We start from the raw sequence: 144,179 nt of genomic DNA, 5'->3' as shown, positions 1-144,179 counted from the left end.
AATATTAACCACTTGGATCTATCAGAGAAAATCACCAGTGGATTGAAGTAATAGGGAGGATTGATAGTCTAACTAGAGAACACACATCCTTCTACCGGCCTCTATTGTTGACTTTGGGCAGTTAGATGGGACAGTGAATTGAACTCCAGGCCTGTGGTCAAGAAGGCTCATTTTTAAGAGTTCAAATCTAGCTTCATACAATTATTAGCTATGTAACCCTGGGCAAGTCACTGAACCTTGTTTGCCTCAGTTTTCTCATCTGTAAAATGAACTGAAAAAGGAAATGACAAAATATTCCACCGTCTTTGCCCAAAAAAAACCCAAAAACAAAGAGTTGTACGCAACTCAACAAAAACAACCACCAAGTCTTGACTGCAAAGCAGGACACACCTATTACATTTGACAATCTCAGTCCAGGGATTTTTTTCCTCCTTGAAATTCTTTTTTTCCCTATTGAATACTGGGTCATCTTGAAGATATTTTCTTTCACCTAAATCTGTTTTTCTGAGTTTTTCTAGGTTGTAATTGAAAAATCAAAGTTTTGTGTTGTGTTTCCCACTGTTACCTTTATCTGAATAAACCAGCTGTTGCTTTGCTATTCTTCCCATAGTAGTAAAATATCAGTTTGATGTGTGCTATGTAACAATGTTTTATGAAATGTGGGTCATTAACCACACTGCTTCATTGTATGATTAAGTACGGTCATTATATGTTGCTATGTACATTGTGCTTCCAATTCTGAATAAAATAATCCCATCACTGACCAGTTATTAGAACACTAGTAAGTAGTAATGCATTTAGATTTCTCATAGAAGAATTTTTGGAAGGAAAGACGCATTCTTGTATTAGGAGAACCTATTCACAGTAGAGAAGACAATATTTAAATTCCTTATGTGATGCAGTAGACAATTTGGAAAGATGTCAGATCCTTTTTTTTCCCTGAGGCAATTGGGGTTAAGTGACTTGCCCAGAGTCACACAGCTAGGAAGTATCTGAGGCCAGATTTGAACTCAGGTCCTCCTGTCTTCAGAGCCAGCATTCTATCCACTATACCATCTAACTGCCCCCCAGGTCCTTTTTAAAGTATAGAAGAAGAAGGCCTACCAATACCAGATCTCAGACTCTATTCAAACTACTAGTCATCAAAACTATTAAAAAATAGATTAGTCGGTGGGAGAGACTGGATACATACCTTACGGATCCAACAAATGCAATAGCTTAGTGTTCAATAAACCCAGAAGCCCAATCTACTAAAGACTCACTATTTAACAAAAACTGCTAGTAGAAAGAAATAGGATAAAAAAATTAGGTTCAGAACAATATCTCACAACATATATCAAGATAAATTCCAAATGGACATATGATTAAGATGTCACAAACAAATGAGAAAAATAAAGAATAATTTACCTTTTTCATCTATGGATAGGTCACAAGTTTATAACCAAAGAAGAATAAAGAGGCTCAGAAGAAATAAACAGAGAAACATGGTTATATACAATTAAAAATCTTTTGCAAAATGTAAGCCACTGAAGCTGAAATTAGTAGGGAACCTTGAAACTAAGCAAGAAATCTTTGTAGCAAAGATATGCTGCAAAGCCAGGATATGAGAAAAACTGATTTAAATGTATGAGAACAAGAGCCATTCTCTAATTGATAGTCAAAGGATATGGACAAATAGTTTTCAAAGGAAGAAATCCAAGATATCAACAACTAAATGAAAAACTACTCCAAAGCACTAATAATTATATAAATGAAAATGTAAAGTAATATGATATTTCTCATTCACCATATTGTCAAAATTGGGGGGGGGGGAAGGAAAATGGCAAATGTTGGAGAGTCTATAGGAAAACAGTTCTACCAACAGAGTTGTGAATTGGTACAGCAATTATGGAAAGCAGTCTAGAATCATACCCAAATAATCACTCAACTACATGCCCTTCCATCCAGTGAAATCACTACTAAGCTCATGCTTAGTCAGAGAAACCTGGAAAGATTTGCATAAACTAATGAAAAATGAAGTGAACAGAACCAGAAAAACAATTTATACAATACCAATATTGTAAAGACAAGTAACTTCAAAAGATTTTAAGAATTCTGATCAATACAATGACCAACCACATTTCTAGAGGATCAATGATGAAGGATGCTACCCTGACTATAAGCATCTTCTGACAGAGAGGTGAAACAGATTGAAATATACACTGTCAGCGTGGGAGGGAGTTTGGTTTATCTATGCATAGCATTCACAAGCTCTTTGGTTTGGGTTTGGCTTGTTTTTTCTCTAGTCAAATGGGGTGGCAGAGAAAGGGAGGATAGGAATAAAGTAAAGGAAGGAAAAGATCAGTGAAGTCTTTGAGGTATCTTTTTTCTCCTAATGTACAGAAGTAAATAGAAGAAAGTCCAGGAAGAACTAGACAAGTAGGAAAGCTTTGAAAGTTACATGTTGAATTTGTTAAATATTTTAAAGGAAATGCACACTATACATGAAAAAATCTGCAGTTTCAATTTCAATCTCTTTTTTTTCATTCTACCATGTATTCACTGAGTTCAGATTTTTTAAGAAGTGTACAATGAAGTGATCAAAGGAGACATATGTATCATTTTAACCATTGAAATTATAAAAATTGGAGGCAATCTAGAAGCTAGTCATCTAGAACGGGGCTTCTTAAATTTTTTCCACTAACCTGAAATTTTTATGTGACCCCAGCTATATAGATAGATAAAATAAGTGTACAAATCAAACATAACTTCATGACTCACTCACTCAGTTAGGAGACCCAATATGGGGTTGTGAACCACAGTTTAGGAAGCTGGGATAGAAGATGAAGAGGATTATGAGAAGACTTTACAAAGCCCTGGTGAATAATGTCCTTAGTTTTAAGGACAGAATGAAGTGACTGCAAGTAGGAAAAATAATAATAAGTCTATCAAACTATAAGCCTGTCAGAAAATTCATCAAACCTTTTTAAGTAATTGAGCATTTTCTTAGGGAATATTAATTCCCCTTTGGGATGGGGTCATTTAAGTACTTCATAGGGCATGCTACTGAAGTGCCATAGGATTGACAAGGGATTAATATAGAAGAAAAGAGGAAACCTACTAGAAAGCTCAGAAGAGCACCATTTTGAAATGTTCACAAAGATTAAAGAGGCAATTTGGCAGACTATTTCCCAGTTTTCCAATTTTGTCAATAGTAAATTTTCCCCAATATACAGGATTTGGGTGTTTATAAAATACTAGGTTTCTGTGCTTAGTGGATAGAGTGAAGTGCCTGAAATCAGGAAGACCTGACTTTAAATCCAGCCTTGAACACTTACTAGCTGTGTGACCCTGGGCAAGCTATATAATCTCTGTTTGCCTTAATCCACTGGAGAAGGAAATGGTAAACCACTCTAGTATCTTTGCCAAGAAAACCCCATGGATGAGGGGTTCTCAAACTACAGCTTCGGGCTACGTGCTGTCCGCTGAGGACATTATGCTGGGTTATGGCAAATGGGCTGAGGGTCGTAGATAGAGTGTGAGTTTTTGTTTTTACTATAGTCCGGCCCTCCAACAGTCTGAGGGACAGTGAACTGGCCCCCTATTTAAAAAGTTTGAGGACCACTGCCATGAATATTAGTATCCTATGGTCCACGGGATCTGGAAGAGCCAGGAACAACTGAAAGACTCAACAACAATAAGTTACTGTGTTCATTTACATGTGTGTACCTAATCTACTCCATTGATCAACCATTTTAGTTCTTATTTAATACCAAATCCTTTTAAGGATTATAACTTTGTAGTAGAGTTTGAGATCTGTACTGCAGGCATGGCATCAAATAAGTAAATTAACATAGATAGCATTGTCTTTTGTTTTTGTTTTGGTGAAGCAATTTGTGGTTAAGTAATTTGCCCAGATTCACAAAGCTAGTAAGTGTTAAGTGTCTGAGGCTGAATTTGAATTCAGGTCCTGTTGAATTCAGGGCCGATGTTCTATCCACTGTGCCATCTAACTGTTCCAATTGTCATTTTATTATACTGGCTAAGCCTATCCATGAGCAATCAATATTTCTCCAATTATTTAGATCTGTATTTGTATATAATTGTGCTCAAATAATTCATGTGTGTGTGTGTGTGTGTGTGTGTGTGTGTGTGTGTGTGTGTGTGTATATATATATATATATATATATATATATATATATATATATATATATATATATATATATAGAGAGAGAGAGAGAGAGAGAGAGAGAGAGAGAGAGAGAGAGAGAGAGAGAGAGAGAGAGAGAGGCAGATAAATTCTCAAGTATTTTTTATATCATCTGAAGTTATTTTAAAGGTATTTCTCTTTCTATATTTGGTAATATATAAAAATGTTGATGATTTAGATGGGTATCTTTGTTGAAGTTTTTCATTGTTTGAATAGTTTTTTAGTTTAATCTCTAAGGTTCTCATAGAAAAGAGCTGATGCTCTTCTTCTGATACTATCATCTGCAAAAAAAAAAAAGTGATAGTTTTATTTCTTCTCTGCCTGTGCTTACCTTCAATTTCTTGTCTTAATGCTAAAGCTAGCATTCCCATTGTCATTTTGAATAGTAATGGTGATAATAGTGGACCTTGCCTCACCCTTAATCTTACTAGAAAATCTTCTAGTTTATTTCCATTTTATGTAATACAGGTGTTTAGTTTTAGATAGATATTGCTTATCATCTTTAAAATTCCATTTATTCCTGTGGTTTCTAGTGTGTTTCTTTTTTTTTTTTTTTCAAACAGGAATGGATGCTATATTTTGTCAAAAGCTTTTTCTGCACCTACTAAAATAATCTTGTGATTTTTAAAATATTGGTATGGTTAATTATAGTTTTCCTATGAGGATGTTGAGAGGAATAAGACAGAAAATGATTAATTGTGGGAATTGAGTGAGCCACACTGACTCCATCTTGTGACTCAATTCTGGAACTAGCTTATTTTCTATTCAGTTATGGATCTATTACAATTTTTGCCTTGTGAGAAAACTTTATTCAATTTTGGTTATGGGGAAAATTTTTTCTGTATTGTTTAAACCTAGTGCATAGTTGGGAAACTAGGTCATCTCTCTCTGCTGCTTAGAGACTTTTAACCAAGCACTTAGATTATACTGACTAGAAACTCAGAGCTAAAGAATGATACAAGGAGTTTTCTCATGATTGTACATCTCAAGGAATCCATATTTTTTTCTGAAAACTGGCCCTACATTATCGATAAGTTGTTTCCATGTTCCTTTGATTGTTCACAGACACTTTGGATGAGTAATTATCTATTGTTGTATTGTTTCCTCTTAATTAATCGCCCTTATTTGATTGTTTATAATGTATAATAAACATTTATTTCCCTATATTTGGGTCCAGGTCTAAGTTGAGGAGGTCTGGTCCCACTTTGTAGAGCAATGGATTACTTAATAAATTGCTATGTTTGAGAAATAGAACCTCTGTTTCCTCAATCATTTCATCTTTTGCCTGGATACATTTACATGAACTGATGTTGAGTGAAACAAGCAGAACCAGGAATACATTGTACATAATAATAGCAAGAATGTGCGATGATTGATTATGAAAGGCTTGCTTCTTCTCAGTGGTTCAGTGATCCAAAGCAATCCCTATAGACTTTGGACAGAAAATGCCATTGGCATCCAGAAAAAGAACTAAGGAGACTGAATATAAATCAGCACATGCTATGTTCACTTCTTTTTCTGTGTTTTTTTTTAATTTCTTCTATAGTTTTCCCCTTTTCCTCTGATTTCACTCTCTCAACATGATTCATAAAGCAATGTGTGTTAAAAATAACAAAAATTTTTTAAAAAAAGAAAGGAAAAAAATTAATTTCATCTTTCACCTACCACACCTAATACTGAACCAGCCTTGCATTCATGGTATAAATCCAGTCTGGTCACAGTGCATGATCTTTGTGATCTATTGTAATTCTCTTGTTAATATTTTATTTAAAATTTGGTTTTAATATTCTTAGGGAAATTGATCTATAATTTTCTTTCTCTGTTTTGACTCTCCCTGGTTTAAGTATCAAGATCATATTTGTGTCACAGAAGGAATTTGGTAAGGCTCCTTCTTTACCTATTATTTTTTCAAACAGTTTATATAATATTGGAAAGAGGAAGTTTGGCAAAGCCAAGTCTGGGAAGCAAGCCTATTTATCATTTCCAGCCAGAGGAAGAAAATCCCTCTGAGTTTACTCCAGATATGGAAAGGCTGTGCTAAAAACTGACAGGCAAAGGATCAAATATTGTCATTTTTACTTTCATATACATCACTTTCTTTCCTCTGACATGGCTACCACACTAATTTAAGACTTCATTACCTCTTGCCTAAATAATTACAATATCCTTCTTAGTCACCCTGCCTTTAGTAATTCCTCTTTCTCCATTCCAACCTGTATTCCACTCACTCCCATGAACCAGAATTTCTCACTACTTCTCACAATAGCATTTTCTATAGGTAAGGGGAAAAAAAATTGCTGTCTTCTAAAGATTTACCCAGTTTCTACATCTCTCAAAGACTCACAGATCCTAGTGCTGAAGACTGCCTACAAAAAATTAACCTCCAAGGACTTGCTCTACCTTTCCCTAAGAACTCTAGGTTTCATTCATCCACTCATTCATTTATTCCTTCATTTGCTCCATTGACATTTATTGAGTTCCCACTACTATGTGTACTACTGTGCAGTTTTAATAAAGAACTTATGGTCCTGACTGGAGGCTTATAGTCTCAGCCTTTTCCATCCTTAAATTCCATGGTAATTCCATGTAAGCCAGAGTCCCAGACCAATGGATAAACTATCAAGGCTCCTATGAGAACTGGGGTGGAAGATGGGGAAACCAGCCTGATATTGGCCTTTAGGGAAATGAAGTCGGTTTGTTGCTGATGATTTACCTTTCATTGGACATGGAGGTCAGGGCTGAAAAGTAATGGGGAGGGGGAGCCCCCAGAGAATCACAGGATCACAGAAGCCTGCCTAGGCATCTGAGTCCTACCTAATGTGCCCTGCCTTCTCATTTCTGTCATCTTTTTACTCCTGAGCTAGGTGGCTTCGGGCTAGCAGTGCTGGATCTAGAGCCAGAAACACCCGAGTGTAATTGGCCTTAGCCACTTATTAGTCGTGTGATTCTGTTCCAAGTTATTAACTTCTGTTTGCCTCAGTTTCCTTCTCTGTGAAATGGGGGCAATGACAGCACCTATCTCCCCAGGTTGTTGGGAGAATCCAATGAGACTGCATAAAGTATTCTGTAAACCCTAAAGAGCTAGTGAAGGCTAGCTACTTTCCTCTCAGAAAAGGGTTAGTCCCGGTGAAAAGGAACAAAGCCAAAAATCCAGAATGCCGCAAGTTGTGGAGCCCGCGAGACTCCCGGGCTTCAGACAGGTAAGTGGGTCAGATCCCAGCTCTGCCGCTGGACAAGGCCCTTCCCTCTGGGCTTCAGTTTCTATGACAAGGACTGCCCCAGGTGGCCTGGGAAGTGCGGCCCATCCCCAATACCACGTCCTGACGCTCCGGCTGTCTCCCCGGCTTTCTCCGGACTCTGCCGCCGGGTCCAGCGGGCCTCCAGCCTCCGCTGTGGGGCCCCACCCGCCCCTCCCTCCTTATCCATAGCGAGGTCTTTGGCGCCACCCCCTGGTGGGTCTTACGGCTCCCTTCCTCCTCATCCTCCCCATCATCAGCCTCCCAGGCTCCTGATTTCGCTAACCCAGCTCATCTCCTTTAATGGATATATTACTGCCTAACGGAAGGGGAGAAAGCTACAGAGGGCCCACACTCACAGCAAAACCTTCCCTTCCCGAGAGAATGGGAGAGAAAGACCCGGGAATTCAGAGTTGAGCGTCCAGGCAGGATCTCTGCCCAAAGCACGTCCCCCGGGAACCCTGGCTTTGTCTCGAGCTGCGAAAACCCGATGGAGAGTATTGCATTCTTCTGGGGGGGAGGGGGAGACAGAGTGGAGCCAAGGAAATTGTTCTGGCTTAGGAGCTGGGGTCTAGTCTAGACACGGTGTGACATTGAATAAATCCCTTTCCTCAGTAACCTCAATGGAGATGCTAAGAATTTGCAAAACATTATGCTGCCGGTTTACTTTTCTTTGGATATGGAGGTCAGGGCTAAAAAGTAATTGGGGGGGGGAGAGAATCACAGGATCAAATAAAAAAGCAAAAAAAAATCCCCAGAATTTATCCAGTCTCATTTGTAATTAACTAGAAGTTAACAAATATGCATTCAGCCTTTGCTTGAATATATCCAGTGTAGAAATGGGAACATATGCCTTTCCCAGGCAGCCAGCCCGTTCTACTTTGGGCCATCTCTGATCATTTAGAAGATTTTCCATAGGTAAAGAAAAAAGCCTTTAGATTCTAGATTGGATAATTAGAGTCCAGTGCATTTATGCCCAGAGCTTAGACGACAGTATCAATAACAACAAAAACCCTTGCCAATTTCAAAACACCCTAAAAAAGGAAATGGTAACAGGCCGGGCAAGTTCCAGCGAAAGAATGTGGATGATTAAAAAGGGGGTGGGGATGAGGTGGTGTGAGGACAGGCTACATGGGAAGGAGGAGCTGGGAGGATGGCAACTCAGAAAGCAATAGGAAGGAAGTTATGCTGAACAAGATCTGTCTTCCCCACAAATTAAAAAAAAACCCAGAAAGGTTTCTTCAAGAGGATTTTTTTTAGGTCATCCATTTTCCTCTTCGTTTAGCCCCCCTATTTCTGATCTCCAACACTTTCCAGTGTTGACAACACTACCGTGGGGTTAGTATCTTCTGCCAAGATTACTGATAGTTTCTCCTTGCCATGAAAAGTTCTATAGGCTGACCCAAGCCTCCTCTCATAAAAACGATTACATGGGATCAAGGACATTTCCTCCTCTTTGGAGGAAAGGTATCAATGGCTGATATTGGTTCTGAATGTCCATTTCCAGAAAGCTAAGGGCAGTGGGGCATTATTTGGAGCAATAGAGAATAAGTGATTTGCACACGGCTGGTGTGCCCAAAATGGTGGATCTACATAGCTGGTAAGTAAGTGTGAGAAATGCTGAAGTTGGGTTTCCACAGTGTTGTAAGCTTTAAGATAGTGTGGGATAGGAGATATCATTGACTAAGAAGTTTTCAGAATGTGAGAGGTTAAGGAAGGTAAAGATTCCACAGAACAATTAGGTGATCAATAGAAACCTTGAGCAAACAAGGAATTGGGGAGCTTGGAAGGCACTAGTGGATTCAGTCAATCAGAAAAAGCTTTATGGTTTTGTGAGAAAAACACAAACTTAAGATAATAGCTAATCCAACCCAACCTAGTTGGTATCAATGACCTGGCTTGACCAAATCACTACTGCCCTGCTTAATAGCTAATTGAATATTAAACAACACATCCCACAGAAGGAATTTTCTGCCATTTTTTTAAACATGGGATGTATGATGAGGGAGGGGCAACATGTTTATAGAAAGATAACCCAGAAGAAACGGACCAATTCGTTCTCTGAAGGGAGGAGCTGCACCATATTAGTAAATATAACGGTTCTCCCACTTCTGAGCTCAGTGTTCCCTCTTCCCAAAGAGGAGTGAGCCCCCCACTTCTAGCCAGAAACATTAAAATGATTCCTTAAGATTCTTTTTTCTCCCTGAGGCATTTGGGGTTAAGTGACTTGCCCAGGATTACATAGCTAGGATGTGTTAAATGTTTGAGGTCACATTTGAACTCAGATCCTTCTGACTTTAGGACTGGTGCTCCATCCACTGCATCATCCAGCTGCTCCTAATGAGGACTTTTTAAGGAGGAGAGAGACATGAGCATGTTTGTAGGCAGCAGAAAAGTAGTCAGGAGATAGGGCAAGTTTGTAGACAAGAAAGAAAGTGTGGATGATAGTGAGAAGACAAGGGAGAATGGGATGTAGAAGGGTTGGCCAGAAAAAGTACCATCTGTGACTAGAGAGAGAATTATGGAGACTGAATGTGGATCAAAACATAGTATTTTCATCTTTATTTTTGCTGTTGTTTGTCTGTTTTCTTTTTTCTTTGTCATTTTTTCCCATTTGATCTGATTTTTCTTGCGCAACATAACAAATAGAGAAAAATATTTAGAAGAATTGTGCATGTTTAACCTTTATCAGATTGCTTGCTATCTTGGGAGGTGGGCAGGGAGAAAATTTTGGAATACGAGGTTTTGCAAAGGGGAATGTTGAAAACTATTTTTGAATGTATTTGAAAAAATAAAATACTATTTTAAAAATATGGGAGTTGAGGGGCAGCTAGGTGATAAAGTGAATAGAGCACCAGCCCTGAAGTCAGGAGAAACTGAGTTCAAATCTGGCCTCAGACACTTAACACTTCCTAGTTGTGTGACCCTGAGCAAGTCATTTAATCTCAATTACCTCAATCAAAAAAAGGAGGGGGGAGAGTTGGACTCTCATTATGGTCTCCTGTTCTGTGTTGCTGACCACAATTAGAGAAATGTTATTGTTACCAACATCCGTGCCTATCTACACACAATCAATGCACTGGCTATAGGATTTCTGGCTGAAGATAAGGAAATGTCCTTAATCTGATATAATAAATCTAGTCCTGGGAGACCCAATCTTTATCAGTTCCATATGTCTTACTCTACCCATGCCAATGAGACCTTACCAATGTTTTTTGGACACTCATAAAACTTCCAAAAGATTCTTGGTAATCTTAAATATCCTGAATCTTGAAAAAGCCTATAAACAAGAAGTCAGAGGAGAAATGGTCAAGATCAAAAGTCCTCCAGAAAGGAAGAATCAGGGTTCTGTCCTCAGGCTCCATTTTATTTTTCTTTTCTTATTTTTCTTTTATTTCTTTGTTTATTTTTAGGTTATACCTGTACATTAATTTTGTACATATTTCTATATGAATTATGTTGGGAGAGAAAAATCAGAACCAAAAGGAAAAACCATGAGAAAGGAAGAAAAAAAAAAGTGAACCATTTTCTTTTATTTTTAGTGGCATTTTCTTTTTCCAAATATATGCAAAGATAGTTTTCAACATTCACCTTCATTTTCTTTTTCTTTAGGAAATTAGGATTAAGTGATTTTTGCCCACAACCACAGTTGGTAAGTGATTGAGATTGAATTTGAACTCAAGTCCTCCTAATTAGAGGGCTGGTGCTCTATCCATTGTACCACCAACCTGCCCCCTCTGGCTTTATTTTCACCAATCAATAAATATTTATTAAATGTCAGGGACTGTGCCAGGTATACAGACAAAAAATGAAATGGCCCTTGCTTTCAAGGACCTTATAATTTATATGGGAGAACCACATGTGCACATATAATCGTATATAAAGCATATATAAGAATATATAAAATAAATGCAAGGAAATTTTTGGAGAGAGAAACTAACAGCTAAGTATATCAGGAAAAGCCTTATGTAGATGAAATTGTTAAGTTAGTCTTTGGAGAGAACTAATAAATAGGTAATGAGGAAGACCATTTTAGCTTGTGCAAAGGGAACAGGGGCAAGAAATGGAATATTGTATATGAGGAATGGCAAGAAAGCCTGTTTGACTAGATTGCAGACTTGATGAAGTAAAGGTTTAATAGATGATAAGCCTGGAAATGTTGATTGGAGCCAGAATGAGAAACCTTCAAAATATCAAACAGAGGTATTTGCATTTGATCTTAGAACCAATAGGGCCTCATTAGAACTTTTGTGAGGGAGTGACATGTTCAGACCTGAACTTAAGGAAAATCACTGTAGCAGTTGTGTGGAGATTGCATGGAAGAAGGGAGAGGCTTGAAGTTCAAGAAACCAATTAGATGTGAGGCAATAGTTTAGGCTAGAAGTAATTAGTGTCAGAACCAAGGTTGTGGCTATGTGAAAGGAAACATTGGAGGGATAGTATCACAATACTTGGCAACTGATTGGATATATGAATGAGAGAAAGAAAAGAGTCTAAGATGACTCCAAGGCTGTGAACTTGAGTGACAGAAAAGATGGCAGTGATCTCATCAAGTAGAGGGACCCATTATTATCTCCCTTCTTCAGGAATTTTTTCATTTGAAGGAGAAAGAGATGTCCCACCTATTTGTACAAAAATATTGACATTTATGTTTATATAGACACCACAAAAAATATTTGTGGTGGCTAAGAAGTGGAAATCAAAGGGATGCCTATCATCAATTGGGGAATGGCTACACAAGCTGTGGTATATGATTGTAATGGAATATTATTGTGCTTTAAAGAAATAACAAGCAGGATGATTTCAGAAAAATTTGGAAAGACTAACATGAATGGATGCATAGTGAAGTGAACAGAACTAGGAGAATGTCATATACAACAACAGCAATACTATTTGATGAAGAATTGTAAATGACTTGACTATTTTCAGCAATACAATGACCCAAGACAATCCCAAAGGACAAATGATGAAGCATATTATCCACTTCCAAAGAAATAACTGATATGGTTTGAACAGACTGAAGAATGCTTGCTTTCATGTACAAAATAACTAGAATGGAAATATTTTACATAATTGCACATGTATAACCTATTTCTGATTACTTACCATCTCAGGGAAGGGATAGAGGAGGGAGGAAAGGAGGAATAGAATTTAAAACTCAAAACTTAAAAAATTAAAATCATTTTAATATGTAATTGGAGAAAAATTAAATATATTTTTAAAAAGAAAGAAAAAGAAGAAGGAAGGAAGGAAAGAAAGAAAGAAATGAAGGAGGAAGGAAAGAAAGAAAGGAAGGAAGGAACAAAGAAAGAAAAAGAAAGAAAGAAAGAAAGAAAGAAAGAAAGAAAGAAAGAAAGAAAGAAAGAAAGAAAGAAAGAAAGAAAGAAAGAAAGAAAGAAAGAAAGAAAGAAAGAAAGAAAGAAAGAAAGAAAGAAAGAAAAGAAGGAAGGAAGGAAGGAAGGAAGGAAGGAAGGAAGGAAGGAAGGAAGGAAGGAAGGAAGGAAGGAAGGAAGGAAGGAAGGAAGGAAGGAAGGAAGGAAGGAAGGAAGGAAGGAAGGAAGGAAGAAAGGGAGGGAGGGAGGGAGGGAAGGAGGGAGGGAGGAAGGAAGGAAGAAAAAGAAAGAGAGAGAAAAGGAGGCAGGGAGGGAGAGAGAGAGAAACCTATGTCCTATAATAATATCTTGAAATCCAAAAATTCTTTCTCCCCTTCCTTGCTCTTTCTACATATTTTGTGAACCCTCTTCCAATGCCATCCTGCTTGGTTCATGGTCATTTGAGTCATAAGAAAAGAATATCTGCTTTTGATGTTGTCAAGTTAAATGCTGCCTTTTTTCTTTCTTACCTAGCCTTGATGACTGAATGGGTGTTGCCTCAGTCAAACCGAGACCTGTTAAAGACCTTTGCTCAGAAGGACGAAGGTCTTCCATTACACCCAGGGCCATCTCCAGTCATCCTGATCTGTATCTTGCCATGGGACCCAGATGGCTCTGGAGGGGAAAGTGAAGCAGGTAATCTTGCACAGTCCTGCCTCACTTAAATCCATTTTGCTTGCATGTCATGGCACTGCCTCCCTGATGTCATGATTATCTTAGAGAAGGAAGGACAAACAACAACAACAATAACAACAACCTGGCTCATATAAACTCACTTACCTTGAGGAAGTAGGGAGCTGAAAGATCAGATTTGAAGTCAAAGGACCTGAGTTTAAATTTTGAATCTCCTACAAAGGAGACAGTGAAGTCCTTTCCCCTCTCCATATGCTAATTTCTCCGTTTGTTAGAGGATTAGAGTAGCTGATTCTTAAAATTCCTTCCACCTCTAAATTCTATAATCCGGTGACATTTATATTTTAAAAGACATTGCCCTGACCAAGGGCAATGTTCAATCGTAGGGAAAGTAGTTTTAATGATGTATTTTTTGGACTTGTGATGATGAAAGTCAGAGAGAGGGTGCTGTGGGACTGTGTAGGAATTGAGTGTAGATCACAACATAATATTTTCACTTTTTTGTTGTTTGCTTGCTTTTTGTATTCTTTCTCATTTTTTTTATCTGATTTTTCTTCTGCAACATAATTGTGGAAATATATATATAGAAAAACTGGACATATTTAACATTACTTTCCATCTAAGGGAGAGGATGGGGGAAGGGAGAAAGAAAAAAATTGGAACACAAGGTTTTACAAAGATTAATGTTAAAAACTATGCATATATTTTGAAAATAAAAAAGCTTTAACTCCAAATAAAACTTTAAAAATGGTGGATTCGTTTTTTCTTTATGGGGAAGAAGGAAAGAGGGCTTTTTGGGCAGCGACCCCTTAAGTTCATACCACACAGGGGCAGATGATCAAGGCTGGCTTGGTCTGTAACAATCAATATAAGGCAACAAGCTCTAAGTATTAAGGACCATGTCTAAGTGAAGGGGCAGGTCAGTTCTCCAAGAGCCTCCAAATCTGAACATCTGAAGGAGCTACAGGGCAGCCTTTGCTGACACAGGTGTTGCTGACTGGGCATGAGATAAATTGGAGGCAGAGGGAACAATAGGGAGGTCAGACAATGCAACTTTCTCTCAGTCTCCTTGTATCATCCTCATCCTCTCACATGAAGAGATCCATTCTCCAGGTCTGAGTTAGACCTCCAGTAGCCACTGGCAGATAACTTCCATATCCCAACATCTAAGAGCTCATCTACAGATGCTGGGCTAGAAGGAAGAGGAAGAAAACCAGCAACTTCCTCAAACTTCAGGCCAAATAAATAGAAGAGTTTGGGATAGTAACAACCCCGTGGAAAAACCACAATCTTCCTTCTCTCTCAGTTCATGGCTGGGGGCCTCCTCTTTCAGGAAGCACTACTTTTTTTTTTTTTTTTAAATAGTTAACCACAAAACCCACTAAGTAAAGTCTCTGTGCCTGAGCCCAGCCCCAGGGCCAACATAGCCAGGACTGAAGTGTTTGCCTCTTTAACCTCTCCATCAGTTCTCCAGGCCCATCTTCCCCATTAGATTGAGGCCTTCAGGATTTAAAAGCGATCTACTCTCTCCCTACACTCACTTTCTCCAGGAAAGGGAATGGGTCCCTCAGGCAACTCCTGGGACCCAGCGCTAAGAGGACATTCTCTCTCAAGTCCCCCAGGTGGCGCCAACCTGCCATATTGTTAATCATTAAACAGGGAACCCAGAGGCAGAAGGGAGAGAAAAACAGGGCCAGCTGACTTGGAAGCCCCCAGTTTACCTTTCCTGGACGGGACTAGGTCAATTACTTCCCCAGCCCTTCAGATTTCCACTGGGTCTTAATATATTGTCATTGATTCTCCGGGAGGCTGAAATTCACATGAGGAAGACAAGCATGAATGGTTTCATACAGGATACATAATAAATACACTGTAACTTTGGAGGGGAAGGTACTAGGTGAGGAAAGGAAGACGGGGCTAGGAAGAAGCTCTTGTGAAAGGGAATATTCCAAGAGGCCATAGTGAGGAGGGGAATCAGACAGCAAAGAAATGGAGATAGACACCGGAGCTTACATGAGGTAGACCAATGTGGCTGGACCATCAAAATGTGGAATAATACTGTACTTGTACTAGCGAACTTGTATGACAAAAACTATGAAGTGGGAAAAGGGATAGATTTGGGAGCAGCATATGAATTCTAAGCTAGCTAATTTGGGACAGCTAGATAGCACAACAGATGGAGCACTAAACCTGGAATCAGAAGAGATCTGAGTTCAAACCCAGTCTCAGATACTTCCTAGCTGTATGAACTTTGGCAAGTCACTGTCTGATTCAATTTCCTCATCTGTAAAATGGAGATGAAGATAATAATAATATCTACTTTCTAGGACTGTGGTAAAGATCAAATTAAATATTTTTAAATGTTTTGCAAATCTTAAAGTACTATAAAAAGGCTAGCTTTTTTATGGTGGGGGTATTGAGGAAGGGTGTGTTCATAACTTTTATTATAATTATTATTGCCACTTTTTACCTATATATCCTTGAATAAGTCACTTTCCCTCTCTTGGCCTTAATTTCCTCTTCTGTAAGATGAGGAAGATTGAACTATAATATTTACTGTAGCATTCTCTGTGGTAGAAAGAATTGTAAACAAAGGAGATGCCCATTAAATGGGAGAATAAGAATGTGATAGAATATTACAATTCAGTAAGAAATGACAAATATGAGGAATATAGGAAGAGTGGAATGAATTTGTGAAAAGTGAAATTAACAAGCCCAAGAACAATATATGTAACTATTATAATAAAAATGAAAAAGAATTCTAAAAGGAACCAGAACTCTAAAACAATTAAGAGACTAATCATGGTTTTGCTTACTTCATTCTGCCATCTGTTCAGATAAGTTTTTCCATGTCTTTTGGAAATTATCTATTCCCTTATTTTTTATAGCAAATAGTATTCCATCACATTCATATACCACAACTTATTCGATTATTCCTCTATTGATGGACATTCCTTTAGTTTCTACTTTCTTGCCACCACAAATTGAGTTGCTTTAAATAGTTCTGTACATAAATATAGACTTGATAATGGTATAGTTTGGTCAAAGGGCATGTACTGTTTAGTACTTTTTGCATATTATTCCAAATTACTTTCTGCAATAGGTACGAACCCATTCACAAGTTCACCAACAGTTCATCAATGTGCCTATTTTTTCACAGCCTTTTCAACATTTGTCATTTTCTTTTTTGTTATCTTTTCCATTCTGATGGGTATAAGATGGAATATCAGAATTACATTGTTATATATATATTTTTAATTGTTAGGAATTTGGAACATTTTCCCCAAATGTTTATAGATAACCTAAGTTTCTTCCCTGGAGAAGTGCCTGTTCATATACTTAAACCATTTATCAACTGGAGAATGTCACTTTTTCTTATAAATTTAAATCAGTATTTTATATATATTAGATACAAAATATTTATAAGAGAAACTTGTTACAAATATTTCCCCCAGTTATTGTTTCCCTTTTAATCTTAGTTTTATTATATTTGTGCAAAAAAATTTTAATCTTATGTAATTAAAATTAATCCTTTTTATTTTCTGTGTTTTTGTCTATTCCTTGTTTGGTCATGAACTTTACACCTGTCCATAGATCTGATATGTAATGTTTTTCATTTTTCTCTAATTTGATTACCATGCAATCTTTTATATTTAGATTGTATTTGGAGCTTACTTTTGTATAAGGTGTGAGATATTAGTCTAACTCTAATTTCTTCCATAATGCTGTTCATTTTCCTAGCATTTTTGTCAAATAGCATGTCCTTACCCAATAGCTAAGGTTTTTGTTTGTTTTGTGTGTGTGTGTGTGTGGCAGCAAGACACTAGTATATTCTAATGCAAAACAAGAAAAACAATTTATACCATATATATGAACACCAACATTATAAAAATAAATAATTTAAAAACTTTTATAAACTAATGAGAATAGAATGAACAGAAAAAGAGAACAATTTATACAGTAATAATGACATTATAAAAACAAGGAACCTTGAAAGTCATAAAAATCATGATTGCTACAATGTATATTGATACACTGTATTAATTATTACTGTATTAATACAATGACCATGATTACAAAGAGAACCAATAATGACACCTGCTATTTTTCATTTATGTGTATATGAATACAACCGTTAAGGGAATTGGTTTTGCTTGGCTATGCATTAATATAAAAAAATTTGAGTTTTCTTTTCTTTATTTTTCCCATCGGGGTTGGTGATGGAAGAATAAGAAAATAAATGTGTTCATTTTTAAAAAGAGAGGTAGGAAAGATGTTACAGATATGAAATGTCACATGCTTTTATTATCTTCTTTTTTTAAATCATGAGGCAATTTTGGTTAAGTGATTTGTCTGGGGTCACACAGCACATTTGAACTCAGGTGCTTTGGACTTCAGTATGATGCTATATCTACTGCACCATCTAGCTATCCCTAAATGCACTTTAGATAAAATTAGTTTGATTTTGTTACTAGAGACCTCTTATTAAGTAGGAGTAATCTGAAAATGTCTGTAATATAAAAACAAAACACATGACTAAATTTTTTTTAAAACCCTCCAACAATTATTCTAGAGAACAACAGATAAAGAAATGTATCTCCCTTCTTTTGTCAGAGAGGTAAGAACCACAAAGAAAAAATTGTTGCCCACCAGGAACAGGTCAGACCTACCATAATTTAGAATTGGAAGGTCAAGGCCATCTAGTCCAACCTCATGATTTTATATTTGAAGAAAGTTCAAAGAGTAAATGGCAAAGTCAGGAATTGAACTTGGTTTCCTTTAATTTCAGAATCACCCTTTCAACCAGACTAGCTAGCTGCCTCCCAGTCACTTTTGCTTAACTCCTTTTGTTACAAAAGAGTGCTCAATTTTTGGGGGGTGGGGTATTATGTGAAGAAATGACTGATATAAAAATAAGACATCGATAATAAAAAATAAAAGACATTGACACTTTTTTTTTTCATTAAAGGAATTGGAATAGATGTTCTCAAGGGTCCCATTTAGATCTATGAGACTGGATAAAGTATTTAATTTCCTTCCCATTCCTGTGGCTGGTTTTTCACCATAATGTAAATGCACCTAAACCATAAAAGTAGAAAGATAGAGAAGATCTTAAGACTATGGAAGAAAAAAGAACTAATGTTCCCTTGAGGGATTCTTTATTCCATTAATACAGTCTCAATGCAACCCTCTTCATTCTGACTTCTCTAAATGGGGCTTCCGGTCCTCTAGCTCCAATAAACTCCCTCCGGGGAGTTAAGAAAAGGTTGCCCTGAAGACTTCCTGCCTCTTCTTCAAAGTTCTCCCAGGGACCTCTTTTCCTGGCTTTTTTTTTTTTTTTTTTTTGGGAGGGGGGCAGACTGGAGAAAGATACAAGGAAAAAGGAGTTGGGGGGATTATTGAACTTTTGTAAATCAGATCCATGGACTATGTAAGGACTCCGATTGCTTGGTCCCATTCCCCAGCAGCACTTCCTCCCGTCCATTGTAATACAAAAAAGAAATTGCAAAATAAAGCACAGCAGGTCACATCCTGTCCTTTCACCTGTAGATAGAGTGTGCTTCTACTTGCCTGAACCAGAGTAACTCATTCTAAACAAAGCCTAATAATCATTCCATCCTCTCTCATCCTATATCCCCAAACTCCAAGTCTACTTCTCAGATCTTTCTTCTTTGGCCTCAGGAGCTTAGCCTTTTCAGTGGTACCCTTCCGGACCAGGATCCCTAAGGAATAAGTCAGCTAGAGGTGCATGCACTGGATCATAAGTCCCTATGCAGCTCAGACTGAAAGGAAGCAGAAGAGAAGGATGGGCAGAGTAGAGCTGAGCTCAGTCCTCAGAAATGACAAGTAGGAGAGGCTTTTCGACTTTCATCAATACTATCTGGTTCCTCCGACCCTGTTCCATATGAAGTGCCTCACACAATGAACTCACTAAGACTAAGGCCTGAGTTTGCTCCTCCTGTGTCCCTAAACTGAGCAGCCTAAGGATAAGATCCCTATTCGGTCTTGCTCTGACATCCTTTCCCATTCACCCCACCCACAGATACAAACAGCCTAGACCAGCTCCCTCCGACTATTAGCTAAACTGGGAAGGGAGGTGAGAGCAAGATCAGAGGGAATGGGTATATATGGGAGAGAAGGGGTGGATAAAGGAGGATGACCCTATTAGCAACAGCCTTAGATAAGAATGGAAGACTAGAGGAAGGGTCTGGACTTATGATCTCCAAAAGAAGGGAGCTTTAGAGATGGGAAATACCTTTGGACATGCTCACTTTGGTTCCATTCTCCCCATTTTGAAAACTTTTTAAAAGGGAGATGTTCTTCTCACTCAAAGGGTTCTGACCGTAGCTAATAAGTCAGAGATATGGCCTAATTCTTCAGTGAGTAAATAATCTTTTATATTGGCCTGTAACTAGGCCGGGCTCCCAGAAATGAGCTCATTATCTCCATTTACTGTGACCATGGGAGTCACTTTCAGCAGTACCCAACTGGGCTTGTCCATCTACTCTGTAACAGCAAGGCCCTTTGGCACTATTTGGGCCCAGAGTAAGGCTAAAAGCATTGAGCATGGAATGCTTTGGGAAAGAAACCTAGGGGCATTAGGAAGGGCAGTGATTATGCTACTGGACCAAAAGATTAGAAAATGAACTTGTAAAATTATATATATAAGCTAATTACTGCTGTCTGGTGCTGATATTACATATCACTGAACACCCTCCAAATTTGCTCTTTCCAGGATTCAGTGACCTCTACTCCTCCTCCCCAAACCTTCCTGCCAATAATTTTCCACCTAGGCCTATCGTCTATAAAAGTCTTTATCCAGTTTATGGATCTAGTAACAATAACCTAGATGACTCAATCCACAGGATAATCTTAAAATGTTAGAGCTGGAAAGGATCTAAATGGTCAAAGACCATCCAATCTAGCCCCACCATTTTACAGAAGAATAAACTAAACAGAAAAGTAAGTTGTCTAAGATCAGTAAATAGCAGTCAGAACTCCAGGACTCTACCTACTAAACACACTACACTGTTTCTCCTGATTCCTAAGGTCAAACAATTCTTCCTCAAGTCTGAATTTCAGAAAGGCAGAAATCTTTCCTCTCCTCCTCCATAGCATTCTTCCTTGTTAATTATTCTCCAACTCCCATCAAATACATCCTATACTCAATGATGAGGGGTCTCTTGCCCTGAAGTGGTGATTTTATGGTGGATGAAGATGGTGATTTATGCAGTGGAAGTGCAAGTGGAACACCCCTCACCCAAGCCAACCCATTGTTGGGAGATCAGGCCCCCCTCAACAGCCACTTCTTTTCCAGGAAAGGACCCATAAGCATATAAGTAAGCATGAAGGTAGAGGACAGTCTCGAGATATCTCAACAATATCCTGAATCCCTGAGCAGCCAACATCTGAACCAGACCAAACAAGGCAGCAAATGAGAGTGCTAAAAGAAAGTTACTTATAGCAGCCTGTCATTAATCTGCCACCCAGCCCAACCCTGTACAGGAGGTAAATATAGCCAATTGCCAACCAAGAATAGCCCATGGAGGAACACAGTCCAGCAGGTCCAAGGTGCTTAGTGCATTTTTAACTCCACCGAGCAGGCTGTTAACAGCATTACTCCAGCAGAACTAATGATCTTGTGGATCATAAGTGGTTTTCCCAAGTTTCAAAGGTTTTTTTAAGCAGTCTTGGAAACAATACAGAATTGGATCTAGATATTCTCCAGTTTGGAAAAAGGCTCAAATAATGCCACCTTAGTATTCCTGGTGATATGAACTGACTCTATTCCCTTGTCAGGAAGAAGCCCAACCAGCTATTATCAGATATAATCAATTCCTAGACTATCCTGTTTGTATAGAGCGATTTGTAAGGAAGGAACTCTTTTTCAACCCAGATTATCCATCTCCTAATCTCTGGATATCTTTAAACAATCTTTTGAGATACTCATTAGTGTATCTTTAGACAAGTCCGGGACATGGTTTGCCAGGTATTCCCTCTGCCTTCACTTTGATTCTCTCTCCGAGATCCTTAGCACTCTCCCTTCTTGATCCCTCCTTCTGAATTCTCACCTTTACTTCCCTGGTTTCCCTGAGAAATCCCAAAACTGTACAACCCCTATAAAAGATCTGCTTATGATGAAGAGCTTTATTAAGTTCTTTTCAGGACTGAGCCCACTATGAGGTTCCTTCCTCTCCCTTTAGTGTCTAACTTGTATAAGCAACTTTCTTTGCTCTAGCTAACTCTGGTTAGTCTGTTAAACTCTTCTATGTATCTAACCTTCCTTCCAGTCAGTGGCACACCCAAGCCTCATGGCATATTCCTTTAATGGATTCTTCCAAATTCCTTTCCTTAATAAACCTATTACTCTCCCAACTTTATTTCATAAGTGCTAAGTTCACTTCTTATTTTTGTTATAACCTCTTCTCCTAAATAAACCCATCTTTCCCCAAGGAGAATGGCCACTATGCATTTGTCACATTTATTTCAAACTAAAAATTGCTTCCCCATCCTCATCATTGATACCTTAGCTCTCTATTCCTGATCCTAATACATACACTGCCTCTCACAGTGCCTGGTAGTAGTGGGGAAAAAAAGGTTTAAATTCCCTCTTTCCACAATTTCCACTAAAGGCCCCCAAATTATAGGATCAGTATCATATCTCCATCCTAACCCCTTCTTTAGGGATGAGGACTTCATTCCTGACTTTACTTCAAGTTTGGTTCATCTTAAAATGTTATCTGCAAACTCTGAAAGTCAGACCTCCTTCCCCAGTTCTTACAACTTCTAATTCACAGAATCTCCTCTATATCTCTGAGAAGTGGTCATCCAGCCTTGATTTACACTAATAAACTCATTACCTTCTAAAATGGCTCATTTGAGTTTTGAACCCTCTAAATGTTAGTTTTCTTTAAACCAGGCTGAAATCACCTTTCTGCACCTTGCATCTATAACTTCTAATTCTTCTCTTTCTCCCATGAGGCCAAGCAAGTCCAAGCCCTATTTCCCATTACAACCTCTCAAGTTCTTGAAAGTGCCTATCCTATTTCTCTTAAGTCTTCTCTTCCCTAAACTAACCAGCCCTGGTTCCTTCAACTGATCCTTGAGGATAAGGTTCTTCACCACCCTGGTAACTCATCCCTGGATGTAATTCAATATATTTCCTAAAATTTAGTCCATAGAACTGAATTCCTGGGAAATCCATTAGTAGTCTCTATCTTCTTCAAGCCCCCACCCATTCCCATCAGAAGAATGGCAGCCAAAGTAGGAGCAAGTGAGGTAACAGAGTAATGAATGTTGTCCCTTATCACCGCTGTATGTTATCTACTGAAAACCTAAAGTTGAAAACATTCCCAAAGTGACAAAAAAAATTACCCTGGAAGTCTGTGCCCTTGCTTAGTCCTAGACTAACACACTCCCTTCCTCCTTTCCCTACCAGCTGCATGGCCAGTTTCCACGATAAGTTAGAAATACTTTGTTAAGGGGCTGTCAACTACTCTTAATAGACTAGATGAAGAACCTTCGGAAAACAGGAAAACTCACCCTGCACCTATATCCAGGTTTACAGAGGTGGGGACAGAGTAGTTTTAGATACCATGTAAACACTCAAATACAGCTCTGCTGTATTGGGGAAGGATAAAGGTGACATGGCCTCCACCTTCATGGAAAGCCATTTAAAAAGTACAGACTTGCTTCCTGGGAGCCTTCTATGTGAGGGAACACTTCCTAAATATGTCTCTGGTGACACATCCAATAATCCAAAAATCCAATTACAGCCTCCAAACACTCCCCAAATTCCCCTTTAGGGCCACCTTTGCCTTTCCTTTTTGGGTTTTGTCACAATTCCACTAGTCCTTAACTACTTTTAGAGTACTTATCCTGGAACTCCACTTTGGCCCTATCAGTTGAGCTAGTAAAATACCAGAGAGGTAAATCCAGTTATATCAAAGCTTCTTGAAGGTAGATAAAATGTACATATTTCTACAGCTCCATTGCTGAATAAAGGGCCTTGGGCAGTTCATTTATTGTCTGTGGAATATAACTGAATAAAATAAACACCCACAAATTCCAAAGCAGATTTGCTTTTAGAGTACACAATGAAAAGTTATGGGAAAAAAATGCTACTTTTCAAAGTGGCACAAAACTCACTGGTTTGACATTTTACTTTAAACACTACCAGGATGACTGAAAAATTTATCATCTCTCAGCCTGAGATGCCTCATTTATAAAATAATTACTCTTATTCCCCATATCCTAGGGTAGTTGTAATGAAAACCCTTTGCAATTCCTTAGAGGTATCAAATATCTGGCAAGGCCAGAGATACTCCTGAGGGACACCTGAATCAAATATAAATGTAATTGTGTAATATTTAACAAAATAAATGGAAATACAATAAAACAGAGGTCAGGGTTTTCTAAGTCAGCAAGTACTTGTAGGGATCCTTATCTACAGTCCTTTCTATTTGTTTGGCATCACTTCTTTAAGAACTACAGGAATAAGCTACTACTTCACCTTTATTACCACCAAGGTCTTTCTTGTCAGTTTTATCAGTTCCATGAGGCAGATTGGGTTAGAGAATTCTTATTTTACACAAAGGGAAATTGAGGCTCAAAGATGTCTTTGCCCAGCCATGTAACTAGCAGAGAGGGCAGAAGCTCTGGTTAGTTTCAACTTTTATGGTTTCCTTCTCTTAGCTCCTATGCCAAACAATTCCACTAAATTACCTAGAACTGAGATCAGTGCTAAGTCTTCCCAGTAGTGAGTGTTCTTAGTAAAGTAGTATTAAATCACTACAGCACTATACCCTCCTGGTTGCTCTTGCTCTGAACACCAAACTTTCTTTACACAACAGGGCAGCAAGGAGGCCTGAACCCAGGCTTGTTTATACTCAATCTCCTTACTCTAGTCCATCTTCATTCCAGTGTCAACTTGACTTTCTTAATACCATTTGACCACCCTACTCATGACCTCCAGTGGTACCCTATCTCCTCCAGAAGCTAAACCCACATTTTTTCTACAACCTGGAATCTCCTGGCAATTTGCTCACACTCCAATGCACTCTGTAATCCAGTGACTGGCTTCCTTGCTTATCCTCCACTTCCTCAGTACTCCATATCCTCTTATGTGCCTACGACACCTTGGCTCCTTCAAATCTAGCTCAAGTATCTCTTCTCAAAGCTTTCCTAGTCTTAACTTTAGTCCCTTTCCTCTTAAACTCTCTCTAATTCAACCTGTACATATTTACATGCTTATGGTTATTTGTATTTGTTTTTCTTCTGGCTGGGGCCCTTTTTTTTCTTTGCAATTTCAGCACTTAATGCTTTGCACACAGTAAGTACTTAACTTCCAGTCTCTTTATGTGTTCACGTTCTCCCTAATTGCCTGGATTCCTTGAAGGTAGAGATCATGTCATTCATCAAAACTGGTAGAATCCTGTGTACAATATCCATTTTAACTTGTTCAATAAAAACAGAGGACAGGTGGCAGTTTTGACACCTCCAAAACTTCTGTTGAGATGAATATAGGAATTCTTACTAATTACAAGTGAATATTTCCAACACTCAGATAAATTTTAAACTAAGTTAAAAAAAAAAAAAAAAAAACTACTAAATGTGAAAACCTACAGCTTTCCTGATGGGATGATTTGAAACTAAATCCCAAACCAAATTTTCTGCCTGACTGACCATGGACAGTTCATTTTTCCTCTCCAAGAAAGAAGCTTCCTCATTTATAAAAGGAAGTGATTAGATTGGAGGTGTGGACTCACTTTCAACTCAATCCTATAAACTGATTAGCTATTTATTCATCATTTATTCAAGTCTCATCTACCTCTCCAGAGAAGTTGTTTCCTTTGGGCTAAAAAGGCCCTAAACCAGTAGGCTACAACCCCTAGTTGGTCCTTAGAATGGACAGAACACCTCAACCCTTCGTTAAAACAATAATGAAATATCACAATTTTTTTTTCCTTTGTTTGCTTTTCCTATATTTTCTTTTCCAAGGAGAGAAATCCCTAAGAGGGATTTCTGTCTTCAAGATTGAGAACTTAGGCTGCACGGAGCTTGATCCCAACCACAATAAGATTTCTGTATAACCAAATTAAGTGCAAGCTGCTCTGGTTCCACTTTGTGCCTGCCATGGGATGAATTCTAGAAGAAAGCAGCAACATTAAAATTAACCCCTCCCTTTCCCCAGCTCCTGAGGTGCTGTAAGATTGCATGGGTGTTGGCCCACCCCATCAAACTGATGTGACTGATTAGTCTTGGCGTTGCCTGCTTCTGCTGTTGAATGGAGAAAGAAGATCTGACAAGGCAAGGTGCCCAGATGGAACAGCTCAGGCCAGTAGGATTATAGTAAAGTACACTGTTTTTATTTAGTCTGATATGTTTCTATACAGAATGCAGAAAACACATCTTCTTAAAATCATATGTAAGGAAATAAACACACATCAGTTGTTGGTGAACACTTTTTAATAAGATCTGCTCTCCACATTACAGTGCCTGATGGCTGACAAGAGGCAGCCCTGGTGCAAACGGGAAGGTTGGCTGAAACGGCATTATTATTATTATTCTGTTCACTGCCCCTTTGCCTCCAGTTTCTATGGTGATAGGTAGAGCCAGGCCTGCCCCATCTGCGCATGGCTGGGATGGAATGGTGGGGTTGCTGGGGCAACGGGGCTATTTGGAAGGCCTTTCACTCAAACAACTTGCTCTGGGGTTTTTGAAATGTTATTTATTTTTGCAAGGGGCCACATAAAGTCTGCTGGAATCCACAATGAGTAACTGGACCAAATCTGGCCCCTACATGTGTGCACCTGACATATGCTGGGAACCTCCCCAGCCCATAGGGCTTACTCAAGATATGACCCAACACTGGACAGAATGTGCCTTGGTCTACTGGGTTCCCTTCATGAAATTCTTTTATCTCTCCAATGCTTCTAGAAGAAGGGCCAAATATCTAGACAGTCTCTTTTATCCTGTGAAGGGATCAAGGAAACAACCTCATAGCTCTCACTGAGTTAAGTTGGTGAGAAGCACACATTAACAGAGAATTAGGAACTGCCCAGATCAAACATAGATGTAACATCACTGGCTTCTAATCAGAAAAATCTGTTTTGTTTCAGAAAAGCACAGTAGAAAATGTCCCCTTGGCAAATGAAGTGGTGAAGGCCAATGACCCGCCCAGCCATTCTTCAGGGGCAGCCCACAAACATACTTTGCAAAACAGTCAATATGGCTTAAAAGTGTCTGTTGGGTGTGCAAAGTGAGCTGGAATCTGCGCACCCCCCCATCAAGGAAGGGAAACATTATTGCAAAGGATTTTCCTCCCTAAAATGTACCAAAAATAGCTTTCAAATGGCCAAGAAGGTCATGCTTAAACAATTTAGTCCAAAGGAGAGAGAAAGAAAAAAAAAAGGAACAGGCACCTCCAGAGTGCCTCAAGTCACAGGACAGAGACATGTTAAGTTCATCCTAAAAAGGCAAGAAACCCAGACATGGTTCTAGAATCAAAACAATGACAGGAAAAAAGTCAGAATGTGAAAAGCAATCAGTCCCATGGAATCAACCCTAAGAAGCTAAGCTCATACAAACTGCTGTAAGCATTACCATTTTTAATCTTTTTTTATAATAAAACAATTTGAGACTGTATCAAAAATTTAGTAAAAAAATTAGATTTGAGAGTCCACCGATTTTTTACTATGAACTATATTGCTGGCACTTTTCTTCCCAATCACCAGACAGCTTTCAGCATGTTGTAGTCCAGAAACCTGGGGATGGGAGGGCCAGAACAAAGGAATGAGATGCTGTCAGAACACAACTGCCAAGAATTTGAGAGTTAAGGAAATAGCATCACACTACATAAAAATATTGCATCTTCACCAAAACATCCCCCACTGAGTGTTTCAAAAACCACATTTTTCTTTAAAAAAAAAAAAAAAAAAAAAAAAATGAAAGAAAGAAAGAAAAAAAAAAATAAAACTAAAGGAAGAAAGAAATCAATGCAGTCTAAAACTCTACCTCATCACTTCCAGAAACTGCCCTCCTTGCTGGTGGCCCATCTTTACCACCAGGCCCTCCAGAAGCACCAGGGTCACCAGGAGCTGTGCACCTTTGCTGCTTCTCACAGCTACATTTCCAACCAACAACTAATGCCCTTTAAAGCTTGTCTTGAGCACATAAGGAGGATGTCTGGCCCCATAAAGTAACCTCTGACCATCCAGCACCAATACCAGAGGAGAGTGAGAGGGCCAGGTCAGCAGGTCTGTGAGCTCACTCACATGAAGTGCCCAGAGTTCTTCCTACAATCCACAAAGATGCCCCAAATCAGTCTCTGGCTTAACCGAGGAACAAAGTTTACATTGTGTGAAAAAATAGGATTCCTTTGATAAAAAATACTGTCCCTTGGTCTTCTCTAACTAGTTTTGAAACACCCTGGGAGCTTATTTTTAGCAAAGCAGGGCCCCCTCCCCCCTACCCCACAACCCCACCCAAAAACTATACATACAAGTTTAGGTAAACAGCAGATTAAATGTAAAAATGTAACATTAACTTCTGAAAGTCCTTTGCTTTTAATCTTTAGGCTACTTTTTCCATGTTACATCCTGCAGCTAGACACACGTGAATAGAAAAAACAAATAAAACAAACAACAACAACAAAAAAAAACCCAGTACAGTTAGTGTTAAAGGCAAACAGAGTACACCAGGGATGGAACGCCCAGCCCCATGTCATCTGTGAGTCCATCCATCCATTCATTCATCCTATGCTGTGTGCATAGGTGCTTTCAGAAGCTGGCCATCAGAAATATTCAGCGGAGAATTCTCTATGAACAAACAAAAGCTGTTAGGCCAAAAAAAAAAAAAAAAAAAAAAAAAGAAAAGAAAAGAAAAGAAAAGAAAAAGAAAGAAAGAAAGAAAAAAAGAAAAGAAAAGAAAAAAAAAAAGAAAAGAAAATTAAAAGTCCCCAAAGTTCACCAGGCCACTTTGGGATAGTGTAAAAGAACCAGAGAGGGAGGGTTTTTTCAGGCCCTGTATGTGGGTGTGTGTTTGGGGTCAAGTGTTGATTTCTTGTTGGCAATGAACTGTGGGCCATCAATCCCTATCACAACACTGGTATGGATCTCCAGGCCCCTTCCCTCAAAGCACAAGACTTGCTGTTAAGGGGGAACATAAGGAGGGGGTGACCTGTAAGGGGTCATGTTCTTCGGGCGTGAGCCTTTTCCCTCCATAGGGGCTGTGAAGGGTGGAGGGGGCTGATAGGGAGGTGCATTAGGGTCTTCATCCCTCAAGGGGGTATATTCCCCAATGGTATCCTGGTTCAATGGCGTGGTCTCTGGCATGTTCTGGTTTGGATACTCTGGAGGCGGAAGAGGAGCCTTTTCCTCTTGTAGGATGAGAGGCATGCTAGAGGAAGGGGGTGGCTTGGAGTCATCCAGTTCATCAGCAAAGATGATTGGCACGCCTTTTTTGATGAAAGTTGCTTGGTCTTCGATTGTGAGCTTTCCTTTCCTTTTCTTTCGATAACAAATCATAGCAATGATCCCAGCAATAAGTAGGATAGCAGCCACCACTACAGCAGGAATGACTGTGTGTAGATAGACATCATCCTCACTGCTCTTCTCAGGATCTTTCTCGGTCACGACTGTGGGGGGAGCTTCTGAAGGGATCCTTCTGTCTGCTATGACAGGAATAAACTGGATGTGTCTACAGCTGCCTGATCCCGTCACAGAAATACTCACAGCCTTGAATTCGGGCTCCAAAGTATTAGAGAAAACAGGACGAGGTTTTCCATCATCCTCTGAGATTCTCCTACTCAATCCTCGGATCTGTTCCTTTGGGCAGGGATCCAGAGGCAGAGTATTATTTGTCCACTCTACCACAATGGAGCCTTTGGTGATGTTCTGCAAGGTAATGGTACTACTATTGCGGTCCCCAAAGGCAAGAGCCAATTTTTTCACTAACATGATTTTTCTATGAATGTCATTGACTACTGAAGCAGGGTCACCGGTGAATTTTGCTTTAAATTTGGCTGGAGACCTATCACCCTGCGGACGCTTGTGTACGTGAATTTCAAAGGCATCCACTGCGGAGAGACCCCCTTTATCTGTGGCATGCATGAAGTATTCATGCTTGCCCAGGTGACTGCTATCAGGCAGACCATACATCAGCTGACTATTGCTATTAAATTGGACCCAGGATTTCTCCCCTACCATCTGTTGCTCCCTGAGCTTCAGAGTCAACTTCAGCTTATCTGTAGTCGTGTCTTCCTCATCATAGAAGGTGTCTAATGGGATTTTCACCTCAAAGTAAGTGCCTACCCATGCGTCCACCCTATCAATGTGGTTTTTGAGTGCAGGGGGCTTATTGGGTTCCCCACCCCGAGTTGTGCCACTTGTGGTGGTTCGGGTTCGAGTCGGTTGGGAAGCCGTTTCCAGTCTGGTGAGAGGTGCTTTGGTTGTGACCCTGGGCACTGGCCTCGAAGTTCGTGGCTTTTTGGTGGGCCTTCGGGTTGTTGCTGTTGAGGAGTCTGTGGTTGAAGGCGTGGCTGGTTTCAAAGTAGTTATTCTTGGTTTCTTAGTGGTGGTGGTAGGAGGAGTGATGACAGCAGTGGGTTCTATGTACCCGGGAACCGTTGTTGGCCGAATCTGGCCAGGGACCGTAGTACCTGTGTCTGATACTCTGGTAGGCTGAATTGGTCCTAGAGTAGGTGTTTGGACTATGGCACCTCGTGTTCTAATAGTAACTGCTGGTTTTCCAGGGATAGGATCTCGTACTGGAGGAGCTGCAGTTTCTGTAGGAGGGGCAATGGCTGGAGAAGTGGGTGTAGGAACAATCCTAGATGGTGGTTCTTGAAGAGCGGTTGTAGGGGGTCCAATGGCAGTAACTGGTGTGGGTGTTGCATTAATCTGTCGCCTTATCCGTTTTGGAAAATGAGGTTTCTTATTAGCAATGTGCCAGCCTACAACAGGATAGCCAAGCTGAGCAGACATTGTACCTTCTTTAGCTGGAGTTTCCACACTGCTAATATTAGGGACACTGTTTTGGTTTAAAGAACAACCTAGCTTCCATGACAGTAAGGCTCCATTTTCTACTACTTTTTTTGCATTTCCTGGGCCAGCCATGAAGGCAGACATGTCAAATAGTCTGTTATTTACAACCGGAACCAGTTTCATATTATGCAGTTCAACTTCAGAGAAACTTTTCATCCTGTTTAAGAGCTCAACCCTCTGCTTTGGTGTCATTTTTGTGAGATCAGCATCCAAAATAACAGTCAGGATAGTCACTGGCTCATCAGCACCACACACAAATGGAGCAGCTTCATTAACATCTTGGGATGCTACTCTTACTGACTGTGGTTCACTGTGATCTTCAGGATATACTTCAATGGAGAAAACATTCATAGCTTGGGGCACATAACTTCCATTAGCTGCCAGGTGCATGGCATTGACAGAAATATAATGTACACCTTTGTCTGTATCAAGGGGAAGACCTTCTAGCATATGGCTCTCTGGGTCCCAGTATAGCCATGAGGGCAAAACTTCTTTCCCAGCTTCTGACATCTAGAAAAAAAGACAAGTAAACCAAAAGTTAATTTTGCCATTCAACTACATTAGTAAAGATTAAAAACAATTGAAAAAATTTAAACCTAAGTTTAAACTCAAATATAGCAGGCCTTATAGCAAGATTCAGTTGGGAAGGGAAATTCATCTCCCATGTAATTGAGGATTTATGAAGCTTTATTGTGCCTATATTCATCAATCATGAGGCAGAGGGGCTTCCTGAATGGGTCTTCATTTTAAAATGTTCCGTTCTAAGCTAAATAATGGAAGCTTCCATCTGAGGTATGTCAGAAGCTAGAAAAGGCACAGCACCAGCAATCTGTCTTGTTTTTACTTATTTATTTATTAAGACTTTTTGTTTACAAAGTGTATGCATGAGTAATTTTTCCAATACTGACCCTTGTAAAACCTTTTGTTCCAATTTTCCCCCTCCTTCTCACCCCGCCCCCTTCCCTAGCTGGCAGGTAGTCCAATTCATGTTGAATATGTTGAAATACATGTTAGATCCAATATATGTACACATATTTATACAGTTATCTTGTTGCACAAGAAAAATCAGATCAAGAAGGAAGAAAAGGAAAAGCTGAGAGAGAAAACAAAATGCAAGCAAACAACAAGAGAGAGAGTGAATAAGAATGCTATTGTGGTCCACACTCATTTCCCATAGTTCTCTCTCTGGGTGTAGATGGCTCTTTTCATCACTGAACAAGTGGAACTGGTTTGAATCATCTCATTGTTGAAGAGAGCAACGTCCATAACAACCTGCCTTGTTTGTGTCACAAATTATGAGTAGAGAGTGAGTACTTTCATTTTCTAACTACTGTTAAATACATGATTTAAGCAGGAGGACATGACTAGGCATCTACACTACAGAGACTAAAAGTGTGGGCCCTGGGCCTTCTTTTCATAGGGCACTTGGAAACATAACAAAAAATCAGCTGTATATTTTTGTCAAGCTATTTCTTTCCTACTGGTGTACTGGTTTGCTTATGCAAATTCACTGAAAGTCTTTGTTTTTTTTTTAGGCATACACAATGTCCAGATATGCATCCATTTAATAATTCATGGATCTGTGGCTTTTATCAGCATAGATATTTTGCCTACACTGATCACAACCTGAAACTTAATAAGCTGTCATTGAAAGTTGCTATGGCTAAAAAGTTCATCATTCCGTAGGTAACTCCAGGTGGCTTAAACACATGGAATTTAAACAGAATTAACTGACAGATCAGCTGCTAAGACTCTAAGTCATTTTTCTCATCTGTACATACTTAAGAACATTCCTGCAAGTTACCTGATGCAGAATACAAAGCAAAAGTTCAGGTCTGTCCTGAACTTAATCAAGCAAAAGATTGTCTTCTACTAATGTCTTCTACTAACAGTCTGAAACAAGGGAGTCTCTCAGACGCTGTTTCTTCAAAGTCAACAAGTTCAACCTGTGCTGGAACCAGAAGCTTCTCTGACAAGCAGTTAACAAGTTCACACCAAAAGACTTTTGGTTAAGGTCACTTACATTGTATACTCACACATACCAATATTAACAATGCCATTCAAAGGTAGTTCACTCAACTCCATTTTTAGACAACTCTACACCTGCCATATGCCCTACGGTCACACTCTGCTCCTGGGTCTACTCTGACTCAGTAAGCATGACTCTGATTTCTTATAGTAGCAATTCAAAGACCTAAAGGCCAACTCGTATCTTCATCAGGTCACACTGTATCAGACCCTTCAAAAGATATTTCTAGGTTTAATTTTAAGGTCATTTACCATCATGGCCATTCTCTTCTCAACAGTCTCTGTGTTCTAAAATGTGGCTCCAAGTGAAGCCAGTACAACAATATGGCACAGACAGGGCAGAGGACAACAACACTTTCCTATCTTGGCCTACTTCTTTGTTTATTGCATCAGGATGTTGACTTTTGAGCTTGCAGTCCATTACATCAATCAACGAGCTATTTTTAAGTTCTATACCAAACTGTGCTAGGAGTTAGAGAAAAAGACAAAAATTAAACTGACTGTTGTTTTCGTTCAATTGTTTAGCAAAGATAATGTAGTCGTTTGTCATTTCCTTCTCCAGATTATTTTTCAGATAAGGAAACTGAGACAAACAGAGTTAAGTGACTTTTTCAGGGTCTTACAGCTTGTAAGTATCTGAAGCCAGATTGGAACTAAAGAACATGAGTCTGCTTGACTTCAAGTCTCACACTCTATTCACTGTGCCATCTAACTGCCTCTCTATATATAAATATTTGGGGGATGGAAGCACTAGCAGCTAGGGGGAACCAGGAAATACATAATGAAGGTACCATTTTGAGCTGAGTTCTAAAGGGAACTCCAAGCATCTGAGACTAAAATTTCCAAATCTTTTGAAAAGAACTGCTACTTAGCCATACCACATTGTCCCCATTTTGCCAATACTGTAATCAGAAAGTTAACTTTAAAGTCCATTTTAAGTGTGTTTTTACTCCTACTAACTTTTAATTTACATTTAACCCTAGTTATAGCTTCTTAATGTATTTTTAAGACATATGTCACCTAACAGATTACTTATCTCCCTTCTGGCTTTATGTCAACTTGCAAATGTGATTTAAGCCTTTTTCAAAATATCAGAAAACAGACCAGGACTAAATATATGTTCTTGGGATACTCTACTAGAAATCTACTTTGGTGCTTCCATTTACCTCAATGGTTATTATTTAGATCTGATTATTCAATCAACTCTTAATTCACTTAATTATATCCCATTTCTTTCCACTTATCTATATGGCCAGCATTTGAAATTTTGCCAGATGTTTTATTAGGCAAATTAGATTTTAGTCAACAACCACTCTTATTCAAAGGTCTTCATTACCTTTCCCCTCAATAGCAAAAGTATTCTAATTGGTCTCCTCAATTCCAGTTTCTTCCCTACTCCAATTCCTCCTCTATTTGGCTGCCAAAATGAATTTCCTTAAAGTTGAGTAAATGAGCATTTATTAAATGCCCATAACATGACAAGTACTGTGCTAAAGTGTTGGAGTGTAGGTCCTACCATGCTACCTTGCCTTATCCAATCAATCCAATGGTTTCCTTACAGCCTCTACAATCAGAAAAAACCCGAATCCTTCATATCTGTTTCCTTTTTTGTTTTCTAACATATTATTCTCCTCTATGTAGTCTAGTAATATTTACCTCTCTCTTATTCCTCATAACCCTCATCTCCATGATTGTGCCTGGAATACTAATGTTTTCTCTTCTTACCTCTCTGATGCCTGTTTTCCTTCAAGATTCAACCCACTTCTTCCAAAAGGTTTTTCCATCCTCCTTGGTTAAAAGCCCAGCTCATCTACCAAGGCTATACCTTGTTTATTCATGCCTATTTTTCTGTTTTCTTTCCTAATAGAATGTAAAAAGGGCAGAGACAGATTCTTTTTATTTATTTCCAGTGCTTAGTCCAGTGTCCAGTAGTAAAATAGATGCTTAATAAAATGCTGGTTTTATCAAAAATAATTTCCCAGATCTCTAAATTAAGTTTTTGTTTTATTGAGTTATGTCACCAATGTGTAGAAATTCTCAGTGTGCAAAAAAAAAAAAGCCTTCTGTCAACCACGGTTCATGAATTCCGAGACCCTAAATGCCACTCCTATGAGCACTTAAACAGTACATGTCAGAAGCTGAATTTGAACCTAGGTCTTCCTGACTCTAAGATTAGTTGTCTCCATTTATTATGAAACACCATCTCTTCAACCCTTGGGTTTTTTTTTTTTTGTTTTTAATTAATCTAGAAATCCTGTCAAAAAAGAAAATAAGGATAGTCTTTTATAACTTATCTATAGATGAGGCCATATTAACCTTGACATCACTGTCTCTCCCTTTTTAAATGTTCACAAATGCTTAATAATACATCATAGAATGTTGCCAGTAATACAAGTCCAGCTCTCCAACAACTTGTAGATTCCAATTACATTCTTCTATTTTTTGAAAACAAACATTTGTGCTAGAAATGTCTACTGTCAGACATCTTCAAATCAACATATATTCTATATCTAGTGAAAGATACCTGAAGTTTTACTCACCATAAATACAAGTGTAATATGAAACTCTAGTCCTGGAAATTATAATAAGGAAAATAATGCTCAAATTAAAAAGCTCAATAAATGTGAGCTATTACTTGCCTTATTTTCTAGGAAAAATAGTTTTGGAAAGTCTCTACTTAAAAAAGATCTACCATCACCATCTCCTACTTCTACACTGTCTTAGGTTTAACAATGAAGAACTAAATAGTGCTTGCTTTCATTTCCCCTACTTTATTAATGCAGAAGCGGAGAGTTAAGAAGCAAAATTGCTGGTTCATGGTCACACAGCTAGCTGTTAAGTGGCTGAGCTGGGATTCAAACCCAGGCCTTATGATTCCAAATTCTTCTTGGTTTCCCCCCCCCCCCCATCTTTCAGTCTTTAAGTCTTAGGATCAATATTCTTTCCAGCCCCAAACCTTTCCTGATTTTCCAGTTATTAAAGCTCTCTTTCCAAAATCAATTTGTATTTATGTGTGTACAAGTCTATCTTCCAGAAGAATAAAAAGTCCTTGAAAGCAAATAATGATTTATTTTTATCTTTATACCTCTAGGACCTCGCACATAATATATACCTAATAAATGCTTGTTGAATCAAATTGTTATGCTATTCTTCATCTAAACTGGTTAAGAATATTACTTTATTTTTAAAAAACAGAATAGAAAAAAGAATCAGAAAAAAAGAAAAAAATTGTCATGTGCTTAACAGAATATGGAGAATTCAAAATATATTAACAAGATATATCCATTTCAAGAAAGCATATATAATAGAAGAGATTATATTCATACATGTCCATCTTTGCTTCCTTGTAGGTTATTCTTTTTGTTCTATGATGTGCATTTTTTACTTTATTTCTTTTTCCCCTTTCATCCTTCCCATGATACCCAAACAGGTTACAGTTAAAGCACAGGTATATATTTATATATGGATAACTATATACATATATATGTATATATACATATATATGTATATATATATATATATATATATATATATATATATATATATATATGTATCCATACCGACCCACATATAAACCTGTATCTACACACATACCTATATACACACCCACACATACTCATGCATATATGTATATATACATGTCACCCATATGTAAATGTGCATCTAAAACAATATTAATATGTCTGACATAAAGATTCAATCAATAGAGAACTGTATAAAAGTTTGACTTTGTCTAAGATGACTAGTAGCCCTTTTTTTTCCCTACTGAATTCTACTCCTGATCCTTGTAGCATTTATAATAAGATATATTATATTTATAAGATATATGTAATCTCATTTCTTTTATTTGCTAATTCTTCTACTTTAATTTATGCTCCTTAACTTGCCTTGCTGTTGTTACTTAACCTTCCTCTACCCTTGGATCCTTCTCTTATCTTCTCCTCCCATCTTTCCTTTCCTCTTCATCCCACTGTCTTTAATCCACACACCTAGTGCCACTGTCATAAATCTACACATCCTTATATACCACATCATATTCTATTCCCTCTCCCCTTATTTCTTTATAGATTTTGGAGCATACTTTACTCTTCAGGGTATATAGGCAGTGTTGCCTGTTTAACCCATTCCCAATGAGAATAGCTTTCTAGAATTATGAACCCTCTCCCTCCCCCCATGCCTCTTCTTCCCCTGTCTATTCTTCCTCTGCATTTCATTTGTGTAAGACAATTATTATTTTACCTTTTCCTGGAAAGTTTTGCTTTTTAAGAATCAAATCATACTCAACTCTGCCCCAATTTTTCTTTTGAGCTACTCAATTACTGATATCAATCTTAAATATATAATATACATTTCCATGTAAAAAACAATTTGTCCATGTTAAGTTTCTTGGAATTCATCTTTGATAATGGTTAAGACAGTCCCAAAAATCTCCAAGTTCATCGTATTCCCATTTTTTTTTTTTTGTTCAATATTATGGATATTTTTGTCCACAGGCCTAGTTCTTGATTGCTGATACAGGCATGATTCCAGGATATGTGGTCTTTTATTGTGACAAATCCTATACAATTTTAATTGTACCTCTACTATATTTAAATTTTTTTCTTATTTCTTGCAAAATTTTCTCTCTGGTCTGGGGTTTTTTTAATTTGGCAATAATATTCTTACATATTTCCCACACAAAAAAAAAATCTCTTTGAGGTGATCAGTGGATTTTTTTTTTCTATATCTACTTCTATCACTCCAAGACAATTTTCTTGGATTATTTCTTGTGTCATTGTGCCAAGATTTTTTTTTAATGGTCACAGCTTTCAGGTAGTAGTTCAATTATTATATTTTGAGATATTTCACTTTCTGTTCTATTTTTTCATTCTTTATGTTTTGTTTTCTTATTTCTTGGTCTTTTATAACTTCACTAGCTTCCCCTTGCCCAATTCTAATTTTCAAAGAATTATATTCTTCCATAATATACAGTACCTTCCTTTTCTAGTTGGTTAACTTTTTCTCCATAATCTTAATTTTCTTGGATGGTTATTTCATTTTTTTAAAAAAAGTTTTTCTTCAATCTCTCTCACTTGATTTTTAAAGTCTTTTTTTGAGTTGTATAAATTCTAGGCAAGGAAATATTTAACATTCTTTGAGGTAGAAGAGGCTTTTTTTACTTCACCACCCTTCTCTGAAGATAAACCCCGGTCTTCCTTATTCCCATAGTAAGTTTATATGGTTTGGTTCTTTCTTCTTTGCTGTTGTTTTTTAATGAAAAGTATTAGTTTAAAGCACCTCTAATGCTGTGGGATAAGGGAGGACGGTGCCTCTGGCTTCACTTGAGCTTTTCCCTCTGACCTGGAACCCCAAACCAAAAGCTCCATCCTCTTACAAGTGCCCACAGCCAGCAGCACCCCTTTCTCACTGCTTCTACACTCACTGGGTGTGCTGGTTCCTTCTCACCCAGGGTTATATCTCAGTATCACAGCTGGGCCTGGCGTTCCTTAGCAACCCAGGTTCCTTCGTCTTCCTGGGCTAAGATTACCCACCCTTCCTCTCATCCCACTCATCCAGGAGGTCAAAGTTTCTATGGTTCCAGCTGCTCAGTCAAGGCTCCAATTAACTAGAACCAGGGCTCCTTGCTGGCTATTTCTGCAAAGCAAGCTTAAAGTTGTTTGCACTTTCACACTGGTTAAACCCCAAGCCTGGGGTCTTTCTTTCTCAGGTTGTCCCAGGAAGACCCCTGTTCTTTGCATTTCACCAGTTTATGTTCCCTCAAGGTGCAAATTTGTTCTGTTTCTGGGGGAAATCTGGAGAGCTTTATGTTTTCTGACCTACTTTGCCATCTTCCCAGAATCCTCCACTAACTTTAATTTTTAAGTTTTAAATTAAGAATTCAAAACAATATAAGGTAAGGACAGACCCCTGAGATACTGCACTAGAAACCAAGTGAGGGAACTTAAGAAGTACCATTTGGACAAAAGCAGTGTGGTATAGTAGATCTGGGAGGTGACCTTGTAATCAGAACAACTTGGGTTCAAGTTCCTGGCTTGACATATATGAGTCATAAGTGCACACAAAGTGCACATGCACACACACACACACAAAAGTATCATGAAGCATAAATAAAAATACTCTTATAAGGATGCTAAAGATGAAAGAACAAGTTGATATGTATATATAACTATCTGTGTAATACCACCCCTCTCAGATACTCCACTATGAATCTGCAGATTGAGTGCCCAGAGACAGGATGATTACACTTCAATTGTAGAGGTAATCCTATGAAGCTCTATTTCTCTTATTCCTCCTATTATTACTCATAAATGCAGATCAATAGTCTCCTTTGGTGAGTGTTTTCTTTCTTTCTTTTTTTTTTTTCCGAGGCTGGGGTTAAGTGACTTGCCCAAGGTCACACAGCTAGGAAGTGTTAAGTGTCTGAGACCAGATTTGAACTCAGGTCCTCCTGAATTCAGGGCTGGTGCTCTATCCATTGCGCCACCTAGCTGCCCACGGTGAGTGTTTTCTTAATTAACAACCAGTAAACATAATTAACTCTCCAAAAGAAAGGTCTTTAAGAGGACATAGGGCAAAAATTAGAAAATATTCTTCTCATAAAGAGGAGTGCATTTTATCCAAATATATATTATATCTATGAAAGGGTGATTACAAACTTAAAATATAATAGTAGGGAGGCAGATGTGTAAATTACATGGGTCAAGGTAATTCAACACCTGGTATTTTAAGCCTCTTCTTCAGGATTCTGATGAAGTTTCCCCTGCTACAGCACTGTGCTTTTCAGTTTGCTTCACTGAATACTCAGGTTCTGTTCCTCTCCTCTTTTTCTCTTTTCTACTTCCAGAGTCACAATTCTAGAAGCTGCTTCCTTCCCTCCAGTGATTATATCTGTGTCTGTTTCTCTACTCTCCTCTAGATAGTGTCTCCTAATAGTTTAGTAGCTTCTCTTCAAAGCCATATGAGCAAAGTAAATCTAACATCTGCTAAAATTCATCTTAGAGTTTAGCTATTTAAAAACCCCGGATGTGGTTAATTTATTTACTCAGTCAATGGCATTTTCCCTTCTTGACCAGGAAATATTTGTTCCTCAAATAGATAAGGGCTAGAGACATCTTTTACAGTTAGTTTAACATTTTGTTATTACCTTGTGATTGTAGTCAAGGCCTTCAATGATCACATCAATTGAGATGAGGAAATCAAAGGATCATGGATTTAGAATTGGAAGAGACTTTGGCTTAAGAGGCCAAATCTCTTCATTTTACATATAGTATATTGGCACAGAGAAATTAAGCAATTTGCTCCCCCCAAAATATCTAAGACAAAATTTGAACCTCTAGTTTTCCTAACTACAATGGGAGTGAAGTAGGGGAGAGGTGCAGTAAGGGTGTGTCCCTCCCTTATACCTGCTTTCTTGACCAAATTTTGGTGCACTCTAAAGCAAATAGCATCTCTCGCCTCTTCAGGGAACTTACAGAAAAGGCAAAAAAAAAAAAAAAAAAAAATCTTTCTGAATACTGAGAAAAATTTTAATAATACTGTTCCTTAATACACTTTGACTTTGTAATCTTGGACTTCCTATTCCTGTAAAACTCATGTAAAGTTTCTATAGATACTGAGAAGGAAGTGGGTTTCAATAATCTATTACAAATTTTTCTGAATTAAGCTTTTCTGAATAAGCATACAGCTTCATTTCTCTTTAACTCTGCAAAGCTCCTAAAAATTTCTTTAAGTGAGGCATATAAAATCTTATTAGATAGTCTTATAATAAAAACTAATTTCTGATAATGGATTTTAAACATTCTAGGATTCTCCATGGCTTCTGAAAAAGATAAATCAGTTATAATTCAGAGAATTATAGTGACCAAACTGAAAATTGGAGCCCATAAAGGTGGTCTTTCTACTCTAGCATTCTCCCTCAGTCCATGTTGGCTGTTTGTACAAGAATTGAATGTACTAGACAGAAGGCTGAATTTCTCTAGGCCAGAAGGCTACCCTGCAGAAGTGAAGATTTCTAAACAGTAGACATTGTAAAACTGTAATTTAATTCCTACCTTAAACCCAAATTTTTCTCTGTAGCCAACAGTTTTATAAAGAGGTTTCAAGGAAGTTCTGATATGTGCATATGTAATAAATTTTGAAACCCCCAATTTTGAAATTAAGACTTTTTTCAGCTTTCAAAGAACAACAAAAAGAGGAAAACAATTAGCATGTTATCAGATGGCATCCTGAAATTTCTGTTATAAAATAGATTGACTGCCCACTACAGTGAATAAGGATTCACTCAAAAACCCAAAGATACAATAGCTCCAAACATCAATTGGTCTGCATCTTTCTCAACAAATTAAAAATGCAAGGATAATTGCATCCAATCACTATCTTGTCCATGAGAGTGACTCAATAGATTTTTAATTGAGATGACTAACCTCAAAAGTGACAAGTGATCCCTTGGCTAGGTGAACCATATATAGATAGGGTGTAATGGGTAGGATAGTTTGGGTTAGCCATGGATAACACAAATCAAGCCCATTCATGTCATCTAATCCATTAATTTCACTTGGCAGTTAGTTACTACACTGGCCTCCTTCAACAAATAAAAGATTCAAATACAACTGCCAAATGATCCTTTTTTGTTCTTTATTCTTCAAAATTATTAATTTACTTCCTTTCTCTCATCTAAAGACAATTGTCTCCTTCATGTCCAAACGCTATACAAATCCTCCTTGATGAATGTCTCATCTTTCCCAATCAAATTTCTTTTACATGAGTAAATGCACCTAGCCAATATCTAATTTTGTGGCTTATGATCTTGTGACAATAAACAACCTACTACTGAAGATGACAGATTTTAGTTCCCTATCTTGCCTCCTTGGGGACTCTGCTAAGTGATCAAATAAATTACTTTCATTGTGACTCAATTACCTCCTAACAAAACAGAATAAATTCCCTATCTAACCAATCAGTAGCCTTCTCCTCTCTACCCCCACCCCCACCTGCCACAGGTGAAGAGCCTTTCAATATAAACAGAAAAGAACAATTAGTAAACAGAGATACTTAGAAAGTATCTGCCCTAAAGTCCCAATATCTGGAATTTGAAACCTAGGGCACCACTTTGTAAAATGAGGCCACAGGAAATGAAATAAAAAAACCAATTTCGTTCAGAAGGAACCAAGCCAAACCACAAGTTTGAGGACAAATATCTCTCGATTTTTAAACTTTGGAGAAGACCTTGGAACAACTGCACTTTCTTTTCTTTTTCTTTTTGCTGAGGCAATTGAGGTTAAGTGACTTGTCCAGGGCCACACAGCTAGGAAATGTTAAGTGTCTGAGGGCACATTTGAACTCAGGTCCTCCTGACTTCAGGGCTAGTGCAGTACCCACTACACCACTTAGCTGCCCCACAATTGCACTTTCTGAAGAGTGAAGAGTGCTCCTGGCAATCAATATACTTCATTGAAGAAATGCATTTCCCCATACCCTTTATGGGTACACAAAAAAAACAATCATAAAGATTAACAAATGGTTCACTCAGACATGAGTATTTCATGGATGAACATCTAAGGCATTGTCTGTCAACCTTTCAAATTGTACCATTATACTTTCTACACACACACAGACACACAGATACACACACACACACACACACACACACACACACACACACACACACACACTTCCAAGCCCTAAAATCACTTCAAGACCTTAGAAGGGCTCTTTTCTCCTAGTGCACACAGGCAGATGGAAAAGGACCTCAGGTGGTAAAGCCTAAAATATATTAATGTAATTAAGCAATTCTAACATAGGTGAATTCCAAAATAGGTGAACTGCTTACCTACTTCACTCAAGAGCCCCAAATGAAATCTGAGGAGAAAATCCAGATGAATCTTAGACTTAAAGCTAGAAGGAGCATTAAAAGACATTTAATTCAATTCTCCCGTTAAAGGAAGATTGAGGAACAGTAAAGATAAATGCTCAGTTATACAAACAGGAAGTGGCACAATTGGATTTATACTTTGATCCTCTGACTCCAAACCTAACAACTATTCCACTGCTCTGAAATCATCTAGCCCAAGATCCACATTTTGACATATGAAGACACTGAGGACCAGTTATAAAAGAGACCAATTTAATGGCCCCTTATCCCAGATGAAGGTTCTCCCCACCCTCATCCTGGTTAGTATTAAAGGAGAGTCACCTCCATTTGCATTTTGACTTACCCCTTCCCAGGACAGATAATACTGAGATCTTCCTTTTACAAACTATAAAAAGTATAGAAATCAAGTTGTTTTGCCCAGAAATCACACTGCAAGTTAATATCATTCTCTCTGATTCCCACACTGGGAGCCGTGCTATTCTAGCAAGAGCTATAGAATTCAATGTTTGTTAGGCTTTGTAGCCCTTAAATCTTTAGAGAATTCCATAATATTCACCAAAAAACCATGGCAGAATACTATCCCCACCTAGCAGAGTAGAGATTTTTAAAGTTCAATCAAAGTCTAGTCCTACCAACAGTAATAAGAAAAATTTACTAGTTTTTTTTTTCCAAAAATATTTTTATTGGGAGCTGCTGGTGAAAGATAATGAATAAAACATTTAGTAAACACCTATTGTGTGCAAGGCACTGAACACAATTGCTGCCAAAGAATGATTCCAACAATTTCTAATTTTGGCTTTGCTGATTTACAGTATCTAGTACGTAGTATATGATGAAACAAGCACCAAATGAGGAGGTGGAAGTAGCAATTCCTAGTTCAAAATATAAGGTGCATGGTGCAAGGCACATGCAAAAACTCATAGTGGTGTTCTCTTTGCCAAATGAGGCTTTTATGAGAAGAGGTTACAGACAAAACAAAAATAAGGTACTAGGAAAGGTAAATATGAAATAGATTTGAGAGAGCATACATATAGTTAGCAAGGAGATAAGTTTTAACAATTAACAAAGAGAAAGACAAAATAACCAGGTAAAAGGGAATATGCCATGAGATGGGAATATGCTATTCCACCTTTGGAACACCTTATTTCACCAATTACCAACTCCTCCCTTGTTCCACCCCAAAAATCTACCAATTTTCTTTGGACTTCTTTAACAGCACACTATACTTCCTCTTCACTCCTGCCAAGGAGGATTTCAAGGTAAGGATGTAATTGTATGAGTGTGAATGGGTAGGAGTGATGATGAACGATGACTAAATTGAGAATTTTAAATTAGGTTTTCATTTACCTGGATTTGGGTAATGGCTAGGATGCTTAAGGACAAAATACAAAAAGCTTCAAAAATGGGTCAGTATGTCTTCTGTAGCTCATTAAAGCCAGCAAACTATAAAAACATAATATGTAGTCAATCAACAAATTTTATTTATTAAGGATTTATAACAATTTGAAAGACTAAAAACTTTAAGCAAATAGCACACAGATTATTTGCTTGGGTAATGCTGAGGAACTTTCGCTGTTTTTCCCATCATCCACATTAGCCACACAGCACCATCTGACACAGTATCATAGATCAGACACCAATTGGGACAACTGCTTAATTTTACAGAGGTCAAAACTGAGGCCCAGGGAATTAAGTGACTGGTCTAGGTTACAGAGCTATTAGAGCAATAGTCAAACTCTGATTTCTGATCAGTTAAATACTCTTTCATCTTCATGTTTCTCACTCATCTCCAGAATGTTCCAGTCAATGGTGCATAGAAGGAGATCCCTTTCCTAAAATACCTACAGAAAAATTCCTCAGCATTTACCATTAATCTATTTCTAGGTCCTACTTACGTAAGGATTTCCTTTTCTATTGCTGAAAACACTCCTCTCCCAACTCATCCCCATTATAGCAACTCGTGTGTGTGTGTGTGTGTGTGTGTGTGTGTGTGTGTGTGTTTCCAATGGGAATATAAGTTCCTGAGGTCAAAAACTATCTTGTTTTCTTGAATTTGTATACATAGCACTTAGCATAGTAAGTTTTACTAAATGTCTTGCTGATAAACTGTATTGGATTTAACATGTATTTTAACAGATTTAAAGTGTATCGGACTACCTGCCATCTAGGGGAAGAGGTGGGGGGAAGGAGGAGAAAATTAGGAATAGAAGGTTTTGCAAAGGTCAATCTTGAAAAATTACCCATGAATATGTTTTGTAAATAAAAAGCTATGATAAAAAAATTTTTTTTAAAAAAATGTCTTACCTCTCTATTCTTCTCTTCTTTACTATTCTGCCTGGTTAAGGCCCTGATTTGGACATTTATGAAATATATTTAACATATTTTAATATATATTTAAATATAGTTTATATATTTATATATTATATAAATTATTATATATTATATGTATTACATAAATTATTTATATATTATATATTATTTATGTATTAAAAATTTTAACATATTTAAATATATATTTAACAATATTTCTTTGAGTTTCCAAGACCCTGTGGGAATCTGCTCCATTTTTTCTTATATTCTGCTCAATTATTTCAGACTGTTCATTCATTTACTTTCCTTTGGTGATTATAATCTAGCTATAATCCAATGGCTCAGCCAATTTCTTTTAATTGACTAGCAATAGACATGAAACATCAGAAGAGCTTTAATCCTAAATTTTTAATATATGTGATCCTCAGTAGAGTACAGTGTTTAACTTCTTTGCTCCGTGAACTTTTCCACAAAGGAAAATAGGGCATCTGAGACTTGGAATAAATTCTCCAGTACAAAAGAAAGAGTCCCAGCAGTTCAATATGGAAAACCTTTCCTGAAAAATTGTGGATATGGGATGGAGGACCAAGAATTGTCCTAGGGGATCTTTCAACACCAGTCAAGTTGGCTAATAAATCAAAACAATCTCTAGGTTCTATTCTAGCCCAACCTTTTTGTTTGTTTGTTTGAATTATCTCCTTTTATCTTGCTTTCATTTTCCAATAACATCTTTCCTATCCAAAAAAACCTATCCTTTTTAATAAAATAGTGCAAGTTAAACAAAAAAGGAATCAATACACTGACCAGGTCTAATAGCAGCTTCATTAAATGCCTACAGTTCACACATCAGTACTGAGTAGAGAAATGTTTCAGCCTTCTAGAGTCAAGATTATAACCAAAACAAATTTCCCAAGTTCTGATCTATTACCAAATTTGTATCAAGACTCACAAATGAAAAAGCTTTGCTTAAATGGTCCGGAATGTATAAATCCACAGAAAACAAGGTAGAAGGAAATAAGATGATGGAGCTAGTTAGATACATAAAGACAAAAAATACTTTGTTGATGAACTATAATATATCTCTATTGTGTCTATGAACAAGAAATAAGATCAAGATAACTATGATTGTTTATGTAGATAGAAGCTTAATTATTAAGCAGTTTAAATTTCTACATAATTAGAACATTTATAAAAAATGGGTCAGTCTCTATCCAATCACATTCTCACATTTACTCTAATAAGAATTTTTATCTAATTTTAATTTAATTCTCACCATCAAGTTACATTCATAAAGTTTCATATCCATTAAGTGTCAAATTATAGTCTACTTCTCTTTTTGTGCCATAAGCAAAAAAAAAAAAAAAAAAAAGAAAAAGAAAATGAATATGCAGGGGAAATAGCCCAAAACTTTTTCACAAGCCAAACTTTTAAGTTTTGGAACAGTTGAGCCCAAGCAAATGCCTTTCTGACAAACCATCACCCACAAGAAGATGCCTTTCATTTCAAACCCTTGTTTCCAGATGTGCTTATGTTTACAAGGGATCTATTCAGAATCCAAAGGGATACCCACTCAAGGCAGGAGGAAACTACAGTTCATTTCACTCAGAGGGAAGGCCCTATAAAATTCCCTGAGTAGCAAAAGAAACACTCCTTTCATTTGCTCCTGCTCCAAGACTGAAAAGGATCCTCATTGTTCTCACTAGAACAATCTGTATGCCTGTGGAAGTGGCCAAGCTCCCAGCCCGAAAGCTGCTCTCAACCCCACCAAGGGCGCTTATTTCATGCACAGGCAAAGTTCTGACAAACAGCTTTTATGAAGGGAAATGTGACTTGTTTCCAGGCAGAAAGAACTCTCTGACAAGAAAGAGAAAAATGAAAAAGCATAGACTCTCAAGCTTTACCCAAGATAGATACCTGAAGTTTTAATACTAAAAGAATGGCTAAAGTTTTCTCCAACAGGCGGTAACAAAAAAGCCAATTATTTTTCAAGATTAAAACAAAAACTAAATCAATTTGCCCTGAGAGTCTTCCAAAAGCCAGACAACTAAGATCACCAAAATCTTTAGGCCTTCAAGATTCTGAGAAACCTTTTCTAGATAAGATAGTCCTTATCCAAATCTCCAGAAGCAAACATTTATTTTTCCTCTGACAGCCACTCCTTTGGGAATTTGTCTACCAGCTAGGCAAAGCTCTCTCTTCAGAAAGACAAATTATGAGGTGCTCAAAGTGTCAGTGGTATAATGGAAAGAAATCTTGGCTTCTTTCTTCATCACCAGTATGACCTAGAATAGTAATTCCAGAAGTAAGACTAGATCAGCTCTAAGACTTCCAAGCCTTTATCTACATACTGTCAATAGGCCTTCCTAGAAGAAGTCTATCCCCCTTTTTTCTAACTTCTTAAATTATAATCTAAAACAGGGGTTCTCAAACTATGGCCCACAGGCCAGATGCGGCCCACTGAGAACATTTATGCGGCCTGCCGGTTATAGCAAATGGGCTGAGGAGCAGAGACAGAGTGTGAGTTTTTGTTTTTAGTATAGTGCAGCCCTCCAACAGTCTGAGGGACAGTGAACTGGCCCCCTATTTTAAAAGTTTGAGGACCACTGATCTAAAAGAAGAAACACAAAAGAAATATATGAAATGGCTATGGAACAAAGTCATTAATTACAAATATAAAGCAGCATATTATTAAATGCAGAAGGAACATATCAGAACATAATTTGGGTCAATATATATTGATTAAGTTAAAATTTTAAGAGTTTATAGAGGGGGACAGGCAGCTAGATAGCACAATGGATCTAGAGAACTAGCCTCAGTCAAGAGTACCTGAGTTCAAATTCTGTCTCAGCCATTTAACACTAACTAGTTATTTGATCCTGGACAAAAGTCATTTGACCCCAAAAGTCTTAAAATGGGAGAAAAAAGTGTATGGGCTCCCTTTGAGTTTCAAATTCTATCTTTGCCATTTACTTGGAAAGCTGAATGACTTTGGAAACTTTAAGATTAAGAAGACAATTGTTTTGTATACAGCTGGGATAAAGTCTGTCCTACTTTTCTCACAGGTTAAGATTGCACATGCTATATATCAAACTGCTAACCATCTTAGGGAGGAAGGGAAAAAATCCGCAAATCAGAATTTTATTAAAATTAATGCTACAATTATCTTTACAAGTAAATGGAAAAAACAAAATACTAATAAAAATAAAATGAGAAATGAAGATAAAAGAACTGAAAAATTAAAAGCACTAATTAAATGAAATTTTATAAACCTCCAATATCTGCTTAATTCTGCTACAGTAGAGTGCACAAAAGTAGTATATCACAATGACCTTGTGAAATAAACATTGTTATCAGCCTCATTTTATGCATGAACATTGGTTCTGGTCCAATGATGACAGATTTATATTTGGATGAGACTTTAGAGGACATCATGTCCTTATTGTACAAATGAGGACAATAAGAACCAAGAAGGTCACATAAGTAATAAGCATTAGAATGGGAATTTGAATCCAGGTCCTCTGACTTTGGAACCAGTGCTCTTTCTGCTGTACCATATTAGAAACTGAGAGAATTAATTATTTGCTGACAAACAGCCAGGAAGTGTCTAATATGATATCTGAATGAAGGTCTGCCTGACTTCAATTAAATACTCTTAGCCACTATGCCATGTCTCTTCTGTGTAGTTTTTCACAATCCACCTGCCAAATATTCCTAAAGTATTTAGTCTCCTTTGCCTCCATTATTCTCTGCTTAATGATATGTTTTTCTTCAGGTGCCACATTATTTAAAGGTAGGAACTGTGTGTCATTCTTATACTATCTTGTACTACCTTATACTATCTTGGCATCAAAGGGCTCACAAATAGTTAAGTATTTAATAATTGTTTATTGAATTTAACTGATAGAAACCTTTGAACACAATTTTACATCTAGATTTTAGGATTTTGACCTAGAAGGGAATGAAAAGATCATATAATTTCACCTCTTCCCCCAAGGCAGAAAAATCCTATCATATATTTTTTTAGTCTGAAATAAATCTTAATCTCTAGCAATTTTATTAAAACTTATACTTTAAAAATTCACGCTCAACTCAGGGGTAGCAACTGTATATCTTGCAATTATAATTTGAATTTAGAAGTAGAAGGGTCTGTAAGAGAAGGAATTAATGCTCAACTGGATGTTCTTTCAAGTCCTCTATTTGGGAGCCCAAAATAAGATAGTCTCTGGTAGATCCATTTCTGTCAAAAGCTCCCCATATCCCCAGCATGATCCCAGTTACCTGCCAGTGAAAAGACTGTCCTTGCTGTGTGCACAAACCTCCACTTTTAATAATTTGCCTTACTATCTAAGAAGTGTTCAACTTCCTATAGATCAAATCTCTACAAATCCTGTTTGTATAGTGAAATCTCCTTAATATCTAAATGAATAAATTTATTAAATAAAAGCCTTTCCATACACACGGGATTTTTTTCAAAAGAAACCTCTTGTTTTAGTGAGGAATTGCTGTCCCTTTGATCTTTATATCAAATACCACTAACATATTGAGATTCAGCTACTTGATGACTTGGTTACTGAATGAACCCATGGCAGTCAAAGAGACCCTTGTACAGCGCAAGTATCTAGTGCAGATGTGGAAGAAAATTAACTTAAGTCATGAAATATGTGTAGGCCAAGATGCTAAAAACTATTTCCACCATCTAGATGTCAGTTCAGTCGTAACTGACTTAAGTTGTACAGGCAAGCAATTGAGCAAGGTGGCAATGAAAGCTGAATTCTAGGAACAAGAAGATAATGCTTCTGAGGCAACTCATCTTGATGTGGCATGCTCCTTTTAGAAATACCTGTGGTATTTGACGATGTACATTAGGTAAGAAACAATACTTCCCCTTCTCCACCTCCGCTGCCCCCCAAAAGTAGTGTCAAATACTAAAAACCTTATTTCTCCCAATGTTTTAAATGAACTTTTAGAGGAAAAAACCTCAAACTTTCAATGTTTCTCCATCTGTATACATGTACACAAGCTGTCCAATGCTTAGAATGCACATCCTCCTCAGATTTGTTTCAGGAGTCAGTTCATCTGTCAGTGATATGAGGCCTTTCCTGTTCTCCTTTCTGTCAACCACATCTTCATTGCTCTCTCTTTCAAATTATCTCATCTTTACTCATCTGTGTATGTTCTTTACCCCCCAAAGAATGTAAGATCTTTGAAAAGTAGGGACTCTTTCATTTATCTTTAAATCCCAATCCCATCCCATAGTGCTTTACTCATAAGCAGACTTGATGAACTGAAAACTCAAGATGGGATCTCTCATGATAATACCAAATTGAGTAATGGGAACTCAAATAACTTGAGTTTAAAAAAAAAAAAAAAAAAAAAAACTCCAATATTTACATAAATGTCTCCTCAAACACATTGGCACTTTCAATTTCTATGACTTGCACCTTCTTTCTACCTCAGTCCCGCACAAAGGGGTATGGTTAAAGCTGATTTCATTCTACAATCCAGAACTATGAAATTCCTTTCACAGATCACAACCTCCTAAACTTCCATCTCCCCCATCTGCATAAGTTTTTTCCAAACTTCTTTTCAGCTCCTAATATTTAAATTAATTTGAGACTAAGGACTGTAGGTAGTACTTAATGGGGCACATATAATTTTAGAAGTACATAAATCACCATTCAAAGAGTAGCTGCATAGAGGAAATTCTAAGATCCTGAAAAATCCTTCTCAGGAGGAACTAATGTTTCCATGGAAAGTTCTCTTCTTTAAATTCTGGTTTATTTATGACAGTCATAATATACATGACATTACAACACATCATTGTGACTCGTCAACCTACTTTTCTGAATAACTTTGCAAGTAGCCCTTCTGGTTAGTCTTTAAAGAGACTTTAAAGAGGGACTATAAGCTATTGTTTTAGTTTAAATGTTCAGCCACTGTTTTTTCAGAATGTACCAGTTCTTTAAAGCCATTCTGATCTAGACTCTGTTTCTTTGTGAGTGATCATGACAAGCCACTTTTCCCTAATTGGTAAAATGAAGGAGATGGATGTCAGGCAGTTTCAGACTCAAATACATATGGGGGCCACTATGCAAAAAAATCCCTGCAGGCCATATACTGATTTAGAAAAACCCGTTACTTTTATTTGTGCCTTATTGTGTTTTTATTCCTTTTGTTAAATATTTCATACTCAAAAGTATTGTAGGATACAAGTATGATACCTGTGGAACAGATGATTGCTAAGGACTCTTTCAGCTCTAAATCTACAATAAGTAAATTCATGGTTCTTTATCACGTAAATGAAAAAGAATACAAAAGTGAAAGCCTGATAAGTGATCACTCTCTATAAACCCTGGATTCAAAGCCCAAAACATATAAAATTTTCCACATTTTGATAAGCTAAAAAGAAAAATATTAGTCAATGATCCATCGTGACATATGCAAAAAATTCTCTTTCCTTAAAATGATATTAGTTTATCTATTATTATTAATATTAAAGGAGCATTTTTTTAACTTTATGGTATCGGAACTCCCTCACACTCTTACAAATTACTGAGGAATCTAAAGAGCCTTTGTTTATATGCCTTATAGCTATAAATATTTACCATAATAAAAACTAAGACTGAAAAAGTTTAAATAGATATTAATTCATTAAAAAATAATAAACCCATTACATGCTAAAATATTTTTTAAAACAAAAATAATTTAGCAAGAAGAATGGTTGTTTTACATATTTCAGAATATCTTTTTAATACCTGGCTTAAAACAAACAAACAAACAAACAAAAACCAGCTGAATTCTCAAATCTGCTTTTGCATTCAAATCTGTTGGGATGGGTTTTTCTGGTTAAAAAAATAATAAAGAAAATCTGGCCTTAAATAGATATATAGTTAGAAAAGGAGGAATATTTTAACAGGAAAATAATATCTTACTATTATTGTGAAAATAGTTTTGACCTTATAGAACTCTATAAGAGACTTGAGAATATACAGGAGTCCCCTTATCACACTTTGAGAACTGTTGACTTAGAGAAACTTAGAAGCTTTGTTGTAATCAGAAGGATATTAAAAGCTGCTAGATCAAAAACAAAATGAAACCAAAAAACGAAAGGAGTGTTAGAAAATCTTGCTCATTTTTACCACATAAATTCAATCTCACCTTAATTATTTCTCCATTGGAAGCGAGTAAATCTGTTGGAATGGCGACTCGAAATGAGCGACCTACCACAGCTATACCATCTGGAATGCCCACAACAGCTGGGATAGTCTCTCGAAGATCAGAAAGCACTGAATGCATTGATGCTTCTAACTGGTTTTCCCAGTCCCTTACTACTTCAGAGGGTTCACTGGGCCAGTGGGACTGAGCCGAAGCAATCATTAGAAAAATAAAAAAGGTCCTCCCCCAAAGAGGGGACAGTAGTATAAATCCAACAGTCATACTCATTACAATTTCCAATTATATTAAAGCCAAAAATTGTAGGACACTGGCCAACAGTATGGAGCAGATTCTATTATCTCAGCTTTGGCACACCTGTTCCATCCCAGCAGGTCTTCAAAAACTGAAAGAAAAAAAAAAAAAAAAGGAAATTTTGATCAACATCAGAATACAGATTTTGTCTCACATAAGCAAGAAAGCTGCCAGTAACTCATGACTACATAAGCATTAATTACTCTATCTCATTGAGCTTGCATTTAAAACTCACTTTGATTAATTTCCAAATATCAGAGATTTCATCAGTAAAAGTTATTACTATAAAGCAAATAGTAATCCCACCATGCCATAATATAGAGCTAATAATAACCCTCTCTGAATTTAGTTTGATTAGTTATCTGAAGACAATCCCATATTCCAAGTCTTTGCAATTTGGTACAACTTGCCTGAACTTGGGCTTTCACTGATAAAAAACATTTAAGAATTCATCTAGTAGAGGCAGTAAGTGGTGCAGTGGATAGAGCACCAACCCTGAACTCAGGAGGACCTGAGTTCAAATTTGATCTCAGACACTTAACACTTCCTAGCTGTGGGACTATAGGTAAGACACTTAACCCCAATTGCCTCAGCAATTGAATCTATCTAGTTACACCACCAAGAGGAAAGATCAAAAAGGAAACTACAAGAGGAGAACTTTCAATTTTACAGGAAAACAAAAATTTTACTTCTGCTCTGAAAACAAAGAGAATGAGTCCTCTGATTTTCTCAGGCCCTTACTACTTTCTAAGGCTTTACTAGACCAGTGGAAACTCAGCCAAAGCAATCATCAATAGAAAAAAATTTTTAAATCCTCTCTAAAGAGGGAAAAATAACACAAATCCAACAGTTATTTTAGTAAACAGGTAACTAACTACCAATGAAAAACTTTTCTAGGTTAAGATCTAGCAGAATTAACTTAACATTATAACTAACTTGTCTTTGTATTCTCCATAGCTGCGTAACCTAAATGTATAAACTAGTAAATAATAAACTCTGAAGACAGAGACTTTGCCTTTGTATTCTTCAGAGTGATGTGACTGAAACATGTAAGTCATAATATTGTGGTTATATAAATTATTCTCCAGGTTCACTTCGCTCTGCATCAGTTCTTACAAGTCTTCCCAGGTTTCTCTGAAACTATCCTCACCATCAATTTTTTATAGCACAATAGTATTCCATCACTTATATTATACCATAACTTATCAGTCATTCCCCAATTGATGGGCACCTCCTTCAGTTTCTTTGCCACTATAAAAAAGAGCTACTATAAATATTTTTATGCATGAGTCCTTTCTTCTTTCTTTGATTTCTTTATAGTAGAGACCTAGATACCATCTAGATACCCAGATAGTATCACGGGGTATGCACAGCTTGTGCTTTGGGCATAATTCCAAACTGCTTTCAGAATAGCTGGACCAATTCACAACACAACAGCACATTAATATTCCTATTTTCCCACAAACCTTTCCAGCACCTGTCATATTCCTTGTGTGTGTGTGTGTGTGTGTGTGTGTGTGTGTGTGTGTGTGTGTGTGTGTAAGTGAGTTTGTTCAATCTTGATGGATATGAGATGAAACATCTTGAGTACTATCATTAAAGGTCAAGAAATAAGATCTAGAGCCGCAGAAAGTACCTGCACAAGGCAATTCTAACAAAAGTACATCTTTAGGATAAAGCAGGGAAACAATGCTAACCTTACACAACAATAGTGTACCACAAAAGAAACCGAGTAGGATTACTCACCAAATGATGAATAATTAAAGGATTTGAACAAGTAGTTTTCAAAAAAAGAAATGTAACTATCAATAACTTTTGTAAAGTTGGGGGGGGTGGGGCAATTGGGGTTAAGTGACTTGCCCAGGGTCACACAGCTAAAAAATGCTAAGTGTCTGAGACCAAATTTGAACTCAAGTCCTCCTGACTTCAGGGTTGGTGCTCTATCCACTGTGCCACCTAGCTGCCCCTGAAACTATCAATAACCAAATGAAAGACTGTTCCAAGTAACTAAGAAAACCATTTCCCTTCATATCATATGGGCAAAGATAACAAAAAATGAAAAATTACAAAAGCTGGAGGGAATATAGGAAGACAGACACATACTAATGAATGCAATGTCTCAGAAATTATGACTGGGCCAATTGTTCTGAAAAATAATTTGGAATACACTGGAAATTTCAAACTCTGGCAGGGTAAATTGTAATAATACTATGAACAATAGTTCAAAAAAACTACCTAGAAATATGGTCCCACTGAAAAATAGTTAAACAGACACACACACACACACACAAACACACAGATGGCTATAACAAAACATTATTTTGTATGATGACAAATATGAAGAATTCAAATCTTGGGAAGATTTAGGTGGCCTGATATAGAGAAAAATAAAGAAAAGCAAGAACACAATTTACACAATAACCATAATAGTGTAAATATTTACATTTAAAACATTTAAAAATATAACTCTTATGATGAATCTTTAAAGATAGTTGAACACAATATTAACAGATTTTAGATTTCAAAGAGTTCAGAAGAAGAATAAGGAATAACCCATTGATTAAAATCCTACAGAAACCAGTCCAGGACAACTAGGAAACTCAAGAATGAATTTCTAAAGGCACAAATGGAAACAATTCTGATGAGGAAAAAAAAGTTACAAAAAGAACAGTGTAGATGATGTTCAAGGAACTCGGCAAACAGATTAAATTTTGAAAGGACATAACAGAAGATGGAAGAACAAGAAACAAGATTCTTTAAATGACAATGTTATTGCTACTAAATCTTAAAAACAAGCAGAGTGTTGTCAAGGAAAGCTAAAGAAAAAAGAAACTAGTTTTTTAGTTAAGAAAGATAATCAAATAAGCGCTGGACTACTGTTTTCAAAGGACAAGGCAATGAAAACTGACAAAGAAAAGAGCAGAGAGGCTCATTTCTTATTTGGCTAGTTTTCCATGCCAAGAAAAAGGGATTTTCATTGGAAAAGCAAAATGGTTTAACAGTTGATTCAAGAGATAAATAAAATGATCCATACTTAATGATTACCTGGCCCAGATGAACTATATTCTCAGACAATGAAAGAACTAGCAGATGTGATTGCTCAAAGTACTCTGTGATGGCTGAAAGATCATGGAGAATGGGATATATATCAAAGGATTCGGAGAAAGGTAAATATTATCTTGATTTTTTTTTAAAGGATAGAGTCTGCAAACTATAGACCAGTGAGCTTGAATTTGATTACTAGGAAGGAGTTAGAGTATATCATTAAAAAGATGGTTTGTAACTATGGAGAAAAGGAAAACAGTGATTAACAAGAGTCAGCATAGTTTCATTTGGTCTAATTTTCTTTCTTTCTTTTTTTTTTGGACAGGTTCAGGGGAATAATGTAGCTAAAGCTTACCTAAATTTTAACAAAGACTGACACTATTCTTATGGAAAAGATGAAGAGATGGGAAATATATGGAAGAATAGTTAGATGGATTCAGATCTGTTTGAATGGACAGACTCAAAGAGTAGCCAATAGCTCTATATCATCTTGGCAGAACTCTTTGGAGTAACATCCCCTTTTTGTGTGCTTGAGCCTGTGCTGTTTAACATGAATAATGTGGACAAAACATGACCTGCTCATCAAATCTACAGCTGACATAAGACTGAAAGAGAGAGAGATAACACACTGGATGACAGTAAGGATCTAAAAAAGGCTATACAACCTTAAGCTAAATGTAATAAGATTAAACAGCAACTCTTACATTTGAGCTCAAGAAAATTCAAATTCACAAAAAAAAAAAAAAGAAGAAGAAGAAGAAGAAGAAGAAGAAGAAGAAGAAGAAGAAGAAGACGAAGACGAAGACGAAGAAGAAGAAGAAGAAGAAGAAGAAGAAGAAGAAGAAGAAGAAGAAGAAGAAGAAGAAGAAGAAGAAGAAGAAGAAGAAGAAGAAGAAGAAGAAGAAGAAGAAGAAGACTTGTTTTCTTGTGTCCCAGAGGACAAACCAGGAATAGTGAGCAATAGCTGCAAAGTGCTATGCCAAAGTAAGGTGCATCATCTTAGGAGATGATGGATACTCCCACACTCATGGTCTTTAAACAGAGGTGAGAGTAGGGTGTGTGTGTGTGTGTGTGTGTAGAGATTGATTCTAGGTACATTTCACAGCAATTACTTTCTGACTATAGGCCAGAGCTGGATGACTGCCGAAGTCATCTTCAAAATCTAAAATTTCATTATTCTGATTCCAGATGACGTCTTTGGTGGGGCACATTCTCAACATAATCAACATGCTGGTTTATTCAATCAGGCCTTTATTAAGCATATTACAATATGCCAGATATTATATGTAGCATTGGGGAGACAAAGAAACAAACTATAGCTTGAAAGAGTTTTCTTTCTAATGTAGGACAATAGCAATTAAGTTTACTCACTCTCTCCTAAAATCTCCTAAATCCAGTTTATATAGTTCATTTGCAGTATCTGCTCAATTTATATCAATAGAACAACTTTTCAGGCTATATATATGCAAATACACATTGGCCAAAAGCCATTCTTCACCAACTTTTCTTGTGTGAATAGTTAGCCTACTTGCAACACTGACTCATAGCTGAGAGATTAAAAGAAAGGTCCCTAATACGTTAGGAGGATTTCTGAACAAGAATCACACAGAATGGAAAGGCGTATTTGGATTGTGTTCTGCATCAGGGAAGGGATTATCCACTTGTTCATTATTTATGCCACTATTCCCTTCCATTAGTACAAATAATTAAGAAATGACTACATGACATTATTGACCTCTGTTATCTTAGAAAAAGTCAATCTCTCTGAGCTTCAGTTTCTTCAACTATAATATGAAGAGATTAGATTAAGTCAGAGGTATCATACACAAAGCAGTGTGCAATGCCTTAGTCATTAAAATCTAACTGGGAAATATTCAACAAAATAAATAATAATACAATAATACAGGTTGTCCTCCTAAATGGCTGGCCCTCATTTCTATCTCATTAACACCACTGGACTAGATTATTTCAAGGTCTTCTTCATATCTAAACTGCAAGTAACATGATGGTAAACTATAAATAAAGTTTATACAACCCAAAATTAGCCTCTCTTTTACTCTCCCAATACCAAACATAATCAATATAATATTTGGTCAGCACCTAAAATTGAATACCCACCAAATAGTAACAGGATTATTCTGAAGGCTTTTCCTTCACTAAATACTCACAAGACACACCCTGACCTATAAGAAATAGCAGTTCAGCCTGCAGCCTGGAAAATCACCAACTCGGTATCTATTTCATACAAGTGACTAAGTACTCTGAATTTAGCAAGCAAAGAAGGGAGGGGCAGAACTTAGCTAACTCTACAGTCCTCTGAAGAGATAAACTTTCTGCACACTTGGCAAAAATAAGCCCTCCTGCCTTGTCTTGTAGGCAAGGCCAGAATCTTCCTATAGTAAGCATATACAATGCAGTCTTATCATCACACTACCATTACAGCTGTCCCAGCCTCCACTCAATGGAAGTATTTCCATGAGGATTTTGTGGATGTACATAATAATGCAATGCCCACTTATATGTAGGGCACTTGAGGAGGGCGACCAAGGGTGAAATTTAGGGCTATTTAACCTAACAATTCATGTTTCAGGTAGGCAATCAATTGCATCTAAATCCAAATGCAAATTGCCAAAAGGCAAACACCTTTATGTATTTCCTAGTCTAGTATCTTACATGCAAAAAGACAGACAATTAAATACAGGGAATATTCCCAATTCAAATAGAGAGTACTCATTTGCCCAGGGAATTCTTTCTCTTTGATACCATGCATTACAGATGTGACTGTTCCTTTCAGACTCAAATCTCTACTGAGTGAAAGTAAGAGATTATCCCATCATTCAAGTACCTCTCATAAAAAGCAAAGAGCTACCAAAAGTTGAAATCCCATAGATCAGGCATAGTTCAAAACATTATGCCACCACATTCACAAAGTATTTTCCAATGTAACCTAAAAACGTTATATTTCAAAGAAGAGTTAAAGGTATTGGAAGGTGTTTAAAAAAATCAAAGAAAAACACTTCTAGGACAGGAAACTTTGAATAAAATATGTAATGCAACAAACTTCCAGATAAAAGGAGATGCCAAGAAAATCCTTAGATAATACATAAACTTTAAAGGAAATATACGGAAACAACTACTGGAAATGTTAAAAGAAAAGTAGTAACAAAAGGTTTTTCTGAGACTGACAGGTACAAAGTCAAAGAAATAAACTTTTTTTGTGTGTTTTTTTTGTTGTTGTTGTTTTTACCATTACTCTCTCTTCCCCCACAAAAGTCAAAAGAAAATAAGTAAACAGGACAAGCTGTGACACATAGGCCAACAGGCCTTAAGCCAGTAAGAAATCAACTTCAACTAGCACAGAGAAGAACTTTGTAACATGAAGACTATAGCACCAGTGGAATAATAAAAAGTAAAAGTACACTTACTACTGAAGACTAGACTTCTCAACACAAATATAAAAAGGAAATTGTAAATTAAAGATACAGGCATAATATAGTGAAGGACCTGAAGGTTAAAATCACTCCTCGAGCACTTACTGTTACCAGGCACAAACATTATAAAAAATATCAAATTACCTTAAATATTTCATTTGATTTTTCTAAAAAAAGCATAAAAATTTATGAACACTATAATTATCTATAATCATTAAACTAAAACATATTTATGTTTCTAGAAGGCTGAACAAAACAAAACAAATCGTAATTAAGCATTAAATAACAACTGGGCATGTTCCAAAACAAGGTTCTTATTCTTTTTTGTATTAGGAAGCTTTTTCATTAAATTCACGGAGCCCTTCTCAAAATCCTTTTTGTCAAATAATAATTGAAGAAAAGTCCAAATTTCATTGAGAAATTAATGAAAATAATACAGCTCTCAAAATTGGCTAAGATGATAGGAAAAGATAATGGCAAATTTGGAGATGTGAGAAAACTGGAACATTAGTGAATTGTGTGGTAGAGTTGTGAACTGATGCAATCATTCTGGAGAGCAACTTGGAATGATGCCCAAAGGGCTATCAATCTGTTCATACCCTTTGATCCTTTGATATGGAACAAAAAGGCAATATAAGATATTACAATATTTTCTATAAATCCCAAAAAATTCCACTCTCTATGGCTTGGAGGTATTTGCTTTTTCATTGGTCTCTCTGTCCATTATAACCTCCAGTGAACTACAAAATGATACAGATAGCCTTGTGAAGGTTCTAGGAAGAATAATTAGGAAAAGGTGATTCTAGGAAGAATAATTAGGAAAAGGTTAAAGAAAGGTCAGCAGATGGGAGGCCTCAAAGTCAAGAATTTATTAAGTACCTATTATATTCCAATCCTATTATTATTAGTTGCCTATTATGTGCCAAGAGAGAAAGTCGACAGATCAAATGAGAGCTTAGGGAGAGACAAAGGCATGTTTCTAAGGAGTAGGAAAATGCCAATAGAAAAGGAAGAAGCTAAAAAGAAGTCAGAGAATGGGGATAGATGGGGAACAATCTACTGGAGAAGATGGAATGGAATGGGATTATTTGTGAATCATAGAGGGGTTTACCTTGGAAAGGAGAAGAGCCACTTATTCACATGAGAGGGAGCTGCAAAAAGGCATCTGAGTGATATGAGATGAGGAAAGGGGAAAAGAAGAAGCTCTCAGTGAATAGCCCAAATTTTCAGTGAAATATGCAACAAAGTTCTCAACTAGGGGCACAGAGAGCCATGGAAGGTTGATCAGGCTTAGAAAAATACCTTTAGTAAATAAAATAGTGAAATAGGAAGATACAGAAGGATTGCCTTGATGCAGTGAGGGCCTAGTTGAAATCAAATTAATAAAACTGATAATAGACACACTGGATCCAGGAAGAAAATAATTAAAAGACTATATCAATTGATCATGATAGCCTAAACCAGAGTATTATCCATTTGGATGGAGAGAAAAGGGCAGAAATACTATAGAAATAGAACAGACAAGATTTGGTAACTATTGTTGCTTTAAATCAATTTTGGGGGGGGAAAGGGGTGAAAGGAGGAAGGAAACCAGCACTGAAGCCTTGTCAGGTGACTTATAAAGTGCACCACTTTTACCTTAGGGGAGGAGAAAGGATATCAAATCCCTTAGAACTGAAGCAGTAATGTAGGAAAGAAAGCTTTTTGTGCCAACTTCATAAGCCTTTCTAGGCCAAGGGATAATATGCCTTCTCCCTTTTCCTATCCCTAAATTCATGGCACAAGATCTATTCATTACATTACCATCAGCTTACATTTATTTATGTAGTATGCTCCAACTACATGAGATGTCCAAGGAAGGCTCAATCAATCAATATACAATTATTAAGCGCACCTAATATGTGCCAGGCACTATGCTAAGTGTTGGGAATACAAAAAGTGACAAAAGACAATTCTGGCCTTCAAAGAGTGGGGAGAAGAGAATATATAAATAAATGTGTACCAAAAAAATTTATATATAAGATACAAGAAAAAAACTGAGAAAAAATATCAGAACTAAGTGGGGTTAGTAAAGACTTACTATAGAAGATGAGATTTTATTTGAGACTTAAGGGAAGGCAGGGAAGTCAAGTCAGCAGAGGTAAGGAGGAAGAACATTTCAGGCTTGGAATAGTTAGATGAAAAATGCCCAGAGTCAAGAGACAGAATATCTTTTTTTTGGAGTAGCCAGGAAATCAGTGTCCCTGGTCAGTGTCATATGATCAAAAAAGTACAGAATAGATACTTAAGAGTAAGAAGAATAGAAATGTAGAAGAGGGCTAAATCATGAAGTGTTTTGGATGCCAGACAATTTTTACCTTTAAACCTAGAAGCAACAGGGAATCATTGGAATTTATTAAGGGAGTGATATGGTTGGACGTACACTTTAAGAAAATCATTTCATTTCAGCAACTGAATGAAAGGATGTGTTGTTGAATATGGGAATGACATGGCTGGACCTGTGTTTTAGGAAAATCACTTTGATATTTTTGGTATCCTAAATGAAGAATGGATTGGATTTGGGGGAAGAAGCGAGGTAGGCAAAACCACCAATAGGCTATTAAAATAGTCTAGGTGTGAGATAATGAAGGCTCATGCTAGAGAAAAAGGGATGTATTTGAAAGATTGCAAAGGTGAAATCAACAGACCTTGGCTATAAGTTGACTATGAAAGAGAGTGAGGAATCCAGGATGACTACTAGAATGTGAACCTGAAGGGCTGGTAATATAGTATTATCCTTTGTAATTGGTGGGGAGCTGGAGAGGGGGGTGTTTAAAAGATAATGGAATTTGTTTTGAAATACTTAGTTTCAGGAGTCTCCTGGACATCAAGTTTGAGAAAAATGGAGTTGGAAATGTGAGATTAGAGATCAGTAGAAAGCCTAGGACAGGAAGGCAGATGAGAATCATTCACATAGAGATGGCAATTAACTCCATGGGAGCCAATAAGATCACCCAATAGAGCCATGTAGAGGTAGAAGACAAGAGGGAAAAGTTAAAAGTTAAAAGGCACAATCTGGAGGAGGATCCTGCAAAGAAAAAGCAGCAGACAAGCAATAATTACAGCAAGACTCATCTTCCTGAGTTCCAATCTAGCCTCAGACACTCACTAGCTGTGTGACCTTGGGCAAGTCATTTAAACTTGTCTGCCTCTGTTTCCTCATCTATAAAATAAGCTGGAGATGTAAGTGACAAGAAAATCCCAGGGGTGACAAAGAGTCAAATACAATTGAAATAACCAAAATAGCAGATCAGGTAAGTAGGAGAACTCAAGGCAGAATGATGTTCCAATCAGGGAGAAGAGTAGTAAGGATTAAGAAAAGGCTATTGGATCTGGCAACCAAGAGATCAGTGCAGCTCTGGAGAAAACAGTTTCAGTGGAATAAAGTCAGAAACCAGACTGTCAGGAGCTAAGAAGAGAGGGAAGGGCAAAAGCAGGCAATTGAAGGAACAAAAATACAAAGATAGTCTGTTGTCGACAAAACAGGTGTTGCTGAGGACCCAGGACAAGGGTTTTGAGGTTAGAGAGTGAAGGGGGATAAGAAACAATGGGGTAAGGAAATGAGATGAAAGATACAGCCAGATAGGCACATCACTGAGTGCAGGAGACAAGGCTGGAGGGGCACTGTTGGCTGGTAACATGGGAGGGTCTTGCTTTTTTCTTCTCTTCCATCCAAAGATGATAATTAGGTAGGAAAAGAATACCAGAGGAAATGAAGCCCTAACCTGCAGGAAAAAGAAAGTGGAAGAATAAAGTCCCCTCCAACCCTTCTTTCTCCTCTTCCATCAAAGGACAGGAAGGCCAATAGTCAAAGGGGAGGCTGCGCCTCTGCCCCTGAGGTTCTCCATACCTGGGAGAGTAGGCTAACAGAGGGAGCCAAAGTTACCTTGTGCTGGCACAGATGGCACAGAAAGAAAGTGGCAGGCCATGCCTCCAGTCACCTTCCTCATAGAGATACATCATACCCACCAGGAAGACACAGTATATCCTCTTGTTGGATTTCTTCAAGAATATCTTCCGAAATCTTTTTTTTTTTTTTCTTCTTTCCCTCCTCAGGCTGGGGTTAAGTGACTTGCCCAGGGTCACACAGCTAGGAAGTGTTAAGTGTCTGAGACCACATTTGAACTCAGGTCCTCCTGAATTTAGGGCTGGTGCTCTATTCACTGTGCCACCTAGCTGCCCCTATCTTTGGCAATCTTAAAAAATATTTGGCAAATAAGGAAACTGAGATTCAAGGAAGTTAAGAGGCTTTTCCCAAGGTCATACATACCACTAGTAAATGGAAAAATTTGGATAAGTATCTCAAACTCCTGTCACTATTTAATCCAGGGTTCTTTCTACTCTATGGAAATATTTGTAACTAAACTATTCTGAAATCTAATTTAAATGATTCACTATCTAAATGCTTAAATGAGAGGTTCTTAGCCTAAGGCCTTTGAATTTGTTTTTCAAATATTTTGTTAACTATTTCAATGTGATTAGTTGCATTTATACTTATGTATTTTGTACATATTAAAAAACTCTAAGAAGAGGATCTATAGGCCACACTGGCAGGGTCCATGACACAAAAAAAGATTAAGAATCTCCAGTTTAGAGGCAGCTAGGTGGCGCAGTGGATAGAACACCAGCCCTGAATTCAAGAGGACCTGAGTTCAAATTTGGACTCGACACGGAACCCTTCCTAGCTGTGTGACCCTGGGCAAGTCACTTAACCCCAGCCTGGGGGAGGGGAGGAAGAATCTCCAGTTTAAATGAAAGAGAAAAATAAATAAGCTCTGATCTCAAGGGAATCAGAAAGTCAGTGAACAAACATTTATTAAGTGCTATACATAAAGTACTGAAGTAAGCACTAGTCATACAAAGAATGCTTCCCTCCATCCCTTCTAAAAGCACCATTGTCCTTACCCCAAGAAGCTGAAAGTCTAATAGAAGGAGTACAACATGTAAATAACTAGGTACATGCAGAGAGGAGAGGGGAAGAGAAAGAGAAAGAGAGAGAGAAAATGGATAAGAATCTCAGGGAGGAAGACACTATTAGGTGGGGGAGTCTTAGAAAGGCTTTCTGTAGAAAACAGAATTTGATTTAAATCTTAAATCATGCAAACAAAAAGTGCTGGTTACTTTTGCTAAACTGCTTTTTCTTTCTTTTTAAAATCTTTATAAAGAATGGTTAGGTTTTGTTCAGAAATAAAGATGATGGTGACCCTGGGCAAGTTGCTTAACCCAACTGCCTCAGCAAAAAATAAGGAAATCATTAATAAGCTAAAAAAAGATAAGAACATACACCAAGTAGTAAATACAAGAGCCCCAAATGATGTCAATGATTTAAAGGTGAGTTTTGTTAGGAAGGGAGGGAAGAAGGAAAGGAGGGAGAGAAAGGGAAGAAAGAAAGGGTAGAGAGAGAAAAGGAGAGAGGGGGAGGGAAGGAGAGAGAGGGAGGGAAAGAAAGAAATTAACTTTGCTATGTCTGCATTATCACTAATTCAAAAGCAGCTTTTCTCATACTTTCAGAAGTAGAGGAATAGTTGTCCTGGAATTTTTACAGTATCCTTCTAAGGAAATTTTAGAGCCATCTCAGTTATTATTCCACTAGTAAGCATGCTGTGAAGCAAGGCCCCAGAGCATACAACTAAAACAGCTGGGTCTATTATGGGAAACAATTACATTGTTGCTGAGATTGTAGACTGGTGCAACTTTTTAGGGCACCAAACAAAATAAGTCACAAAATTCATTATTCACTTTGACCCATCAGTTCTATCACCAAAATTTTATTCCAAAGATAACATGAAAAGGAAAAGGGATTTATCTTTAAAAGAACAACAGCAGTAGTTATAACAGCAAAAAACTGGGAATATACATAAATGATTCATATTAATGAAGTCAAATAATATAGTGCTGTAAAAAGTGAGATAAGAGGAAATATGTAAAGACATACATAAATTAAAGAATTTTTCAAAAACTGTCATACTTTTATTTGTTAATTTACTTGATTCTTTGTTAAATGTATAGTAAAATGTATGAGTGTTTTTTAAATGACCATTCTTTGTTATATATCTCTTTTGTTTGTACATTATATAGGTGCTTAAATGTTTGGTGAAACAAACTTATTTCCATGTTGGTTTTCACTGATGCTTATCCAACTTTATAATTCAATCTATGCCTAGAACCCAAGTTTCCTGCTTTCCCAGTCTAGTGCTCAGTCCACTAGACCGTGGATCTCAATCGAGGTCAATTTTAAACATCTTGTGTCTTGGGATCTGCTGAAAAAGCGCAATTTCTTCAACACTTCATTGAACTCAATACTCTCCTGTTTAAACATTACTCTTGGCCACTTTGCCTGAAATCTGACTGCAGATACAAGCAAACCAAATTGACTTTGCAAATACAATCTTGAAGATTTTAAAAGTTATATTTAAGATGCAATAAACACAGAGGTGAAGACTAAAAATTTTCACAAGGACAAAACCGTTTTCTGCATTTGTTCTTTCTTAAACACTCTCAATATTTAATAAGTACTACAAGTGAGAAATTAACCACACCTTGAGGGACATTTACTTCCTTTTCACATTTTGGATGGGCCAGGAATCCAAGTTGAACTAAATTACTATATAAAGGCACTGTAGATACTGACAAGAACCAAATTTAAATGTTGATGAAAATTTTCAATTATTACAGCTAGCATTCACTTAACATTTATTAAGCACTTACTATGAGCAAAACCTTGTTCTAAATAACTGTTCATAACTTGGAATATTAGCATATCATTTTTTCCTTCCCCCGCTTTTTAATTTTTAAAGCTTTTTATTTTCAAAACATATGCACAAAGAAATTGGAAACTGAGTGGCTGCCCATTAATTAGAGAATGGCTGAATAAATTATGGTATACAAATGCTATGGAACATTATTGTTCTGTAAGAAATGACCAGCAGTTATGATTTCAGAGAGACTTGGAGAGACCTACATGAATTGATGTTAAGTGAAATGAGCAGAACCAAGAGATCACTATATACGGCAACAAGAGCATACCACAATCAATTCTTATAAATGTGGCTCTCTTCAACAATGAGATGATTCAAATCAGTTCCACTTGTTCAGTGATGAAGAGAGCCATCTACACCCAGAGAGAGAACTGTAGGAACAGTGTATAATACAACATAGCATTCTCACTCTCTGTTGTCATTTGCTTGCATTTTGTTTTCTCTCGTTTTTTTTTTCCTTCCTTTTTGATCTTTCTTGTGCAGCAAGATAACTATAAATAGGCATACATATATTGCATTTGACATGTATTTTAACATACTTAAAATGTATTGGACTACCTGCCAGCTAGGGGAGGGAATGGGGGAGAAGGAGAGGAAAATTTGGAAAAAAAGGTTTTTCAAGGGTCAATGTTGGAAAAATTACCCATGTGTATGTTTTGTAAATAAAGAGCTTTAATTTTAAAAAAATTATGCACGGATAATTTGACAATACTGACCCTTGCATAGCCTTGTGTTTCAGATTTTCTCCTCTTCCCCACCCCCTCCTCTAGATGGCAAGCAATCCAATATATGTTAAACATGCTAAAATATGTTAAATCCAATATGTATAAACATATTTATACAATTCTCTTGCTGCACAAGACAAATCAGATCAAAAAAGAAAGTAAATGACCAAGAAAACAAAATGCAAGTGAACAACAAAAAGAATGAGAATAGTATGTGGTGATCTACATTCACTTCCCACAGTCCTCTCTGGGGATAGATGGCTCTCTTCATCACAAGATCATTGGAACTGCCCTGAATCATTTCATTGTTGGAAAGAGTCATGTTCGTCAGAATTGAACGTCATATAATATTGATGTTGCTGTGTACAATGATCTCCTGGTTCTGCTCATTTCACTTAGCATCAGTTCATAGAATATTTCTAAACTATATAAATAGTATCTGAATGGATCTACAGGATCATTGATGTAACAGAAATGCATGAAGTTATGAAAAAAAGCACATAAACCTAGGGTTCAACAAATTTCCTTCAGACCTAAAGTCCCTTACATTTAGGAGCCAAATTTTTTAGCTTTCAAAGAAAAGCAAAAGGGGAAAAAATTATGCTCTTGTAGATCACACTTCAACCCTGAAGAGATTCTAATTAGTCACTCAGTCTACAAAGTAATGTTGAAGATTGTGATGAATGACCCAAAAAGAAGCTAACCACATACTAAGATAAGATCAACTGGGTCCAAGATTTAGGCTTAAGAACGAGATCATAAATAAATTATTTTCAGGGAGTCCGACTGTTCTCAAATTATCTCTCCTGGATCTGTTTTCCTGGATCTGTTTTCCAGGTCTGTTGTTTTCCCAATAAGGTACTTGACATTCTTTTCCATTGTTTCGTTTTTCTGGTTTTGCTTGACTACTTCTTGGTTTTTCCTTGACTCATTCAATTCTACTTATTTGATTCTGATTTTCAATGATGTATTTTCTTCATTAATTTTTTAAATATATTTTTGTAATTGTCCAACTGAATTTTTAAGTGAGTTTTTTTCTTCTATGGAATTTTTTTCCATTTCATCAATTTTATTTTTTAGAGAGATGTTTTCTTTTTCCAACTCACTAATTTTATTTCTCAATGATTTGTTATGTATGTGTTCCATGAATAATAGGGAATTCAACGATTCAACAAACATTAAACTATACTACTCAGTAGCAACTGTGCAAGAGGATGGGGATAACAAAGACCAAAAAAAAAAAAAGCCTGACTCCTAGGGAAATCTAATCTCAAGGAATAATACTCTTCTGAAACAAAGGGGAATTATTTAATAGCATCATAAATTTAGAGCTGGATTAGACATTAAAGATCATATGAAGTCCAATCCCTTCATTTAAGAAATGAGGAAACAAACCAAAAGACATTAAGCAATTTGACCATGGGGTCAGACAGGTTAAATGGCCCATCCAAAATCTGAACCTACATCTGCTAACTCCTGATCCAATACTCTTTTATAGCCAACTATAAAAGTATGTTATAGAATTTAAGAGGGACAGGAGAAGGTAAAAGGCAAATGAACAAAAGCCAAAACTAGGACCAACAAATAAAACACAGATAAGAGATGAAACATTTACTAAGAATTTACTATGTACTAAGCAGTTTTGTCTGGCAGGGAGTTGAACAGGAATAGAGAGGATTGATAAAGAGAGGAGAAAATGAGGGCAAGGATTAGAGGAGTAAATAGAAAGTTTAATAAACCAACTAAAAGTTGTTAGGAGAGAAAAAAAAATTAAGGACCAATGGTAAGATTAATTTGATATTTTCCTTTATAGCTCAAGAGATTATGTAACAGATGCCACATATCATGATAACAGTTCAAAACCATCTGGTTTCACTGAATTAAGAATGAGAACTGGCAAAGTTAATTAGAATAAAACATTTCCTATTCACTCCTCCCCTTTAACCCCACTAAACTCAAATCTACCAAACAAATTATTTTAATCAAAGACCAGAAGTGGAATTTTCTAGGTCTGATTCCATTTCCTATGACTCAGGCCTGAGTATCAAGTCCTGAGCCCCACCCAAGTCCCATTTACTTCTCTTAAACTGACTTGGTAGATATCTTTATTTCTTCCCTCCTATTGTTTCTGATAACAATAACCCTGGTTCACAAGCTTTCTCCCTAAAACCTTTTCCCCTTCTACCTTTCTTATTACTGCAGAGGACACCACCATTCTCCCAATTTTCTAGGCTTACAACCAGGTATCACCCTATCTTTTTACTCCTCAAGATCCTCTCCTCCCTATATTCAATCTGTTGTGAATGCCTGTTGATTTTACTTTTGCAAAAACTCTCTAATATCTAGGACAAGGCCTAGTCATCTCATCACAGCTGGCCTGCTGGTAGATTGGCCTGCCTCAAGTCTCTACCCATTCTAATCCATACTTCATTCAGCCACTAAAATGATTTTCTTAAAAAGTTCCAGTCCAACCATAACACTCATTTAACTCAATGAATTCCAGTGCCTTTATCACCTCCAAGTTCAAATATAAGAATCCTCTGGCATGCAAAGTCCCTTGTTCCCTCCTATCATCCCAGTCTTCTTATATCTTACTCCCCCCCACCAGTACTCTTTGACTGAAGTGACACCAGCCACCAATGGCTATTCCATGAACAAGCCACTTCATCTCTTAATTCCAAGTATTTTCTCTGGTTCTATTCCCACTTCTGGAATGTTTTCCTCTCCATCCCTTTGCCTCCTGTTTTCCTTGAAGTCCCAAATAAAATCCCATTTTCTATAAGACGCTTTTCTCAACCCTTCTTCTTAATTCTATCATCCCCCACCTCTTATTTCTTTTTTATCCTGTATATAGTTTGTACATATTTGTTTGCTTGTTGTCTTCCCTGTTAAGACTGTAAGCTACTTGAAGATAGGGATTGCTTTTTGTCTCTTTATACCCCAACATCTTAGCCCAGTGTTTATAGACTGACAGCAGACTTTATTTTTAGGCTATTTGAGTGTTGCCTGTGGTTTAAATTAATTATATTGTACTGTAACAAATGTAAACAAGTATTGTTCAAATAACAATTTCCATATTTTTATATTTAAGATTTGTCATAATTTGTGCAGAGATTATATAGTTAGGCAATGACGTTTTCTCAATTCAAATATTCATATCTTTAAAATATGAAGTTGATTATTTTGATTGGCATTCCTTCAATGTGAACAAACCCTGAAAACAAGAATATCCTAACAATGATGTGTGCGAATTAGAAAAACAGATCTGCGTTTCTTGTGAGAAAAGCCTACAGAAAAGAGTTTGAAACAAACTTCCTCTTAGCCTTACTTTCTCTCCAGCCTTAGAGGTGGAAGGGTATCAGGGATCACTTTTTATTTATTAGCTAAAGAAATGGAGGCAGAGAATAGTAGTGACTTGCCCGAGTTCATACAATGAGTTAGTGACAGGCAAGAATTAGCATCTGAATCTCTAGGTCCTTTGCTATTTCCACTATATCATACAATAGGTATTTTCTCCCCCAGTTTAAAATCCAAGCTCTTTCTATTTCATTTGCCAAAGAAATCTTCCAAAAAAGACTTTCAACATTCAGCCACCAAATCCTCTAGGGCCAATTCCCAAGGTAAAAAATCAATAAAAAGTCACCAAGGCATGCCTATATAGTCAGCTCTCAAATTCAAACATACAAAGTATGGCTCTAGTGCTGGCAGGATTAAAGATTAGATCAAAGTAGTCACTTAAGAGAGAAGATAAAACTCCAAACCAGTATCTATCTACCTTCCCTAAGATAGCCCTAGTACTTTGAGCATGTAGTGGAAGAAGGAGGGCACTCTCTTAAAATTTAGCTTCCATGAACTCCTAAACATAGACATTTCTGATCGACTACACAGCTGATTTTTATATACAGTATTGAGGTCTACTAACTGGTTTCCTTACAATAATAACCGTTAAAGTAGAATACATTTTATCCTCATTTTACAGTAGGAAATCAACTCAGAAAAGTACAGATGTGCCTGTGATCACTTACTAAACATCAGCCAAGATGTGAACCCAGATTTTCTCATTTTAATTCTATGCCTTACTACACAATCTCTCCTGCACATGCAACTAATCCTAAAATTCAATTCAACATTTTGCCCCCTACAATGTGCCACTAGATATGAATAGGAAATAATATAAACTGTACTTTCAAAAAGCTCACACTTTAAACCAAGGGTTCTAAATGCTTTTTGCTTCATGGACCCCTTTGGCAGATGGGTAAAGTCTAGGGAATTTTTCTCAGAATAATATTTTAAGTATATAAAAATAAATAAAATTACAAAAGAATTATGTTAAAATATAGTTCTCAAAAAACAAAACCAACCGACTCAGAGTTGCCAAGTTTTCCTTTAACAGTCTTCTTCATTCCAGTGACTTTCCCTCTACCATGATTTAGAACCTTTACTATTTTCTCACCTGGATTATTACAATGTATCTTTTTAATGTTTTCTATATCCATTTTTCCCACACCCAAAACACCTTCTACACCACTGCCAAATAATTAAAATAGAGATCTGATCATATCAATTCTCTCATTCAAAAATCTTCAACTCCCCCCTATAAAACATACCCTCCTTCTGGGTACTTAAGGCCTTCCACAATCAAGCTGACCTTTCTAGTTTTGTTTCATTATTCCCCTTCATTCACACTTCCTTCTAATCAAACTGGACTGCTAACAATTCCCTACACAAAATGTTTCACCTCCCATTTGCATGCTTTTGCTTTAGTGGTTACTCCCCATATCTGGAAGACATTCCTCACATAGGTCTTTTTAAGCAAGGTCTTTACTGATTCCTTCCCGTACTCTAAGTTATTAGCACTCTTAGTCTTCTAAAATTACTTTATATTTACTTGCTTCTAATCATGTTATATAGCTACAGAGACACTCAGAGACAGACACACAAACACATCCCCATCCCCTGCTACCCCCTCCAAAAATGTAAGATGGTTTATATATAGCAGATGATTTCATTTATTCTTTATATCCCCAAACTCTAACATTACAGCACAAATGTCTTGAAAACAGTAGTTTTTATAAATGTTGATATGAATTTTTAAAAAGCAAATATACAAATAATTATAATACAAGTCAATTTAGAGATCACATAGTTGAAAAGAACAAGGAGGGATTTATGGAGGAAAAGACAATTCTTGAAGAAAAAGTGTTTCAACAGACAGATGAGTAGGAAAATCCTATTAAAATGATGAATCTGAGTAAAAGTGACATAGCAACCAATATTCCACTGCACCTTCAACTAGTTCACCTAAGAAAAATAAATTAATTAATTAATGAATAAATAAATAGAACCACCTGTTAGTGGACAATTACTGCAGCCAATATTTGTTAACTTTTCTTGAAATATTCAACATACTATAGTCGCAAAGAGATCTGGGTATAATAACACTATTGTTATAGCTCCAATGAGGGACTATATAACATCAAAGCATTTCCCATATTATTGCCCCAAAAGGTACCATCAGTGTTACAACAACTGACTATTCCATAGAATCCATGTTGTCTGATTGAAACATTTTGTTGTTGTCATTCTATAGTATAGACGCCAATATCCTTTTCAAACTTCTGTAGTTATGATTTTACTTACTCCATTTGGACAAAACATGATGCTGACCTGATAGCACCTGATTTGACTCATTAGTTGAGAGTAGTTACTATGGTTATGTGCCCTAACTCCCTGACTATACAGATTAAACCCTTCATTTTGGTTTGTTGTCATGCAAGTAAGTATTTGCCAGTAGTTAAAAAGAAGTTTGGATAAAAGTATGTGGACATGTCAAAGTTACCTTTTATACTTTATGGAAAAAGCAACAATTCAAAGTAAATACCACTGATCTCTAGTCATCTTCATAAACGGTAAATAATAAATTATATTCTTGTTTTTTAAAAAAAGAAAATATTCAACACACAATTTGTTTTTAAAAGTAAATCACTGATATTTTAAAATTGATGGGGAAAGAAACTGCTAGATCAATACACCCTGTTTATACAAAGAAAAAAAAAAAGATTAAAAAAAAAAAAGACACTATTACAGACTAAATGATTTTTCAGTGATCTGCTTCTCAGCAGATTTTTAGCTTCCCACAAAAGAGCTTGGAAAAGTTAGCCCTTCCCACATTCCTCTGACCTAACAAGAATGAATAGTCACAAACACTTCTCCAACAGACCTCAAAAGGTTGTAGTCACAGGCTAAACTGAGGCCAAAGAAGAAAGAGGTAATCCACAAAAGTCTCTTACAAGCACACATCATTCTGAAGTAAAATACAAACAACTAATAAGGGAAGTACTTGACTACGAAAAAGAGAAAGCTGTGCTGCCTTTCACGAGGCCATTTCCCCCCAAAAGGGGGTTTGCCTGAGTCTTCGTAAACTTACCTATAAACAATAGGCACGCAGAGAAATAAAGCACACAGTAAATTCATCCTTTCATGACTGCTAACCACATCTGCCAGTCCCCACCTGCTGTCCACATTCCTGGAATTTTTCAGGAGCAATTCTCTCTAGTAGAAGTTGTTTTATCAAGGAATGGTAGAGATTTAAAGAAATATGTCCAGTTTCTATATAATAAAGGAATTCCATATTCAATTAGAACTAAGAAAGTTTTACAAAATACTGTGCTGCTTTTGCAAGGCTTTTCAAAGTTCTTCAACATTTGTCTACTTTACCCAACAAAGAAACTTAAAATATCTTGGTCCTTGCCTCCTTCTGTTGCACTTCATACTTTATTCCATCATGTCTTTCCAGATCAAAATGGAAAATGGATTTTTTTATACATAGCAATTCATTTGGAAGCTAATTGCTACTTTTTAAACTGCTTCTTATAATTCAATTCTTCAAGGTTCTTCAGTTTTTTGAATATGGGTATTCCCTCCAGCTCGCCTCAATGTCTTAACAAAGACTGACTTCACGACTTGCTCTAGTAAAAAAAAAAAATTAAAAATAAAAATAAATAAAAAGTCCTCACCTGACAGAGAGAGAATCTTCTAATGACAAGTTCCTCAGAACTCACAGAAACTAGGACTCCTGAAAGAGACAAGCCACTGCTGGGGTCTTACTAAGGTTTTCTCAGCCTACTAGGCCTTGCCAAAGCTTGTGTTCCACTAACAGCCTTTATCAAAGACTGTGTCCACATTATTAATAAGCAACATGAAAACTTTAAACAAGGCTTTTCTGGACTCTGAATATTAAAGAATGAAGAAAAAAATTAAGATTACAAGAATTTATTCAAAGTATTCAGAAAACTTTATTCTTTGTCTTTGTATCTTCTGGTGTTAATAAGATGTATCATAAAATATTAATAAATATTGTATATAGACTGGAGCCAAGATAGCAAAGTATAAGGCAAGACCTAGCTTAATTCTCCCAACATTTTCCTCCAAACAATTTTAAAATAACATCTCAGATCAAATTTTGGATCAGCAGAGATAACAAAGGGTCAGAATAAAACATTTTTTCAGCTTAAGGCAATTTAAAAGGTCAACAGGAAAGGTTAGTGACACTGGGGTGGGCGCCAGTCCTGAACACCCACCAAGTGCACCTGTGGTAGATCTTGGAGGCAATAGTGCATGAACAGCCCTGAGATGTTCTGAGGCACTATTCCACAGCAAAGTAGAGCACGTGTGATTGGGAACAAGGGACCTGAATCACAATTCCAAAGCAAGGAAAAGCACTTGTGCATGCAGCTGCAGAAGATCAGGGGCCCTTCCATGATGAAGACTAGAACAGGACAAAAAAGCCTGAAGTTTGGCTCTGTGTCCTCCCACTCCTAACTCAAGGTGAACAGAGCTGAACTTTTTAAAGTTCAAATTAGAAAATAGGCTACTAACAGCTTGGTAAAAGAGGCACAAAAAACACTGAAGAAAATAACACTTTAAGAAATAGAATTGGCCAAATGGTAAAACATTTTTTAAAAACCCACAAAATTTTACAGAAAAAAGAACTCTTTAAATATTTTAAAATAATTTACATAAAGTCAATTATGCTGGGATGACCTCCAAAAAACAAAACAAAAACCACCACCACGGTCACTAGGGATGAAAAAGGGGTATGTGCGGGAATAAGAGGGAAAAAATTTTTTAAATGGGTAACATAATAGAAGTACACAAGCAAGAACTTTTATAGCAGAGGGAGAAATTGGGAGTGGCAGGAGTATTTACATACTCAGCTGGGTATGGAAATCTATCTTACACAGTAGGAGAATAGAAGAAAAAGGGGTTAAGAAATATTGAGGGGGAAGGGCAGCTAGGTGTCGCAGTGGATAGAGCACCAGCCTTGAATTCAGAAGGACCCGAGTTCAAATCTCTCAGACACTTAACACTTCCTAGCAGTGTGACCTTGGGCAAGTCACTTAACCCCAGCCTGGGGGGGGGGGAAGAAATATTGAGGGGGGAAAGGTACAATAATAAAAAGGAAGGCATATTAAAGGAGATAATGCTCAGAAAGCAAGATAAACTTTCGAGAAGACAGAATTTTTAAAAAGTAAAGGATAAACAGAAGAAAATAAGATGAAGGGAAATACACAGTTATCATAACTGTGAATACAAGTGGGATGAGCTAACCTATAAAATAAAAGTGAACAGGAAATTAGAAACCAGAATCCAACAATATGCTATTTAAAAAAACCCACCTGAAACAGAAAGAGATACACTTTTAAAATAATGGGCTGCAATATGCTTCAGCTGAAGGGAAAAAAAAATAAAAGAGCAGAGGTAGCAATCATTCTCAGATAAAGCAAAAACAGACCTATTTTAAAGGACTCAAGGAAACAACATTTTGCTAAAAGTTATCATGAAGAATAGCAAAAACTTTTACACCAAATTTCTCTGATAAAGACCTCATTTCTTAAATATAAAGAGAACTGAGTAAAATGTATAAAAATAAAAGCTACTTCCCAATTGATAAAAGAGTCAAAGGATATGAAAGGCAGTTTTTAGTATAAGAAATCAAAATTAGTCCCATGAAAAAAAATGCTCTAAACTACTATCGGTTACAAAAATGCAAATTAAAACAACAGGGGTGCGTACCACCTCATGCCTATCAGAAAAGACAAATAAAAGGAATGAGGGAAAATAGGTACACCTCATAATATCTTTTCAATACCAAGAGGCTAAGGATCCAGCATCACCCAATCTGGAAAATTCAGGTAAAACTATTTGGCCCTCTCTTCATACCAGAGAAGTCAAAATTATTATGGTATTAAAGAGAAAAGATGTTGCTATACGATATAAATCCTACTATATCTATACTACGTGTATGTGTATAAAATGCATTTTTGAGTTTTAAATTTTTTCTGTCATCTGCAGGTCAGTCTTCACAAGTCATCTTTAGCTTTCATAAAATTCCCCCAAAAATTCCCATTTAATTAATTATGAAACCATGATGGCAAAAGTCCTAATGGGGAAGGGAAAAATATAAAATGTTGGTAGAGGGGGCAGCTGGGTGGCGCAGTGGATAGAACACCAGCCTTGAATTCAGGACAGAGTTCAAATCTGGTCTCAGACACTTAACACTTCCTAGCTGTGTGACCCTGGGCAAGTCACTTAACCCCAGCCTGGGGGGGAGGGGGGAATGTTGGTAGAGTTGTGAATTAGTTCATCCATTTAGGAGAATAATTTGGAACTATGTCCAAAGGACTATAAAGCTGTATATACCCTAAGGTGAAACAATACTACAGTAGATCTACATCTCAAAGATATCAAAGAAAAAGAACTTGTATACACAAAAATATTTACAGCAGCTCTTTTTTATGATGACAGAGAACTGAACATTTGAGGATATGACCATCAACTGGGGAATGGCTGATGGAATATTATTTATATTGGCAATCTCAGGTTTCAATTTTGTTTTAATAAATGCTCAATATTAGATTAAAAATTTTTCACATAAATTTGTATGGATAACTAAAGAAAGTTAAATTATTTTCCCATTTAAAAGTATGTCTGATAATTTTAAAAGACAAAAGAGTTCGTGTTACAAGACAGATCCTTATAAAAAAATTTTTTTACAACTTATATAAGGTACAGGGTTTAGTTAAAATAAATATAAGTGGTATATAAAAACTAAAATTCTCTTAAGTCTCTAGTGAATTATGGGTTCCTAGTTTGATGATCTTATAGCATGTTGTTAATAGGATTAACTCCATAAGACTTGAATTGGTTTTCATCAAATGAACTAATTATTAGAAAACCAAATTTAAGAAATTGTACTAAATTGCATTAAAATTTGTACTAGTAGATTTCAACAAAATTACCTAGGGATCTTTAACAAGTGAATTAGAACCAGAGAAGCAGATTTCCCTTCACACCTGCCCTGAGAATGAGATCTATTCCATAACATCCAAGATAACATATTTCTAAGGGCTAAATGACTACACGGGACATTTGGGACTCAAGAAAAAAATATGATAATAAAATAGACATTGGGAATAAGTTATTAAAGTACAAGGAGGATTGATGTTATTTAATGTTGATGACTTGACTGTATTGCTTTGGCCTTTTGTTTCATGGTGTTTGTTTGCTGAATTTTCTTGGTTACTCGGGTGACATAAATCTCCTTCCTTAAAATTAGTCCATTGTGAGTGAGCCCTGATGGACATGCTGGCTTCTAACACTTGAAGTTTGAGTGTCATTTAACTTCTCTGCACATAAGTCAGTCATTATTTGATAGATCTTAAATGCATAATGGATGTCGTAAGTTTTGGAATTCTGAGATTTGACCTTAAGAAGAATCAGAAATCTTTTAGTATTTAATACATGTGACATAAGGATGGCCAAAGTTTTAAATTATGTCACTTCTAGTTTTATGGTCCTTTTAAACTTAAATGGTAGAGGGAATAGATGCAATTCCATCAAATAATTTCTTTTCAGAATTACCCTATTTTAGTCACATAAATACATATTCCCCTAGAAAATTAGGATACTTAATTATGTTTATGGATATAGTAAGAATATTCATTAAATCCCTTTTACTGTTAATGTCCTTGTCTGGAATAAAAGATTTAAAAAAAACTGGTGAGCAGATAAACTCTAGAATCTAAGATTGGACTATTTATAATATAGAGATGATCAAATCTCACACAGAACTCCAAAGAGACAGTGGCTATGTTTCTTACCATACCTCTTAGAAATACGTTCCAATTAACACAGAAGAGTTAAAAGGGGGTAAAGAAAAAAAGCAATGATGACTAAATAGAATATCATTCCCTGATTTCCTTAATTTCCAATCCTAAGTCCACAAGAGCTCATGTACCTCTCTAATACTATTTATATTGTAATTATTAATATAAAATTGTGCCTATTTAGTAGTTATCCCTCTTCTAAAGGGTAAGCTACAGGATAATATTGCCCATTCTATTTAAACTTTTTATCTCCCCAAGGGTTTAACAATGTTCTGTATCCAAAAGGTTTTAGTAAAGGTTTGCATAAGTGAAATAGCATTGGTCTGGTATAGGAAGGTAATAGAATATTATTGTTCTGTAAAAAATGATGAACAAGCTGATTATAGAAAGATCTGGAAAGATTTACATGAACTGATGCTGAGTGAAACAAGCAGAATCAGGAATACGATGTACACAATAACAAAGAATGTCAGATGGTCAATTGTGAAAGACTTGGTTCTCAGTGGTTCAGTGATTCAAGTAATCCCAATAGAATTTGGACAGAAAATACCATCTGCATCCAGAAAAAGAACTAAGGAGACAATGTAAATCAACACATGTTCACTTCTTTTTTTCTGTTTTGTTTTTTTTTTAATCTCTCCCATGGTTTTTCTCTTTATTCTGATTTTTCTCTCCATACATGATTCATAAAGATATGTGTTAAAAATAAATTAAAAAAAAAAAAAAGAAAAAGAAAAAAGAAATCGCATTGGTCTCTTCAATTGATCTGCAAACAAAAAAGCATCTGAAGGTAGAAAATTTCAGTGGAAAGGTTGAACAAAGTCAGAAATAGCACCATGTTGTGACACACAATTTTGTAATTCAAAATTATGCATCAGCTTAAGATTTGCAAATCACTTTCTTCCCCAACTATCCTGTGAAGCAGATCATCCTAATATTATCATACTCACTTAACGGATGGAGAAACACAAATTCTGGGAATTTAAATGACATTATACTCTCTCTTCATACTACTAAGACTTCACCCAAAAAAACCCTTTATTTTATATACACTTTTATGATACATGTCTTCTCTAATATGCTTTGGGAGAGCAGAAACTGTTTCCTTTTTATCTTTGTACCTCCAGAACGTGGCCAATATTTGGCATACATCACAGTAGGTCCTTAATGAACGCTTACTAACATGGTCAAGTGCACACAATAATCAGAAACAGAGCAAGATCTCTCACCCTCCAAGTCCAAGGCTCTTTCCATTCTATTGTGGCTGCCTCTATAATATTTCAACTTCTTGACTTAAAAAATAATAATAATAACAGTCCATATATCTTACATCTAAGGTAAGGTAAGGACAGAAGAGGAGGGAAAGACAGCAAACATTTAAAAAAAAAAAAAAAAAAAAGGCCCACGGGTCAATGTTCTGAAAAAGTGGCCCTCTCAAAATAATTCACCTTTATGTTCTAAATCACTATTAATCAGAGAAATGCACATTAAGACAACTCTGAGGTATCACTACTCACTTCTCAGATTGGCTAGGATGACAGGAAAAGATAATGATGAATATTGGCAGGGATGTGGGAAAACTGGGACACTAAATACATTGTTGGTAGAACTGTGAATAGATCCAGCCATTCTGGAGAGCAATTTGGAACTATGCTCAAAAAATTATCAAACTGTGCATACCCTTTGATCCAGCAATGTTTCTATTGGGCTTATATCCCAAAGAGATCTTTTTTTCCCCCCAAAGAGATCTTAAAGAAGGGAAAGGGATCCACATGAGCAAAAATGTTTTTGGCAGCCCTTTTTTGTAGTGGCAAGAAATTGGAAACTGAGCGGATGCTCATTAGCTGGAGAATGGCTGAATAAGTTATGGTATATGAATGTTATGGAATAGTATTTTTCCTATAAGAAATGATCAGCAGGATGATTTTATAGAGTCCTGGAGAGAGTTACATGAATTGATGCTAAGCGAAATGAGCAGAACCAGGATTTTTACATGGCAAGATTATATGATGATCAATTCTCAACAATGAGATGATTCAGACCAGTGCCGATGATCTTGTGATGATGAGAACCATCTACATCCAGAGAGAGGATTGTGGGAACTGAGTGTGGATCACAACATAGTACTTTCACTTCTTTTGTTGTTGTTTGTTTGCATTTTATTTTCTTTCTCATTTTTTTCCCTTTTTGATCTGATTCTTCTTGTGTAGCAAGATAACTGTAAAAATACATTTGCCTATATTGGATTTACATATATTAGATTACTTGCCATCTAGGAGAGGGGGCAGGGAGAAAATTGAAACACAAGGTTTTACAAGGTCAATGGTGAAAAATTATCCTTGCATGTTTTGAAAATAAAAAGCTCCAATTTAAAAAATAAATAAATAGTAATTCACCTATCACTTAAAAGTTTAAGCCTGTCTTTTAAAAAAGAGAAGCAATTGGCTAAGTCACCTTAAAGAATTACTTTTTATCCCACTTCTTGGAGAAAGGCTCCCACAAAAGAAAGGTTCTCATAGTTCATTAGCTACAAGTTAGTAGAATCTAACTAGGCAACCCTCTCTGGTAGAGCTCCTAAAGAAAAAAGTCATCTACATCTTTTCCTATTAACCATCAAAAAAAGTCATCTGAATACACCAGAAGGCCAGTCAAGCTCAACCTACACTTCAGAAGTTCTTAGCAGACAGGAAGTTACCAATTCTTAACCCACAAGATTTTGCACATCCTCTAGTAGATTCTAGTAGCTTCCTGTAGATTCGGACTCCTAGGAGGCTTTTCAGTGTCTTACCATAGTTCCCTGCCTTCCTTCATAGCTACATGAGCACAAAACCCCTTGGCCTTCCAATCCCCTGACACCCAGCTTTATGTACATCTTTCCACTAAAACAGCCATGATCATTTCCGACTAAGAAATTCTGTCTAAAACTTGTAATTTTTACCCCTACTTTTTGGGGTAAAGGAAGAGACTCTGTAAACATCTATACTTTAATGAAAAGTAATCCATTTTCTAAGCCTCTCAAAAGTATCCAAATTAAGAAGTTTTTCTAAAAGTTTTGAAAAAGTAAGTTTTTCACCAAACTTTATAAGGGACCTGACACAAAGTCAGCATGGTGTAGAAAAGAGTAAAAAGCTAAGTTCAAATTCTAGTTTTGCTACTCAGTATTTGTATATCTCGAGCAAGTCATTCATTACTCTTCTTCACACAAAGATGTACGCATCCAGATCTCAATGATCTCTTCATTAAGACTTACTATGGGAAAGGGACCCACAGAAGCAGCTATTTACAAACCAAAGTGGCTTTAAAAAAAAATCTTCTAACAAGGGATCAATTCAATTGTCCAGTAGTCTGACAGTAGTTGGATACAACTGATAGATTCATTTAGATGACTTTAAAAAAAATTACAAAGGAAATTAATGTGATAGAAAAGCTCGAGCTATAAATAAAAGAAAAGAAAGATCAATTCAAAGAGAAAAAGCAGATCATTGCAAGGGATGGCAGAGAAGGAGGATGGAGCAAGTGTTCAGGTTACTTTCCTGGACTTTGAGCCCTGAGTCCTGTGAGTCTTGAGTTGCTCTAAGTGGGGAACTTTGTACAAAGCAGCCCAAGATCATGGAAGAGAAAGAGCAAGAGATTAGTAACGTAATTCAAACTATCCAGAACCCAGAAAACCCCAATACTTTACAGAACTGAAAGTGATAACAGAAAGTTGTATGGAAGGAGATTATCTGGTTATTATCAGGTTCATAGCCAGAGTGCTTCATTGATCTCCAACCACTCTAATTGGATAAAACTTCAGAAGTATTTACCTTTCCAACTTAAACTGGAAATACCCATTTTTCAAGGAACCCATCCCACATAAGATATAAATAACTCAATGACAAGGAGAGAGTAGCAGCTGGCATAGAGAATCCCAACTTAGAGAAAATTGTTGAATAGTGCCATTGAGTTCGATTAGCAGCTTTTCCAAAAGTCAGCAAAAAATTGCAATCATTTGAAACATTTATTTAACTCTTTATTAAACTGAATGCTTTTTTTGTTTATTAGACAATTTGTACCACCAGGCACTTTTTTAAAAGACCATTTCCCAAACAAGATTTAATTGTAAAATAGCTATTATATGTTAATGTATGCAACATTCTCAGGTTTTATCACATTTTGTGACTAGTCAGAATATTTTCTAGATATTATAGATAAGACATATGACTATTTTTCGACGCCCATTCTGACACCACACTATTCTTTGACAGATCAACTATCCCTATTGTTCACAGACAAATCAGGTGTCAATTATTACTCTGTAAACATGGATGTTATTAAAAAAAAAAAAAAAAAAAAGATAAAGCAAATGCATCCAAGGGAAGTGCATTTTTAACCCTTTATAAAGTTTCTTGAGTTGCTAAAGAAAGCTACCTAGTAAGTATAAAAGTAGTAATTTTTCAGTGTCACTCATTTTTATAAATCGAGACTTTCCAATACTCTACTTTTTAGATAAATTCTCAATGAAATAACACTAGTTCCAATAAAAGCAACAAGAACAAGATACCTCAGGCAAAAAGGCTGATTAAAAAATGATTATTTGTGTTTATATGAAAAGCACTAGATAAATACTATGAAACATCTATTGTTTCTCTAATTTATTTTTGCTATGTCAACTATTATTTTTCCTTAAGTCTTTGTACCTAATACAATAAATATCCATTGAGAATTCTTGTCAAACATTTTCTCAATTATTTAAAAAATGTTAAGCCATGACTATTTCACTCTTTGGTGACTCCTCTGTAAATGAAGGACACCCCTGATAATAAAATGTTATTGTTAATGCAGGAATTTGACAATTATATACTACTTTATTACTAAGAATGGAGAAGCAAAAATAATGCTTATCCTAAGTTATAGAAAACAGTCCTGGAGCTATAGCCTCCTTCCCTTTAAAAGACTTCTACCTTTTAGGTTGCTGAAAAGCAAGGTTCTGATATGAGAATATATTATTTAGAGATGGAGGGATTCTTTAGGATCACTTGATCCTTCATTTTACAAATGAGGAAATTGAGAGACCAAGTAACCTTGGATAAAACTCCATAAGGTAGCAAATATCAGAACCAGAAATTTCCAAAGTCTGTTTAATCTGAATTTTACTAGGAAGGAAAAAGAATAAAGATTAACAGCTAATTTAGACAAATGGCTTCAGTTTCCTAATTAGTACAATTAAAGGATTGACTGAAGTAGATCATCTCTAATATACCTTCCAGCGGGAAATCCAATAAAGCCATAAGAATTCCACTTAAATGCAAAGGTAGGATAAAGATAAGTAAATATAGATAACTTCTTAGCTAAAGAAACAGGGAACAGCAATCTGACCTATTCCTTTCCCATAGGAATATCACTTATCACTTCAGCTAGAACAACAGAAATGGCCTCTTAGCTATCTCAAACTATGTAAGAATGAAATTAAACTTATCAGTTCATAAGATTTAAAGTTGTTAAGGGGTCTCAAGAGGTCAACTAGTTACTCGGTCTTTTTTTATAGAGGAAGAGAAAAGTTTGTTTTCCTATTGTATCTTAAAAAATATACTCTCTTTAAAAAGATATTTTTTAAAAATTTGGACCATACAGTTAAAATACAAGAATAAGAGTACTTGTTCATAAATTGAGTGTAACAAACTAAGGGATAAGATATTTGCCTGGAATCCTGCAAATCTAATTTTTAAAAAACCTTAAAACTGAAAAAACAATAAAAGAGAATTGCCTAAGAAAATCTACCAAGCTAGATACTTTAGGATAAGATTTTTTGTGTGTCACACTTTTAGCATTCTTGAAGTCTATGGACCTCTTCACAAATAATGCTTTTAGATACATTAAACAAAATACTTAGAATTATAAAACTTACCTGAAATATAGATCTCAAAACATATTTTTAAACTAGTTCATAGGTCCCAAGCATTTATATGAAATACAGGATTTAGAGCTGGAATGGATATTAGAAATCATTTAGTCTTTAACCCTTTTCAAATCTATTTATCCAGCCCTAACCTTTTCTCCTGACCTTCAGAATTGTTATCTCCAATTGCCTAATGGACATCTCAAACTGGACGTTCTATCAAACTGTATATATCCAAAGCTCAATTCTTATCCTAATTAAAAAGGGGGAGGGAGGGAGAGGAAGGACACATTAAAACTGAAAAATATTATGCTAAATGCTGAGGAATAAAAGATTTAGAACTATATTGAGATCATCTAGTCCAATCCCCTCATTTTTACTAATGAGTAAACTGAGGATCAAATAATTTGCCTAAGGCCAAATATCAGTTTAAACCAGGTTCTCAGAATCCAGTGTTCTTTTCCTTCCAACTGCAGAAATGATTACAAAAAAGTTAATATACAGGTATAACCAGAAAATTAAAAAAAAAAAAAACGATTACAGAAGAATCATCAACCCTGCTGCTGCCTGCCTCTCCTGACCAGAAACAGATACAACAGGATCTAGCCAGTACAGGTACCTAGGCACCTTACCATGCACTGATACCAACCACCACCTTTCAAATCTCTACTTTTCACTTCTTGCTCAGAAAACATTAAATCAACATCTCCATTGATACCGGGAAATGTGAGACAATATACCATCAGAGGGCTCCACTGCCAATCTCTGAGACTGCTTAGATGAAAACTCTCTTTAGAAACCATTCACTAAAGTTCCTGGAAATAAGGGATCATTTTTGCTCTCTGAGAGCTCACGATATTCTGATAGGGGAGACAACACATAGGTAAGGGTTTTAACTGCAAGTCAGATATAAAAGTCCCATGGTCCTTAGGAAGCATCGGCAAAAGCTTCTTTACCTATTTAGTAGGCACTTAATACTTAATTGATTGAGCTAAAGGCCCAGAATAAATACAGAGAGTTAACAAGCAATGAATAAGAGCTAAAAGGCAATAGAGTTCCATTTTCCACCTTCCATGTATCTAGAAAACACCTCTGAATGTGCCCCTCATAGTCACAATGGGAAGCAATGAAAATATTCAAACATTTTTCTCAAAAAAAATAACTAAAAACAAAACTGAGAGAACAATCTTTATTTTTTTTTTTAGACATGTACTATATTCACAAAGCAGTATTCTGCGGTATTCACAGCAGAAACCCACAAAATTTTGGAATCTAAATTTATTTGCCTAAAGTAAAAGTAGTCACTACTTCCTTTCCCATAACCTTCCTTCTATAACCAAAATCTGGTCAAATTTACCATTAATGCCTTAGAAACTGCATTAAGAAATAAATGATTTCAAAATCATCAATTTGGGAAGAGCAATGGACCTGGAGTCAGGATAAAGCCTCAGACACTTAACCCTAAGACACTGAGCATGGCACTTAAGCCTATTTACCTCAGTTTTCTCATCTGTAAAAAAAATGAATTGGAGAAAGAAATGGCAAACACTCCACTAACTTTGGCAACAAAATATCAAATGGGGTCATTAATAGTTAGACATAACTGAAATAACTTAAAAACAATTATTGTGCAAAATGGCATATACTAATTAAAGTTACTATTCATATTTTAGCACATATGTTCAAACAAGTCTTATGGAAATACTCTTCTGCAGAAGCCTTTCAGCTGTCCTCCAAAAACAAGTTCTTTTCAAGTTTCACCTAGATGTAGATTCACAAAGACTGCTCGTGGACTGCAAGCTCTAGCAAGACCTATTCCAAAATGGAAAGTACTTTAAGTACACCCTTGGGAAAAACTCTTGGGGAACACTCATATTCTCTCACCTCAAGCCCTACCTTAACTCATACATACACACACACAAAAAAAAAAAAAAATCCAAATTTAGCTCATTCCCTACCCCAGGATCTATTCAATCAGAACTTCCACTAATCCTGAGCAGTACAATCTGACATCAGGACACTTATTTTTCTATTACACAGTTCTACTAGTATGTGAGCTTCTTGAAAGCAGGCACCAATGTCTTACTAAACTCTGTATCTCTTCTAGTCCCCAGCATACAATATTTAGTATTTGAAGTCAAAGTCCCCTAATGGTAAAGGCAGGATAGAAAGGCACAAAATAAAAGGGTAGACTTATGTGGGACTTCTTTTGACATTAAGGCCAAAGCACTTTGGCAAAGTATGCAAAGAGTTATGCACTTTTTTGGTCTGGGTTTTTTTGTTTTGGATTTTTTTTGGGGGGGGTGGGGGGGGGTGGGGGAGGGGAAGGACTAGATGTTAACTATATGCATGGCCAACTTACCAATGTCTCTCTGGACATACTTATAAGAGTCCAGATTCACATTAAATGAATTTCAACCCTAAACAAACATTACATTTCACCCTCAAATTTTCTTAGAAATGAAGATAACACATACTACAATATATACAAAGGAGTAGAAGACATTAAATTAGTGGCAAAACTAATAAAGTTCTCAAAATATAGTCTCAGCTATTATTGTTTAAGTAAAAGATAGCATAATACTTTCGAAAAAATATCCATGGATTCATGTTGACTTTTCCAATAAAATCAAACAAGATTCGGTAATAGTACTACAGCCTTACATTGACATGGCACTTTCCAGTTTAGAGGGATTTTTTTCCTGCTACTAAATTTAGCACTAGGCAGAATTTACTTTATAGTTTGGGGAGGATTTTTCACTGCTACTAAATTTAGCAGGTCAGAATTTGCCCAGAGGCTAAGGAGGTTCTCATTTTAGAATAGGTACGAAAATGCTAAATTCCTCAAAGCCAAGCCATGAAAAACATAAGGATTGTAAGGAAAGGTTTTTTTTTAAAAATTTCTCCAGACAAGTTCTTACTTCTTTCCTTGGGAAACTAGGGAGAGTCAGTCAAACTCAGGTCACTTCCATCAGCTTAGCTTGATAACACAATAGTAAGGAAATTTCTTTTTCTAGTATAGAAAGGTAATGATCAGTCCTTTCCTCTATGTTCCCTGTCAAAAACAGATTTGAATTGCTGAGTGATTTAATTTAGATATATGAACAAATAATTCAATTAATAAAATATTAGTTGCTATAAAGATCTTATGGAAAATCCTTCCATGACTGAGTTCGGATCACAACAGTGTTTTCACTTTTTGTTTTTTGCTTGCTTTTCACTTTCCTTCTCATTTTTCCCCCTTTTGATCTGATTTTTCTTGTGCAGCATGGTAATTACGGGAATATATATTGAAGAACTATGCATGTTTAACATATATTGGATCACTTGCTATCTAAGGGAATGATGGAGAAGTTAGGAGAAAAAAAAAACGTGGAACACAAATTTTGCAAGGGTGAATGTTGAAAACTATGCCTGTATTTTGAAAACAAAAAGCTTTTAGGAAAAAATCCTTCTTTGTAAATTTTTAACAGCAGACCACTGTGTAGGATTAACTCTGTGAAGACCTTCTTATGGGAATATGACCTAATTATGATTTAAGACTTTATAATAACAAGTTGAGCTATAGCTAAATAGCTGCAAGTGTTAGATTGTCTTGAATGAACATTTCCCTCCAGTTTCCCACCACCTCTTAATTAGGATTTAAGTACTTTTTAAAAAGGTTATGATTTCTTTGATTTCTCTCATCTGAGTATATCTGCTTATATAGCAGTTCTCTAAGGAAATTTAAATTAAGAGTTTATTATTATTGATTTGTATTCTGTTTCTGAGATAGATTTCTCAGTTTAGGGTGTAAGCCTAGACTCCCCTAAAATAAGAGAAAAAGTCAAGGGGGTGCTTTGGTTGTTTTTTATCTTGTGTTTTACAGTTTATATGTTGCACTTCTTTTACCAACAAACACCTTGTCAGACGGGAGAGGTGAGATCGTAATAAACCCCTTTTTGCTTTTTCTTACTTTGAAAGTCTCTGTTTTTTGTGATAGCTACTGTCTCACACACTATTTAACCACTATGTAGGATGACACAGGCTTATCTTACTACAGTGATAAGGTTCAAACACCTCCAACTCTTCATACCACAATTATGAATTCCTAATCCAAAGCTCTATTCAAAACATATATATATATATATATACACATATATATATACATATATAAAACAAACCATAAACATGCTATATATAATGTAAACACTAGGACAAGATATGTAACAGCAATCTCATTTTAAACTTATAGATCAAATTGTTAATAGTAAGATTTCATTTCTTACTCTAGACACAACATAAAAGTTTACGCACTTTTGTGAATTTACTGAGCAGTAGCCGGCAGTGTTCTTCCCAGCATATTTTATCTAGACAGGTCAAAAGTCTCCCTGACTTGGGAATTTTTTACATTGCCCTCCCTAAAGTTCACCAGAAACTTAGGTTCCAATAAGAAAAAACTGAGGAGGAATATTACTTTTTAGCTATGTAAAGAGCTCCCAATGAGAAATCCTACTCATGCAGAAAATCTGCTCTATGACATGTGTAGGGTAAACTGGCTTGCCTGGAAAACAAAACCATCTTAGGTGAAGGAAACAGAACTTAAACTTAGGTCTTTTGGCTCTACTGCATAACACATACATAATCTCTGATATTCCCATAGATTTGGGCAATGATAATGGAAAAGTAAAAATGTGAACTGATTTGGCTTAGCTCATAAGCTCATAATAGTGAGCTTTACCATTTCTAGTCACATGAAAAAATACTCTACAACACTATTGATTAAAGAAATGCAAATTAAAACAACTCTGAGGTTTTATTTCTCACTGCTCAGATTGGTTAAAATGACAGAAAAAGATGATAAATGTTGGAGGGGATGTGGGAAAATTGGGTCACTAATGCATCGTTGATGAAGTTGTGAAATGATTCAACCATTCTGAAGAGCAATTAGGAACTATATTATAAAGGACTAGAAAACTGTGCACAGCCTTTGACCCATCAGTATCTCTACTGGGTCTATATCCCAAAGAGATCATAAAAGAGAGGAAAAGACCTACATGTGCAAAAATGTTTGTAGCAGCCCTTTTGTAGTCACAAGGGACTGGAAACTGAGTAGATGCCCCTCAGTTGGGAAATCACTCAATAAGTTATGATATATGAATATAATGGAATCTTATTGTCTTATAAAAAAAAATAATGAGCAAGCCAATTTCAGAAAAGCCTGGAAAAACTTGAAGTGATGCTGAGTGAAGTAAGCAAAACCAAGAGAATATTGTACACAATAACAAGATTATTATGTTATGATCAACTATGATGGACTTGGCTCTTTTCAACAATATGGTGATTCAAGGCAATCCCAACAGATTTCTGATAGAAAGTGTCATCTGCATCCAGAGAGAGAACTATGAAGACTGTATGTAGATCAAACCATAGTATTCTCACCTTTTTGTTATTTTTTTCCCCTTTTGATCTTATTTTTCTTGCCCATGACAAATATGGAATGTGAATATAGAAATGTTTAAGAAAAAAAATGTGTTTAACCAATATCAAATTGCTTGCTATCTTGAGGAGGAGAAAAAGGGAGAAAAATTTGAAACATGGGGTTTTGCAAAGAATGCTGAAAACTATCTTTGCATGCATTTGGAAAAATATTAAAAATAAATAACGGTGAGCTTTAAGCAACTTGTTTATATTTAGAGTGAAATCAAGAGACTGTGCCATGCAACAATTCTGTCTTAAACATGAGCAACAAGGTCTTGCATCTGATCCAGTTTACCACAGAGCATCATGGAAGTCTAGTGCCAATCTCACAGTGGTATGCTGTCTGTGAATAATGATCTACTGTGAGGCTTAGAGAACTGAGCATGTTATGTGGCATGTGCTACACAAGAGAACATAGCACAACATCTTCAACCTCAACATGTCAATGTAATAAACTAATGGGGAATGCTGAAAAGTTACCAAGTGATTTAGAGAGGTGAGAGTCAATGCCAGTAGCAAGTATATACACACACTAGATCTAGGTCAGTTCATGCCTCTATGGATTGAAAGGAGTTAAAGTGAGATCATTCCAAGCTCAGATTCTGATGTTAGGAAACAATATGAAAATTCAGGATGTCTCTTTGAAAAGAAATCACCATTTACTTTTTATTACTTTCAATTCAAATATAAAACAGAAAACCTTTCTCCTCAGGTCACTTTGTCTAAGTCAAATGGAAGCTATCAACACTTTTCAAAGACAGAGAAGGTGCAAGTCCAGCTAAAGTCCCATCTCATTTCCCCTTTCTGCTTCTGGACAGTTCAATCAGTGACTCAAAGAAAAAAGCAGCAATGACTTCTCACAAAGCTGGTAGAGAAAATGAGGCAAGAAACAATAATCATAATCACAGACTCTTACAGCTGAAGAGAGCTTTAGAGAGATTCCTGAAATACAATTCTCATTTTACTCAGAGTGAAAATGAAAAATTATTAGTATTATCATAGTTAATATTTATATAGTTTCCACTATATGTTTATAAAATTTTGTAAATGATATCTCATTTTATTCTCACAACAACCCTGAGAGATTATTATTCCCATTTCACAGATAAAGAAAGATCTTAAATGACTTGTCCAAGGTCACACAATCTGAGACCACATTTGAACTCAAGTCTTTCTGAAACCTAGAAAAGTCATTTTTTTTCAAGATAGATTACTCAATATAAAGCCATGAATAAAACCCAGGTATTTGGACTTTCTGTTCATGTTTTGTCCATTTCTCCTACAATGTTATTAATAAAAAGAAAAAGGTTAGAAAAACAAAGAAAAGGAAAATGTCCTTTAACTCTAAATGTTACTATACTATAAAGGAGTGGAGAAAGATAAGAAATCAGAGAAACTAGAAGGAAAAAAATTAGGGATAAAAAGAGGGAAATCAGGCAAAAGGAATGAACAGAATAAAAAAATTAAGTAGCAAAAAAAGAAGGAATGGAAGACAGGTGTCAAGGAAAACCACGTTACCAAAGTTAGGCCAACTGCCTAATTAATGTTGGGCTGGCTACAGCCTTCAATGATTAATGTTCATTTCTTTTCTATTCAGAGCTGACCCAAGCAGCCATCTCCCAAGTCTATGATTTTCTTAAAATTAAAAATTAAACATGTAACAACTTAGGTTTCTTGGAGGACTGGTTTGACCAGAACAGAATATCCATTTTGCTCCAGAGAACTGGGAGTTGAAGAGCTTTGTTTGAGAGGCAGTGTACTTTATAGAAAGGGTCATTAAATAAGTCTTGTATATGACCAAAAGATACAAACCAGATAATCCAGGTTTTTCAACTGGCAATGTCACTAATTCCCTAACAAGTCACTTTACAATAATGAGCCTCAGTTTCTTCATCTAGAAAATGGAGAGAATACTTATAGTATCTCAAAGAATTGCTGGGTTTTCTAAAGAATATAAAAATGAGATAGTATAGTGCATCTTGTAAACTTCAAATCCCTATATAAATGCCCATTATTGTTTTTTTTTTTCCTTTCCTCTTCAGGGAGTTAGATTAGCATAGTATATCTAAAGCATGTGGGCTGAAGTCAGGAAATACTGAGTTCAACTTCCGTTTAGATCTTTAGCTATGTGACCCTGGGAAAGTCATTTAATCCTCATTTCCTTAAATATAAAATTGGGGGATAGCACTCACCTTGTTATTGTGAAAATCAAATGAGAAACTAATTTTTAAAGCACCTAGCACAATGTCTGACACATAGCAGATACTTCACAAATGCTTACTTTCCTTCCTTTCTTCCCAAATCAAACTAACTTGTGTGACCAGGCAACGTGCTAATACTGGTTGGTTACAACTCAGGATTCCCTTACAGAAAAAAAAGATATGGCTCACATGTCAGCTTTAGGCACTAGAAAAAGAATCATTACAATATAGAAGCTTAAGTTGTAATTGCTTCCCAACATTTTTACCACAAAAGACATTTTATTGGGCAAGAGGTGAAAAAATACTAACCAGATTTGGTGGACTCTTAAGTCTTTAAGATCTTCCTAAAAATGACTAGTCACTGACAGTACTCCCCAACCCAGGGGCTATTGCTATCACTTAACTGGAACTATCCAAGTCAAGATTTCTGAAAGTAGTTCTCTAAAAAAAATTCTATTAAGCAATGGTAGAAAATAAGCCAAAATACAAGTAACCAAGTAGTCTCTATGAAAAGCTACACTTCAAATTCAAGTAATTAAAAATACTTATTGATCCTGATAATTCTAATCTACACTTTTAAAATATCTTTAAAGGAAAAGGATATATATACCGAAAAATAATACCAATAATAGGTTGCACTTGACTTTTATTCAATCCAAATCTGAAGTAAATGTACTGCTTATATTCAGATCAATATGGTATTTCAATGGATCACAATCAATTTGTATATAATTTTTAACAATTCCTTAAGTAGTCTTCCTTCATTTCTATCTCATTTTTCTCTTTCTCATTCATCTAGTAAAACTGACTTAAATCCCCTTATTTCAAAGCTAGATCAGAAGAATAGATATAGGCTTAGTCTAGAGCCAGAGGAAAAGTAAAAGTCAGAGTGAGGTCACCTTTGCCAAATTACAATGGAGAGAATTAAATATAAGCAAAGCAAGAAAGTTTTAAGGTATATTCTTAAAATACCTAATAAGCGCCTACCCTACATAATAATAAGAAAATCATAGTGAAGTGTAACTCAAACTTCAATTACGTTCTTTGCTTAGCAAAAATAGTCTTCACTTTTAAAAACATAGAAATTTCTTCCAAAGTGTATTCTCATAAAATATTGGTGATTGAATAACTGTTCCCTTTCCTTAGTGGCTTTCTAGATTTAGACTATGCTGACAAGTGTTTTCCAAATAAAACATTTAGTTCTGCAAGCAACTATATTCAAATCCATTCAAATCATATAAATATTTCCCCTGCAGTGGGGTATTTTCATTAGCAAATACAGTAAAAATAGCAATGATATTGAGCAGTTAGTATAGCTAACTAATCTTGCAAGGATTTGTATGTGCTCTCAAGCATCTCTTAGTTAAAAAGGGAGCAAAATTGATTAGATTCCCCTTTTTGCAAAGTACCTTAGGGGCTTTTCAAAAGATATGTATTAAAAATCCAAAACCATTTCCACATTTAATGATTTTCAAAAATGGTTCGAAACTAACCAGCAAGCAGGACTAGTATACACAGTAAGTCTATATTGGCCACTTTGGCTATACTACATATCACTAGAGCAAAGGAAGTGCTATAAATATCCAGCAAAGCAGAGTGGGAAAGGATTTAAGTCAACCTCCAGCTGCTTCTTCCTTGGTTATGTGACCTGGCTACTCTCCAAGCAAATTAGATGTAGATCAAAATCAGAATACGATCAGATTATGACTTTTCCCCTTCTGTGGTTTCCAGATTCTCCTCCCATCCCATCCTTTGCCTCCCCTTCTTTTAAAATAGCTTGTATTGATTTTGCACATATTGTATATTCACTCATATGTGCTTTCTATTAGGGTACAAGATCAAAGGCATGATTGTTTTATTTTTATATGTCTAGTGTTTAGTATATTAAAGTGGTTAATTAATTTGACTGATTAGGTTTAGATTCAAAGGATGCAGATTCAAATACCACCTCTCACTTACTTGTTCCGACCTTGGAAAGATCCCTTCCTGAATCTGGGCCTCAGTTTCCTCATCTACAAAATGAGAGGGTTAGATTTGATCAATATGATCCTTTCTAGCTCTAGATTCTTTTATTTTATTTTTTTTTTTTTTTGAAGGGGGGTAGGGAAGCAGATGAGGTTAAGTGGCTTGCCCAGGGTCACAGAGTTAATATTACGTGTCTGAAGTCATATTTGAACTCAGGTCTTCCTAACTCCACAGCCAGAGCTCTATCTGTTATGCCATCTAACTGCCCTTCTAGCTCTGTATTCTATGAAATATTTCTGGAACCAGGACAACTATAATTGTTAATGATGCTGCAATTACATAAACCAAATATTTTCTCCCTACCAGACTTTGCCCCCCAAATGATGGCTGCCATCTAAGAAGCTGAAATCAATGTTCATATTTCAAGACTGCCCTGCTCAAAAAAAAAAAGCAATTGTTGGACAGACTGAGAAAGAGGGCACTTTAAAATATTGTTGGTAGAACTATAAATTAATACAGCTATTCTGGAGAGCAATTTGAAACTATATCCAAATCACTATATTTTGCATGCCCTATGACCCAGCAATAAACTCCCAAAATATCAACAAAAAGGAAAAGGGCCCATATGTAAAAAATATTTTTAGTACTTCTTTCTTGTAGTGGCAAAGAACTAGAAACTAAATAATACCCATCAAGTGGAGAACTAAACAAATTATGTTATATGACTGTAATGAAAAATTATTGAGCCTTAAAAGTGACAAATGAGACTTTCAGAGAAAGAAACCTGGAAAGATTTGTGTGAAATGATAATTAACACAACTCTAATGCTACCAACATTTGTAAAGACAAACTCTGAAAGACTTAAGAACTTTGATCAATGCAATGACTAATCAACACTCCAAAGGGAAAATGATACAGCTTGTTACTTACCTTTTGATAGAGTGGATCACTCAAAGTATAGAGTGATATTGATTTTTGAACATAGCTAACTTGGGGATTTGTTTTACCTCACAATTGTATACCTTATATGATTATATATTATCATATAATAATGAAATTTTGTATATGATTTTTCTTTCTTTCAATTTGGGGGAAGGTAGAGACTAGGAACTAGCAATGAAATCACGGAAATGATGGGGAGGAATTTTTAAAAATCTTGGCTACTTTAATTTTTTTTAAATGATGGGGGTGGGCTCAATGATCAATTCTAATTCCAAATCTATGATAATGTTGCCTTAATTGGTATTCCTTAGCCTTACCCCACATGACCAAGCCACCACTTTCTCCTAACAAATTCTCTCCTCTCAATTTGATAACCATTCAATCAATGAAAAATCTCCTTCTAGCTAATGTTGTTAAATATGAATCTTATGAACCTTGTATTTTTCCTTCAGTCAGGAATCCAGTAATTTCTTAGGTTTAATTTCAAAAGTAGAAAAGCTTTTTAGATAAAAATCCAAAATGTACAACAATACTGACCATACATACCTTCTCTCATATCCTTTAAGCAGTTCTACAGAGCTGTTGTTGATCCTTCATTCTAGAAGAGGACCAAAGAAATCAGGAGGGTGATGTCTTGACTTGCAAGTGAAATGGATTTGAGTGAGGCAGATCCGTGCAAAGATATCAATCTCATTCCATCCTCACTTCTAGACTCTCCTTTTACCTCCATTACTCAGCAATCTCCTCTCCTTTGAAATCCATTCAACAAAAATGTTCTACCCATCCCAAATAAAAAGACCTAGAGGTTTCCTCCAAAGTATTCTTCTTTCTCAAAGAGTACAGCACCTGGCTCACCATTTTCCTGTCCTCTGCAACTCTTATCTTTATATTGAGAGACTAATTTCCACAGATATTCTCTCAAATTCTCTAATATCCTAAGTTGTACTTCTTTACTCCAATTTAGTAACACACATGGATGATCACATATTAAATCTCACCATTACCCACAAAAGTTACACCTAAAAAAAAAAAACACTTTTAAATAAATGAAATACTGATGAAAAATAAAAGACATTCTACTATCTAACTACAACTTCCTATCATTCCACTTCTTTCCCTATCTAGCCTCACTTCTTCAACCTCTCAATCACTCTCATGGAGACCTACAATCCCTCCACCCCCAATATGTCATAATTATCATTTCCTCTAGCCATCTCAAAGTATTTTTTCTAAGCTAAACATCTTCATTCTTTTTAAGCCCTTTATCAAAATGGTCATTGTGCTTCAGCTTTTTAGCACCTTTTGTAATACAAGTTTCCAGAACTGGTTCCAGTTGCAATCTGACCAGAAAAGAGTAGTATTACATAGCAGGGTTATTACTTTTCTTGCTCTGTACACCACATTTCTATTAAGATACTCTAAGATCATGTTAACTCTTTAAACTGTTGTTATCAAGTTGACTCAAGTTGGGCTTATATCCACTATAATTTCCCATTAGCCATACTTCTAATTAGTTAATTTCCTTGGGAAGTGTAAAAGTTTCTTGGTTGTATAATACTGTATTACACTATCAGTACTAGTGTAATTCTTCCATATATACTATTCCCCAAAAGTATCCAACAGATATCCCAAAGAAATACTAAAGAGGGAAAAGGGACCTGTATGTGCCAAAATGTTTGTGGCAGCTCTTTTTGTAGTGGCTAGAAACTGGAAGATGAATGGATGTCCATCAATTGGATAATGGTTGGGTAAATTATGGTATATGAAGGTTATGGAATATTATTGCTTTGTAAGAAATGACCAGCAGGACAAATACAGAGAGATTTGGAGAGACTTACATGAACTGATGCTGAGTGAAATGAACAGAACCAGAAGATCGCTGTACACTTCAATGCTGTATGAAGATGTATTCTGACGGAAGTGGATATCTTCAACATAAAGAAGATCCAACTCACTTCCAGTTGATCAATGATGGACAGAAACAACTACACCCAGAGAAGGAACCAGAGAATGTAAATTGTTAGCACTACTGTCTATCTACCCAGGTTACTTATACCTTCAGAATCTAATACTTAACGTGCAACAAGAAAATTGGATTTACACACATATATTGTGTCTAGGTTATACTGTAACACATGTAAAATGTGTGGGATTGCCTGTCATCTAGAGGAGGGAGGGGAAAATTTGGAAAAATGAATACAAGGGATAATGTCATAAAAAAAATTAGTCATGCATATATACTGTCAAAGTCTCCAACAGATCCCATGGAAGGGGGAGGAAGAATGATTTGAATATTCACATAGGTGGCTCCTTTCAAATTTCCTAATCTCCCATTTCCTCAGCCAAAAATCCCATGAGCTCCTGTTTCTCCTTCAACTATAAAGAAGGATAACCAGCTCTCACCCTCCATTACCTGCAAATATTTCATTTCCTTTATAAAAAAAAAAAAAAAAAAAAAAAAAAAAAAAAAAGGCGAGGCAGCCAAGTGGCATAGTGGATAGACCATCAGCCCTGAAGTCAGGAGGACCTGAATTCAAATTTGAGTTCAGACACTTAACATTTCCTAGCTGCGTGACTCAAAGTCACAACCCCAATTGCCTCAGAAAACAAAACTAAACCAGTTTTTTCTACTGTCTTTTTGACTATATTCTATCTTTCCTCTTATGCTTCATGTGGCCTAAACTTTTCTCATGAAGATCTCCAATCTTTCCATGTCTCAGCACTTCATTTCTTAGAACATTATCCTTCATCTGATTACACTATCCAGCTCTCCAAATGGTTAGCTATTTCAATTCTACACTTTGTTCTGCTCTCAAATCCCTTGGTCCCTTGTTCTGTCACTGTTTTCTTGCCAAACCTCTACCCTAGATTATTCTTACCACATTCCTCCACTCCTAATAAGCCTCTGAATGAAGCTGAACAAAATCTTACAATTTAAATTCATATTAGTAGACAACAACTGGGCCCTCACTATATAGCAAGGCAGTATTTTTAATCTTCCCTAATCGATAGATTATATCAATCCCCACAGAAGCCATCCCACATTATTCCCTCCATTCTTCTCCCTTTTAGCAGAGTATCTTTCCTTTTACTTTAAGAAATCTGAAACTATTCAACATAAGGTCCCATCTTCTCTATTTAGGTAATTAACAGCTAGTCAAAATGATGTAATATAGCTAGCTTCTAGGGGAATGATTTTGTAGTCTGATTTTGGGGATGCTTCTGTTCTAACAGTAAATCAGTAATCCTAAATCTTCAGGCTTTGAAATCCGCCTCAGGGACTTCCCATACTCCCAATCTAAGAACAATAATCTGATTCTGAACAGAACACTCATCAGTGAGAATCAAATTCCAGAGACTATTCTCCAGCCCTACCTATGGGCCACTGAATTATCATGTCAATGACAGAAAGCAGGATAAATGTATCTCCTTGCTCCTGTTTCTTTGCTAATTTCTTTTGGAATTTAGCCCATTTTTAAGGGTGTTAAATTACAATAAAACTTTGCCCCTTAAGCCGCAAATTCTTGAGATGATACCTTATGACACAGATCTGTGTCTCTAAACTTTTGGAGTCCCCTTCCCAACTTCAACAAAAACTCCTTGACTTCATCTCTCATTCTTTTCCCTTAATCTCTAACAAAGAGAAAGTCCTTCTCTTTACCAAGGTAATTTTTTTTCTTTTTTTCTTTTTTTTTTGGCTGAGGCAATTGGGGTTAAGTGACTTGTCCAGGGTTACACAGCTAGGAAGTGTTAAGTGTCTGAGGCCATATTTGAATTCAGGTCCTCCTGACTTCAGGGCTGCTGCTCCATCCACTGTGCCATCTACAAGGTAATTTTTCTACATAGACATTTGATCTCAATCCCTTTCCATTTCTTTCAGCAGCTGTATCTTCAGCCATCCTCCCCTTCTCTCTAATCATATCAACAATTATCTACAGGTTCTTCCCTATCTTCAAACATGACCAGGCCTCCTCATCTTTAAAAAAAAATCTTAAGATCCTACTATCCCCTGAAGCACTATCTTTTATCCTCCTTCCCCTTTTCTCAGAGAAAAGTCCCTAAGTTTCTCACCTAAACTTCCCCTCTTCTCACTTCTCCATCCTTTACAATATAACCCCTGACTTCCCTTCTCAATTGAAAAAATGCTCTGTCCAAAATTACCTATGATTTTTTTTGCCTAGGTCTCTCTCAATTGCCCAGACTAAAACAACCTTACTGCTGGTCAGCATGGAAGCTTTGAATTTCTCGGTTTCAGACTTGGGTTGGTTGGCCCTTATTTAGATAGCTTGATAGTCCAACTCTCAGGGACTCCCACATATTGGTGCCGAAGTTGCTACTTCAGATCAACTTTAGCCCTAATGCAGCTTAGAATTTCCAAGCTCAAATGATTGACTACTCTTAATATTCCTAGTAGCAGGGACTATAGGCTGTAGCAATGCACCTGACACCAGCAATCTCTTAATTGAAACTCTTTTCATTTTTTTCTCATTTTTTAAGCTTCTCAATTTATCAGTGTTATTTGACACTTATGACCACCTTCCTTATTCCTACATACTCTCTGACCTTTTTTTTTTTTTTTTGTCACAACTCTCTCCTGGTTTTCCTTTTACCCATTTGACCACTCCTATCTTTACCTAAGCCATGTCATCTTCATCTAAATAATATTTCTTAGATCATATCCTTTCTTTTCACTCTTATACTTACCATCTATGGAGAGGCCCCTATTCTCAAAATAATAATCTAATTGGCCTCCATGCCAGATCTCTCCTTCCTCTAGTCCATCCTATGCACTATTGTCAAAAGTAATTTTCCTTATGTTCTGTTTGACCATGTGACTTCCCTTATTTAATCAACTCCAAAAGGTCTATAGGGAAAAAAAAATTCTTTTTAGCTTCTAATACATCTTATACTATGTATCCTCACTTTTATCTTTCCAGCCCCGTCTTCCCAAATAGTGACTAAGACCCAGTCAAATTGTTTTTCTCTATTCCTTACATATCCTACATTCCATCTCCTATCATTATGCCTCTAAATTGACCATCACCCACTTGCCTCATTAAATAGCCCTCTTCCATCAAGAGAAAAATCAAGCATCTTCTGCATTTTCTTAATCACCCCCAAAGCTAGTGCTCTCTCTCCAAAACTTTTTTTTTAAAACAACTTTCAATATATTTTTATTTATCCATATTTGTTTACTAATATATGTATGTATATTTGTCTCCCCTCAATAGAATGCAAACTCTTTTTGGGCAGAGATTGTTACTTTTTTTGGTACTCATATCCTTAGTGATAAGTAAGCCTAGGTACTTACTGACTGATTTGTTACAAAGACTATCTTCTTTTTTTTTTTTTTTTCATTTTATCAGAAAAATAAAGTTATAATGCTCCCCCCCCAAAAAAATGCTCAATAAAGCATTTTTTTTAAAAAAATGCACATAAAAAGGACATAAGTTCAGAGAAACACTGAGAACATCTTTGAAAGTAATATACTGAATTTATATATCCCTTTTTTTATAAAGGAAGTTGGTTCATAACAGAAATTTGTCATTTTCACATAAAATCTTTCTCTTCTACTTTCACATGTGGGAAAATACATGGTTTTTTACATTCTTTTAGATTTAAAAAATTCCTTTCTCTTTGTGAACCTCCTGACAAAATATTTGTATTGGTTTTTAAGTAAGAAAAGTAACAGACTTTGCAGTACAAATGCACTGGAAAAGTTAAGAGATCAACAACCCAAATTCTGTGTCTAAGTTTAGTGAATTCTATTTTTAGCTCTTTAATCCGAAACTTTCTCCTAGGCACCTCCCAGAAAATTTCTCCTCAGGCAATTAAACTGTCTCACTACAGCTCTAAGTCTGTATAAGCAGAAAAGACCTTTCTTCAGTTGTGAGGTAACTAAGATCTGGCCTGCTCCAAAGATCATTTTCCAAATTTCCTCTGTCCAATGGACATTTTCCTAAGATCACCTAGCTAGTTGTAAGCTATGTAAAGGAGAGGTGCCTGAAGCTCAAGGTTTAATTGTCAGAGAAGAGATTCAAACTTGAACATCCCCTAAATTCAGCATTCTATTCATTACCTATGGCCTACTACCAATTTTTTTAAATAGGAGGGTCAAGATACCTAAAGAGTAAAAACCTGGTGAGTAAGGTTTAATAACTAATCAAAAGCTCAAATGCAAAGGAAGTTACTTAGCCCTCAGAGGATTTTATGTAGCCACACGATAGTTGCTAAAAAATTAACTTTTACACTCTTCACTTAAACATCATTTACTAGTAACTAGTGCCATGGAAAAATTTCTGGATTTCAAATCAAAGGATCTCATATTAAATACTAGCTGTTATCAATGATGGAGTTGAACTAGGTAATTTCTAAGGTCCATTCTAGTTCCAAGGCCATGATATTATATATGATTATGACAGCATGATATGATATTATTGGATTATTTTTCTTGGCAAAAAAATAACTAGTAATGGTATTATTTCTATCTTATACTATCTTGGGCAAAAGTTTCCTTTTCATGAAATAAAATTAATCTACATATAATTATATATTTGCCTATTTATTACATATTTATGTATGATTACATATATTCCATTTATCAATAGATGGCTGTTTCCAAATTCATACTTTATCTAGAGTTGTGAAAAATAACCAACCTCCATTCTTCAACTTTTTAATGATGCAATAATTTATATTTAACTCACTTAGAGTTCTTTCCTAGGTCTCATTGTTTTAACAATTGTACTTGGGAAAATTGGCCAGTGGTTTTGCAGAAAAAGGATTTATATCACCTCACAGCACAGACCTCTGAGAATTCCATCAGAATGACATAAAAACACAATTTTAAATGGAAGAAAACAAAATCATGTATTTTTATATCTCTAATGTGAAGATGTGTTTAAATGCATTAAAATTAATTTCTAAACAAAAATAATATAATTTAAAAGAAAAGACTGGGAAAAATATAGGAAATATGATAAATTAAAACTTGACATCTAAAATATGTGATACTGTTAAAAGCTTACAAAGTTAATTTCAAGTGCATAAAAAACTAAAGATAGAGCCAATATTCATAAGAAGAAATATAAATTGCTAACGTCACTTGAAATAGGTATGATTTCATTTATCTTCCGAGAAATGCAATTTAAAACAACTTGGAGTTATCACACCCACCAAATTGGCAAAAATAACTAAAGGTAGTAAAACTTAAGGTTGCTATAGGGTTGTAGAAAAACAAATTTTTATGAATTTAACAGAACATTATTGTGAGAAGAGATGATTTCAGAGAAACCTTGTATGAACTAGGAAGACTTGTATGAATTCATGCAGAATAAAGTGAGTAGAACCAAGGAAGTAATTTGCAACATAATAACAACACTGAATAATTTTTAAGTTTTAACAACTTTGATCTCCCATGCTTTTTTTTTTTTTTTTTTTTTTTTTTGGGAGGCTGGGGTTAAGTGACTTGCCCAGGGTCACATAGTTAGGAAGTGTTAAGTGTCTGAGACCTGATTTGAACTCCGGTCCTCCTGAATTCAAGGCTGGTGCTCTATCCACTTCGCCACCTAGCTGCCCCCTTAACAACTTTGATCAATTCAAATGATCAACCATGATTCTATGAATTGTTACCGTTCAGTCATTTTCAGTCATCAATCTCTTTTCTTGGCAAAAATAATGAAGTGGTCTGCCATTTCCTTCTCCTGTTCATTTTCCAGATGAAGAAAATGAGGTAAGTAGAGTTAAGTGACTTACCAAGCTATTAAGTATCAAAGGCCAGATTTTTAACTCAAGAGGAAGATGAACCTTCCTAACTCCAGACTCCAAGTTCTATCTGCTGCACCAAGCTGCCCCTGATTTTAGGGCACTGATTGTGATAATAAAGACAGCCACTCATTTTTGACACAGAACTGATGCATATAATAATGGAGAACAAGACCCGATTTTTGAAAAAGATCAATATAGAGATCTGTTTTGCTTTATTTATTATTAATTTATTTATTATTAGGGAAAATATTCTTTTTTTTTTCCTTGAAGGGAGAGAAAAGCAGAGAAGAGGGAAGGAGAAAAACTGCTAGAACTACAAATTTTATTTAAAAAAAAAAAAAAAAGATACACAGTATTAGCTGTACATAGTGCTACAAAAAAACTAAAAACAAATTCAATGTCTAACAACTGGAAAATGATCTTTACATATCTGACTCCCTAAACCTACAAATTTAATCTTTTTTAAAATTAATTTTATAATTATAATTTTTTGACAGTACATATGCACGGGTAAATTTTTTTTTTTTTTTAACAACATTATCCCTTGTATTCACTTTTCCAAATTTTCCCCTCTCCCTCTACTCCCTCTCCTAGATGACAGGCAATCCCATACATATTAAATGTGTTACAGTATATCTTAGATACAATATATGTGTGTAAAGCCAAATTTCTTGTTGCACCAAATTTAATCTCATATCTCTCTTGAGCACCAAGTCTCCATCACCAAATGCCTACCGAATGTCATTATTTAGATATTCCATACACATGCCAAGCTCAGCATGTCCAAAATGGACACCCCCCCCCATCCTAACTTCATTATTTTTATTGATACCACAATCCTTTCCAGGTATGTCATTCTCAATTCTTACCCTTGCCATTCTTACCCCTCAATATTCTGTTGTCCAAATCTTTTTGAGTCAGCTTCCCCATTTCATCTATCCATTCCCTTCACTCAGGAAATACGCCTATTAACTTAGCTCTGGTCATCACTTCCTACCTGGACTCTTAAACTAGCTTCCCTGCTTCCATTATTTTCTCTTTCCGATCTGTCCTCTACATATCTGCCAATGTGATTTTAAAATTTTTATTAATTTGTATTTATCATTTGTATGTCTTTCTCTTACTAAATATTCTCCCTCCTTCAATCCTCCCAGAGAATCATCTTTTAAAAGATAAATTTTAAAAGGAGGGCAAAAAGCAGTTCAAAATAAAAACTAATTCATCCATCAAGTTCTATAATATATGCAATGTTCTACATACATATCATCCCCTTACCGCTGCAAAAAAGAAAAAGGAGAAAGGAGTTACATGCTTCATCTCTCTTCTTTGTAGCTGAAGTTGATCATTTTAATTACGTGGCATTTACTTTCAAATTGTTATTTATTCTTTCCATTTATATAGCTGAGGTCACTGTGTACAGTGGCTACTTGGAAAACCTTACAAAATCAACTTACTTTGTTATCAATTCATATAAATCATTATCAATTCATTTAAGTTTTTCCTCTTCTCTCTACTTTCTTCTGCAGCTCAAAGTAAAATTTCTAAATCTAAATAGGTCTGATCCTATCCCACTTCTGGGATTCAGCAACTCCTTATCTCTAGGATAAAATGCAAATTCTGCTTGCACTTAACAGCTTATCTTTACAAACAGATTTCATAGTACTTCTTTTGGAGAACTCTTGGGTTCAAACTGAAAATTTGCTGTTTTCTCAAAATGAGCATCTTTCTCCCACCTTTGTACAAATTGTCCCACACCTGGAATACCTCTCCTCATGTCCACTTTTCTTTGAGGCTCAGCTCAAGAGCCCCCTTCTGCAAGAAGCCCTCCCTTATTCTCTCATTCTTTTTCTCATTCTCTCTCTCCTCTCAACCCTCCAACACACATACCTCAATAACTCTTTCCCTATTCCCAAAATTATTTTATAAAATATTTACTTACTTTAAGCTACCTTCAATCAATAATAACTTATTAAGTGCCAGGCAAAACTAAATGCAAAGGATACAAGGAAAGGTGGGGAGGGAGGGGGAGAAATCCCCATTCTGTTGTATCATTAGCACCAATTATATCACCTGGCATAGAGTTATTTGTTAAAATGAATTGGTTAGGCAAACTGTGGTACTTTAACATAATGGAATACCATAATGCAGTTAAGAGCAAGTGTGAAGACTAAAAAGCAACATGGAAAGACCTTTATGAAAGAAACAATGCCAAAATCACAACAAGATACTTTTCCATTCTTTTATTTAATCTCAAATAGAAATGTTATTGCTTCATAAAGTAATTTGAAATCTGCTCATATCCAATCTCCTTTACTTCTATTTCATACACTTATTTCCCCAGTCTTGATATGTTGTTTTTCTACATTAATTTTATTATTTCTTTTAATTCTACAGTATCTTAAGGTAATTTGATTTAGAATTAAAATGTTAATTTGATTAATTTTTTAGATTATTTTTTTACTGTACTGGCATGACCTATTAGTGAACATTGACTAGGTCCTTCCCTATTTAGATCTTCTTTTATTTCTGGTTACTAATTGTATTTATTAATAAGGAGTGTTTGTGTCTACGTATGTGTTTTGGTAGGTTAACACAAAAATAGTTACTTTAAAAAAAAAAATGCTAATAATCTGGGACTTGTTTTGCATATTATTTTGCCAAAGCAATTATGTTAACTTTTGTTGATTTTCTAGGGTTTTCCAAGTAGCCATATCATAAGTAAAAAAATAATTTTGCATTCTTTCTGATAATGCATTGCCCTCTAATTTTTATCTTATTAATATTGCTATAGTTAGCATTTTGAATGTTTTATTGAACAATAATAGAAGAAGCCCTCCTTGGTTCTAATTTTTTTAATTTCTTTCTTTTTTTTTTTTTACAAACTGAAAACTATTTAAATGTAGAGTTGCAAACACTGTCACAATAACTCAACTCTTTTGCTTAACTATTTTCAGAGATTATACTCTATGAGATATTTAATCAAGAAGTAGACTGGGTTTTTGGTAAGATATATTGAAACAAAATTTATCTTAAGAATAAATGAACCAATTAAAGAAAAACACCAAACAAATGTAGAAAAAGAATGCTTTGTACTAGGTTGTTACTTTCGAAAATGCAGCCAAATGTCTGTAGAGAATTAAATATAACTATTCTTACACTGGGAGAAAAATCAACTCTGCATATCATACAGCAAAATTAGATGAATCAGATCCCGTGCAGAAATAAAATGCTTAAGAACAGCTTTCTCAACTTTGAACAATTACTTAGATTTCTAATAAACATTTTTACACCAAATATTAGAAAGAGGCAATTTTAAAAGAGATTATTGCTCTCTTACAGTCTTTTATACTCTAAAAAGAAATTCCAACACCTACAGAATCTAAGGGCAAATTCCAATTCATTGTACTAAGTACAATTACCAACACAAGCTAAGCATTGGCTGATTATTTCTCTGAATAATATGCAGCATTCCAAATGCTTCTACTTACTACTGGGCTGTTTCCCAACTGGCACACTACCCTATATTTAGGATGCAATAGTGCAATGACTAGTAGCAACAAAAATGAATCAGTGGTTTCATATGTGCAGAATGGCAGGGGACTGTGAGATGTATTAGAATATAAAGTAAGAATCTAAATACCATTAAAAAGAGGGGAAAAGAGGGCCGCCTATGGAAGGAAACTTGTTTAAAAATAATACAAGTATGCCTCATTTTATAATAGATATTCAGCCATTACACTTTTCCCTGAAAAACTGTAAATCATGTTTGAAACTGAAGGTATACTGGAACAAGTTTGATATTCAAAGAAATCTCACAATAAATGTTTTTTTTTGTGAAATAAACATATATGCCCCAATTTTATTTTGTATAAATCAATTTTCATAATTCCAAACTTATAAAATCAGATAATTGTACTCTATACAAAGCAGAGAAATTTTTAAAAAGTATAATTTGTATTTTCTAATACAGTCCTATTTCAAAAATACTAAGTTAAAATGAAAACTAAAACCCACTGGGAAGGGTGAAGAATAGTCATAAATACCTATTACCAGGCTAGAATTCTTCCATGCCCTTGCCAAAAAGACATTAAAAAATGCCACTTGGCCCACATGAGTGAGTCAAACTAGTCCATCCAATTATCAAAGGTCACTCTACTAAGAAAAAAAAAAGATATGTTTTATATTGAAGATTTGACAAACCAAGACCAATAATTATTCAAAGATACAAAAGTAATTCAAAATGTAAATATTCAACATACTAGTATTAAAAAAATTTTTTTTTAATTTCTAGTTCAGAATGGTGCAACTTCAAAACAAAACCTGAACACTGCCTTTTGTTGCTAATCCCGCAGAAAGATACACTCTTATCAACTTAATTTCTTCCCAGGAAGGACTAATATACTCAAGCAAAATCTTAATCTTTTGAAAATTAATTTATATTTAACATCCAGGCATCTAGTAGGAATGAAGTCACATAAATTTCATTCAATAAGTTATGGGGGGCACAAATCTGGCTTTACAAATTCAATATATAGTGAGCTTGTTTCATACTTCAAGTATAAGCTCTCAAAAGTTTGATTGACTATATGTTTCTTATTTAAAAAGGCTGAAACTGTCAATATGATCGAAGAATATCTCAAACTGAAAAACACATATTGGATCCTAAGTAGTAAGGCTAGCTTCAGAGTTTTAAGCATTGTAAGAGTGAACAATTAAAAAAAATAGTAGATTGTAAAAATGTTACCTGAACAGTACTGAGTTTAGAAAAAAAAAAATTTTAATGAATAAATCTGAAGAAAAAAACATAACATTGGTCTAAAATTTGTCTCCAAAACTCCAATTTATCTTCAAACTTAGCTGCTATTACTCCCCTACAGGAACCTCCACTCCAGTCAAACTGGTTTTCTAGACATACCTCGAATATCCTACCTCTTCACCTTTGTTCAAGTTCTCCCCTGGAATGCCATCTCTTTCTCCCTCCCCTCCAGTTTTCTAAATTTTACCTAATGAAGATACAATTAAGGCCCTACTTCTAGACAACAAAAAAGACCATTCTAAACAATTTATGTTCCCATTATCTCCCCACAACTAGAAAACAAACTACTTGAGGGAAGAATCACACAGTACACGGTAAGCACCCAAATGTTAGCTTTGGATTTTTATTTTGGAGGAAATACACTCGTGCCAGAAGGCATTTTCTTAAAGGAAGTGTCCCCTACCTTCAGGGATGAAAAAACTACATTATTTCCCCCCAAAGCATGGATATTACAGAAGGCATGAGTGGTTGATGGGGAAACAAAATTTTAATTCTATGATAAAAATCCTGAACTATTACTAGTTGGGCACATACAAACTTAAAATAATCCCAAATTCTACCTCCTCCATCCACCTTTCAACATCCACGACTCAACAGGTTCTTAGGGAACTAATCTCTACTATAAGGCATTGTAAATGCAAAACAAAGAGCCCAAGGCCTCAAGGAATTTACACTCTATTAGTGGATAATAAGAGCATGCAGAGATGAGTAGAATGTCTTTATCATCTCCCCATTTTCTTTTCTATATCCCTTTTCCAACACTAGAAAAAACTCCTACTACTTCCTTCAGAAAAATTTAACATTAATAAGATATCATCTCATTGGGTGAAAGTTAAGGGCAAAAGTTAGAACTCAAATTTCAGAACACAACTATAAAACAAAAAAGCAGGGGTAATGTGTTTAATTTTGCTTTAACAAGGATAAAAATAGTAATCTACACTAAGATTAAGAAAATCATCCAAAAGAAAAAAGTAGAAGAAATTATGAGGCATTTCAAAGCAGAAATAACTCACCTGGAAAAAAAAAAAATTGAGCAGAGGTAATTTAAGAATCATTAAACTACCTGAAAGCCATGACCAAGAAAATCGTTCAAGATTGTCCACAACTGTCCAAGCCTGCAGAATAAAATCCAAGGGGCTGAAGGTTTTAGGTTAAATATAAGCAAGATTCTTCACTATCAATGCAGCTGAGTTGCCAAGGGAAACTAAGGAATTTCTTTTTCTTGGGAATGTACTTTAATACTAGTAATTTAGAATAATCCCAGACAGAAAGTACTTTAGATGACCTGATAAGATGCCTTTCCCCCCCTCATTCCTATTCCTAAACCCAATAATTCTTAATGTAGCCACTAACCTCAGTCCAGACATTAATATTTTTTTAAATCAAAAGAGGTGCTTGGACACTTTATTAAGTTTCGGCTCCACTATCAGCAAGTTGTTAATTTTTTCAGAATAGCATAGACCTGCAAATTCTTGACTGAGAGCCTACCAAAAGGAGTGTTTCACAATTAAATGTTTATTGTGTAAATATTGTTTCCTACTCCTACCTACAGTCTTCAGCATGCCTGGAATATTCCCCAACTTCCATTAGATAAAATACTTCCCTCCCTAGCAGAAATTTCCTAGCAGAAAAGAAGTCTCTCCCTTGTTTGTTTTGGCCCCAAATCATATTAATTTGGTCTCATTCAAGGTCTCAAAAAAATTTTGTAATGCATATTTAACATTGTCAAAATATCTGCCCTTTAAAAAAAAACAACACTTCTGAAAAAAGTTTAAAGCACTACTAAAATCATAATATTTCTATCCCAGACACACAAAACAGACCTGGAGAAATATGCACTACTTTTGTCTCATAAACAGAAAGGAAGAAAGAAAATGAAAGGAGACCAGGAGAGAGTGAAGGAACTGAGAGAGAGAGGCAAACAGACTAGGACCTTTGCCAATAACATTTCTACTCACTTATTCAGAGAAAGAGCAAGAGCAGGCTGTGTTTCGGAGACAGAACTCTTAATACAATATTAAATCAAATCCTTGCAAAAAAACAAACAAACAAACAAACAAACAAACAAACAAACAAACTTCAACTTTTAAAACTAGGTGTACAACTAAGTGATCACAAACATCAAAACTTCTCCATTATGGGCGACTTTCTAAAAATAAAATCGCAGTAATAAAAGATCTGCTAAATTCTTAAACTGACAAAAAGCAAGAAACTTTTCAGCCTTAAAACCTATCCTAAACCTTTAAGAATCTAGAGGTTACCTACCTGTCAAAATGCATATATTAGCCTCTCTCTTTAAGTCGCCAGCTCGGCCATGAATTTGAAGAGGAGTCGTTACGAATTAAGGGAGGTTTCCCAGACAAGCGAAGCAGGCTGCCCCCCTGGGGAAGCCTCCCAAATACACCCAACTTTGGAGCTGCTCCTTCCAACTCCAGGACAAGGATGAGCAGGTCCTGGAGCCTCCTATCCGGGATGGGGGGGGGGGTGAGGACCCTCCCTCCTGCCCAGGAGAAGGGCTTAAGGAGCGACTCAACCTGCCTGCTATGCGAGCAGCTTCTCAGAGTGAGGCTCAGCATCCACAAAAACCTCATGCAGCTTTCCCCCGCTTCCTCTCCCTCCCAGCTGCAAACTCGCCCCCCAGATCGGACTGGGAGGGTCACCCAGGCAGGCTCCGAGATCCCCTACCCTGTGGGGCCCACCGGCGGCGTGCAGCCCGCCCAGAAGCCCCGGCGGTTCCCGGGTTAGAAAGGCCCCAGTCGCGCACCCTGGCCGACCTCGGCCCCGCGGCCTGCTTCGCTGCCGCCTCCGTGCCAGCCCGGGGCCCGGCAACAAAAGGAGCTCTTAGCAGCCGCCGGGCCCGGGCCCCCCTCGACAGCCCCCTCTGCCCCGCATGCCCATACCCACCGCCGCCGCCCCCCCTCTCCCCAGGCCTCGACCCTTAGGCCGGGAGGGGATGCAGGCGGCGGCGTGAGGTAAAGGCAGCGCCGCTCGAGAACCACCTCCCCCCCACAGCCGCCGGTCCGGGCCCGCCCGCTCGCCTGCCGGTGCAAGACAAGGACACGGACGGGTTCGAGCAGGCGGACGCAGGCCTCGCTAGCACCCCGGACTGAGGGCCCCGAGCGGGCGCAGCAGCAGGTGTTAGGCTGAGAGAAAAGAGGAGGGGGCTGGGGCGGCAGAGGGAGGGGGAGGGGCGCGGGCCGGGCGGACCCTGGGCCCGGGAGCCTCAGAGCGGCCGTAGGGGGAGGGCGGGACTCACCCCTGAGCGCAGCCGGGCAGCGGCAGGTGCCGACACTCCCCGCTCCGCCAGGACGCCGGGCCGCAGGACGCCGCCGCTCCCCGGGGCCCCGGCGCTATGCCGCCGCCGCCGCCGCCGCCGCGCGCGCAGCCCGAGCCCGAGAAGCGCGAGAGCCGCGCCGCAGCCTCCGCGCGAGCACGTACCGGGGGAAGGCGGGGGCGGGGCGGCCCGGAGCCTAGCAACCCCGGGTGACACGCGAGCACCGCAGCCAATCCCCGCGGCCGAGCGGTACCCGCGGCGGCGCCCGCACGATCCCTCCGCGGAACCCCGACGCTTCTGCCTGCATCTTTCAGCCCGCAGCCGGCCCGAACCCTCCCTGCAAGCCCCGCCCCCCGCCCCGCGCCGCCTCGCTCATTGGCCCGGCACGCCCACCCTGTCCCTGGGCGATCCCGCCCAGCAATATGAGCTCCTCCCCCTCCCAAGCCCTACCCATCCGAGACACGCCCCTTTCTGCACATGGCTCGCGGACACGCCCTGTCTCAAATTTGGCTACACCTCCGCCACGCCCTGCTCTGCACGTGCCCTCTGGGACCCCTGGGTACATCCTGGCGGTGGCCTGGGCACGTGCTCATCGTACCCACCATCCTGCTTCAAATCCCAACAGGTCAACCTGAATCTTAATTTAGGTCTCCAACTGTAGAGACTGCCAAGTCAAGTGCCACTTTCTCTAGGAAGCCTTCCCTGAAATCATTAACAAGGACCTTAATCCTCCAACATCACGTAGTATAAGCTTGAATATCCTGTCAATAAAATGTTTGTGACGTCCCATGACGTCCCATATTAGGCCGTGGATTTCCCCAGTACTTAATAGAAAATCAATCGACAAGAATTTATGAACACCTACTATGTGACAAGTATTGTGATAGGGGATGGGGATGAAAAATTGAGAGTCGATATTTACCCTTATAAATAAATACAAAACATGAAATAAAAGAATATAGGGGAAGGCAAAGTCTGGCAGCTGGGAGGATTAGGAAAGCGTCATGGGAGCCAAGGCTTAAAATGCTAAAGAACCATGGCACAATGAACACTCAGTGCGAGGAGAAGATGGAATGTCCTGTGGGTCAGCAAGAAGCCAGTTTGGGTCAGCCTGCACGAGGGGCTGGGAAGGGGGATATCATGTATAGTCTGGAAGGATAGAATAGGACAGGATAGGAGTAGGGAGAAAGGAGATGGAAGAAGTTGGTGTGGGACATGCTTCAAAGGGATAGGTAATACAAAGGAGGGGCATTTTAGGCATAAGGAGCAGAAAAGGAAAGAAAAACAGTTGGCTAGATTGGCTGTAGCGCAGAGCACTTAGAAATGAAGCTAGAAAAGTTGGTCGGTGCCAGATTATAGAGAAACCAGAAGGCCAAACATTTAACAATTGAAACTTTCCTCAGTAGACAATAAGAAATCTTGGGGATGTCTGAGCAGAGGGGTAGATCTGCGGCTAAGGAGATTCTAGAGGAAGGAGAAGAGGGGAGGGAAAACCTGCAAAGAGGTTATAGTAGTAGTCCAGGTGGGTGATGAGACCCTGGATCAGGATGGTAGTAATAGAAGTAAAGGAAGACCACAAGAGATGTGTAGAGGTAGAATGCATACAGACTTAGTGCCTTATGGGATCTGAAACTGAACACTTGTTCAGTCTTCATAATCCCATTTGGGTTTGTTTGGTTTGGTTTTTTTGTTTGTTTGTTTGTTTTTTGCAAAGATACTGGAGTGGTTTGCCATTTCCTACTCCAGCTCATTTTATAGATGAGAAAACTGAGGTAAACAGAGTTAAGTGCCTTGTCAGGCACAATTAATCATTCTCAGAGATAAAATTTGAACTCAATTTTTTCTATTTCAATACTTAGCTGCCCATGGATATTCAATTCAACTTAAAAAGCATTAAGTGCAGGGGCAGCTAGGTGGTGCAGTGGATAGAGCACCAGCCCTGAATTCAGGAGGACCCGAGTTCAAATCTGGTCTCAGATATTTAACACTTCCTAGCTGTGTGACCCTGGGCAAGTCACTTAACCCCAGCCTCAGAAGAAAAAAAAAAAAAAAGCATTAAGTACAACTGGAAATGCAACAACAAAACAGTTCTTGCTCTCTATGAGGTTGCACTCTACTGAGGGGTGGGGGAGAGAAAGAGTAACAAGTACATTGGTAAATAACTACAAGATTTTTACAAAATAAATATTAATGAATTTTTTGGGGGGAATAACAACAACTTGAGGAATCAGGAAAGACCCCTTATTGAAGGTAGTCCTTGAAGTGAATCTTTTAAGCACCTAAGAACTGCAAAAGGTGGAGGTAAAATTCGGGGCACAGAGAAATATGCTGTGCAAAGACAGAGACACAGGAAATGGAATGTAATTTATAAAGAACAACAAGCAGACCAGTTTAGCTGGAACACAGAGAATTTGAGGGGGAGTAATGTGTAACCAGCCTGGAAGAGTGGCTGGAGCCAGATTGTAAAGGGCTCTAAATGCCTAACAGAGGAATGTGTTTTATCCTTGGGGCAATAGGGAGCCATTAGACCTTCTTAATCAGGGGAATAACAGGGTGAGACTGTTGCTTTTTCAGATTTCTGTTTGACAGCTGTGAAGAAGATGGATTGGAAAATAGAGGCTGGATTCAAAGAGATTGATTAGTAAACTGTTACAGTTGTCTAGGTTACAGATGATGACTGAACTGAGGTGGGGGTAGTATAAGAAAGAAGAGGGTGGATGATAGGGATGTTGTGGAGAGAGAATCAACCAGACTTGGTACATAATTGGGGACCAGGATTGGGGTTGGAAGGGATATAAGTGAGAGTGAAGAACTAAGGATGTCCAGCAACTGAAAGAATGAAGATATCCTTTGGAGAACTAAGGATATTAAGTAAAAAGGTGAGTTTAGGAGGACAGATAAAGAGTTGTTTTGATTGTTTAGTCTGATATGCCTTAGGACTTCTAGGCAAAGAATCTTCAACAGGCAATTGGAGATATCCAAACAGACCTTTAAAGAGAGATTAGTATTGGATATGTAGATTTGGGAGTCAACTGCATTGAACCCATGGAAACTGATGAGATCAGAGAAAGGAAGAATGCAGGGGAAAAAAAGAAGAAGAAGAAGAAAAGAGGCAGGGACCTTCCCCATCTTTTGTAAATTTTATCTCTCTCCTCAGGAAAACATTGCACTGTACATAGACATTGAAGTGGTCTGAGATTCCCCTTTCTGCTTCCCAACCATCCAATAAAATAAGCTCCAAAGACTGGGAAGTCAGGAAATGTCCACTTTGTTTTGTTCCATGAAAATGTCCAAAACATTTACTGGAAGGGAAACATTTATTTTATTGAACTAAGAGGAATGTATTATACTTTGGGATTCAAGAGGAATACTGGCAATGAAACATTTTCTTAGAATATCTTGATAACATCCCCCACATTCAGAATGCACTGTCTCATATATATACAGAGATGTATTTGCCTATTGAAATACCTCCCTTCAAAGCCCAACCCAGGTACCACCTATTTACTCCATGAAGTCAATCAGTCAAGAAGCATTTATTTAAGCACCATATGCCAGGCACTGGGCCTGGGAACTTGGGTCCTGCTCTAGGATCTCATTTTCTAATAGGAGAAACCAACATACAAATGTCTAGATCATTTAGATAAATACAGTTGCAGTGGGAAGTAATCTCAGAGGAAAAGAGTGAAAGATTTCCTAGAAGTCAAGGTGAGGTATGTTTCACATTCCAGCATGGGAGGGCAGACAGTGCAAAGGTCTTTTAAGGTCCCTTTTTGTAATATTCTTTTCTAAATTATAATCTTCTCTGGGAGCAGGTTTCTTGGAGGGCTTCTGGAGGCAGCCTAATTAATCACAAGTGCAGGCAGGGATTAAAGTCCAAATCCTTTATTGTCTCCTTCAAAGTCTTGTCTACTTCACTTGGGGCTCAGCTAGTTTTTCCTAGAGGCCTTCTGTAGTCTTGGTTCCAAGAGCTTAAGCTGCCTTCTCTGGCTTCTGAATCTCCTTGACTGAATCCTGGCTGAGGTTCCGAAAGTTTCTAGTGGGCTTGTCTCTCTGGCCTGAGAGCTTCTCTTTATATGCCCCACACTGAGTATATACCAATCATTACATCACTAGGAAATCATTATTTTTTGTAGGATTAAATCAATGCTAAACTAGATGTACCCACTGTCTCTTCAATTCCACTTACTTAGCATATTGTTTCAAGTTCTGGCCCATAACATCTCCCACTTTCTTTTGTTTTTAGAACATAGATGGTCATGACCTCCCTGACTTCTCAAGGAAGTGAGAATCCCAAAAATGAGGTGATCATGCCATGCCCTCCCTGATTGCTCAGGAAGGGAGATGAAAACACAAAGGAAATGGTAAATCAAATCAGATTAGCAATTTTCTGAAGGGGCTCACTTGAAACAAGTATACATAAATCCATCAATATGGGAGGTATTACACATAATTACATGAATTACATAAGCACATAGCAATATAACACAGGCTAGTAGTGATGTAGCAAATAACATGAATCAACATGAGGATTTATACGTCCATAAGTCCTAGAAATAGTCCAAAGTAAATCTATTGTCCATTAGTTCATGTGCCAAGATCCAATAATTCCTGCAAGTTTTGAAGTCCTGCAATAGTCTTATCTTGTGTTAGGGAATCCAATAATTCCTGATGGTTTTCAAGTCCTGCAACAGTCTTTATCAACAATTTTTCATCTCAGGGAATCCAATGATTCCTGCTGGTTTTAAAGTTCTTTAACAGTCTCATTATCAGCCATGCTCTTTCAGTGTCAGCTGTTTTCTAGATCTTCTCTTTTGTTTCAAGGTTTTTCTCTTTTTCTGTCTCTCTCCAAGTGCTCATTGGCATCCATCTGATTCCTTCCCCATCTGTAGAGATATAAGCAAACCCTTTCTCCCAAGCAGTTAACCTATCTAGTCCCTTCTATTTACCACTTTCTAAATCTCTTCTCATAATCTGGTAATTACATTGGAGCTGCTCACATGGGACACTGCCTTTCTATGGGGTTAAAAAAAGCCTGTATTCTCCCCAATTATAATCCCTTTCTGCTATTAGATTGCTTTTCTGCTGATTGATCAAGTAATCCCTTTCTGCCATCTGATTCCTTTTTTGCTGATTGATTACATCAGAGTCCTGACCTTCTAAAGACTCTCTGAATATAAACTCAGGTGCCATCATGCTCCACCTGTCTTCTGTATGATATCTTGGAACTGGGCCCTGCCTCTCATTTCCCTGGGTCAATTTACATTCTGAGGCCCAGTAGAAACCTCGGTTGCATTTTGGACATAGGGTTTGGGGTCATCTCTCATCCTATCTTCTGACTCTAGCTCTTTGCCTACACTGAGCTCTCAGATGTCCTATTTTTCCACCCTGAAAACATTGATGATTTTCTCTAGAAGTCCCTTGCCAAGAGGGACCCTGTCTTCCCATGTTCATCATAGTCTGCATATAATAAGCACTTGTGCCCACTGTGGTATAGCATCTTATGATTTCCTCTAAAGGAGCATATAATCTTCTAAAGTCCCCATATAATTCTTCTGCACATCTTATTAGCATTTTCCTTAGCCAGTTGTCTGATCATTATTTCTGTAGCTGCATTTACTCCAACAGTTCTTGTGACCGCTGTTTGCAAACATCCCACAAAATCAGCAAAGGATTCCTTGGGACCTTGCTCTATTTTTGTGAAGGCTTTACCTCCATCTTTTCCTGGGAGGGAACCCCAAGCTTTTATAGCAGCAGTAGCAATTTGTTCATACGCTCCTATGGAGTAATTAATCTGTGCTGAATTCTCTGCATACTGACCTTCACCTACTAGTTGGTCAAAGGTGATTGGGGTATTAACTCCAGTTTGCTTATTGCTTTGGGCTTGAATTCTACATAATTCATGATACTCCGAAAGCCACAATAAGTTTTGTCCAGGTTCTAAACATGTCCTTGCTATGGATTTCCAATCACAAGAGATTAAGATTTCATAAGCCAAATTATCTAGTAACATTTTAACATAAGATGATGTAGCCCCATAAAGAGTGTAACCCTTTTTCAAATCCTTAATTTTTTCCAAATCAAAAGGAGTGTATCTTCTCTTTTTTTGACCTGAAGAGTCAAGCTTTTCAATATGTATTTATTTTTAAATCAAATATATGTATTTATTTATGTATTTATTTTTAAATCAAATATATCCTGTCCATTTTTTTGCTTTAACCAGTGCTTTTTGTAATCTTGTCATAGGCTGCTTCATAGATAGTGCTGATTGTGTCACTGCCTCTCCCCCTCCTCCTTTTTCCTCCACCCATGAAGGGTTAATTGAGGGAAGTAAGTCAGAGGATGGGAAATGTTTCTGCTGTGAAGTACCACACTCAGAATTGTACTTAACTCTATTCTTATCTGATTCTTCATTCTTTTCCCTAGTTTAGTTGGACCCTCCCCCTCTTGCTCTTTCTTCTTTTTTCTTATTCTAACACTTATATAATTTCTTAAAGCCAATTGTATTAAATTATATACATTAAGTGTGTCTTTGGAAATTGAGTCAGGTCCGTTTTTATTGTAGAATTGACATAGTTGCTCTCCTACTAATTTCCACTCCTCTAGATAATTCTTTTTCCATAGAGAACCAAGGAGATGTGTACTATACAATTTCTAAAAGTTCAGTGATCTGCTCCCAAATTATAATCAAACCTTGGCTTTTCATAAGTCTGACAATGATCTCTACACATTTTCCTTGAATTGGAAAAGAAGGCTGTTTTCTAAACATCTGTCCCATTTTAGCTGAAGTACTAGTTTAGCCCTTTAACAAAGTTTCCTCATCTGTTTTTGTACTCACCCTAATTTCTGTATTGAAGAGACTTTTTCTCTGAAATCAGAATTGTGTCTGCCCCACATTGGTGCCAAAATATAATATTCTTCTCTAAATTATAATCTTCTCTGGGAGCAGGTTTCTTGGGGGACTTCTGGAGGCAGCCTTATTTTCAGTTCAGTAATTGTAAAGTTCTTGTCGTCTCTCAATTGGAATCCTTCTCTGGGAGGAGATCTCTTTTCTGTAAAATTTTTTCCTCTGTGCCATCTAAACTCAATCCCAGACTAGACTCTTCTTCCTCCAGAGTGCTGTCTCAACTCTATCCCAGAGTCAACTACCTCCTTGCCCTCCTGCCCTCCTCTTTTATCCTAGCAGAGATTGTAGTGAGAACTCAACGGGGCTTGTGAGAAAATACTTCAACCAATGAACTTGCTCCTTTTAAAGGGGCATGTGAGAACTCAGCGGCTTAAAGGCTTCTTTAACTCAGGCTTCTTAAAGGTGCAAATTTCTTTTAAACATGTAAACTCTACCTCAGAAGATCAAAGGTGCAAACTCCCTTCAAAGGCCCTAACCAAAGGTGTGAATTCTGAGCCAGAGAACTGTCCAGACAACCTGAGTTCTCACCTTGTAATCCTAACAAGTAATCACAAGTGTAGCCAGGGATTAAAGTCCAAATCCTTTATTGTTTCCTTCAAAGTCTTGCCTACTTCACTTGGGGCTCAGTTAGTTTTTTCTAGAGGCCTTCTATAGTCTAGGTTCTACGAGCTTAAGCTGCCTTCTCTGGCTTCTGAATCTCCTTGACTGAATCCTGGCTGAGGCTCCAAGAGTTTCTAGTGGGCTTGTCCCTCTGGCCCTGAGAACTTCTCCTTATATACTCCATACTGAGAATACACCAATCATTATATCACTAGGAAACCATTATTTTTTGTAGGATTAAATCAATGCTAAACTAGATGTAACCACTGTCTCCTCAATTCCATTTACTTAGAACCTTGTTTCAAGTTCTGGCCCATAACACCTTTTATATCCAAGATTATGGGACTGAGATTCTATAGCACATCCTGCTTGGCCTAAATAGGTTCCCCCTGAAAGCTTCTGGTCTGTGCCCTGTTCCCTCTACCTGCTACAGGCACAGAGTTCAATACAGTTTTTTGGCTATTCTAAACTCCCCAAAAAAGTCTCCCTTAGATGGGTGAGCAAGCTGGGCTCTCCCAGGGGAGAACTAAGACAGCAGAGCTAGTACCAAGCATAGTCTCTGAAGGCCCCCAAGTCCTCTTCCTCTCTTGCCTGTTTGGGAATAAGGGAACTTGATGCTTCTGTAAAGCTACCCCAGATAGTATTCCCCTGTTTGAGTCCCAAGTCATAGTATAAACTCTTTAGCAGTTCAGTGCCTATGGATGAAAGCTATTGGAATTCTGGGAGGAAGAAAGGGAGGGAGAAAAGAATTGGAGCTGTACTTGTTTGTAAGGTGTTTTTAGTACTGAAATATGTTTCTGAAACTTTCTCTAATGAAATAATATTCATTTCCATTCCTCTAATTATAGTTTTTGCAGGATCCTAAAGTTTATAGCTACTGCCATTAAATTATTCTGTCATTAATAGTGCAAAACTAAGAGTTTTCTGTCACTCATTTTAAAAGTTAAATATGGTAGGACTGATTTATCCATCCATGACTTCAGCATCCCCAGACTGGGAAGGGTATCTAATTTCATCCCCTTCCAAAAGTAATCCCCCACCTTGGCCACATTCTTGACCTATTATCCCAGTCATGTAGGTTGCAGCATATTCTGAATGTACAACAGAAGATACTACCTAAGATGTTTTGCCTAAATAACTTGTAATGGCCTGTTCTTTCCTTTTCCACATAATGTTCTATGATTCCATTAAATTATAAGCTCCTTGAAGTGGCTATCTTCAACAATGAGAGGATCCAAACCAATTCCAATTGATCAGTAATGAAGAGAACCAGCTATACCCAGTGATAGAACAGTGGGAAATGAGTGTGAACCACAACATGGCATTTGCACTTTCTGTTATTGTTTGCTTGAATTTTTGTTTTTCTTCCCAGGTTATTTTTACCTTCTTTCTAGATCCAATTTTTCTTATGCAACAAGATAACTGTATAAATATGTATATGTATATTGTATTTAACATATATTTTAACTTATTTAATATTGTATGGGACTACCTGCCATCTTGGGTAGAGGGTGGAGGAAAAGAGGGAAAAGATTACCCATGCATATGTTTTGTCAATAAAAAGCTATAATAATTTTAAAAAAATTATAAGCTCTTTGAGAGCAGTGGCTGTCTTTTGCCTCTTTGTATACCCAACACTTAGCTCAGTCCCTGACACATAGTAGAAACTTAATAAATATTATTGATTTATTCCATGAGAGAAAGGGAAGCCTAGCAGTACCATATCTCAAACTTTATTACAAAGCAGTTAACCATCAAAACAAACTGGTACTGGCTAAGAAACAGAGTGAGTGGTCTAGTGGAACAGATTAGGTATACAATATATAGTAAAAAATAACCATAGTAATCTAGTGTTTGATAAACCCAAAGATCCAAACTTCTGGAACACGAAACCACTATTTGATAAAAAATGCTGGGAAAACTAGAAAGCTATTAGGCAAAAACTAAGTGTAGACCTATTTCTCACATCATATACCAAGATAAGGTCAAAAGGAGTATATGATTTAGACATAAAGGATGATATCATAAGCAAATTAGGGGAATGTGGGAAATCTTACCTGTCAGATCTATGGATAGGGAAAAAATTTATGACCAAAAGAGACAGAAAGCATTAAGGAATATGACATTGAATTATTTTGATTACATTAAATTAAAAAGTTTTTATATAAACAAATCAATAGTACCAAGATCAGAAGGAAAACCAGGGAAGGTGGAGGATTTTATATCAAGTTTCTCTAATAAAGGCTTCCATTCTCAAATATATAGAGAATTGAGTCAAATGTATAAGAATGAGTCATTCTCTAAATAATAAATGATCAAAGAATTTGAATAAGCAACTTTCAAAAGAAGAAATCAAAGATATCTATAGTCATAAAAATGCTCTAATCATTATTTGATTAGAGAAATACAAATTATAAAACTCTGAGGAACCACCTCATACTTATCACATTGACTAATATGACAGAAAAAGAAAGTGACAGATATTGAAGGGAAGATGGGAAAATTGGGAATGCACTATTGGTGGAATTATGAACTGATCCAGTCATTCTAGAGAGCAATTTGGTTGCCAAAGGGCAACCAAACTGTGCAATACAAATATTAGGTTGGTATCCCAAAGTGAACAAAGAAAAAGAACCTCTATGTACAAAAACATTTATTGTTATGGGCCGGAACTCTGAACTTGAAACAAAGAATTCTTACAAGGTCAGTGGAATTGATAAAGATAATAGTTATCTAATTTAGCATGGTTCAGTATGATTGATTTAATCCTACAAGGGGATGTTATGGGCCAGAACGAATTGAGGAGACAATGATTAAATCTAGTTTAATCCTACAACAAATAATGGTTTCCTAGTGATATAATGATTGGTTTGTACTCAGTGTGGAGCATATAAGCTAGAAGCCTCAGCCAGGGAGATTCAGAGACAAGTGGACAGAAAGCTGGAGGCTGAAGGCTGGAGCACAAACTCTTGGGACTCAGACAGGTTCATCCCATTTCACATCACCTTGGTGGCAGCCTCTCCTCCTTTGCTTCCCCACTGAAACCAAGATGCAGGAAGTCCCCAGAAAACTAGTCGAGCCTCAAGTGAAGGAAGGAGATAGAACTTTGAGAGAGATAATAAAGGATTTGAATTTTAACACCTGGCTGCACTTGTGGTGATTACTGAACTGAAACGAAGGCTGCTCCCAGAGACCCCAAGAAAACCTCAACAGAGAACATTACATTTTGGAGAGAACATTACATTTTGTCATTTTTGTGGGGCCAAAGAATTAGATTGAGGAATGACTAAATAAGTTGTGGCATTTGATTGAAATGGAATACTATTGTACTATTAAAAAAAAAAAAAAAAGATAAGCCAGATGATTATAGAAAAACTTGAGAAAACTTATATGAAGCTGATGCAAAATGAAGTGAGCAGAACCAGCAGAAACAGCAATATTATAAAGATGATCAGCTATGAAAGACTTAGCTATTCTCAGCAACATGATATTCAAAAATAATATAATGAAAAATACTGTTCAGTTCTGGGGAAAAGAACTAATAGAATCTGAATGTAAATTGAAACATACTTTTAAATTTTTTTTTATTTTTCATGGGCTTGAGTTGTTTTTGTTTTTTGACTTGTGTTTTCTTTTACAACGTGGCTAAAATAGAAATATGTTTTATATCATTTCACATGTATAATCTATCTCAAAATGCTTGCCCTCTCAAGGAAGAGGGAAGGAAAAAGAAAATCTGGAACTCAATTCAAAAAAAAAAGAAAGTAATTTTTTCAGTGTAATTGAGAAATATTTAAATAAATAAATAAAAATATATTGAGAGGAGGGGCGGGGAGGAAGGAAAAGGAGAAAACTGTATCTAGAATCAGAAAAGGTAGATTTGAATACTAGCTCTGCCACCTATTTCCTTTGAGACCCCAAACAAATCACTTTTTATCTCTTTGGAACTGGACCAGACAACCTTTAAGATCTCTCCCAGCTCTAAAATCCCATGAATTATAAGAGATCAAAGCTGTTCTTAGAGGTCAATTATCTGATCCAGCCTCTTTATTTGAGTTTGTATACACATACACATACACATACACACACACACACACACACACACACACATGCACACACACACACACATATATTCTATGTATAAATCAATACTTAAGCAATTTAGCAATTTATGAGTTCATCAAAGTGATTCCTGTACTCATACAGTTTAAACCTACCATGCATCAATAGATTGTTTGATAATTTGCTGAATAGCAATAAAATCACTTAACGGATAGCTTTCTGATGATGGAATTACTAGTACAAACTTGAGAATTTATTGGGATAGTAAACACTAATAAGGAAAAACTAAAGCAGATTTTATAGCTACTATGAGACAGTTTCAGGGAGAGGGCTAGTGCATTGAGTGCTTTAGTGACTGGGAAAGAGCAGGGGCACTGAAAGCTTTAGCAGGGACACTAAGATGATACTGAGAGCAGCATAACTGGAACAATATATATTACTTGATATATAGAAGTACATCTTCAAGTAGAAGACTCGGCTTTTCTGAACTCTAAGAGGCTGACTATCTAGCATACCAGGCAGCCAATCTCCAGGTAAAATATGTGTTGTCTGTCCCTCAGCCTTCAGGATCATAGAATTAGAGCTAAAAAGAATTTAGGGATGATCCTTTAAGCCCTTATTCCAATTCAATCCAATTAGCATTTATTAAGTTCCTACTATGTTCAAGGCATTCTGCTAGTTACCGGGAATACAAAACAAATGATCTCTACTCACATTCTATATTTCCATCTTCCAAGGACCATTGGTGTTCCAATGGAATCACTTCAGGAATCCAAAGCCTCTGCCATGCCATAAACCATGTGGGAATATGTATGTATACATGTATGTGTAAGTATATAGATAGAATGTTTATGTGTGAATGAACATTTAAAGTGTGAACCAAAAAAAAAAAAAAAATCAACAAAGATCAGGTAAAAGGAAGTATGAATATTGGGTTAGTAATTATAACTTGGGTTTTCTTTTTAACCTATGTGATCTCAGGCATTTAATTTCCAAGACCTATGTTAACTATAAGTCTATGAACCATGACCCTCTTTTTCTCTATAAATAAAATCATACCATAACACCTCAGAGTTAGAAGGGACCTTCAAAGTGATTTAGTCTAATCCTTTTATTTTACAGATGAAGAAACTAAGATCCAGAGAAGTGAAGTCATTAAGGATTAAATGTTGGAACCAGACAGAGGGAATACTTGGGGGGAAAAAAATTAGGAGGAAAGGAGAGAGAGAGGAAGGGAAAGAGGAAAGGAAGGAAAGAGGAAAGGAAGGAAGGAAGGAATGAAGGAAGGAAGGAAGGAAGGAAGGAAGGAAGGAAGGAAGGAAGGAAGGAAGGAAGGAAGGAAGGAAGGAAGGAAGGAAGGAAGGAAGAGAATGTCCAATCCAACTCCTTCATTTTTATACATGAAGAGAACTAGAATAACTAAGGTCAAATGACTATCCAAGCTCCTTAAGGAAATGAATTGAGGAAAAAAACTCTTCCTCCAAATCTAGTGCTTTTCCACTATATCCAGTGTACCATGAACTAGCTGTATGATCCTCCACAAGACATTTTCCTTTCTCAGTTTTGTCATCTATAAAATGGAAGAGGAGAGGGAAGGGGTATGTGTACCTAAGGAGTGAGCTAATTCCCTGATAATTGTCCTCTGGATAAAGGGTGACCCTAATCTCATTTGACCATGATTAATTATAGTTGGAAGGGATTTTAGAGATCATAAATTAAACCAATCCAAACTCAACAGATACTACCCTTCATCCCTTATTCCCTCCTCCATCTTGGGGGCCATAATTACCTCAAGATTGGAGTTAAAGTTGAGCCAAATCTGGCTTGACTGGGCTTGGAGTGCCTCAAATAATCTTCACCCCTCTATAGCCAGACTAGCCAAGGACTCTACTGACCCATACATTGATCATTAGGAAGAACCAGAGATTCTCAGCAGCAGCATCTTCCTAGTCATTTTACAAGAAACCCCCTCCCATACCCCTACTTTCTATCCCTTGCTGAAGGATTGCTATTTGGAATCAATTGTTTAGAGGAAGAACATTACATTAGGCATATCCACTGTATTATACCTCCACTTAGAAATCCAGATTCTGGGTCAGGTCTCTAAGCAGAAACTCTCTTCTATTTATTTTCTCTTTTTTGCATATTTATTTTGTAAACACACATGTGTATATACCACATATCTATTTTATTATTTCTCTTTAGAATAAGGACCCCTTGAAAAGGACCTGTATGTGCCAAAATGTTTGTGGCAGCTCTTTTAGTAGTAGCTAGAAACTAGAAGATGAATGGATGTCCAACAATTGGAGAATGGTTGGGTAAATTGTGGTATATGAAGGTTATGGAACATTATTGCTCTGTAAGAAATGACCAGCAGGAGGAATACAGAGAGACTTGGAGAGACTTACATCAACTGATGCTGAGTGAAATGAATAGAACCAGAAGATCGCTGTACACTTCAACAACAATACTGTATGAGGATGTATTCTGATGGAAGTGGATATCTTCAACATAAAGAAGATACAACTCACTTCCAGTTGATCAATGATGGACAGAAACAACTACACCCAGAGAAAGAACACTGGGAAGTGAATGTAAACTGTTAGCACTACTGTCTATCTACCCAGGTTACTTATACCTTCGGAATCTAATACTTAATGTGCAACAAGAAAATTGGATTTACACACATATATTGTGTCTAGGTTATATTGTAACACATGTAAAATGTATGGGATTGCCTGTCATCTAGGGGAGGGAATAGAGGGAGGGAGGGGATAATTTGGAAAAAATGAATACAAGGGATAATGTTATAAAAAAAATTACTCATGAATATATACTATCAAAAATTATAAATAAAATTAAAAAAAAAAAGAATAAGGACCCCTTAAGAATAGTTTCATTATTTGTTTTTTTTCCCCAACCCTTATCAGAGTGCCCAGCACATAGCAGATGCTTAATAAATGCTTATTGGTCAACAGAGTAATTCTTATGGTAACTTTCCCTGCTCCTTTATAGCTTATCCATTTCAGCTCTATGTTCCATGTCCTATCTCATGCTGTCTTTTCTCCATTCTGTGTTGTGAAATTCTGTTCTATTTATATTTTGCATTTAATTTTCTATGTACGTTCCCCTCCTTTACCAATATAAACTTGAAGGACTGTTTTTGAATTTTCAGAGTCTAGAACAATGCCTGGAACATAGTACTATGGGTCCTTAATGAATGCCTTTTTAACTGAATTGAACCTTCTTATTTTTCGGATGAGGAAACCAAGATTCAGAAAGAGAAAGTGACATGCCCAAAACCATAAGTGACAAAAAGTAGACTTTGAATCCAGATCTTCCAATGCTTTCCGCTATTTCATCTGGCTCACCACCCAGCTTCATTCTTCCTTTTCAACAACAAATATTTATTAAGTACCTACAACATACAGTGCTTCTTCCCCACTCAAGACAACCTATCCAGTTCCAGTGACCAGTAGAGTAGGAGCCTGATAATTCAATACTACATTCCATCTTCCCAAATCAGGCATTTTCACTGGCTGTCCCACATGCCTAGAACTCTCCCCCTTCTCACCTTCATCTCCACCTCCCCGTTTCTTTGTCTTCCTTCAAGTCTCAGCTTGTACCTTTCCTTCTGTGAGAAGCTTTAACTGATCCGATGTGATGCCAGAGCTTTGCCTCTCAGATTTATATCCAATTTATCTTGTATATGTATATGTATGTAAATGGCTAGATGGTCAGGCACACAGACAGATAGTCAGACGGGTAGCTAGATAGACAATCAGATAGACAGATTGATAAATAGAAAGCTGTCACATAAACAGATAGGCAGCCGGATAGATCTTTTTTTGTACATAGTTGTCTATATGTCATCCATCCATCCCATTACACTGTGAGTTCTTTGTGAAAACGGACTTTTTGCTTTTCTTTGCATTTCCATCTATATGCACCTAGCATATAGTAAACACTTAATAAACACTTGCTGACTTGCTAATTATAGAGATAGAGAGCCAGATTTGGAACCAAGAGGACCTGGATCTACATCCTACTTTTAGCTCATACTGGCCTCCCCACTATGGGCCCAATTGTTGCTACCCAGAGAGAACTTCTTTACTTCTTTTAACCTTCTTCCCTACTTCCTCCTTCCATTCACTACCACAAATACTCCATACAGGAAGAAATCCTGACAGAGTCAAATAAATATAAATATAGTTTAAAAAGAAAGAAAGAAAGTTTATACTCCAGTGAAGTTAGCCACATTTTGCATTATAAATGACCCCTCTTTGTAGTGGGAGCTACTGATCCGGTTGTCATTGGGTAGCAATTTATCTAAGGTTTCAGAGGGGCTATAGCCACTTTTCAGTGTTCTAAATAACTCTTTAAGATAGTTAAGATGCAGAGAAGTTATTGGACTGCTTGATAAGGCTAGGGATTTCTACATACCAATGAAATCACAGCTCCAGACCTTGTTCCCCTAAGGTACAATGTACTGTCTGAGCTTACAAAGACAAAACTGACATGTTACCCCTGCCCTGGAGACACTCATTCTTTTGGGTAATATTTGTAATTGTGTGAGTCGGTACAAGATTCTTTGAGGAGGGAGAGGGAGGCATTAAAAACTAAAGGAACCAAGATAAACTCTAGGTGGGAGGCAGCCTCTGAGTAGCCTTGAAGAAAGCCAAAGATTCTGGAGGCCAGGGTGAGAAAGGAGTGTGTTCCATGCCCCGGGGGGAGGGAGGGGGAAGAGGAGAGACAGCCTAGGCAGAGCAACTGAAAATTGGATTTTCCGATAAAAGGAATAGGTACTTGGCCAATTTGGCTAAACATAAGAGTGTGAAAGGGGATGGTGTGAAATCAGTCTGGAAAGGTAGAGCCAGATTATCACCTGCGTTAAAAGTCAAACACAGGAGGTTAGATTCTATGTTAGAGACAGGAGGGAGCCACGGAAGATTTTTTAAGCAGAGGAATAGCTTGCTTAAGCTTGTATTTGGAGAATATTAATCTGACAGCTATGTGGAGAGAGGAGGCTGGAAGCAGGGCAAGCCAATCAGATGCAGCAGTAGTGTAGGTAAAAGGACAGGGGTTGTAGGGTCTGTGTGAATGGCACAGATGGCAGAGATCTTGTGCAAATAGATTGGATAAAACTTGGCCAAGAATTGGATTTGGGGATGACTGTGGGCCAAGAGTGGTGAATGCCTCCCAGGGTTGAGAATTCAGAGAAGGCTTAAGCAATCCACCAACCTGAAAGCTAAGGATTGTCCAAAGGATTTATACTTCCCTTCCAAAACTTTCTCTATCTCTTTTCTCTTCCCTTTTCAATCCAGTCATTTTCAATTGTGTCCCACTCTTCAAGACTTCTTTGGGGATTTTCTTCTCAAAGATACTGGAGAGGTTTGCCATTTCCTTCTCCAGCTCGAAGTCTTGCCCAGCGACCATGTATCTGAAGTCGAATTTTTACTCAGGAAGATGAGTGTTCCAAGCTCCAGGATTCGCATTCTAAACCAGTGAACTACCTCTCTTCTTAGCTTGCTCCCTGTTAGCTCCATTCTAGAAAGATTTCCTCAGCCTACAATTCTCTGCATTTTCTTAGGTTAAGCGGGGTTTTATGGAGAAGTCTGGCCTTTTAAATTCTCAGCCAGCCTGGAATCTATCTGCTTAATGATGTCTCTCTCAGGAGTGACCCCCTGCTATGAGCCCCTAGAGCTCTCCCCTAGCTGGAGGCTCTTCACCTGTTCTGACCTCCTTTTTACTCCCTCTCTCCACTCACTGCCCCAAAGACCACACACACTGAGATTTCGTCTGAGACAGCTTAAATGAGACATAAATATATTTGTGCTTATTATAAATATAGTAAAAGGGAGAAAAGAGCATTTACCCCAAGGACCCCAGAATCACATTTTGCATTATAAATGGCCCCTCTTTGTAGTGGGAAGCCACTGACTCAGTTGTCTCCAGGTAACAATTCATCCAATTTAACTCACAAAATCACAGGATCTCTGAGTTGGAAAGAACTTTAAAGCACATCTTGTCAGACCTATATCCCAAGAGGAATTTCCCCCACCAAAAAAAAAAAAAAAAAAAAAAAAAAAAAAAAAAAAAAAAATCTCATTCAGTTATTGTTACTAGTTATTGTTTTGTTTTTAAGAAATTTAAAAATATATGCTTCAATCTGTATTTAAAATTCATCAGTTCTCTCTCTCTCTCTCTGGAGATAGATAACATCGTTCATTCTAAATTTTTGCTACTACAGGGAATTCACTCACCATGATGGAGGTCTTCCTCTTTTTCTTTGACATTGAGGGATTAAAAGTGAACTATGAACCTGTCATTTCTCTCCCTCAACATGTGACCAGCCAATCTCTTCCTATACATTTCCCTGATAACCCACAAGAGCCACATCTTTTACCCTTGTTCTACTTAATTCCTCATTGGTTATATGTTTTATACTTAGTCTGCTCACATCCAATGTGAATTGTCCATTGCTCTACATAAAGCTCAAGAATCAAAGGAACTGGGTCCTTTGATTTAATGATGAAGGGGATTTCCTGGTGAGAAAATTCCTTATACCAAAGCATGTTGACATCTTCTCTACAACTTATATAGTCTTAGTGACTGACTTACTTGAGCATTGAGAGGTTCTCAGTTAATCAATAATCATTTATTTGGTGATTACTGTGTGCCAAGCACATATTAAGAGCTGAGGATTAAAAGAAAAGCAAAAATCATCCCTATCCATACATACTTTCTATTTCAATGAGGGAAATAACAAGTAAATAACAAGCTAGAGACAAAATATATACAAAGGAGTTGAAAAGTAATCTCAGAGGCAAAAGCACTTTTTTTTGGGTGGGAGATTAGGAAAGACTTCCTACCAAAGGTAGGATTTGAACTATCTTTTTTGTGAAAATCAAATTTATTTTTGGTTCCAAATTCTCTTTCCCTTCTCTTACCCTTCCACCTATTAAAAAACTGAAATAAATAAATAAACCACATCACAAATATGTATAAACATGCAAAACAAATTTCCACATTAACCATGTCAAAGAAAGAAAGAAAAGTGGAAAGAAGGAAAGAAAGAAAAAGAAAATAGACTTCAATTTGCACTCTGAGTCCATCAGTTCTCCTTCTGGAGGTGATATAGCAGATTTCTTCATGAATTCTCTGAAATTATAATTAGTTATTATATATATATATATTTTTTTTTGTTTTTGTTTATACTCCTTTTTTTTTCCCCTCAGGCAATTGGGGTTAAGTGACTTGCCCAGAGTCACACAGCTGGGAAGTGTTAGGTGTCTGAGATCAGATTTGAACTCCAGTCCTCAAATTGGTCATTATATTGATAGAATGTCTAAGTTGTTTGTCTTTACAATTTTGTTGTTATTGTATAAATTGTTTTCCTGGTTCTGCTCATTTTATTCTGTTTTAATTCATACAAATCTCTTCAACTTTCTCTGAGCTCATACCCTTCTTCATTTTTGCATTTATTGCAATACAATAGAATTCTATATTCATATATTGTAAAATGTTAAACTATTCCCCAGCTGATAGATACTCCCTCAGTTTCCAGTTCTTTGCCATCACACAAAGGGTTGCTATAAACAATTTTGTACATATGGGCTGTCTTTCTCTTTCTTTGATGTCTTTGGATTATAGACCTAATAATGGCATAGGCCAAAGGGTATGCACAATTTAATAGTTTTTTGCTCATAGTTCCAAAATGGTGATTAGTTCACAGTTCCACCAATAGTACATTAATGTGATTATTTTCCTACAGCCTCTCCAGTATTTGTCACTTTCCATTCCTGTCAAGCTTGCCAGTCTGATGAGTACAAAATGGAACTTCAGAGTGTTTTAATTTACTTTTATATAATTATTAGTAATAAGTGATAAAATTAATAATTATTAATAATATTAATTAGTGATTTACTAATTAGTACTACTTAGTAATAGTTTTATATGGCTATTGATTTTTCTTGTTTTTCTTCCTCTAAAACTTGCCTAATCATATCTTTTGACTATTTATCTATCACTTTGCCCCAGAAAATTCCCAGGATCAGTCCAGCCTGGCTGGAGTCACCACTAGACCCACTGCCTGCCCCAGGGAACAGAACACATCATGTGCCTGGGAGGAAACCTTTTTCTGAGTTTTGTTTTGTTTTGTTTTGTTTTTTGAGGGGAATACGAGAGAAAAAGCGGTATGTTCTATCAATGGTCTGTCCCTGTTCTTTTAGGTCTAATGGAGTTAGGGAGAGGCCCTTGAGAATTGGAAGCTGGGTGGGAGATTAAAAAAAAAAGGCAGTTCTAGAATGGGCATAATGAACATATAACCCAGCCCAGCCAGGAGCTTCTGAAAGCAATCTGAAGGTCAACTCCCTAATTCTGTGGAATGGGCTCATTGTTCCTAATGACTCACCAAGGACCAGTTTGTGGTGCCTTCCAATTGGCCTAACACTGCCCGGAAAGGGTCCCTCCCTTCAGTCTCCTGGAACACAGACAGAGATTCATAACTCCCTCCATGGGTTGCAAAGTCAATGAATGATACCCCAAAGGAACAGTTGCTGTAAACTAAGAAAGACTTAACTACATGTCTGCTCATTCATACAGGTATCCTGCAGCCTCTGTGCCTCCTGAGTTCCCCTAAATCCCATCAAGTTTCTCCTCCTTAGCTCCTCTGAGTCCCTTTAGTTTAGAAGCCATTACACTAAAAAAAAAAATTCCAGGGGAAGAAGAATGAGCAAGAGACGGGGGCTGTGCTCATCCATCTTGAGAACCTCCCCCTCCAACAGCAGGACCAGGAAGAGGGTTGCTACGTTTGGAAGAACCTCTGGAAGGATTCCAGATCTTAGTTCCAAGCAGGCAACCCCACAAGGTGGGTGTGGAGATGCCTACCCAGGACCACTTTGGTTGATTGACAGTTGTTGGTAGGGGAGGAGTAAGGGGGTTGGTGAAAGAGAACCTCTTCTCTAGCCCAAAGGCTGCTCCTGGAATAAACCCCAAGCAAAGCTGGGCATTGGCCCTGGCCCTGCCAGAGAGCGAGACAGAATACCCTTGAGTTCCGGTCCTTTTGTCTAGCTTTAACAGAAGGTGAATTGTCAGACTGACACAGGAGCAAAGTAGCTGATAAGTTCATCCGGGAGAAAAAGCCAAAGGGAGTGATTGTTTATTAAATATCAGTCACAGTCCAGCCTTCTCAGGACCCTGCTTCCTTGGAATCCTGGATTGAGAGAAGGCCTGACCTGGAAAGATTTTTAGAACACAGAATGTCACACAGGTGGAAGGGCCCCTCACACCATGGAACCAAAGAAAAGATGAGCTGGGACTGCTCTGAGAAAAGAACAGAGAATCGAAGGGGCTGGTGAGATGTACAGCTGCCAGGGACCACAGTGGTCATCGAGTCTAATTTTACTGATGAGGACAGAGGCTTAGAAAAGCAAATGGGTTCCCTACCCTAAGAGTAGAAATGTAAGTAGAAATCCCCTTCCTCCAGCCACAAATCCTTTCACTGAGCCACATTGGATCTGAAAAGGACCTTAGAGACTATATAATCCACCTCTTCATTTGAAAGGAAGCAAGTAAGGGCCTTCCTAAGACCGGCTCCCTTAGATTCTTAGACTCACACAACTAGTTCAAACAGTCAGGTTAGTGGTAGACCAGTATTTCTGTGTCCCAGGCCCCGTCCCATTTCTCCGAGCTGCCGCCCTCCTGACACCCTGGCCAGCCAACTTCGGTCTCTTTCCTTTCTCTCTGGCACTTGGGTCAAATGCCTGCCACATTCCTTGGTCCACTCACTCCTGAACAGCTTCCATTCACACCCTCCTTGTGTTGCCCACTCTTATCTAAGGTCTGTGGTGAATGTGATTAGCAGTGGGTTGAGCCAACATACCCGGAGCTTTCAAAATAGGGATGATGATTGCTCCTGAGCCCTCAGTAGCCCTACTGAAAATATCCCTGGCCCCTGGGGACTAGAGCTGAGAAACTGGAATCTGGGAGGAAGAGAGGTTAGCCTTGCCTTAAGGCTCCCAGGTTCACTCTGATTATTAGCTTAAAAAAAAAAAAAGAAAGAAAAGAAAGAAAGAAAAGAAAAGAAGAAAGAAATCTTTTGCAGCAGGACAGATTTAGGTCAGATTTAAATAAGGCTTTCCTGACTGTGCAGTTTGTGTGTGTGTGAGAGAGAGAGAGAGAGAGAAAGAGACAGAGACAGACAGACACAGAGACAGAGGAAAAGGGAGGGAGAGAGAGAAAGGGAGGAAGGGAGAGAAGGAGGGAGGCAGAGAGGGAAAGAAGGAGAAAAGGAGGCAGGGAAAGAGGGAGAATTTCCTGCTAAAGGATATTAGAAGCACAAAAACAATCTCTGATCATCAGTAGCCAGGACCCAACCAAGTTGTTTTTTCCTTTCAGTAGCATGTTAGCTTTTTGAGACCAAGAGACGTTTTTTTTTTTTTCCCTTTGACTCCTCCAAGCTTAGTAAAGTACCTGACAGATAATAGGCATATAAGCCCCAGAACGGAACAAGCTCCTCCCCATCACTAGAAAACTTCAGGTGGAAGCTAGATGACCACTTTCCGGGGATATGGTAGAGAAGAATCTCTACTCAGTACAGACTAAATTCTCTTTTCCAACTCTGATATTCTGTGTTTCCGGGGTCCAAGAAACCAAAATACATGTAGAAATTTTTTTGGGAGGTCCATGCACTTAGAGCCATCTTCCCCTCCCCCCACACCATTCATTCTACACTTAAATGGCGATGTCTGCCCATTCTCTTAATCAGTGTGGACGCCCAGAGCCCAGAGCTCCTGTCTGCCTTCCTTTTGCATAGCCACATGCCAGAGGGGTGATTCACTCCCAGCTCCAGCCAAGGCCCCACCCAGGCAAGGACTCCCTTTGGCTCCCAGACTCATGTTCTCTCTGCCTCAAATAGCAGACCACATGCCCTTCTACTTGTACCCTGGGGGTGTTTTGGAGTGGGGGGGGGGGAATGGGAGGGGCCTCCCTCCCACAGGGACAGTGACCTGTCTGCAGTTACACAGCTTTTAAATCTGTAGCAGAGACTCTAACCTTGTGCTTCTGACACGAATTATAACACTTTCTCCAGTTAAAACTGCATTGCTTTTCTAGTCTTTTCCTTCTTAAACTAATCTGAACAGGTTAAGAATAGTTGTCTCTGGTCACCAAGAAAACTCCCTACTGCAGGCTCAGGCCTCCAGACGATCCACAACTGCTAAGGGATAAAGGAATTGGTTAAAGGTGGGTATCTGACCAGAGAGTTTGTCCTGGATTCTGGGGGAGGAAGGGGAGGAGCAGGCTCTGATGCTGGGAAGCCAAACTCTTGCCAAGTGTCGATGGGCTCCAGCCCAGCTGTTGCTATCTTCCCTGGGTGAGTTGCCCTTTCCCAGAACCCAGCAGGGGCCCCAGGAATACAGTCATTTTCACAGAATCACAACATTTCAGAGCTGGAAAGGGGTCTCAGGGCATCATCATTCCATCCATCAACAAGAAACCACTCTGCTCCCTAGCACACCTGACAAGTGACCTAGAACAGTGTCGTCTGACACATAGTAGGTGCTCAATAAAAGCAGGATGAAAAACTGACTAGTGAATCAGCCCCCAAAGAAAGGGATCCCACTGCTTCCCTCCACTTTGGGATAGCTCTCATTGTTAGGAAGTTTTTCCTGACACCAATTCCGCATTTATCTCTTTACAATTTCCACTATCTCCCTTTCTTGCGATAAGATATTCTCCCCCAAGGATTGTTTTAGTGACTGTTCCCAAAACATATCCCCTCTGCAGCCTTGGGCCTTCATGCAAACAGGGTGATTAGGGACCTGGCTCTAGCAGCTGCTGCTGCCCACACCAGGCCAGGTGACCCTTGAGGTAAGCTTTGAGTCCTTTGCCCCTGCTTCCCAGAATAATTAACCCTCCTGGCCTGACAGAATGCCTCCCCCTTTCAAGAACTCAGCCCTGATCTTTACAGAGGGACTCAAGGAACCTCGTCAGCATTATAAACAATGAGAATGTTATGGCTGACTTTTCCATAATCCTTTACAAATATTTTGTCTTACAATAGTACAACACTATCATCTTCAGTCTTCTGTGGAAGGTAAATTAGTTCTATTACATTTCGTGTCTCAGAGATGAAATAAGTTGTGCAAAGTCACACAGCCAGTGTCTGGAACAAGAACTTTAACACCCATCTTATGACTTTTAAGTCCATTTCTCTTTCTACTTCTGCTTTTTTTTTTCTCTCTCTCTAGAAATATATATAATATGCATAATACAGAAGTATATACTGTGTGTATATAGCATGTGGCATATGTACATATAATAATAGAAATATAATATATTGCATATATAAAATGTAAGTATTTATACTATATATGCCATATATATCACATATAGTGTGTGTATATATATATATATATATAATATAATACCAGTTATTCAGAAAATCTTAGTGTCACCTTAAATGTTAATTTAAACAACCTGAATATATGTATGCATGCATGCATGTATGTACACAAAAGTATATATGTACATGTGCATTTATATTTATGTTTTAATATATACTCATATTTCTAATGTATATGTATGTCTATATGTTTATGTATATGCCTCAATCAGTATATATACACAAAAATTTATAAAACACAAATATGTATAGCTATGTGTGTTTATATATGAATATATATATTATGTATGAATATGTCTTAACATGTAAAAAGCAAGGCATATGTCATGTGATAAAAGCCACTGAAGTGTGGAAACACAGCAAGATTCCTTCTAGCTGGGAGCCTGAAGGTTTCAGTGGTAGCAGGAAAGCTGCACCTTGAATAAATGAAGCCCCTGACTCTGTCCATATTAATCAGAATAAATGTATTGATTCAAGAGGTAGGTAGAAATAAGAGTAATGTACCCTGAGAGGGAAGAAGACAAAATAAATCCTATGCCTCTGATCACTCCATCAGTCTTAGTGACTCAGTTTTTCCTAATAATATTAATAGTAGCTTACATTTATCTAATACTTACTATGTCCCTGGAACTGTACAAAGTGTTTATAAATATTATTTTATCAGTCCTTACAACAGCTCTAAGAGATAAGGGCTATTTTTATTCCCACTTTACAGATGAAGAAACTGAAGTAAACAGAAATAAAATTACTTTCCCAGGGTCACAGAGCTAAGTATTTGAGTCTTCCTGACTCTAAGCCTGGTGCTTTGTCCACTGTGCTACCTCACAGAAATATTTTTATTCCTTAGTACATAACATAATGCAGAAGAAAACCTTCTATTTCTAGGCCATCTGAAAGAGGGTCCATTTCCCACTTTTGGTACATATTGGCTATGAAAACTGGTAGGAAAGGAAGGCAGGGAAGTCACTTAACCTATACTTGCTTTAGACAAATCTCTGAAACTTATATGAAGTGATGCTGAGTAAAATGAGCAGAACCAGGAAATCATTGTACACAGCAACAATAAGATTATATGGTGATTGATTCTGATGGATATGGTTCTTTTCAACAATGAGATGATTTGAGCCAGTTCCAATGATCCTGTGATAAAGAGCCATTTGCACCCAGAGAGAGGACTGTGGGAACTAAATGTGGATCACAACATTGCATTTTCACTTTTTTCTGGTTGGTTGCTTGCATTTTGTTTTCTTTCTCATTTTTTTCCTTTTTGATATGATTTTTCTTGTGCAGCAAGATAATTGTATAAATATGTATGCATATATTGGATTTAACATAACTTTAACATGTTAAACATATATTGGATTACTTGCCATCTAGGAGAAGGTGTGGGGGAACAAGCAGGAAATTTGGAATACAAAGTTTTGCAAGGGTCAATGTTGAAAAATTATTTATGCATATGTTTTGAAAATAAAAAGCTTTAATTAAAAAAAAAGACAATTCTCTGAGACTATAACACATTTTCAGTGAAAGTACCAACCTATATTGTAGGGGTACCTGGGAGTGCCTTATGCCAATGAAGTCAAAGGTTCAGGTCCAGCCCCTAACCTTCCTCTATGTGTGTGCATTCTGTCTTCCTAGAAACCATGCCATTTCTCTTAGATAGCCTTCCACCATAAACCAGGACCTCCCTGAAGACATAGCTCTCTGTCCTGTCTTCCCTCCCTTTCCCTCATAGACAGGCCATTGTACACATGGAAACTGACCAAGTGCTTGCATCTCCCTGGCTCCAGTCTTAATTTCATATCAGGCAAATGTGACCTTGGAAAGTGTGAAAAGTGTTTGGAACAAAGTAAATTGGACTTAGAGTCAGGCACTCAGCCTTCTCATGTAGAAAAGGGTGATAGATTATGTCCCAAGGATTGAGCGAGGCTGGATATGCCAGTATAGCTTCACATTACTATTGCCCTTTTCCCTTCCTTTCCCTATTGGCCAATGATAATATAAAACCTTTATCCTGGATTTTATTCTTTGTTGTTGTTGTTTTATCTGTTTGTTAGTTTTCAACATTTACTTTTCACTATAGAATTTTTTTTGTAATAATAGCTTTTAATTTTTCAAAATACATGCAAAAATTATTTTCAACATTCACTTTTACAAATCCTTGTGTTCTAAATTTTTCTCTCTCCCTCTTCCTCTTCTTATAAAGGGCTGGAACTGAGCAGATGCACTTAGATAAGCAAGCACCTAAAGCTAATTACCAATTGGACAATACTCTATTAACAGATGCTTGGAGGATGACCCTGCCCAACTATTCTGTGCTGACTGGATCTGTGGGTGTGGACCGAGAAGTGTGAGAGAGATCAGAGGGTGGAGTAGGACATGAGGGATCATTCTTTGGCGATGGAGAGAGAGAAAGAAGGTGTGGAGATTCCTATATCTAGTCCCCAGACGGCAAACCCTAAAAGACCAAGAATAAAGACTTTTGCTTATCCTGACTCTGGCTGACTCTAAGGTATCGGGGTACTAACACGGTCATTACTTCTCCTTCCACCCCTAGACAGCAAATAATCCAATACAGGTTAAAAATGCTCAATTCTTCTAAATATATTTCCACATTTATCATACTACACAAGAGAAATCAGACCAAAAGGGGGAAAATGAGAAAGAAAGAACAAGCAAACAAACAACAACAAAATTAGCAAAAACGCTATGTTGTGATCCACATTTAGTTTCCATAGTCCTCTCTCTGGATGCAGATGACTCTCTCCATCACAAGTCTACTGGAATTGGCCTAAATCACATCAACATTTACTTTTATACTATTTTTATTTCCAATTTTTCCTCAATCCCTCCTGACTCTTCTTCCTTCTCCAAGACAGTAATCAATCTGATATAGATTATACATGTATTTCCACATGAGTCATGTTATAAAAGAAAAAATCAGGGGGGAAAAAAAGGGGGGGGGGAAACCATAAGAAGGCAGAAACAACAAAAAAAAAAAAATAAAAATGGTATGCTTTCATCTGCATTCAGACTCCATAAATCTTTTTCTGGATGTAGCTAACATTTTACCATGAGTCTTAGAATCATCTTAGATAATTGTATTGCTGAGAAGAGTGAATTCTGTCAAAGTTGATCATCCATACAATGTTGCTTACTATATCTGGATCCTTGAAACCTGCTGTAGCTTATCTTCCCTTCCTTATGTAGTCTGATTGTAAGGGAATTACTAATGGCTGAAATATTTTTTTAACAATTATGAAAAACCCATCAGAAAGAGAGAACATCTCACAGTTGGCTTAATACAACCTACCATTTGCTACATTCAACAGGTAGGTAATATGATAGGGTATCAAATATTATTAGTTGGTTTTGTTAAATTGTTCTTTTTTCCTTGTTTTTAAACTTTTCTAGCAAAGAATGGCTTGCTAAATAGAGAAGCCAGGAACTGATTGTGGTTGCCACAAAATGTCAATAAAAATTTTGAAAATAAGATGAATCAGGACAGCTAGGTGGAGCAGTGGCTAGAGCACCAGCCCTGAAGTTAGGAGAACCTGAGTTCAAATTTGGTCTCAGACACTTAACACTTCTAGTTGTGTAATTCTGGGCAAGTCACTTAACCCCAATTGCCTCAGGAAAAAAAAAAGTTTCAAAAAGAAAAAAAAACATGACAAATATGGAAATATGTTTAAAATGGCACATATTAACATGACAAATGTGGAAATATGTTTGGAAGAATTGCACGTTTAACCTATATTATATGCTGTCTGAGGGAGGAAGGGAGAAAAAGTTGGAACACAAGGTTTTGTAAGGATGAATGTTTGAAAATTACCTTTGTATATATTTTGAAAAATAAAAAGCTGATATTAAAATAGATATGTTAAATTCTTTTTTTTTTTTTTTTTTTTTTTTACTTCATAAAATTTTTCTCCTTCCCTCCTGACTTTCTTCCTCCCCTAAACAGCAAGTAATCCAATATAGGTTAAACATGTATAAATCTTCTGTACATATTTCCACATTTATCATGCTGCACAAGAAAAATCAGATCAAAAAGATGAAAAAAAAAATGAGACCATAAAAAAGCAAGCAAACAACAACAAAAATGAAAATAAAGTGTTGTTATCCACATTCAGTTCCCACAGTCCTCTCTCTGGGTGCAGATGGCTCTCTCTATCACAAGTCTACTGGAATTGGCCTGAATCACCTCATTGTTGAAAACAGCCAAGTCCATCACAATTGATTATCACATAATCTTGTTGCTATGTACAATGTTCTCTTGTTTCTACTCACTTAACTTAATATCAGTTTTTGTAAATCTTTCCAAGCCTTTCTGAAATCATCTTGCTGATTGTTTCTTATAGAACAATTATAGTCCACAACATTCATATATCATAACTTATTCAGCCACATTCCAATTGAGGGGCATCCACTCAGTTTCCAGTTCTTTGCCACATATTTGCTACAAATATTTTTGCACATGTAGATCTCTTTTATGATCTCTCTGAGATACAGACCTAGTAGTGAGATTGCTAGATTGAAGGATATAATAACACATATTTAACCTATATCAGATTGCTACTGTCTTGGGGAGGAGGAAGATAAAGAAGGGAGGAAGAAAAACAAAGTTTTACAAAAATTAATGTTGAAAACTATCCTTACATATATTTGGAAAAATAAAACACTATTGAAAAAAAGCTAATATTATTCCATTTTTATCCTACATCACAACTCTAAGAGGCAAATGGTATTATTATCCCCATTTTACAGATGAGGAACCTGATGTCAAGAAAGGTTAAGTGATTTTTCAGGAATCATAGACCTAGGAAGAGTGTGAAGTAGATTTGAACTCAAGTCTTCACTGCATTATTGAGAAGAGCTAAGAACACTATAGTTGATCATCACATAATCTTTTTGTTATTGCATATAAAAACTCAGAATCAGCTGATATGTCTTTCCAGGCTTTTCTGAAATCAGCCTGCTCATAATTTCATTTCTTCTCTCTCTCTCTCTGTCTCTCTCTCTGTCTCTCTGTCTCTCTCTTGTCTCTCTCTCTCTCTGTCTCTCTCTCTCTCTGTCTCTCTCTGTCTCTCTCTCTGTCTCTCTCTCTCTCTGTCTCTCTCTCTCTCTCTCTGTCTCTCTCTCTCTCTCTGTCTCTCTCTCTCTCTCTCTGTCTCTCTCTCTCTCTCTCTGTCTCTGTCTCTCTTCTCTCTGTCTCTCTCTCTCTCTCTCTGTCTCTGTCTCTCTTCTCTCTGTCTCTCTCTCTCTGTCTCTCTCTCTTCCTCTCTCTCTCTCTCTCTCTCTCTCTCTCTCTCTCTCTCTCTCTCTCTCTCTCTCTCTCTCTCTCTCTCTCTCTCCATTTGAGGCAATTCCAGTTAAATGATTTGCCCAGTATCACACAGCCGGAAAGTGTTAAGTGTCTGAGGTCAGATTTGAACTCAGGTCCTCCTGGCTCCTGGGCTGGTGCTCTACCTACTGCACCAATTAGCTGCCCTCTGCTCATCATTTCTAGAACAATAATATTCCATTAATTCATATACTGTAACTTATATAGTCCTTCCCCAACTAATGAGCTCCCACTCAATTTACATGAACTGAGTTTTAAAGGAAAGAAATCAATAAATCAACACAAATTGGTTAAGTACTTTCCATATGCCAGATATCTAAGGATATAAATGCTAAAAATGGAAAAGTACCTACCTTAAAGAAGTTTACTTATCAAAAGAAACAACATGTACATACAATGATATATAAATAAAACAGGGAAAAGTGAAATAATTCAGTATATTAATATTCAGTAAATCATAAGTCTAATTATGTCATACACACACACACACAGACACACACACACACAGACACACACACACACATACACTTCTACTCAATAAACTTTGGTGGCTCCCATAACCGCCAGGATTAAATATAAATCCCTCTCATATTTACAAGCTGGCTCCTTCCTATCTTTCCAGTCTTCTTACACTTTACACTCCTCCCTACATTCTATGCCTCAGTAACACTGGCTCATTTATAAGTTCCTCAAACACAACACTGTATTTCTCATCTTTTTACCTTTGCCCTAGCCATGTTCCCTGTGTGGAATGTTCAGCTCTCACCTTTAAAGACCTTTCATTTTTCCAACTTCCCTTAAGTTGGAAAGCTCAAGTTCCAATTTTTGCAGGTATGTTCTCTCCCATGTGTTTCCTGTTTGAAATTACCTTTCATACATTTTGTATGTACCCCATTATGTACAGAATGTGTCCCCCATTAGAATGTATGCTCTCACGTGGCTAATATAGAAATATGTTTTGCATGATTTCACATGTATATTTGATATCATATTACTTGTCTTCTCCATGTGGGAGGGGCCGGAAAGAGGGAGAAAATTTGGAACTCCAAATTTTTAAAAAGTGTTATAAACAAAAATTAATTAAATTATTAACTAGCTTAGGAGAAGGTTTACAACAGAGGTGTCAAACACATCACTAGATTATAATGTGATTGGGAAATATTTAGCAAGATAAATAAAAATATAATAGAACACAAGGAATGCTTTTTAAAAAGGAATGCATGTTATCCCAGTAGAACATGTTAAAGCAGGGTCTATTTTTTACTCCTTTTTTTTTTTATCCCTAGTTTTTTAGCACTATTCTTTACACATAGGAAGCACTTAATAAAGGCTAGTTGGCTGGCATACAATTTTTTACATTAAAAAAAAAAACTTTGAATATGCAATATGTCCTCCTTTTGCTGCAATCACTTTTTTAAACAACGTGATTTGGCATTGAGTTCAAAAGATTTTGAAACATTAATTCTTTATCAATATTAAGTGTACTTTTGACAAATACTATTCTTCCAAGTCTAGTCTAGATTATAGTCCTAAAGGTTTTAAGTGGGCTTGAATCACACAAGTTCCAGGCCACTGAAGCATGTTAATCTCCATTTCTTAGATAAATTTCTTAACTTTTCATGACCTATGGCATGGTGCAAGGTTGTGTTGCAATATTCCATCTCCATTTAGGGAGTTTTGTAATTCTGAAATAATTATTCTTCTTAGTATAATAAATATTTATAAACATTCATTCTTCCCTCAAGAGGGATAAAAACTTTCTAGGCATACTAGAAGGAAAAGAAACCACAACCCCAAGACTATCTTTTTAAGTGAATGTTTTACAGTCTAATGAGAATGATCAGATCTTGCAGACCACTTGGATTCTTTCTGACAGTGGTTTGAAAAGAATAACATCAAGGTTGCCTTTTTCCAATCTTCTGTGTTCTAGTCTTTATATTGTCTTGTCCATGATGATCATTTTTGTCTTCATGGCAATGGTAACACTCTTTAAAAACAAACAATAACAAGTGACAAAACCTGGACTTTTTCTATTCTTCCAACTTCAAGAAGCCTAAAATGCCTTGTATTGGAGCTCCCTGGACCCTTTGAAGACCCCTGCTTGTTTTCTAAGAATTCATTAGCTTGTTTCACAGCAGGAGTGTCGCTTCTTAGCATCATTTTTCATTTATGACAACTTTCTTTTGGGTTTCTGAGCTGCTGATTTTGTTTCACTGGAAGTTTGAATGATTCTTGAAATCCTTGACTTCCCCAGACCCACAGATGCTGTGATCTTTCTAAGTCATTCAAAGGAGCCTTTGAGGTTCTACAACTTATGTATATCTTTTTGGATAAGTGATACCCATTCTTAAAATCTAGAGAATTCAAAGTGCAGCAAAATATAGCAAATAAAATAGGTTTATGGTATGAAATCCAGTACTCAACCTTGACAGAAATAAGGGTGCAAAACCAACTCAATCTGATTTCATTTGATCAACAATAGATGTTCCTAAGGCAGTCTTAGTCAATTATCAGTTGTCCTATATAATATATATGCCACCATAACTACAAAATAATCTCCAGGAATGGAGAGAGTCACTAGTAGTGAGGGGAAACAGGAAAGAATGCATCTAGAAATCTTAAACCGAATTTTGAAAGAAGGCAGTAATTTTAAGAGAGAAAAGAAAGGAGGGAATACATTCATCTGGGGAACAATTTATGTCCCATATGGGAAATGGAATGTCATATATATGTGAGACAGCAAGTATTACAGACCAGTTTGTTTGGACCCTAAAGTGCATGAGGAAAATAATGTAAAATTAGTTTGGAAAGGTAAACATGAATCAATTATTGAAGCCTTTATATGCCGGGCTAGTTGTATTTAATCCTAGAAACAATAGAGAAGCATTAAAGGTTTTGATTCTAAACCAAGTTAGCAAATATTTATTAAGTATTCACTAAGTTGTAAATACTGTGTTTAAGCCTTAAGGAATTAAAAAAAAAAAAAAAAAAAGTAAAAAGGCTATCATCCCCTGCCTCTAAGCAGCTTAAATTCTTTTTTTAAAAAGTAAGTTTTTTGGGGCATCTAGGAGGTGCAGTAGATGGAACATCAGCCCTGAAGTCAGGAGAACCTGCTTTCAAATCTGATCTCAGACACTTAATCTAGCTGTATGACCATAATAAGCAAAACACTTAACTCCAATTGCCTCAGGAAAAAAAAAAAAAGTTTTTAATTGATGTCTTTTGGAGTTTTTCAACATTCTAATTTTTCCCAGCATCCCTTCCTTCCCTTTCCCAAAGAGCCATTCCATATAAAATATTATTTTTAATGTTAATAGTATTTTTCCAATTACATATAAAAATAGTTATCAATATAATTTTTAGTTAGATTTAAAGTTCCAAATTTTTCTCCTTTTCTCCCTTCCCTCATTCCTCCCCAAGATAACAAGCAAACTGATATAGGTTATATGTTTACTAAATAGTATTTTTAAAGACAAAGAAAAATAGGAAAAGTCAGTATATTTGAATAATATTGAACTTGGCTCTGCTTGCTTTAATCTATATCAATTACATAGGTCTTTCTATGCTTCTCTTATCATATGCATCATTTTTTTCTTTGTATTTATAATAGCTTTTTATTTTTCAAAATACATGCAAGATAGTTTTCAACATTTACCCCTGTAAAACCTTGTGTTCCAAATTTTTCTCCCTCCCCAACTTCTCCCTCCCCTAGATAGCAAGTAATCCAATATAAATTAAACATGTATAAGTCCTCTAAACATATTTCCACATTTATCATATTGCACAAGAAAAACCAGATCAAAATGGAGGAAAAAATGAGAAAGAAAAAAATAAGCAACAAAAAGGTAAAAATACAATGTTGTGATTCATATTCAGTCCCCAGAGTCCTCTCTCTTGGTACAGATGGTTCTCTCCATCACAAGTCTATTGGAATTGCTTTGAATTATCTCATTGTTAAAAAGAGCCAAGTTCATCACTTGATCATTACATACTGTTGTTGCCATGTACAATCTTCTCTTGGTTCTACTCACTTCACTTAGCATCAGTTCATGTGTATCTCTCCAGGCCTTTCTGAAATCATCTTTCAGGAATCATTTCTTAACACTCATTAAAATTCCATCCCATTCATACACCAGAATTTATTCATTCTCCAAACAACAGACATCTTCTTTGTTTCCAGTTCTTTGCTTTCCCTCAAATTGCAAGTAGTTTATGTTCTATTGGGAGAGACAACATGAAAACAATTAGGTAGATAGAAGATAGAGTAGATAGAAGGGAAAACAGCCTATTGGTGGGAGTTGGGTTTGAGGGCATTGGGACAGGCCCAAGAAAAGTCTCCTGGAGTAGGTTGGAGCTGTTTTGCACAAAATCAAGGAAATGAAAGGTGGAGTTAGTGCATTTCATGGGAAAGATTCAATTAGTGCAAAAGCAGAGATGGGAGATGCAGTGTCATGTTGAAGGAATTAGAAGTAAATCAGTGTTTGTTGAGCATATGAAGGAGAGTAAGTTCTAAGAAGACTGGAAAAATAGGAGGGGGAAAGCGATTAAAATTTGTTTCTGAAATAATAGGAATTCCCTAGAGCTCACTGATGGGGGCTGAAGGAGAGAGGGAGTGTCCTGGCTAGTGATATGACCAAACTTATGCATGGCAAGCTGAATGGAGGATGGAATAGCTATCAGCCCATGTATTAGGAAGATTCTCTTGGCAACTGCAGGAAAAATAGGTTAGAAGAGATAATGAAGATTAGAGAACCAATCAGAAAGATATTCTGATAGTCTACGTGAGAGGTGACAATGATGATAACACTAATTAATAACAACTCACCCTTAGCATTTTTCTCGCAATAAGCCTGTGAAGGAAATATTACACTATTATCCCCATTTTAAAAATCAGTGGGAGAATCTGAATTCAGGTGATATTAGAGGAAGGGGATGGAGAGATGGGAGAAATGGATGGAGGTAGATTTGACAGGACTTGGCAATTCAGGGGGACAGAGGAAAGAAGTCAAAACTGACTTTCAAGTTTCAAAGCTAGTGGCCTGGGAAGATGGCAGTCGCCTCATCAGAAATGGGGGAGCTGGAAAGAAGACCTTTTGGGGAACAAATCTCATTTTGGAACATATGTTAAGTTTGAGCTGCCCGAGTGCCATTAGTCTCATGAGTAGGAGGCACCTAAGAGTTCCTAGTGGTTTGAGAAGGAAGGAACTTTAGTGATCATTTAGTTCTCCCCCCTTAGTTTA

At 36.9% G+C, this 144,179-nt stretch overlaps 2 protein-coding genes across 3 annotated transcripts; both read right to left on the bottom strand.

The window, feature by feature from the left end:
- Positions 1–25,776: 25,776 nt before the first annotated feature.
- Positions 25,777–109,920, bottom strand: DAG1 (dystroglycan 1). Of its 2 annotated transcripts, none has more exons than XM_074264718.1 (3): positions 109,785–109,920; positions 51,843–52,242; positions 25,777–30,985 (listed from the first exon to the last, which is right to left on the bottom strand). In XM_074264718.1, the coding sequence occupies exons 2-3, from the start codon at positions 52,125–52,127 to the stop codon at positions 28,583–28,585; spliced, it is 2,688 nt and encodes an 895-aa protein (XP_074120819.1). In that variant the 5' UTR covers positions 52,128–52,242; positions 109,785–109,920; the 3' UTR covers positions 25,777–28,582. The 2 variants fall into 2 exon arrangements, with proteins under 2 accessions (XP_074120819.1, XP_074120857.1); XM_074264756.1 differs by lacking the exon at positions 109,785–109,920 and adding an exon at positions 108,612–108,751.
- LOC141551242 (uncharacterized) lies at positions 90,655–110,185 on the bottom strand. Its single transcript, XM_074282650.1, has 5 exons — positions 110,071–110,185; positions 109,603–109,991; positions 95,602–95,748; positions 94,310–94,361; positions 90,655–92,868 (listed from the first exon to the last, which is right to left on the bottom strand). The coding sequence occupies exons 1-4, from the start codon at positions 110,183–110,185 to the stop codon at positions 94,335–94,337; spliced, it is 678 nt and encodes a 225-aa protein (XP_074138751.1). The 3' UTR covers positions 90,655–92,868; positions 94,310–94,334.
- Positions 110,186–144,179: the final 33,994 nt, after the last annotated feature.

The sequence above is a fragment of the Sminthopsis crassicaudata genome, chromosome 1, assembly GCF_048593235.1.
Source record: "Sminthopsis crassicaudata isolate SCR6 chromosome 1, ASM4859323v1, whole genome shotgun sequence".
Lineage (NCBI taxonomy): Eukaryota > Metazoa > Chordata > Mammalia > Dasyuromorphia > Dasyuridae > Sminthopsis > Sminthopsis crassicaudata.
This window is presented reverse-complemented; position numbering and strand designations above follow the sequence as displayed.

What these genes read in the sequence shown, in the direction of transcription:
- DAG1 (XM_074264718.1), bottom strand. Translation starts at nt 52,127, where the DNA reads ATGAGTATGACTGTTGGATTTATACTACTGTCCCCTCTTTGGGGGAGG. An exon ending in CCAATGGAGAAATAATTAAG is followed by an intron (nt 30,986 to 51,842) that starts GTGAGATTGAAT and finishes CTTTTTTTCTAG; the next exon opens with ATGTCAGAAGCTGGGAAAGA.
- LOC141551242 (XM_074282650.1), bottom strand. Translation starts at nt 110,185, where the DNA reads ATGTACCCAGGGGTCCCAGAGGGCACGTGCAGAGCAGGGCGTGGCGGA. An exon ending in AAGGGGCGTGTCTCGGATGG is followed by an intron (nt 109,992 to 110,070) that starts GTAGGGCTTGGG and finishes CGGGCCAATGAG; the next exon opens with CGAGGCGGCGCGGGGCGGGG. An exon ending in CTGCCCGGCTGCGCTCAGGG is followed by an intron (nt 95,749 to 109,602) that starts GTGAGTCCCGCC and finishes CTCTGGGTGTAG; the next exon opens with TTGTTTCTGTCCATCATTGA.